The 132,383-nt window shown below is 50.7% G+C and overlaps 30 protein-coding genes across 34 annotated transcripts, besides 97 other annotated features; 12 read left to right on the top strand and 18 right to left on the bottom strand.

Annotated features, from left to right (window-relative positions):
- Nucleotides 1–17: 17 nt before the first annotated feature.
- EKO05_0007590 (uncharacterized protein) lies at nt 18–1,574 on the top strand (the record flags this gene model as incomplete). Of its 2 annotated transcripts, none has more annotated exons than XM_059637082.1 (2): nt 18–45; nt 274–1,574. In XM_059637082.1, the coding sequence occupies 2 exons, from the start codon at nt 18–20 to the stop codon at nt 1,572–1,574; spliced, it is 1,329 nt and encodes a 442-aa protein (XP_059493065.1). The 2 variants fall into 2 exon arrangements, with proteins under 2 accessions (XP_059493065.1, XP_059493066.1); XM_059637083.1 differs by having other exon boundaries at nt 187–1,574.
- Nucleotides 843–867: a tandem repeat.
- A 4,196-nt stretch (nt 1,575–5,770) lies between the features above and the next one.
- EKO05_0007589 (hexose transporter hxt5) lies at nt 5,771–7,640 on the top strand (the record flags this gene model as incomplete). Its single annotated transcript, XM_038943223.1, has 4 exons — nt 5,771–5,927; nt 5,978–6,786; nt 6,841–7,147; nt 7,204–7,640. The coding sequence occupies 4 exons, from the start codon at nt 5,771–5,773 to the stop codon at nt 7,638–7,640; spliced, it is 1,710 nt and encodes a 569-aa protein (XP_038793803.1).
- A 205-nt stretch (nt 7,641–7,845) lies between these two features.
- Nucleotides 7,846–7,906: a tandem repeat.
- Nucleotides 7,907–8,001: 95 nt separating this feature from the next.
- On the bottom strand, nt 8,002–11,109 carry EKO05_0007588 (uncharacterized protein; the record flags this gene model as incomplete). The annotated part of the gene is made up of 1 exon (XM_038947146.2): nt 8,002–11,109. One exon carries the CDS (start codon nt 11,107–11,109, stop codon nt 8,002–8,004), a length of 3,108 nt encoding a protein of 1,035 aa, XP_038793804.2.
- Nucleotides 11,110–11,221: 112 nt separating this feature from the next.
- EKO05_0007587 (uncharacterized protein) lies at nt 11,222–11,854 on the top strand (the record flags this gene model as incomplete). The annotated part of the gene is made up of 1 exon (XM_038947147.1): nt 11,222–11,854. One exon carries the CDS (start codon nt 11,222–11,224, stop codon nt 11,852–11,854), a length of 633 nt encoding a protein of 210 aa, XP_038793805.1.
- Nucleotides 11,322–11,392: a tandem repeat.
- Nucleotides 11,855–12,068: 214 nt separating the features above from the next.
- Nucleotides 12,069–12,102: a tandem repeat.
- Nucleotides 12,103–12,234: 132 nt separating this feature from the next.
- Nucleotides 12,235–12,322: a tandem repeat.
- A 2-nt stretch (nt 12,323–12,324) lies between these two features.
- On the bottom strand, nt 12,325–13,215 carry EKO05_0007586 (uncharacterized protein; the record flags this gene model as incomplete). The annotated part of the gene is made up of 1 exon (XM_038943415.2): nt 12,325–13,215. The coding sequence occupies one exon, from the start codon at nt 13,213–13,215 to the stop codon at nt 12,325–12,327; it is 891 nt and encodes a 296-aa protein (XP_038793806.2).
- Nucleotides 13,216–13,599: 384 nt separating this feature from the next.
- Nucleotides 13,600–13,645: a tandem repeat.
- A 575-nt stretch (nt 13,646–14,220) lies between these two features.
- EKO05_0007585 (uncharacterized protein) lies at nt 14,221–16,804 on the top strand (the record flags this gene model as incomplete). The annotated part of the gene is made up of 4 exons (XM_038943297.1): nt 14,221–14,280; nt 14,328–15,160; nt 15,213–15,353; nt 15,403–16,804. The coding sequence occupies 4 exons, from the start codon at nt 14,221–14,223 to the stop codon at nt 16,802–16,804; spliced, it is 2,436 nt and encodes an 811-aa protein (XP_038793807.1).
- Nucleotides 16,805–18,851: 2,047 nt separating this feature from the next.
- On the top strand, nt 18,852–19,025 carry EKO05_0007584 (uncharacterized protein; the record flags this gene model as incomplete). Its single annotated transcript, XM_038943369.2, has 1 exon — nt 18,852–19,025. The coding sequence occupies one exon, from the start codon at nt 18,852–18,854 to the stop codon at nt 19,023–19,025; it is 174 nt and encodes a 57-aa protein (XP_038793808.2).
- A 2,682-nt stretch (nt 19,026–21,707) lies between these two features.
- Nucleotides 21,708–22,812: a dispersed repeat.
- Nucleotides 21,783–21,847: a tandem repeat.
- Nucleotides 22,181–22,219: a tandem repeat.
- Nucleotides 22,439–22,515: a tandem repeat.
- Nucleotides 22,760–22,966: a dispersed repeat.
- Nucleotides 22,804–22,807: a direct repeat.
- Nucleotides 22,807–27,740: a mobile genetic element.
- Nucleotides 22,808–22,975: a long terminal repeat.
- Nucleotides 22,808–28,004: a mobile genetic element.
- Nucleotides 23,293–23,346: a tandem repeat.
- Nucleotides 24,256–24,277: a tandem repeat.
- Nucleotides 27,741–28,001: a dispersed repeat.
- Nucleotides 27,847–28,004: a long terminal repeat.
- Nucleotides 28,002–28,032: a mobile genetic element.
- Nucleotides 28,005–28,008: a direct repeat.
- Nucleotides 28,033–30,041: a dispersed repeat.
- Nucleotides 29,680–29,718: a tandem repeat.
- Nucleotides 29,771–29,843: a tandem repeat.
- Nucleotides 29,879–29,912: a tandem repeat.
- A 455-nt stretch (nt 30,042–30,496) lies between the features above and the next one.
- Nucleotides 30,497–30,912, bottom strand: EKO05_0007583 (uncharacterized protein; the record flags this gene model as incomplete). Its single annotated transcript, XM_038943269.1, has 3 exons — nt 30,497–30,531; nt 30,581–30,797; nt 30,847–30,912. 3 exons carry the CDS (start codon nt 30,910–30,912, stop codon nt 30,497–30,499), a joined length of 318 nt encoding a protein of 105 aa, XP_038793809.1.
- Nucleotides 30,913–34,899: 3,987 nt separating this feature from the next.
- Nucleotides 34,900–36,077, bottom strand: EKO05_0007582 (Non-specific serine/threonine protein kinase; the record flags this gene model as incomplete). Its single annotated transcript, XM_038943366.1, has 5 exons — nt 34,900–35,259; nt 35,307–35,422; nt 35,469–35,546; nt 35,601–35,887; nt 35,935–36,077. The coding sequence occupies 5 exons, from the start codon at nt 36,075–36,077 to the stop codon at nt 34,900–34,902; spliced, it is 984 nt and encodes a 327-aa protein (XP_038793810.1).
- A 140-nt stretch (nt 36,078–36,217) lies between these two features.
- Nucleotides 36,218–36,664: a dispersed repeat.
- Nucleotides 36,665–36,963: 299 nt separating this feature from the next.
- Nucleotides 36,964–38,477: a dispersed repeat.
- Nucleotides 37,971–38,040: a tandem repeat.
- Nucleotides 38,478–40,350: a mobile genetic element.
- Nucleotides 40,344–45,383: a mobile genetic element.
- Nucleotides 40,665–40,731: a tandem repeat.
- Nucleotides 44,467–44,500: a tandem repeat.
- Nucleotides 45,374–45,377: a direct repeat.
- Nucleotides 45,378–45,640: a long terminal repeat.
- Nucleotides 45,378–52,709: a mobile genetic element.
- Nucleotides 45,384–46,453: a mobile genetic element.
- Nucleotides 46,454–46,491: a tandem repeat.
- Nucleotides 46,492–52,702: a mobile genetic element.
- Nucleotides 52,448–52,709: a long terminal repeat.
- Nucleotides 52,705–52,759: a mobile genetic element.
- Nucleotides 52,710–52,713: a direct repeat.
- Nucleotides 52,744–52,747: a direct repeat.
- Nucleotides 52,748–52,903: a long terminal repeat.
- Nucleotides 52,748–59,965: a mobile genetic element.
- Nucleotides 56,745–56,805: a tandem repeat.
- Nucleotides 59,810–59,965: a long terminal repeat.
- Nucleotides 59,958–60,598: a mobile genetic element.
- Nucleotides 59,965–60,708: a dispersed repeat.
- Nucleotides 59,966–59,969: a direct repeat.
- Nucleotides 60,084–60,123: a tandem repeat.
- Nucleotides 60,174–60,228: a tandem repeat.
- A 69-nt stretch (nt 60,709–60,777) lies between the features above and the next one.
- Nucleotides 60,778–60,845: a mobile genetic element.
- A 75-nt stretch (nt 60,846–60,920) lies between these two features.
- Nucleotides 60,921–62,084: a mobile genetic element.
- Nucleotides 62,082–62,519: a dispersed repeat.
- Nucleotides 62,518–62,736: a mobile genetic element.
- A 16-nt stretch (nt 62,737–62,752) lies between these two features.
- Nucleotides 62,753–62,895: a dispersed repeat.
- Nucleotides 62,896–63,206: 311 nt separating this feature from the next.
- Nucleotides 63,207–63,349: a dispersed repeat.
- Nucleotides 63,350–63,353: 4 nt separating this feature from the next.
- Nucleotides 63,354–63,810: a mobile genetic element.
- Nucleotides 63,811–64,193: a dispersed repeat.
- A 239-nt stretch (nt 64,194–64,432) lies between these two features.
- Nucleotides 64,433–64,693: a dispersed repeat.
- Nucleotides 64,694–65,039: 346 nt separating this feature from the next.
- Nucleotides 65,040–65,065: a tandem repeat.
- A 6,079-nt stretch (nt 65,066–71,144) lies between these two features.
- EKO05_0007581 (uncharacterized protein) lies at nt 71,145–71,609 on the bottom strand (the record flags this gene model as incomplete). Its single annotated transcript, XM_059637081.1, has 2 exons — nt 71,145–71,528; nt 71,595–71,609. 2 exons carry the CDS (start codon nt 71,607–71,609, stop codon nt 71,145–71,147), a joined length of 399 nt encoding a protein of 132 aa, XP_059493064.1.
- Nucleotides 71,158–71,491: a tandem repeat.
- A 566-nt stretch (nt 71,610–72,175) lies between the features above and the next one.
- EKO05_0007580 (uncharacterized protein) lies at nt 72,176–74,380 on the bottom strand (the record flags this gene model as incomplete). Its single annotated transcript, XM_038943359.1, has 2 exons — nt 72,176–74,066; nt 74,115–74,380. The coding sequence occupies 2 exons, from the start codon at nt 74,378–74,380 to the stop codon at nt 72,176–72,178; spliced, it is 2,157 nt and encodes a 718-aa protein (XP_038793813.1).
- Nucleotides 74,255–74,285: a tandem repeat.
- Nucleotides 74,291–74,345: a tandem repeat.
- A 175-nt stretch (nt 74,381–74,555) lies between the features above and the next one.
- Nucleotides 74,556–74,607: a tandem repeat.
- Nucleotides 74,608–74,697: a tandem repeat.
- Nucleotides 74,698–75,122: 425 nt separating this feature from the next.
- Nucleotides 75,123–75,215: a tandem repeat.
- Nucleotides 75,216–75,412: 197 nt separating this feature from the next.
- Nucleotides 75,413–75,440: a tandem repeat.
- A 1,332-nt stretch (nt 75,441–76,772) lies between these two features.
- Nucleotides 76,773–76,807: a tandem repeat.
- A 160-nt stretch (nt 76,808–76,967) lies between these two features.
- On the top strand, nt 76,968–77,494 carry EKO05_0007579 (Type 1 phosphatases regulator ypi1; the record flags this gene model as incomplete). The annotated part of the gene is made up of 2 exons (XM_038943310.1): nt 76,968–77,154; nt 77,205–77,494. The coding sequence occupies 2 exons, from the start codon at nt 76,968–76,970 to the stop codon at nt 77,492–77,494; spliced, it is 477 nt and encodes a 158-aa protein (XP_038793814.1).
- A 3-nt stretch (nt 77,495–77,497) lies between these two features.
- Nucleotides 77,498–77,555: a tandem repeat.
- A 164-nt stretch (nt 77,556–77,719) lies between these two features.
- Nucleotides 77,720–79,194, bottom strand: EKO05_0007578 (Propanoyl-CoA C-acyltransferase; the record flags this gene model as incomplete). Its single annotated transcript, XM_038943403.1, has 3 exons — nt 77,720–78,602; nt 78,657–79,096; nt 79,144–79,194. The coding sequence occupies 3 exons, from the start codon at nt 79,192–79,194 to the stop codon at nt 77,720–77,722; spliced, it is 1,374 nt and encodes a 457-aa protein (XP_038793815.1).
- Nucleotides 79,195–79,895: 701 nt separating this feature from the next.
- Nucleotides 79,896–82,658, bottom strand: EKO05_0007577 (uncharacterized protein; the record flags this gene model as incomplete). Its single annotated transcript, XM_038947149.1, has 1 exon — nt 79,896–82,658. One exon carries the CDS (start codon nt 82,656–82,658, stop codon nt 79,896–79,898), a length of 2,763 nt encoding a protein of 920 aa, XP_038793816.1.
- A 2,361-nt stretch (nt 82,659–85,019) lies between these two features.
- EKO05_0007576 (uncharacterized protein) lies at nt 85,020–85,624 on the top strand (the record flags this gene model as incomplete). Its single annotated transcript, XM_038943211.1, has 2 exons — nt 85,020–85,294; nt 85,378–85,624. 2 exons carry the CDS (start codon nt 85,020–85,022, stop codon nt 85,622–85,624), a joined length of 522 nt encoding a protein of 173 aa, XP_038793817.1.
- Nucleotides 85,625–85,645: 21 nt separating this feature from the next.
- Nucleotides 85,646–85,674: a tandem repeat.
- Nucleotides 85,675–85,757: 83 nt separating this feature from the next.
- Nucleotides 85,758–85,786: a tandem repeat.
- A 168-nt stretch (nt 85,787–85,954) lies between these two features.
- Nucleotides 85,955–85,986: a tandem repeat.
- Nucleotides 85,987–86,251: 265 nt separating this feature from the next.
- EKO05_0007575 (HECT-type E3 ubiquitin transferase) lies at nt 86,252–89,080 on the bottom strand (the record flags this gene model as incomplete). The annotated part of the gene is made up of 7 exons (XM_059637080.1): nt 86,252–86,351; nt 86,399–86,794; nt 86,846–88,481; nt 88,532–88,665; nt 88,715–88,820; nt 88,922–88,960; nt 89,044–89,080. 7 exons carry the CDS (start codon nt 89,078–89,080, stop codon nt 86,252–86,254), a joined length of 2,448 nt encoding a protein of 815 aa, XP_059493063.1.
- Nucleotides 88,293–88,305: a tandem repeat.
- Nucleotides 88,306–88,376: a tandem repeat.
- Nucleotides 88,377–88,396: a tandem repeat.
- Nucleotides 88,863–88,911: a tandem repeat.
- A 47-nt stretch (nt 89,081–89,127) lies between the features above and the next one.
- Nucleotides 89,128–89,159: a tandem repeat.
- A 75-nt stretch (nt 89,160–89,234) lies between these two features.
- Nucleotides 89,235–89,272: a tandem repeat.
- Nucleotides 89,273–89,405: 133 nt separating this feature from the next.
- Nucleotides 89,406–89,446: a tandem repeat.
- A 416-nt stretch (nt 89,447–89,862) lies between these two features.
- Nucleotides 89,863–89,925: a tandem repeat.
- A 262-nt stretch (nt 89,926–90,187) lies between these two features.
- Nucleotides 90,188–96,967, bottom strand: EKO05_0007574 (phosphate system positive regulatory protein pho81; the record flags this gene model as incomplete). 3 transcript variants are annotated; one of them, XM_059637078.1, is made up of 8 exons in its annotated part: nt 90,188–93,826; nt 93,878–96,119; nt 96,175–96,192; nt 96,246–96,293; nt 96,340–96,531; nt 96,584–96,706; nt 96,759–96,843; nt 96,966–96,967. In XM_059637078.1, coding segments are annotated over 8 exons (3,078 nt in total). The 3 variants fall into 3 exon arrangements, with proteins under 3 accessions (XP_059493061.1, XP_038793820.1, XP_059493062.1); XM_038943455.2 differs by having other exon boundaries at nt 96,759–96,967; XM_059637079.1 differs by having other exon boundaries at nt 90,188–90,468; nt 90,955–92,138; nt 92,191–96,967.
- Nucleotides 90,884–90,947: a tandem repeat.
- Nucleotides 92,672–92,708: a tandem repeat.
- Nucleotides 92,783–92,808: a tandem repeat.
- Nucleotides 92,935–92,964: a tandem repeat.
- Nucleotides 96,968–97,867: 900 nt separating the features above from the next.
- Nucleotides 97,868–97,908: a tandem repeat.
- Nucleotides 97,909–97,972: 64 nt separating this feature from the next.
- Nucleotides 97,973–98,008: a tandem repeat.
- A 345-nt stretch (nt 98,009–98,353) lies between these two features.
- Nucleotides 98,354–98,404: a tandem repeat.
- A 264-nt stretch (nt 98,405–98,668) lies between these two features.
- On the bottom strand, nt 98,669–102,241 carry EKO05_0007573 (Karyopherin transporter; the record flags this gene model as incomplete). Its single annotated transcript, XM_059637077.1, has 7 exons — nt 98,669–99,460; nt 99,541–99,984; nt 100,032–101,773; nt 101,821–101,892; nt 101,948–102,020; nt 102,079–102,108; nt 102,176–102,241. 7 exons carry the CDS (start codon nt 102,239–102,241, stop codon nt 98,669–98,671), a joined length of 3,219 nt encoding a protein of 1,072 aa, XP_059493060.1.
- Nucleotides 102,242–102,331: 90 nt separating this feature from the next.
- Nucleotides 102,332–102,406: a tandem repeat.
- Nucleotides 102,407–102,451: a tandem repeat.
- Nucleotides 102,452–102,961: 510 nt separating this feature from the next.
- On the bottom strand, nt 102,962–105,499 carry EKO05_0007572 (uncharacterized protein; the record flags this gene model as incomplete). The annotated part of the gene is made up of 7 exons (XM_059637076.1): nt 102,962–103,913; nt 103,966–104,307; nt 104,359–104,486; nt 104,541–104,552; nt 104,613–105,166; nt 105,216–105,313; nt 105,420–105,499. The coding sequence occupies 7 exons, from the start codon at nt 105,497–105,499 to the stop codon at nt 102,962–102,964; spliced, it is 2,166 nt and encodes a 721-aa protein (XP_059493059.1).
- Nucleotides 105,500–107,011: 1,512 nt separating this feature from the next.
- Nucleotides 107,012–107,556, bottom strand: EKO05_0007571 (DASH complex subunit dad2; the record flags this gene model as incomplete). The annotated part of the gene is made up of 3 exons (XM_059637075.1): nt 107,012–107,160; nt 107,212–107,271; nt 107,349–107,556. 3 exons carry the CDS (start codon nt 107,554–107,556, stop codon nt 107,012–107,014), a joined length of 417 nt encoding a protein of 138 aa, XP_059493058.1.
- A 293-nt stretch (nt 107,557–107,849) lies between these two features.
- EKO05_0007570 (uncharacterized protein) lies at nt 107,850–110,044 on the top strand (the record flags this gene model as incomplete). Its single annotated transcript, XM_038943275.1, has 3 exons — nt 107,850–107,950; nt 108,004–108,824; nt 108,873–110,044. 3 exons carry the CDS (start codon nt 107,850–107,852, stop codon nt 110,042–110,044), a joined length of 2,094 nt encoding a protein of 697 aa, XP_038793824.1.
- Nucleotides 109,943–109,964: a tandem repeat.
- Nucleotides 110,045–110,292: 248 nt separating the features above from the next.
- EKO05_0007569 (uncharacterized protein) lies at nt 110,293–110,959 on the bottom strand (the record flags this gene model as incomplete). Its single annotated transcript, XM_038943397.1, has 2 exons — nt 110,293–110,813; nt 110,872–110,959. The coding sequence occupies 2 exons, from the start codon at nt 110,957–110,959 to the stop codon at nt 110,293–110,295; spliced, it is 609 nt and encodes a 202-aa protein (XP_038793825.1).
- Nucleotides 110,960–111,437: 478 nt separating this feature from the next.
- Nucleotides 111,438–112,430, top strand: EKO05_0007568 (uncharacterized protein; the record flags this gene model as incomplete). Its single annotated transcript, XM_038947150.1, has 1 exon — nt 111,438–112,430. The coding sequence occupies one exon, from the start codon at nt 111,438–111,440 to the stop codon at nt 112,428–112,430; it is 993 nt and encodes a 330-aa protein (XP_038793826.1).
- Nucleotides 112,431–112,512: 82 nt separating this feature from the next.
- Nucleotides 112,513–112,576: a tandem repeat.
- A 152-nt stretch (nt 112,577–112,728) lies between these two features.
- Nucleotides 112,729–112,756: a tandem repeat.
- A 478-nt stretch (nt 112,757–113,234) lies between these two features.
- On the top strand, nt 113,235–114,251 carry EKO05_0007567 (uncharacterized protein; the record flags this gene model as incomplete). Its single annotated transcript, XM_038943320.1, has 2 exons — nt 113,235–113,679; nt 113,728–114,251. The coding sequence occupies 2 exons, from the start codon at nt 113,235–113,237 to the stop codon at nt 114,249–114,251; spliced, it is 969 nt and encodes a 322-aa protein (XP_038793827.1).
- Nucleotides 114,252–115,145: 894 nt separating this feature from the next.
- EKO05_0007566 (uncharacterized protein) lies at nt 115,146–116,310 on the top strand (the record flags this gene model as incomplete). Its single annotated transcript, XM_038943417.2, has 3 exons — nt 115,146–115,378; nt 115,657–115,835; nt 115,889–116,310. The coding sequence occupies 3 exons, from the start codon at nt 115,146–115,148 to the stop codon at nt 116,308–116,310; spliced, it is 834 nt and encodes a 277-aa protein (XP_038793828.2).
- Nucleotides 116,311–117,672: 1,362 nt separating this feature from the next.
- Nucleotides 117,673–119,123, bottom strand: EKO05_0007565 (uncharacterized protein; the record flags this gene model as incomplete). Its single annotated transcript, XM_038943263.1, has 8 exons — nt 117,673–117,809; nt 117,862–117,973; nt 118,026–118,171; nt 118,218–118,403; nt 118,453–118,671; nt 118,740–118,813; nt 118,860–118,894; nt 118,950–119,123. The coding sequence occupies 8 exons, from the start codon at nt 119,121–119,123 to the stop codon at nt 117,673–117,675; spliced, it is 1,083 nt and encodes a 360-aa protein (XP_038793830.1).
- A 1,024-nt stretch (nt 119,124–120,147) lies between these two features.
- Nucleotides 120,148–120,636, bottom strand: EKO05_0007564 (uncharacterized protein; the record flags this gene model as incomplete). 2 transcript variants are annotated; one of them, XM_038943330.1, is made up of 2 exons in its annotated part: nt 120,148–120,468; nt 120,520–120,636. In XM_038943330.1, the coding sequence occupies 2 exons, from the start codon at nt 120,634–120,636 to the stop codon at nt 120,148–120,150; spliced, it is 438 nt and encodes a 145-aa protein (XP_038793831.1). The 2 variants fall into 2 exon arrangements, with proteins under 2 accessions (XP_038793831.1, XP_059493057.1); XM_059637074.1 differs by having other exon boundaries at nt 120,148–120,636.
- Nucleotides 120,637–121,208: 572 nt separating this feature from the next.
- Nucleotides 121,209–122,965, top strand: EKO05_0007563 (Glutathione-disulfide reductase; the record flags this gene model as incomplete). The annotated part of the gene is made up of 2 exons (XM_038943290.2): nt 121,209–122,741; nt 122,921–122,965. 2 exons carry the CDS (start codon nt 121,209–121,211, stop codon nt 122,963–122,965), a joined length of 1,578 nt encoding a protein of 525 aa, XP_038793832.2.
- Nucleotides 122,966–123,477: 512 nt separating this feature from the next.
- Nucleotides 123,478–123,544: a tandem repeat.
- Nucleotides 123,545–123,566: 22 nt separating this feature from the next.
- Nucleotides 123,567–123,595: a tandem repeat.
- A 1,488-nt stretch (nt 123,596–125,083) lies between these two features.
- On the bottom strand, nt 125,084–127,978 carry EKO05_0007562 (3-dehydroquinate dehydratase; the record flags this gene model as incomplete). The annotated part of the gene is made up of 7 exons (XM_038943227.1): nt 125,084–125,807; nt 125,856–126,906; nt 126,960–127,138; nt 127,189–127,353; nt 127,409–127,667; nt 127,726–127,792; nt 127,844–127,978. 7 exons carry the CDS (start codon nt 127,976–127,978, stop codon nt 125,084–125,086), a joined length of 2,580 nt encoding a protein of 859 aa, XP_038793833.1.
- A 266-nt stretch (nt 127,979–128,244) lies between these two features.
- Nucleotides 128,245–128,278: a tandem repeat.
- Nucleotides 128,279–128,292: a tandem repeat.
- A 760-nt stretch (nt 128,293–129,052) lies between these two features.
- EKO05_0007561 (3-dehydroquinate dehydratase) lies at nt 129,053–131,089 on the bottom strand (the record flags this gene model as incomplete). The annotated part of the gene is made up of 1 exon (XM_038947152.2): nt 129,053–131,089. One exon carries the CDS (start codon nt 131,087–131,089, stop codon nt 129,053–129,055), a length of 2,037 nt encoding a protein of 678 aa, XP_038793834.2.
- Nucleotides 131,090–132,383: the final 1,294 nt, after the last annotated feature.

Here is a 132,383-nt window from a genome sequence, read left to right as displayed (position 1 = left end):
GCCTTGCAACCGCCAACATGTCGTCGGCGAACAACACTGCTGCCAGTACGTTCATCTCCCTTGTCTCTCCTTCGTCGGCGCCAACTCAATCGTTGGCAGCGCCCTCCTCCCCTGCCTCTCCCTCTGCCGCCTCTCCCTCTGTCGCCGCCTCTTCTGCACCTGCACCGAGTGTAACACCGCCGGCAGCCTCGCCAGCGCCGTCGTCCGCCGCGCCCGAGCCGTCTACTCCCTCCGTTGCGCAGTCGTCACCGGCCCCTAACACGCCCTCGTCAGCTGCGCCGCCGGCCTCATCACCTGCGCCCGTGAGCTCTGCGGCTCCAGCTCCAGCGTCGTCGGCACCCGCGCCCTCGTCGGCTGCCCCGCCTGCCTCGTCGGCCGCGCCCCCAGCATCCTCTGCCGCGCCTCCAGCCTCGTCAGCAGAACCAGCTCCCTCGTCAGCCGAACCAGCGCCCTCGTCAGCCGCACCAGCTCCCTCGTCAGCAGCACCGGCTCCAGCGCCCTCATCCGCCGCACCCTCGTCGGCCGCCCCTGCCCCATCAAGCGCACCTGCCCCTGTAACCACCCAAGTCGTCACCGCCTCGTCTGCGCCGCCGTCGACCACCGAGGTCGCGACGTCTGTCGTCACCGTCACCCCCTCTGCAACCCGCGCTGGAGAGACGCCCACCCCCATCATCGTCACCTCCGTTGTCACCCGTGAAGGCCCTGTCGCCACGACGGGAACCGGCGGCCTTGCCTCGACTGCCACCACGCGCGGAGCCTCGAGCACCAGCACGGCCGAACCTAAATCCGCCAATGGCATCACCCAGAAAGGACTTAGCACCGGCGGCAAGACTGCAATTGCTGTCGTCGTCCCTGTCGTCGTCGTCGCCCTGCTGGTCCTGGCAGGCATCATCCTGTGGAGGAAACGCAAGGCGCGCCAGAACAACGAGGAAGAGCGAAGGAAGGAGGTCGAGGAGTATGGCTTCAACCCCAACCACGACCCTACGCTTCCTGCCGTCGGTGGCATAGGCGGCGCCGAGATGGCCGAAGACTCGAGCGGTTACCGAGGATGGGGCAACACTGCCACCAGCTCGAACCGCAAGGCTTCCACCACCCTCACCAGCGGCATGACCTACTCAGACAGCAACAGCAACCCTGGAGGCTACAACACTCCGCACTCCCCCACTGGCGGCGCCTACTCCGAAGGATCCAACGACCCCCTGGTGAACGGCCGCCGCGAGACGATGGACTCTGATGGTCTTGGTGCACTCGATGCTAGTGTCATTGGAGGCGCTGTGCCCAACTCGACGCAGAATCAGGCCGGCGTACAGCGTGGGCCTTCCAACGCATCCTCGTCCTACTCTGCTGCCAACCGCTCCGATGCCTCGGGCGAATACCCTGGCATGGCCGCCAATCCCAACGAGTACTACGACAACCAAGGCTACTACCAGACAAGCCCATATGGCAACACCGACCCGTACGGCACAGGCCAGCAGCCCGTCATTCGGGACGTGTCAGCGCGACGCAACACAAGGATCGAGAACCCCTCGGTCTTCCCGCAACAAGGAAACTCTGGCATCGCGCAGAACTTCTAAGCACACCATTACTATCGCTTGTACAGTTTCCTCGTTCCTGCCCTCTGATTTACACCATATATCCAAACGGTGGCGTTTTGGAGTCCTGGGTTTTCGTTCACCTACTGCATCGCGTCGCTTTGGCAGCTGCAGGGACGGGTCCGGTGAAAGTATGCAGGCCCCACCCCAGCTCGTGGGTCGTCCCGTGTACGACAATACATTGTTGCACAACATAACAGCCTGCATAGGCAGGTTTGAAGCTCGAACACTCACCAATCGCTAAGACGTTCCTTGTATGCTTCGCTCGGGACCTCAATCTATTTATTGCTTTTGACGTTGAATACATGTTGCTGTTGGGCTCGGGTACACTTCTAAAAGAGTCGGGACGTGGCTGTATCACGCGTTACAACTTATCACTTGTAATTATTCTCGACCTCCATACGCATCGCCTCGGCGTTTGCTTTGCTAACCAGCAATTATCTTCGCAACACCTGCACCTCGTCATCAACCACCTTCTCATTCCCTCATCACACATCGCTTCGCCTTGTCAAGGCATTTTTTCTCTAGATTTAGCTTTTCTGTTGCCAGATGAAGAACAGTACAGCAACGGCTGGCAGGATACGCCGAAGCAGACAGGCCAGCGCAATTACAGTTGAGGAAGTAGATAGACTGAAAAGCAACTTTTTCCACACTTCACGTCCGTTCTCAACCCTTGTCATCATCACGCTTTTCTCGCAGCTTCTTGTAGCATCGTCACTTTTACACGCATCCTCATCCCTACAGCATCGCCCACACGAACCATCAACGATCGACGAACCATAAAAGACTAAAGATCAATCATCGTCTACCCGGCCCCTGAAATTCCGATCCCCCCTACAACAACACTAGGAAAATTTGTACAAGCGTGCGTTGCGGAGCCAAAAACCAGTTTTTAGACTTTCTGGGATACGAGGTCGCGGTAGGACGGTGGCTTGGCACATGTCACACATTGCATGTCGCATGTCACGGGAGTTGGATTTTCGCGGTTGCGGTGGCGAGTGTGGCGAGCGTGCGTCGCGGGGTCATCTCAGTGGTCGGTAGATGTGCATCGGTATTGTATAAGCTGATCGCTTTCGCGATGCTTGGTGCTTTCTCCGGGGTAGAGGCTTGCCGAGCTCTTCACGATTATTTTTCGAGTCTGCAGCTACAGACAGTTGCTACATGGTAGAATCTTTTTTCTTTTGGCTGGTGCGCTGGTCGGTATGTACGTCTTGTGCGATTGAGGAAACATCTCGCTTGCAGCTGCAGTGGGTTTGTTGCTTTATGTGTTCTTATTGCGTACGAGAGAAGACTCGAGGGTTCTACTACAGAAGGTCAAGTGTAGAGCTAGTGGTTTCCATGGGAGCGGGCGGTAGATTCTACCTCGAGAGTAGCGTTGACAGCAACTACCAGGCAGGACATTGACTTTTGGAACTCTTGTACAGTATAGATTGAGCACGCCAAAATGGGGAAGTGAAATCGAAAAGTCATGCAAGGTAAGCATCTGGGTTTTGCTATTATCTTTGGCAGGAGCTTCGATGGTCCTAGGCGCGACATCATCCACGATGTCGTATTATAACTCTGCTCTGGTGTCCTTGGTATCTTCCCCCATATACACCTAGACGATATCGGCAGCTTTAGCTTTCTGTTCTCTGTCCAAGCCCTCTGATGCTTTAGCTTCAAGCCCCTAGTCAACAGAATTGTCAACAAACAAAATTGATCGCCTGTTTGATACCATCTTGGGCGCGCACGTTGCATACCGCTGTCCGTGGAGCTGTGCAAGCCCCAGCACTTAGTCTGTTCACGAATCAAAACGTCGATCAATTTGTTGTTGACAACTCTGCCAGTCAAGTTCTTTGAATAATTCCTGTGTCTCGTTTGAAGCCATAACAGCCTCTGCGTCCTTGCCTTTGAATCTCTAGCGGTGTACAGTTTGAACAGCGCCTATGCATTTATGCAACAATCGTTTGCTTTGTGCTTTGCCTACAACTAATCTAAGCAGCAGAAGCGTCATGACACGATAGTGCCTCAGTATAGCGTCCTTATTTGAAAGTATGATAGCTCCTGCTTAGCACCCTCGAGCCAATCCTCCTCAGGAAATCTATAGGCATCGTTAAGACCGTGGGTGGAAGACCCATCAACGACGCTATCGCTGGCCGCAGTGGGCGTGGAAGTGTGTGCGGCTGAAGAGCCGTTGACGAAGAGATGTAGACCCAGAACAGTGGTGGGAAATAGACCGAAACCAAAAGCCATAAAAATGTTGCAAGGGCGCCACGTTAGGGCTCTCACAGAGATGGAGCCAGCAAACGCGTATCACACACAGACGCGAAATGCTTTATCATCTCGCTCCTCTGTTATTCTCTCTATTCGCTCCAGACGTGCCTGCTCTGCATTTGTGCACCGTTCCTTGTCGACTCTTCTTTATATTGCAGTCTTTTCTCATATCAAGTTCCTTGTACCAGACAACAGTTCAAGACTTCGTTCTGCTGACTTCAAATTCTCTAAACACCATTGCATGGACAGTCCGAAAACTGTTCAGCATGCCAGGCGGTAAGAGGCGGGGCGTGAATCCGTGATGCGAAGGGCAAGCAGAAGGAATTCAAGACAGCGACGACAGCGAGCACGCAATCGAAGAGGTGAGGCACGATGAGCGCAAGGACAGTACGGCCTCGGACAACCAACAGAGCGGCTAGGAAGCACCAACAACACCAATGGAGTATCTTCACCTTTCATCGAGTTGCGGGCACTGCCAACAGTCAAAGCTAAAGAGATTCAGTCAGAGTAACCACGTGGGTTACATCCGCCTACAAGCAGATCCTGTTCGATTATTTAGCTTTCGAAGCTTCGAGACATGGTTGGGGAAAGGTCGCCATTAGTCTGTCGCCAGCATACGCCTTGATGAGTACTCGGGATTTCAACGCGTTGGAGAGCGACCGATGCTCAATACTCGTGGCGCATCGCACATGCAGGTCCGGAGTACCCGGGAACAGCACCTGTGAGTTGCAGGCCACGCAACGAGAACCTGTTTGTATGTCTGTATAAGCAGCTCTTCAAGCACGTCTTCATGACCAACTAGTCAGGTGAAAGTCATGGGGATATGGGACCGGTCTCGACGCTCACTAGTCGGACGCTGTATCCATGGACGGCGAACAGCGGTCGATTGTTTTGCACTCGCTTTCCTGAAGAAGCAAAATCAGAGGCCCTGCTGTCAGGCTCTGTCTCCGGCAGTTGTACTTGTGAATCGCCGAAGATTGTCCAACGGCGTACTGTATCCAAAGCGGCGTCCCGACTAGCAGCAACAGTGAGCCTGCGTCTGGTCGGCGTGGACTTACGACGTCATCCTGCATGTCGAAGAAGGCACGAAGAACAACCGAGCATGCCGTAGAAGTATCTTCATCACTGCCGATCCTTCTCTGTGCCATGGAGCCCCACGGCACTCACCCGCAAGCAGGCAAGCACCCGCAAAACCCGCGTTTTCGCGCGGGTTGTCCGCTCTCGTGACGGTGGGCAGACCCTCATCGCACGTTTTTTCGTACGAGCTCGTAACCGCATCGCCATACTGCAGCGTTTGCGGTGAGCCTCGTGACATGCAGAGTTTCGTGCTCGCAGTGAGAGGGAGCAACCGGTCGGCTGGTTCTTATGTGCAGATGAAACACAGCGCGGTGTGTTCGGCACAGACGCAGCGAGACTTTGCGTCGGGGATTGATGTCGCGGCTCAGTCTAGTACCGACCCTCATGCCCTTGATCAGAGCCTTCCAAACCACAGGACAACCTCGCGCACCCCACAAAGTAGCTTACGGTGACGAGTTAGCTCGGTGACCTCGGTCTTGGCATCCGGCAGAGCCTCAAGTGGGCCGCCGAATAAGACCCGCACCAACAGGATTTACACGCTTGGGTGGAGCTTGGCACGCGACAAGCCTTGTTTGGACGGCATAGCCCGTAGGGCTGACACCATCGTCAACGATGCCGGCGCGATGACGTCGTGACACAACGCATGCCGGCTTCTGTCCAACGGTGCTACGGTGTGATCGCGCAGTTGTTGCGCAAAGGGGAAGCCCAGCCGAGGAAAACGTGACGGCATTGGGGTACGGAGGATCGCTGCGGAGTCATGGAGTGGTAGATGGGGGGGTTTATATGGCCCATGGAGTCCCCAAGTTCATTCAGCTTCACTGCCTTCTCTTGGGTTTCTGCTACGCAACATGGCCACCGCTGCAACCATGAAGGATGAACGGCCCTCACATGAGTCTTCCATGAGGGATGTGGAGAAGAAGCCAATGATGCTTTCTGGTGGCGCGAAGCAGATCTTCCGCCCCAGGATCATTGCCATGGCTATGATTGTGTCTATGGGTGGTTTTAGTAGGTTTTTTGTCATATGCTGGGTGGAGGCCGCGCTAATGGTGTTCCAGTCTTCGGCTACGACACTGGCCAAATCTCTGGCTTTCTCGAGATGCCAAACTTCCTAGAAAAGTTTGCGGACGATCACAACACAGATGGCTCTCTGAAGTTTAGCAACGTGCGATCTGGACTGATCGTGGCCCTGCTCTCTATTGGTACACTGATCGGTGCTCTGATTGCTGCGCCTGTCTCCGACAAATTCGGCCGCAAGTACTCGATCGTCTTCTGGAACATCATCTTCTGCGTTGGTGTGGTAGTCCAGATCACAACAATCGACGCCTGGTATCAAATCGCCATCGGTCGCTGGGTTGCGGGTCTCGGAGTCGGCGGTCTTTCCGTCCTCACACCCATGTATCAGTCCGAGACCGCTCCTCGCTACGTCCGCGGTGCGCTCGTCTCGTGCTACCAGCTGTTTATCACGCTCGGTATCTTCGTCGCATACTGCATCAACTTCGGAACCGAGAGTGACAACAGCTCGCGCGCGTGGAAACTGCCCATGGGTATTGGCTTCATCTGGTCTGCTCTCATGGTGTTCGGCATCTTCTTCATGCAGGAATCGCCTCGATGGGAGTACCGCCAGGGCAAGATCGACAGCGCTCGCAAGACCATTGCACTCACATACGGCGTCAACGAGGACCATGCCGAAGTGCAGCGTGAAATCAGGGAGATCGAGTTGAAGATGGAGGCTGAGCGTGCTGGTGGCGGCAACCACCCTTGGTACGAGATCTTCACGGGTCCGAGGATGGCGTACCGCACACTTCTTGGCATCACCCTTCAGATGCTCCAGCAACTTACTGGCGCAAACTACTACTTCTACTACGTAAGTCGTCGCCTGTCAAAGAGTCACTGAAGGCGGATAGCTAACACTCGTCAGGGAACAACCGTCTTCCAGTCTATCGGCCTGTCAAACTCATACGTTACCAGCATCATCCTCGGCGCCGTAAACTTTGGCTGCACCTTCCCCGGTCTCTACATTGTGGAGAAGTACGGCCGTCGACCCGCGCTCATCTACGGTGCGCTGTGGATGTTCATGTGCTTCCTTGTTTTCGCCTCTTTGGGCCACTTTGCGCTTGACAACAGCGACGGCACGCAATCGCAGGGTGTTGGATATGCTATGATCATCTTCGCTTGTCTCTTCATTGCCGCGTTTGCGTCGACATGGGGGCCGATCGTGTGGGCTGGTGAGTTGACCTCTCTGAAAAGGTTCATCGAGACTGGAGACTAACACCCACCGCAGTTGTTGGTGAAATCTACCCTTCTCGCTACCGTGCCAAGTGCATGGCTCTTGCAACCGCAAGCAACTGGGTCTGGAACTTTTTGATTTCCTTCTTCACGCCGTACATCACCTCCGCCATCGACTACCGCTACGGCTACGTGTTCGCCGGGTGCTGTTTCGCCGGCGCGCTGGTCGTCTACTTCTTCGTCTGCGAGAGCCACGGCCGCTCGCTCGAGGAGATCGACACCATGTACATTCTCGGCGTCAAGCCGTGGGCAAGCAAGCACTGGGTGCCCACCGAGGGCGAGGAGCTGCCGAATCTCGACAACACGTATCTCACGCCTGGCGCACGGGGGATTAACAAGAAGGGCGAGGCGAGAGCTCCCGAGCAGGCGATGATGGAACACGTGCCCGAGAGCGAGATGCAGAGTAGTGGTGCTGCTACCGGGGCGAGGTAGAAGTGTGTTGGTTGTCAGTGTCAAGCACTGCATGTGATGCATTAGCAGCGTTTCGTTTCTAGTTTTCCACCTATCGTTTGCGGATCTTGTAGTATGCAGAAACGAATAGTTAACGTCCCATCTACTTTCCCCTTCTCAACACGTGCGAATGAATGCTGACCTGGCGCTCACACGAAGTACTAGATATAAGATTACGATATCGACATATGCGTTTCGATGCGATGCTGTGCTGCACTATGCTACGCTATGCGGTGGGATGCAATGCTGCACACAAAGTACAGAGATGTGCACATCCGCCATGCTTGACTACTATACAAAAGCGTACCTATTCCACGTCGCCTTGACAAACTCACATCCTGCTTCACTTCTCCTCTTCGCTGCTCTGCACGCCACCAAACCTCGCCTCCGTCGTTGGCGGGGCATTGAACTGCGGCAATGGCTTCGCAGCGACGCCTGACGTTCGGCTACCGAGGAGCGACTTGAATCTGGGGTCTGAGCTCGACAATGAATCGACATCAGTCCGACCTTCCAGCTTCTTCGACTCCACCACCACCTCCTCATCATCCGGCTCCATAAAGTCATCATTCGCGACGCCGTTATCCCAATGCGCAGCGGGCCGGAACCTCAACGCATTAGTAAGCAGCGAGGCAAACCGCGGCGTCTCAAAACGTTCCTGCTCTTCACGCGCTGCCTGCTCCTTGGCCTGCGCCTCCTTGGCCTCCCTCTCGACGCGGCTCTTCTCCAGCGCGACGGTAAGGTCCTGGCGCTTCTGGACCTGCGCCAGGGCGCGCAGCAGGTCCGGGTCGAGCTGCGCTTCCTCGGCAATGTGCTGCATTGTTTCGCCGATGCGGTCCACGAGCTGGGCTTTGGCGTACCCGCGCACCATGACGCCGTACGTGTACGCGTCGGGGTCGACGCCGCGGGCGCGCATGATGGCGAAGACGCGCTCGGCGGCGGTGACTTGGCCGGTTTTGAAGAAGGATTGCATGAACATGTTCCACGAGTAGATGTTGGGTGCGGGACCGTGGGCGGTCATGTCTTTGATGACCTGGGAGGCGGATGCGTATTGTTTCTGGGCGCAGAAGGCGTGCAGAAAGGCGTTCCAGATGGCTGGGGTCTGGGCAAGGGATGCGAGGGCGGGATGAGGTGCTTTGAGGAGAGCTTGCTTCAAGGTCTTGTAGAGGCGCTCGAGGTAGTGGATGCCGAGCGCTTGGGTTGTCTGAATCTCGGTCTGGAGCATGAGGTAGACTGCCATGGGTGTCGAGGCCAGCTTTTGGGTGTTTGGCTCGAGGTGCTGGTCGATGGCGTCTTTCATCGGGCGGCTGCCGTATCGAGAGAAAGGCTCTAGTGGGGTCAGATCGAACAAGTGGAAGTAGGTCCGCCAAAGCAAGCCCATGTCGCGTGCCGAGGTAGCCTTGCTCTGCTCGCAGATGTAGGCATAGTAGAGACAGTCTGTAGCCAACCAGGGATCGCCCAGCTCTTTTGCTTTCTCAACACACCAGTCGCCAAAATCCTTGAACATGGCAGGGTCGCTCTGTTTGGTGCACCCGTGGAGGAGGATGGAAAACGTGTATTTGTCCGGGGTCAATCCGTTCTGATCCAGAGCGTTGTAGACTTTGAACGCAGTGGCAAAGTCGCCGGCGTCCATGGCATTGCGCATGACCACGTCGTAGAGCAGGAGATCCATCTTGACGCCCAATCCAACAAAGGCCGCTACTATGCTCGGTGTCTCGTGGTAGTTGTTTCCTCGACGCATGCTGCCACGCAGGATGGCCGCACAGGTCCATCGAAAGCGCTCGGTATCGACTACGAGTGCGCGCTCCGTCTCCTTGAAGGCCGCGAGACGGCGTTCCAGACACTGCAGCGCATAGCGAAACTCGCCAGCCTCACCGAATGCGCTCGCGTAGTGCAAGGTAGTGCCCACAGACAGGCGTGTCTTGGACTCGATCAACATGTCGTAGGTCTTCTGCAGATCGGCCGTGTCGGCTAGCAGAACCAGACTGTGCAGTAGATCCTGCGAGTACACGGCCGTGTTGACGAAGCGGGTGCAGAGGAGGAAGGTGGAGATGAAGTTCCGAGCGTTCGCGTTGGAAGTGAGGCCCCAGCCCTGGTCCGAGGGGTACTCTCCTTTGACGTGCAGCTTTGCCAGGTGGGCGAGGGCATCTGCCAGGATGACCGACTTAGCCTCTGGCAGCGAGGCATCGGCGGCTAGTACAGGGAGGAAGGCCTGTGCACGGCCTGGTTGTTGATCAAGCATGTAGACGAGGATGCTCTCGTAGAACTTTTTGCTCTCGCCAAAGTCGTGCCAATTGGTCCACAGGCGCTCCGGGCCGTTCTCGTCCACGCCAGCGAACAGCCTCGAGGTGTAGCGGCGACATCGAGGGTCGTGCTGCAGCGTGACAGGTTTGGTGAGGACGTTGGTGCGCGCGTACGTGGAGCGGTCGAGGGCGGCAAAGGTGCGCAGGATCCAGTGCTCGTCGTCTGGGTCGATGCTGCTGTCCTTGCGCACATCCTCGGTGGTCTCGCCCCAGCGCTTGAGGCCGAGGATGGAGCGGCGCAGCGATCTGTACTGGCCGTCGTAGAGCAGCTTGTTCCTGAAGCGCCAGCGGTCCCGCTGCAGACGCTCGACCTGGCGCTTGAGGCGGGCCTCGGCCACAGCCATGTGCTTCAGCCGTGCTCGCCCGGCTTTTTCTGGCGTCAGGTCCGCGGCATGCCTGGACAGCTCGTCTTTCCAGGGCCGTCTGCGCGAGTAGCGGCTGCCGCTGGAGGCTTTGGAGGCAGCCGTGGTCGTGGGTGGTGCTGGGCGGGTTGTAGCCTGGGCGGAGCTCTCTGTGCCGGTGGTAGGAGTCGCGGAAGAAGCGGCCGTGCGGGTAGTAGAGGTCGTGGTGAACGTCTCTGTGCCGGTGGTGTACCTCCGTGCATGTCGGTGCGCGAACGAGGCTATGTCGGCGTATCGCAGGTCCAGCGCCGGCCTCGTGCGTGGTTGCCAGTGAGAGCGGGAGCTCCCATGGCCAGCAGCTGCTCTCGCCCCTGCATGGCCCATCTGTGCCCTCGCTGTCTGTGCTGGGCGGCTTCCTCCATGACGGCGCCGGCGCCTCACGACCGGAGACTCGGCGAGCGCTCTCGGCGCGAGCCAGGGCAGGATGAGGGCGTCAGCGCCGGCGACGAGGCTGGCATCGGGAATGCGGGCGCGGGGCATGGACGGGGAGGATGCGGCAGCCTTCACCGAGCCATGACGCGGGCGAGGGGCGTGATGGCGGTTGTGTTGTCGCTGGAAAAGCTGGGACGAGTTTGGAGTTTGCGCGTGTGGTCTGGCCCGCCGCCCGCCGCTCACCTCCGAACCTGACTTTTGGCGCCGAAGCGTCAGCTCGTTCGGTGTCTGTATGCCTCCACGCCGCGTCGAGGCCTGCCATTGAAGAAGCGTGTCTTGATCTACAAAGGCGCCAGGTCTACACGTCATCCTCACCATACGCCATCACCACACGCCCACCTGCCCCTCACCGCCAGCACCACACGCCATCACCATACGCCATCACCATACGCCCACCTGCCCCTCACCGCCAGCACCATCACACCGCACCATGTCCTCGCACGAAAAGCTCTCGGCCGCCTCCAACGACCGCAAAGCGCGCCTGGCCCAACTGAAGTCGCTCAAGCGCAAGCAAGCGCCAGACGACCGTTCCCCCGACGACGACGCCGCCACCACCACCGCCGCGCCCGCCAGCGCGCTGACCACGACCGCCTCCACCCCGTCCACCACGACCACGTACCTCTCCGGGCGCAACTTCGACCCGGAGACGCGCAACGTGCGCCTCGGCTTCGAAAAGACGCCCATCGCCGACGCAACCGCCACGCTCGAGTACAAGGCCGCGCAGCTCGCGCTGCAGACCAAGCAGGCGCAGGAGCAAGAGCAGAGCGATGCGCCGCTCGACTTGTTCAAGCTGGCGCCCAAGAAGGCCAACTGGGATCTCAAGCGCGACTTGGAGGCGAAGATGAAGGAGGGGGGACTGCAGCGGGCGACGGAGAATGCGCTGGCGAGGCTGGTGAGGGAGAGGGTGGAGGCGCAGAGGCTGGCGAGGGAGAAGGCTGGAGAGGAGGCGCTGGAGGGGGGGTTGGAGGGCGGCGAGTTGGTCGAGGCGATGCATGTTCGGGAGGTGGAGGAGGAGAGGGAGCGCAGGAGGGATGCCGAGGAGGAGGAGGTGGTGGAAGGGTGAGGGGGGGTAAAGAGGGGACTTTAGACACGCCATGGAGAGTGAGCTGCTTGCATGCGTGGTGCAGAGAGGCGTCAGATGGGTATGAGCTGGTGCAGAGAGTCGTCAGATGGGTACGAGCTGGTGCAGAGAGTCGTCAGATGGGTATGAGCTGGTGCAGAGAGTCGTCAGATGGGTATGAGCTGCTCTGCAGACTCGCTCCGCCACCAGCCACAGACAGGCCAGCCCAGACCGAGCCAGGCAAGCAAGGCGCGCACGGCGCGTGCAGACTCACGGACTCGGGGCGCGCAGACATGATACCACGGCATTTCGAATACAACGTAGGGTAGGTAAAGCTATTGATACAAAGAAGCAAGACTTCCTCCAAGGATATGAAATTGCAGAGAAGGAGAAGAAGAAGAAGAAGAAGAAGAAGAAGAAGAAGAAGAAGAAGAAGAAGAAGAAGAAGAAGAAGAAGAAGAAGAAGAAGAAAATCACCCTGCGTTCATCGCCCGCGTCAGAGCTACACGCTTGCTGAACGGACTCAGACTCCTCTCTCTCGGCGCAGGCGGCACAGGCGGCGCACCACCTCGTCCACGCCTCTCCCCAGGCCCATCGTCAAAGCGATTCCTCGTGCGCGGACTCGGCGAGCGACGGGCGTTGCGGCGGTCCGAGAACGGGCCGGGACTGCGCTGGTGTGTGTTTGGTGTCTGGCTCGGTGACGTTGGTCTTGGTGGGAGGGCGCGCGACTGGGCAGGGTCCGAGGTCGTCGACATGTCATCTGCGCTCCTGCTGCGTGAGCGCCGTGGTCGTTTGCCCGGGCCGCGCGTCCGGCTCAGTTCGCGCGTGCTCGTGTCGAGTGGTGCGTCGCGGCGGCCGCGCTGGGCTGGGCTGAAGGAGCTGCGGCGGCGCCGTGTGTTGCGGTCGCGGTCGCCGCTGGGTCGTGAGTCGATGGAGGAGCGCGAGTCGGTGGAGCGGGAGCGCCGGCTGCGCTTCCCCCGTGTGTCGCGCTCGTGCTTCTGGCGTCGTGGCGGCGGAGAGCGGGACGGCGAGCGGTTGGTCGAGATGGTGGACACCGAGTCTGCAGACGAGGATGGCGAGCGCGAGTGTTTGCGGCCCGAGGTGCGCCCTCGCTCTTCGTCCTTTTTCTTGAGCATGTCGTCGGCCACGCCCTTTTTGCGGAGCAGCTCGTTGGGCACTTGGGTGGTGAGCTTGGGCTTGAGCTGTGGGTTGAGCAGCTGTTGGGTGCGCGAGGGGCGCGACTTGTAGGGGCGTTCTTGGGCGCTGGCTTTGCACTCGTAGCTGTAGTGGCCTCGCTGGAGGCACTTTTGGCAGAGCGTCGTCGCCGAGGCCTTGGACGGGCCGGTGCCAGGGCGGCGGAGCATGGCGTTGACTGCGGTGATGGACTGCGGTGATGGATTGCGGTGATGGATTGCGGTGATGGACTGCGGTGATGGACTGCGGTGATGGACTGCGGTGCTGGACTGCGGTGCTGGACTGCGGTGCTGGACGTGGTGTTGCGCAGCTTCAGCTATGGGGTGGAGTGCTGCAAGAGACCACGCACCGAGACAGGCTTGGCAAGAGAGCTCGGTTCCATCTCGCTGTTTCGCGGATGAGGTCACACGTGAGGCGCGAGGAAATCACAAATTACACTGGACCCTGCACGTGACCCGTGCGCGGTTCTCTGTCGACGCACGGCGCACGGCAGCACGACCGCGCTCTTCACCTTGGACGTTCGACTTTGCACACGCTCGCACCCCGCACGACACCCGCCCGCGCCGCGCCGTGCCGCCTCTGCCCTCGCCGCTTCGCCCGTCCGCCTGCTGGCTGTTGCGCGCGCCCTGTCGTCTGGCGCTTGCCTGCCTCTTCTCTTCCCCACTACGCGCCCACGCCCGGCCTGCGCACGCACGCATCACGCCCCTCCGTCCTCGTCGAGGCTGTCTCCCGACTTTTGGCAGCCCCACCGCACGACACCGCACGACACCGCACGACTGCCTGACTGCACGACCGCACCACCACACGACACCGCACCACCAAACAACACCGCACCACCAAACAACACCGCACCACCAAACAACACCGCACCACCAAACAACACCGCACACCTCCCACCGCACCCAGACGTCGAATGTCGGCACACCACAATGTCCAGCTCTCTGGCCCTGGCTACCGCGACTTTCCTTGAGCATCCCATTTCCTGAAGACCCGTCTTTTGCACCCTTCCTTCGCTCCACCACCGCGCACGGCTCCACTTGTCGCCCACCTGTCTTTTCCCCCACCTGCAACTCAGCATCCACGCGTGTGCTGCTGCGCAGACGCTCGAGTCGCATACTTTCTTGACGCGACGCCCAGCGCCTACTCCCTCCCTCCCCCCATACCCCATTGCTGCCATGGCCTCCGCAACGCCTACGCAGCAGGAGCACGCACAGGCAAGGCTGTCCTTTGCAAAGGTGGGCACGCATGTCCCCTCACCTCAAGCCATGCTGACTATTTCCAGGTCGCCGCCTCGGCTCTGAAGCCACCCACTCCCACCCAGAACGCCAGCGCAAAGGCAGCCCCGCCTGTTGCGACGCCCCGAATCCTGAGCCAGCCACAGATTGCGCGCTCCGTACCCGCCACCACCGACGGACCGCAAGGAGCCGAGAAGAGAGACGCGCATCCAAACGGAACCGCTGGAACCAGCGTCGACCGAACCGGGCAATGGACCGACGCCGCGCAACAGTCGGCTGCACCGTCTTCAGACGTGAAGCAAGAGCTGCCTGAGCGCCCACGATCCATTGCCCTGGTCAAGATCTCGGCGGCTGAAGACAGCAGCACCCAGCTGTCCTCGTCGGACGGATCGGGCAAGCCGCCCAGCATCGACGGGAAGAGCGTCGCCTCGGCCACCACTTTTGCACTCGACGAGAAAGAGTCGCTGCGGCCTGACGACAGCGCCAGTCTGAGGGCTGTCGAGGAGGAAGACGTCACCTCTCCTCCAGACTCACTCGTCGCCGACTCGCGCCAGGGCTCTGACAACGGCGCCGCCCGTGCCTTTCGCGACCAGCTGCACGAAATTGCAGTCATGAACCCTCACTCCCACCGCGGCGTCCCACCAGGCCGCTTCCCAACCATTCCCACCGGCCCACACGTGCTCTTCGACCCCAATCACTCTCTAAACGGCGGCCGACCCATGTCACAGCCTGTGGGAACAGGCCTGCCTTCGATCGATGGCGTGCCCAACCTGCCGTCTGCTCCAGACGAGAAGCTTATTGAAGCCCTGCAGTCCCCGCGCGACCGACTGTTCGTTGTGAAGATGGAGCAGGATTTTATTGATTTCATCAAAGATTCTCGGTGCGTCTGATAGTACCCACGCCCCGCCAATACCCTGACTGACCTGTGGCAGCGACAGCGAGTACTCTCTGCCCAACTGCAACACCTTCTACAGAATGCTTGCTCACCGTCTTGCCGACTACTATCTGCTCGGCCATGTCGTCGACTCCACCATGACTGGTGTCAAGATCACGCGCACTCCCTACTGCAGAATGTTAGTGACCACTACCGCTGTTGCTCGATGCTCTCTGACTTGATCACAGACCACCCCCGCTGTCGCAAATGGTGGATGCCACCAAAGGCGCTGACACACCGCCTGTCGAGCTGCCCGCCCGCAAGATCATGCGTCGCGAAGACGCCAAGTCAGCCACCAACACTGGCTTCAACTCGCAGGACCCATCCAAGACGACATCCGAAATCGATGGGAGCGACGGTAGCAACGATGGCAAAGACAAGGCCGCATTGACACGTGAAGAGCGTGAAGCACGCTACCGAGAGGCCCGCCAGCGCATCTTTGGTGCGGAGAGTGAGGACTCCCCTGCAGCAGAGACCACTGAGGCGGAAGACAAGGACAAGGACATATCACGATCGAGTTCGGCATCTGGCAAGAAGAAGAGCAAGAAGCCGCGCAATTATGACGACGACGACTTCCAGGCCAGGTCTCGTTTCAACGTCTACTACCCTCAGCAGTACGCAGTGTCAGGGTTTACGGCTGAAAACGCAGTCTACTACGATGGCTACCCAGGCCCCACGCCAAATGCACAGTACGCAGGCTTGAGCTCCGGAGCTTCGCCCCCCACCACCCACAGCAACCCCTACCCAGCCATGGCGTCTCCAGATGCACAGTCCCAGTACGCTTGGAGCGGGCAGCAGTTCCCACCGCATAGTGGACCTGCCATGTACCAGCCGTATGCGCAGATACAGCCTGGCTATGACCTGTCCGCCGACTTCCAAAGAGGCATGTCATTCCAGAGTCCCGTGATGCCTTCGCAGGTGACGCCCAAGATGGCTAACACGCCCATGGCACATTATCAGGAGCCCTTCCAACAGCCGCAGCACATGCCCTCGAGTCAGGGTTGGCCACAGATGAATCAACAACCTGCCTATCCGATGGGTCAAGTGCCACCGTTCACACCATCCAACCGGCCCATGTCCGCGCCCCAGCCCCAACCTTATGCGTATGGACAATTCCCACCGAATCCTTACAGCGGCCAACCGAACCGCAATCAACACCCCATACCCGGCAGCTACAACCGCCCGCAGTTCAATCCACAGAGCCAGGCTTTCATCCCGGGCGGCCGCAACGTGCCTTTCCAGATGCAACCGAACATGGGCCAGGGCCCGCCTCAGATAAACGGCTATGGCGGCTTCCAGATGCAGGGCCAGCCGCCGATGGCAGGCCAGATGCAGCGCGTGAGTCCCCCAGCTGGCAGCACGCCGTCCTTCGGCTCTCCGCAAAGCCTGCACGCCAACGGCTCGGCCGGGATGCACAGAATCGCATCCCAAAGCGGCGAGCAGCCCTCATCCCGCGTTCCCTCTGGCGCCAGCAGCATCGCAAAGTACGGCACGCCCGCGCACCTGCCCGCCAAACCACCCGCGCCGCACCAGCCGCCTGCGCCCAAATTCGACCTCTCCGCTTTGAATGCAAGCCGTCAACACGCCTAGCTAACGCTGTCATGACTTCCTCCTTGAAACGAACGCGTCTCTTCTGCTTTGCATCGCGACGATGCTATTCCTCAACCACATTTCTCTAATTGGCAGCGGGCGACGATGTGGCGTTTAAAAGTATCACAGGTATCACAGGTATCTGTCTAGCGGATTGCCGTATTAAGTAGTAAGTGGACGGGAAGGTAGTTCACTTCAAAAAATCGATTCCTTGACTGTTCATCTCCACGCGTGAGAGGCTCTCCACCACTCCAGCAATGAAGAGGAGTTACTCGCTGATAGTAAAGACTCGAGAGTATAAAAGGCACCTCCTAAGTCTATCTACCAAATTACGTAGATATAACATAAAGACTCTAACAGTATGCACTTCAGCTTTCCCGAGGATGCCATCTGCTCTTCGAGCAACGAACTCTGCAGATGTTAGGAAGAAAACTCCCACTTTGATACACGGTCGACTTTGCTGGAGGCACAGTTCTAGCCTTCGTCCCTCGACTTGCCAGGCAAAAGACCTTCTGGCGCTGCAATCCCTAGTTTCTGTGTAGCGGTACTTCCGGCACAGCTTTTTCCAACTGTAGTAAGCTTATTTCCTCTGTCTGCAGTTTCTTGACATGTGTTTGGAGTAAATGATGGTACTTACTGCTGTTCTCACGTCCTAGTTTTGGGCTGTAGCTTGGTGGGGTTCTATCGGGCTGGCTTCTTGGAAATGGTAGATGTGTAGGGTGTGTCTGCACGGTGATTGTCTTCTCGAACATAAAAGCTTGATATGTATGTATTCCGAGGGTACCTTGAAATCAAGTAAAAACAGGCAGCACATGATCGCAATCCATGGCTAGGGGATATCGGTATTCTCCAGCACAGATTCCCTAAAGCTGAGGACCATCGTCTTCGGATATCTGCTCGGGAAGGGCTGTCCTTCGAGCTTGGAGTAGCTTTGGCGATTCTGTCGAGCTACGGTACCGGCTTTGGGATCTTCGAACTGACGCTCACAGTTCCACTACACCCATCCCCTTCCTTGGATGCGGCATCGGATCTTCGTTGCTCAAAAACCTATGTTCTACTCCCAACCTAGAAACCTGAAAAGAGCTAGCTTTGCGCCGGTTGCTCACAGAGATACGACCCCAAAGCGACTTTCGAGACACATACAACAAAACAGCCGCGGTGTTTTTTCTGGTTAGCACCACAATCCAAACGACGTCGACTTCTAGGAATTCTTCCACAGATGTATCCGAGTCGAGCTTACCGCTGTCAAATTGAAGAGGCCGTTGTTGTGGATGCTCTCGATCACGAGAGTGCTTTTTCCGAAGCCAAGTAAGTCCTGGAGACGTTCAATGCCCTGCCTCTGAACCCACCCATCCGTACGCTTTGCGAGATGAAGCCGGCCACCTGAATGTTGCAGCCCCTTGGGAAGAATAAAGAAGCAGTCGTAAGCTTGGAGATGAAATCGAAGCGCCAGTGAAGTAATTAGCTACGCAGTCATCTCTTGAGCACATGAGCAAAGGCCTCGCGAGTGATGACAGCCCGATCTCAAGTCCTACCAATCACGCAGAGGCTCTGAGGTTTCCTCATCGAACGAGCCACCATCTTCTGTATCCGCTCGATGGAATCGAACACATACTGGAGCCTAATCAAGCCACCGACCAACAGCCACCAAGCTCACGAGATGATCCGAGTGCGAACTCCACGTCTCACTATCGATACAGGGTAGCATGCAGTCACGGACTGTACGAGGACAGAACACAAACCCAAGCAAAGCAAAAACATGCAAGCGTAACTCTTACACAGACTTTACACTTAGCAGCGCCGGTCTAGAATTTCAGGATGATGATGGTACCGGCGGCGACGAGAGCCACTTACTGTATTGATTCTGTCAATCGCATGGGCGAAACACAATTCAATGTTGGAAGGTCGAACTAAAGTTCTAGAACCCTCGAAAATAATCTTGGACAAGAACCAAATGACCCAGCTGGTGAACAAGTGTCGTCGAGTACCTAGCGGATTGGATGGAATCAAAAAGACGCAGACCGCATTTGCATTCATATTCGCCAACATGGGCTCGTTCCACGAAGTCTGTTGGGTGCCAGCATTCGACCGAGCTAAGCCAATCGAGCGATATTCGAACCTCGCAGTCCAGCTACGCCTCATCTCAGACGTCAACGTCGAGCAAACAGAGGCAATTCCCAAGCTCCTGGAACTAGCTTTGAATGACAGGTCAGCACATTGATCCGTGTCCGTTGATCCGCACCGCCAAGACATTCGAGACATCTCACGGCCGACGCTCTTCGAAAACGCAGATGGAAGAGAAGAACAGGAAGACCTGTCGTCATACACGCCAGCGTAAAGATGACAGAGGTTCTCTACTCATTACCTAACGACAGCCGCCGCCTCCAAGCAGAGTCTGCTGGATTTAGTCTGCGCAAGCCCGAAGAAGAAAATGCCATCTCCCTGCTTTTACACTTGACGCATGGGCCGAGTCAGACATCATCCGGTGATTAGACACTGTGGAAGGCAGCTCTGAAGCTGGCAAAAACAGTGCCGTTTGGTATTTAGGTCATTGCAAAGTTAGTCTTGAAGAGCAAAACATCTCTTGCGAAGTACGCAAAAGCATATATACAGCTCAAGATGTTGTCAAAGACGGATTAGAGAGGAAACCGTTCAAAGATGCAAGAAACTCCCCACATATCTTATGAACCGTCTGGAAGATGAACTACAGCATGCACGACGACAGCCAAAAGAACTCCTTCTGGGTGTTCTGGCGTTGGTCGATCCCGACAGGATCCAAAGCGAGGTTCTGGAGCAAGCTCGGAATCTGTTTGCGAGCAAACGGGAGAGCTTCGGATTCATCGGCTGGTGCGGAAATTATGCCAGATTTACCATGGCTGAACTACATGAGGTGCATAGAGCGTTCCACACGGTGTTTGCACTGGTTTGAAACCATGTCTCCTGTATCCCTCGTCAACGAGAGACACAACAAGGCTTACTGGACCGCACAGCAAGCTTATATATTCCATATACAGAGTCTGGTCGCCTTTTATGAAGGGCTTAGATACGGAAGCCAACCACTGGAAATTGACCCGGGGAAGTTTTGCTCTCTACTACATAAGGCCGCTTGGTTAGTATATCCTCGTGTAACACAAAAGCACATCTCTGACCCAGTAGGCATATGTACGAGCACGAGATATTCGAGGCTTCGTTCCCGCTACTGGACGTGGCAGAATCGATCATCGTCGACTATCCTGGTCAAACAACTAACAGCTTGTCGGCTGTCGTAGCTTATGTGCGTGCTTGTATTGGGACCGAATGCAACAAGTTTGCAGAAGCATATGAGTACTTTAGTAAACATCTTGCTTGCCGGGAGGATGCTCTGCAGACTGGAGAGCTAAGGAGACCCTGCTTGCCTGAGACGATCGCACTTGGTGGATACGGTAATGCGCTCTAGGGACTTCATCGATACACAGAGGCCAAGGAGCTCTACCTTTGTAGTATGGAAGCAGTCGGGACTGACCTTTCTGCGGTCTCCGTGGTTCCAACGAATCTGGCAACGTGCCCGTGGTTACAGAAGCGCTACGATGGGGCAGAGCGACAACTACTTCAAACCGTCATCAAGGACTTCGTCGATGTGTCTAAATATCGGTTTGTCAATCCATGACTCAACCAGGTGACGCTAAACGAAGGCTTAGGACTGGACACGCGCTATTTGCGCTTGGCTGTGTACAGATATCTGTCGACGAGGAAACGTTGCAAGCAGGCTGGACTGGTGAAGAACAGCAGAAGCTGGAAGAAGCATACCAGACCCACTTAAAGACTCCGACAGTTCCGTACGACTCTGGGAAAGAACCACCCACAAAGTTGGCGATGCTGCTCACAGGATCGCTTGGCACTTGGAGAGAAAGCGAGAGTATCCAAACGCTATGTGAATTTTGCGGATTGGACGTTTGGCGGATTGTCCCTATATTGATGTCTTGTGATGGTAGACCAATGCTCAACGACGCAATCGAAATTTACAAGAAAAGTCACCTCCCGCCAAAGGAGCTGGCACAATCACTATACGAGCTTGGGTGTATTTATCAGAATTCTGGGGACGTAGCGAAAGGGCCTGAAGAGATCTAGAAGGCTGAAGCGATACAAAAGGAGATAATGGGTGCCGAGGACTGGCATTCAACAAACGGAGATGAAGACTTCAATCGCCTGGTAATGTTCTGGTCCCGTTGAGAAGGAATTGTGGATCGACCACACACGGGTAGTCGTGCAAGTAAGCCGGTTCGAATTTGAAAATTGAACACTAGTAGGAGAATTTGCCTCGGCAGCGGTAGAGAGTCTGTCTGTCATCAGGCTTTGCTGAGCTTCGTACCGTCACGCAGCTCTGCGAGCAGATGTGTCCCGTGATTCAATACACCTTGGCAGCCGGTCGTGTGGGTTTTTGTGGAGCTGCGCAGCTTTATATTCCCGGGGAGGCTTTGGCTGGGCTTCTTGCCTTGCTAGCCGGTAGCTTATAGACCGTTGGATGGTTTGCCGATAGAGTTCGCAAGACACCTTCCTTTCCCAGTGATACGACGCTTAGAGGATGTTTGCTGAATTTTGCAAAATTCGCGGTTATCTCTTGCTGATCAGGATGATTGCACTCGTAGGGATGTGGCGAGTTCAATGATGCGTCCGACAGAGTTGGCTCAGATGGAGTATTCGTAGTCATTGCTTGATGGTATCAGAGTGGTTGAGGTAGTGCCAGAGGTGAGCGGGTGGATATTTGTCGTTCAGTATTGAATGCTTGTTACAGCTAAGCATGCCAAAATTGATTTTGAACACGGAACATATCACGTGTGCTGATCGCAGCTGTAATGACACCTCGCAAACTAACCACCGATGTTCTCCAGCTTGTCACGTCTTGGTGTGCATACGTTGGTCCCCCAAGTTGTCAACAATCAAGTCAATCAACTTGGCGGCACCGGCTTGAATTGACTTAGTTAGCGCAATTAGAGCAGCAAATTAAATTAATTAGATTGCTGTAGAGGCTTGATTAACTTAGTTAATTAATTTAATTAAGTAATTTAGTGTAGTAAAAGAATACTCTAGTACAAAATTAGTAAGTATCTGTTCCCTAGTCTCCTATTGCGTACTTAGAGTCTATCTTATTGTTAGTTTACTCCTCTGTTTAGGCTCTATTTAGTGTTAAGAAACCTGCGCAGATTTAGCCGCGCAGTGCCTGTAGAGCTAATAATAAGTAACTATTTACTTTACACTGCTTAGGCTTAAGTAGATTACTAAGCTTGCTAAATATACGCTTATAATTACTGCTAGAGGCAGAGATAGTAAGCATATTAATAGCTAACTGCGCAAGGTTAGGATATACTAGCTTAAGCTAGAGCTAATATATAACTGTAGACTCTATAGTATTACTCTTATAATACTCTTACATCTACTATAGCTTATACCTACGCTAGTTATTATACTTATTAGCAACAGCTATAGCACTAGTTAGTTTAGAGTTAACAACAGCGTTAATAGCGTTGTTAATAGAGCTACCTACTACTAGCTTTAGGCACTATAGAGGTAGCTCCTTAGGCTTATACATAGCCTAAATCTGCAGAAAGCTAGTATAGCATCTAGCTAGCAGCTTAGTTTTATCTACCTACGCTTTCTTATAGTATAATTTATAGTATAGGTAGAGTAGTGTAGTAGTATAGTAGTATAGTAACTTAGTAAGCTTACTGTAGTATTTGTTTAGCTTATTCTAGCTAGCGCGTATATTAATTAGTAGGTAGTCTTTAGGTGTGTTATACGCTTTATAGTTAACTAATTTAAACGCTATAGCAATATTCTTATAGGTGTTAAGTAGATAATTAAACACTAGGATAACCTTATAGCTGGCGCCAAACTTACTGTAGATACCTCTACCTTTAAGCTACTTAGTAGCAAGCTTTAATAGCTAAAGGACTTACAAATAGTTAGTAAGTACCTCCTAATTAGCTGTAGTTAAGCTATTAGAGCGTATTTATAATAGCACGCTAATATTATTATCAGATAATATGCTTAATGTGTAAAGATAATGATAAAGGTGATTAATTTATAATTATCTGTCTTAATAGCTGATTTTATGTGTGTGTGCCGCTAGCCCCTCAGTTAACTAAGGTTAACCCCAAACCCCTAACTTGGCTTAGCAAGGTTGGTTATCTAACACACCCCCTTAGCTTTAAGGCCCTATTAAAGCTAGACATAATTAGCTCTTATTATACCTCTAGGTTAGCAAGCTTTTAGTTAAGTAATTCTATCTAGGTGTTAGCTAGCTTTCTTCGTTTAGTATATTTCTTTAGTCCTAGCTACCTTATAAAGGTTAACTACTTACTTGCAGGCAGAGCCTTTATAAGTCTGTTAGCTAATATCTTAGTAGATAGGACATAGGTTACTATTATAGTGCCTTTATTTGCCTCTTATTGTAGCTAGTAGTTGTAAATGTCTACATGTTATAGTTTAGTTTAGAATTTTAAGACTTCCTTATTATTTAATTAGATAGTCTAGGTATTATTACATTAAATAGTAATTATTAATTATAAGAGGTGTATACTAAGTTCTAATAATAGTTATAAAATAAAGATAGCTTCCTTAGCTACCTGTGCTAGGGCAAGTAGCTCTGCTTTAGTTGTTAATGTAGTAACTGTGTCTTATTTATTAGCTCTCTAGGTAATAAGTCCTCTGTATAGTTTAATAGTATATCTTTAGAAGCTCTTCCTATTAAGAGTATTATTAGCAAATAATGTATTACTAGTAACTACTAGGTGCTTGTTGCCTCTAAAGGTAAGGGACAGGTCTTGTGTCCCTTGTAGGTACAATAGTACTTAATCTACTGCATTATAGTGCTGCTGTCTAGGGTTAGTTAGAAATTATGCCAGCCTAGATGTAGTAAAGGTAATGTTAGGCCTAGTAGTAACTATAGTAAAGAGGAGAGATCTAATCTTTCTCTAGTATTTGTTAATATCTAATGCTGCAGCTTCTTCTTTATTTAGTATAAGCTTAATACTTAATATTAGTGTGTTGTGTTGTATGTCTATCTTATCTGCTAGGGAGACAATTTTGTTAATATATAACGCCTGTAAGAGGAGGATCCTTAGGTTGTCTTAATCTTAGGTTATCTCTACTCCTAGGAACTATTACAGATTATTTCCTCCTATAACAGAGTATTTGTTAGTAATATAGCTAAGGGCCTTGTCTGCCTTATATCTTCTAGTTAGGTAATAAGCTATAATAATATTGTCTATATAGAAGAAGATAGTAACTCTATTCTTAAGTAAGCAGTAGGGTTTATAGGGAACAACTGCAAATCTATAGCTTGTTAGAGTAGATGTAAATTCCTTCTACTAGAGGAGTAGAGAGATTCTTAGTCTATATAGTGCCTTGTGTAGCTATAGGACTATGCCTAGTTTCTAATACCTGCATAGCATCCTTATATAGACCTCTCTGTTAATTAATAAATAAATAAATAAAGGCGTTTATAATATTAAACTGCTTAAGTTCTAAGTTATATGCTGCTAAAATTGCTATAAGCATTTTAAAGGACCTGCTAGCTAGTGTTACTGCGTAGGTATCTTTAGAAGTAATATTTTATTGCTAGTTACCTTAGACTACTAGTTGCGCCTTATATTTAAGTAGGTAGTAGTTCTTATTAAGCTTATACGTGTATACCTATATACAGTTAAGTATCTAGTATCCTACTGCCTTAGTCTTTGTTAGGGGTACTTTAGACTATAACTTTATAGTCTAATAGCTGCTAAGGTGTTCTTACTTAGCTTCTTTAAACTATTAGTAAAGCAGGTGGTCCTCTAGGTTTAATTGTGCTGTTAGCTCTAGTAAAAGTTAGCTTTAATAAGGCTTAAGCCCTTTTATTAGCATTTATTTTAACCTAGCCTTATTAATATTATTGCCCTAGTATATGCCTATGCATCTGCCTTATGTGCTAGCTATAAATACAGCTTTCCACAGGATAGTTTATAAAGTTCCTTAAGATTGCGCTAGCGTTAATTCTAACTAATCAGCAGTTAACTAGTGCCACCTGCTAACTCCTAATTAGCTGTTACCTCTTACTAACTAGAATAACAACAACGTGTTTATTAACAGTGTAACTAGTAGCAGAGTTAGAGGAGGGGTTAGATATATATATCCAGCTTTCTGTCTATTATTATAACCTAGTTAATCTTCTATAGTATTGAAGTGTGTAATAATGTTATCCTTATAGAATAACTAGATTTTAGCCTTATTTTAGGGTAGAGGCAGAAGCTCTACGCTTCTTGTCTATATTACTATCTCTTTAAGAGTGCTATGTATAAGATTATCTATTAGGTCCTAAGTCTAGCTACTAAAGACAGTATCCTTATTAGAGATTACATCTCTTATGCTAATAACTTTTGCTAAGGTTAGAATCTATATCTAATATACATTTAAGGATTAGTATCCTACTAGATACCCTACCTATGCTCTTAGGTCTAATTACTAGAGTTATAACTTTCTTTCAAGGGTGTTACTTATAAGAGCAAAGGCTTTACATCTATATACTTTTAGATATACCTAGTTTAGTTTCCTGCTTTATATATTTAGGCTAGCTAGTTAAGCTATATAGGTAAAGAACACATTATAAGGTATTTTCTAGTTATTTAATAACCTTAGTGTTTAGTTATGTAGGTATACTGCTGCTCTTATAATCTCTAGCTACATTTCCTATAGTAGGTTTACGTCTAATCTTATAGTGCATACCTTATCTTTTATTACACCCCCTAAGCGTTTAGCACCTCTGTTCTGTGCTTAGGTGTCTAGTGCAGAAGGCTTAAGGCCAATTAATCATGCAGCGCACTATCTTAATACTTCTAGTTTTATTGTAGTAATTTTACTATTACACTTAATTACCTTAACCTAGATCTTATATTGTTTTAACAGGAATTATGTAAGAGTGTCTAGGAAGTAGATAATTATCTTTCCTAGTTAATTATCTTTAAAATAGAAGTCCTAGAGGAAGCTAGATTGCCTGTTAACAGCAAGTAATTAGCTCTTTTTCTTAGTAAAGCTTCTTTCTTTATATAAGTGGAAGTTAATTACTATACATTCTCCTAGTCCTTTATTACTTATTTGTGGTATTTAACTAATTTACCTCTTAGTCTTAGCTTGTCTGTAAGTATTACATTAGACTGTAGTAATACCCCTAACTCTTACCCCCTAAGATTGTTAGATAAGGTGTTTAATAGTAGCAGCTCTAGAGTGCCCTATTTGCTTGTGCTATAGCAGAGTAGTAGCAGTCTTAGGTATTTAGCTTTATATTAATTGTATTACAAATACTGTCTATAGCTGTTCCCTAAGTACCTATTATCTATGTTATTTATCTAAGGATGTAATAGCTGTATTGCCTACTTGTCTAAGCTAAGTTAGATCTCTTTTTGTGTCCTACTAGATGCCCTGTTAACGTAGTTGTTAGAAAGAGACAAGGTTGCAAAGTATGTCTAGGCACTATGCTATGTTATGTAGTTTAAGAGTAGTTAGTTAGTTTGTGTTTAATAGATAGAGATAGACAGTGCTATATCCCTATATCTATACCTAAGAGTTTCCTGCCCATAGGTAGTTATTTAATGTAGGTAGAGTAAGGTCTTATATCTAGTCCTTGTTGTTTATAATATAGATAGTTAATTCTAAGTTAAGGATAATGAAGTTCCTAAGAGGGTAGCTTAGTAGCTCTATATTATATAATTCTTTAACTAGACTTATATAAATTATTAATATCTTCTGTCCCTGTAGTTATCCTAAAGGTGCCTCTAGTGTTTAGGATATCTTAATAGCTAGTGTCTTAGTGCAAGCTTGTTTTGCAGATTTAACCTAATCTTAAAGGTTAGCATTTTGTTCTATCCTAAATTATACTATCTTAGCAATTCTATTATATAGGGTAAACTATTCTAGTGCTTTATCTTTATAGACATAGTAGGAATCTTCTAGTCTATAGCGTTGTCTACAAGCAGGGCATTTTGCTCTTCTAGCTACTGCTATATTCCCTCTTAGGGACTACTTAGATATAGTTATTTAACTAATGTTCTGTTTTTAATAAGGTCTTCCCTAACTCCCCTGTGTAGTATAAGTAGATAATACGTCTTTAACAATATAAGAGGCGTCCCTGTTAGTGTCTAGGGTAGATTTACTACTAGTAGTAAGAGTTAAGTTGTTCCCTGCAGCAAAGGCGCCTCTTTACTATCTCCCCTTAGGGTAGTACCTGCTTATATGCTCTTAGAAGCGTTTTATTATTTCTTTATAAGTTATATTTTATTCTTATCTACTATAGTCCTAGAATATTGTTACCTAGGTTAGCGCTATCTTTATTACTAAATCTAAGAAGTCTTAGACAGTGTCTTATATATTGTATATTTCAGTAACACCCTCTATTTTAGCGTTAGTTGCAGCATAATTATACTTAAGGAGCCAGGTATCCTAGCTCCTAGGTTGTCTTATTAGTTTAAGGACTGCTAGGTATTAGTGGCGTGCGCGTAATTGTTCTTCTTTAGCATTAATACTAACTATATATTTAAGGCTAATAAGCTATATTTAAATTAATTTACCTAGTTAGTAGTAGTTCTTTATAAAGTAAGGTAATACTAAGCTTTAGATAAACATTACTACCTTGTCTAGGTTAGCTTGTTCCTTGTAGTAGTCTCTATCCGCTATCTTATAGGATTTAAGGCAGCTCTTCTAATAGTTATTATCTTCCTTCTATGCCTTTAGGCTGTTAGCTAATAGTTTAGATAGGATTTCTAGAAGCTAAGGGTTTCCTTGTTTATTATTGCTAAGGGCTAGCCTCCTCTTATAGTTAGTAATGTCTAGAGCGTTAGGTACTTATAGCTTAGTCCCTAGAGGGATAGTCTAGTTTAGGTCTATCTTCTCCTATACGTCTAGAGAGGCGCAGCAGGTCTGTAGTTAATACAACTAAGGTGTGTAGGTTATGTAATCTATAAGAATTATTATTAAATTACGCATAGTTAATAGTAACATATTAAAAAGGTATTTTAGTAGTATTAGTAAGACTCCTAATTGTTAGATAATATGCTTAATGTGCAAAAATAATAATAAAGGTAATTAATTTATAATTATCTGTCTTAATGGCTGATTTTATGTGTGTGTGCCGCTAGCCCCTAAGTTAACCAAGGTTAACCCTAAACCCCCAACTTGGCTTGGTAAGGTCGGTTATCTAACAAGTATACACCTTACCTTAGCTTGTTTATAGGTTATCCTTAGCAGCTTAGTAGCAGATATAGTAACTAATATAGAGGTAGAGAGGCTCTTAGAGGTAGATAGCGCGCTTAATAGTAGCTTTGTAGCTATTCTAGTAAGTAATAACTAGCTTAATAGGCAGCATAACCTTGCGCTGCAGCTTAACTAGCAGGCTCTAATTAGCGCAGTGTTAGTAATTGTCTAGTAAATTATACTATTATAGTGTTTTAATATAGTTAATAACTATTAAAAGTACGCTAATAGGTCCCTTACGGTGCTAAGACTCTATAGACGCTGCCTTATTAGCTGCAGCAGCTAGTAAGCTATTATAACTCTCTTTATTACGCCTAAATATTACCTATTAGCTAATAAGATTTATAATATAGTAGCTGCAGCATAGTTGTATATTACTTTTGTTTTAGTTATAGATTTCTGCTAACCTAGCTACAATAAGGTTATTAGGGGCAGTATTATTAAGAATAAAACACCCTAGTTAGCTGCTGCGTACGCTAAATTGCTGTAGGATTAAGGTAATAACTTTACCTATCTTCTTGCTAGTATAGTAACCTGTAAGCTGCAGCAGAGCTAGTTACAGGTCTCTTACTTTACTAGTAGCATTAGCAAAGTAAGTAACAATACCTAGAAAGGCATAATAGCTACCTTTAGCTAACTAACTGTTAAAACTTATATAGATCTTGCTAACAGCGTTAGACAAGGCCTAAGTAACCTACAGCTACATAAACGCGTAGACCTTTATTACAAACCTTAATATACTGTTATAGGACGCCTACAGCGCCTATACTACCTCTAGGTTTATAAACTCTATTATTTATCTAAAAAACAGCGTCTTAAACTTACAGAGTAGGTAGTTATTACTTATAAGCTATAATACAGCAGCTATACAGAAGCCCTATATATTAAAGTTACCTATAGTGTTAGCTATTGCGCACAGTAGCTACTAGCTGTTAGTAAGTATTTAGCGCAACAATTGCTGCCTATTAGCTATAACTAGAGCTGCTAGCTTGCTATTAGCAGTTATCTAATAAGCTGTAAGTAAGTAGTTAGCAGTAGAAGTAGTTGCGTTAGTAATGTTATACTTGCCGCTGCCTTACACACACTATTAATAACAAATATAGCAGATAAAGAAGACTTAATAAGGTAGTAATTTAGTAACTGTATAATACCTATAGCAATAGACCTAGCTTTTCTTCTATAATAACTGCGCTAACAGCTTTATTAACCTAGGTAATTACTACTAATTAAGACCTGTAAAGTTATCTATAAGCCCTTTAAACAGCGCGTTAACACTATTACTAGGCTTACTAGAAGCCTCTGTAGCAGCTGCAGAATCCTCCTCTAGCGCTAACACGTTAGCTAGCTAATTATTACAGACTTAAGTCTCCTACAGCACCTTAGTTGCTGCTAGGGAAGCTATTAACAGCAGGTTAATAGGCAGAGAAGCTAGTAGCAATAGCAATAATAGGGACTTAATTAGTAATAATAGCTGCTATAATAGCTGTAATAGGCGCTAGGTAGGTAGCAGCGTAAGCTGCCTTTAGCTCTCTAACAGCTGCTAGGTAGGCTTATAGCAACGTTTAGCTAGCAATTTAGCTACCTTAGCTACCTTAATACTATATTTAGAAGGTATAGTAATAAGATAATATATATAAAGTAAGCCTATAGATAAGATAGGGTAGTAGTTAATGCATTAAAAGCAGTACGTACACGTACGTTAATAGCTAGAAGTAACTAACTATTATAGGTAAGTAAGCTAATTAGTAGCTTAATAATAGAAAAGTACGTAATAATTAATTAACAGCTGCCTTTACAACCCTACTTTTTCTATACCTTAGCTAAGTAAGTAAGTAATTAAGTTAACTTAAGTAATCTTATAGTCTATTGCAGCTTAAATTGCTTGCAAAAACAGACGTACGGGATTAATTTAGTTAACTTAGCTATTTCTAATTAAGTCAACCAAGTTTACCAAGCCAGCTTGCTTGTTAACAACTTTGTTGGTCCAGACTGGGCACTATTCCTAAAATCCTATATTTTAGCGGAGATTTTACGCTAGGGTTCTTCTATTTACGCAACTCTCTTGGTCATGCATAACTTAATTGAAACTGCAGCCTTCAGCCGTTAAGAACACCAACCTGCGCGTTGAGAACGCACTTAATCCCATGAACCTACACAAGCTAAGAAGATCACTGTCTGCCTATGAAAGATAGATGGCGCAACAGCACAACTAGTCGCCTAATATCGCCTAGACATATCGTGAGCGTTCTGCTGTTCATTTGTGTGGAGCGATAAGATCTAGTGCATATTTGTGATTGATGAAGACCTATAGATATTAATACAAGTGTCTTAAAGATATATCTCACGAAATTGTAGCTTTTCTTCCCTCCAGAGTACCTCCGCCAGTCAGGCCCACTTTCTGATTGCACGGTCATTCCCCTCCCGCGTCGTAGAGCATCAATTGTTGCAGCATTGTCCGCCGATGTTCTGACCTTGGTCCTGGTCAGTCATGCAGGTTCTAAACTCAGGAGCTCAACATACCACTTCCGTCGTACAGACAGTTGTCAGCACCGTAGAAGATATCGCCGTAGGAGGAAGGCCACTTGAAGGTGACTTTGCAGTGATTGGACGTGTCTAGCCTGGCTTCAACCGCGGATTTGCTAGATCCGGCTTCGCCTCCTTGGCCTGGTTGGACCCAACGGGAGTTTGGCGCGCAGACTCTGTTGTTATCAATGTAGATGCAACCTTTGTTAACGTGCTGATGTCCATGTTAGCCTTTATTTATATGTTACGAGGTAACAGCATACAAAGTTTGTTGCTGTAGAAGTGGAGGCGAGGATCGCTACAACAGCGGCAATTTTAGGAGATACCATTTTGATGTTTTTGGAATTGAGAATTTAATTGGAGGGATGGTAGGAAGCAACTGGAGAAGCTGCTGATATGGACATTAACCTGAGCAGATAAAGTCTTGCCTCTTATACTTTCGCTTTATAAGCATGCTCAATCTTTAGTATCCTAGACGTACGAGCTCTGACACTGCTTAGGCGGCACGACGGACCCTTTGAAAAACATACGAGTCAACGTGACCCTAGATGACTGCAGCTTTTAGGCTCAATCGAACGCGGTACTTAATTTCTTGCGGCTTACTTGTAGATCATGCTACGTTTGTATGATGTGCGCTTACCAAGGATGCTGGTACCAATAGTAAGATATGCCGTATCACACCAGGAGCGAGTTAGCGGGTTGGATTTTAGCATTCCTTTTTGCACTTTTTAGCACTACTGAATGGAACTCCCATTGTTATGCAACGCAATGCAAGGGATTTATGGGTCAACGAAGCTGACGAATGTTTCGAGATTCGGCTATTTGCACAGTGATGTAGAAATCTTACATCACGTGCCTTAGTGAAGGTTTTCCCTGCACATACGGCTTTGTCATTGACATATGATGAATCACCTCGAACCACTTTATTTGTCATTAATCTCCTTTCAAACCCGTTATATCAGACGCAAATAGGTCTGCATCTAGTTCAGTTGACTAATTGCGGGAATCTCCTACGCTTGTCAATAGCAAACAGGCGACTTCCGGACACTGTCTCCCGTCCTGTTTTCAGCCAGTCAGGGCTGACCTTTGTCTGCTTAAGGAAAGCACCAATGGTTTTTGATGGGCTACAGTAATATCTAGACGTGTTAAGAGCGTTCCCAAGGCTGCATTGCTCTCGCAGCATTTGTCAGACCGTATCATCGGCCTGTTGGCACTGCAGAATTCCGGGTCGTGATCTCTTTCTGGCTATTAGAATTCCGTCAATAACCACTCATCAGCTGTTTGAATGACCCGTGATAGGATGGCAGGCTTTCTGGCCTTGGTAAAATCGACTGCTACCTTATGTTGAGGTAGGCTTGGCTGTCTTGTGTGCTTATTGTGGAGCCCAGTGAGCCTTAGTGTGATATGGTGTGAGGACAGTTCCACGTCTTGTCGAGACTACTTCCTCTACGCGACAAATGATGGCTCAATCGATCGTCGCAGGCCAATGACCCGCTACTATGTGGCCTTTCTATCTCCAACCTAGCTTTGCTTATCGATTAAGGCAGAAAATACGGCAACTTCGTTCACGCAGGACAGAACGACAACGGTTTCTTTGACGTTCTCGATGAAGACTGGGAAACTGTACCTAAGATGGATGCTCTTGTAGACACATATGAAATGGAGAATTATTGCCAATAATGGATTTTATCTATTAAGGCGTGATGGTAAAGGGCAAGATCATGCAAATACTACAAGGCCATTGCTCGGTACAGGAACTGGACCACCTCAAGACGGCATGGAAAAGTTCACCTGGATTATGGTTGCAATCACTTCGGCGTTGGATGAATGCTTGCCATCAAATAAGATCCAGGAACTTCTTACTTCAGCCTTTGTTGGGAACGACCACGTTGTGCTTGCGTTGAGAGTACACATTAAGAGGAACATTAAGTCTCAGTGGCTCTAGTGTGTAATATAGAGATAGCACATTTAATCAAGAAACTGATTCGCATGAGCCTGTCTAATGGCGCACCCGATCAGTTTCTAATACGTACCGTCCCCACCTAAACGAATGAGAGACGGAAGACACAAGAAACGTTCTTGTCTGGCTTCTTAGAGGAGATTTGACAGTTCTTAGTGATATGTCACCGATCAGCTTCTATATCGCCAAGATTTAGAAAAGGGTCGAGCTTGACTTGTGTACCGACGGAAATCCTGTCCCCGTGAATCAAGCCAGTGTGGTAAATCATGCTGAGACTAGATTTTTCTGTGAGCGGGCCTAGATGGCGATATCGAATTCGTTTCCCGGTCCCTCTAGGTCTCCTGGCCTCGCGGCAAACCTGAGTCTATGATCGATGCCTTCGGAGTCAGTCGTGCCTTGGAGGACGCTGTGTCTCAGGCCTGGTAGCACGGGGGAGTCGCTGCTGCTCCTCTTAGATTGTTAGGGGAAGCCAATGGCTTATATGAAAAATTGAAGGAGGTTTACTGCAGCCTTTGAGTCTCTTATGATTCCTGCGTTAAGAAGAGGCATGTTCCACATATTGGGATACTGGCCCTTGAAAGCTTTCCTGCGAATACCGGAAAGACACAGAATGGGTTGAAGTAGGATTTGATGGGCGAATGCGATTTGCGTAAAAATGTGGCGGCCATTGTTGGTCGATGTGCGATGGTCGACTCCTTTGCAGGGGTCTAGAGATTATTGTAGCCAGGGAGCGGACACAGCGGCTGCGCCATTCATCGACCAAATGCCCAAGCTCGTGGCAGTTCAACAGAAGACATGCCCCCATCCTCTTTGATAAAGCTGGCTATACGGGCTTTTCTCCCACCTCCTGGCCTTCTTTCTTTCCGGATCTCACTTTTCAAAGTCGTAATGATGTTCAAACTAGGTCGCGAAAAGCAATCCGCAGACCAGCCGTTGTTCCTCTCCTTGCCACGATTTCCTATCACTCCGACGTCATTCGGCACACCGACATGCCTCTTCTTCAGCTACCCTACGATATCTGGAGTATAATCATTCTTATAGCTTTTGATGGACAAACCTTCCATGTAGACGTCGTACACCAACAGGGGACCTGGCAATGGAGAGGCATTGTCTGCATCCGTAACGATCCAAGGCTCGTGCCATCTATGCGGTATGGGTGGCTCGGCCCGTGGAACGACGTGTGCGGTGAGGAGATGGAGAGCTGCAAGCGTACAGGGAAAATTTTGAAAGCGCATGGTATTGGCATTATGGGTTTTTCGATGTCGTGCAGGCAGTCATATACTGAAGGTATTGATGTCTTATACTTTTCCAACTGCATCAGCATCGATACCGAGCCCCTGCTCCTTCACCTCACTGAACTCATTCCGCACAACCACCTCACATCGATTACCTCTCTTGAGATAATTGTCGAGGCGCACCGTGTCGAGCAGTAGGACGGCAGAGCATCCTTCAAACTGGATCACCTGGAGCCAGTGCTCAGCAACATCGTCAGGCACTGCTGCCACCTCCGCAGACTCTGCTTATCTTTCATCGTTTGGCAACGTCACAGTCACGATCTACTCACTGGCCCAGCTCTGCCCTGGGTCGACGCCTTCTGAAACGCTATGCAGTTGCAGGAGAATCAGGACCTGCATGCATTCCTGAACAATGCGCTTAGGCGAGATAATCAAGTACAAACTGTGCGGAAGCTGAAGCAGCTTAACATATGTTGGAAGGAATACGAAGAGCTCAAGGTGTGTCCCTTGAACAAAATGTTGACTAACCTGCTGACTTGTGTAATAGGTCCTGCTTTACATTCGCCTTCACGACGATCAAAGTTAGACCAGAATAGTTGTTGCTGTCAAATAATCCAAAGATTCTAGCCATCGAATAATGGCAGCAGGAAGACAGTCTTACGCCTCTTACGCGCCAATCAAGCTCTTGCTATGTCTAAGACAGCGAGCAAGACTACTGGTGAGACAAGCTGATTGTACATGAGATGGAAGCTGCTGGAAATCAGCACATACCTAGGAACATGAGAAATGCAGAAAGAGACCTTAGCGGTATTTAACATAAGAGAGCCAAATGTGTGAATTGGCAGCTCAAGTCTTCGCAGGGCTGAACAAATTCTCGTAGCTCTACAGCTGGCTGTCACAGTACTGATGCTCTTTCTCAATAGCGTTAAATAAATTGGATGATATTACATTGATCTCAAATGCCGCATCTTGGAGCTGTCGAACTTGTGACCATGCTATTTCCTCAAGTCGGCACTCTAAATAGGTGCTTGGATCTCGTTGAGGCCGGACACCTCTCAATCTGACTCGTATCGCTGTAAGGACAACGCTACTCCTGGATGATTACATAGTTGTAATCTCACCTAAGCAAGGCTCTGGAATTGCTGCGATCCTAGCGCTTCAATAGCCTTAGGTCTTTGCATAGGGTTTACAACGAGCAGGTAGCGAAAGAAAGCCGCAAGTGCTGGTGAAATATTGAGCTTGTTCAGCTCCTCCTCAAACGAGAGAGTTTCAAAACATTTTGGCCCTGTGTTCTCGTCCAACCCTGACTTCTCAAGCAACTGGGCAATCTTGAAGTATCCTTGGTAATTAGGGTCAGTAGGATGAATTGTTATAGAGCCAGGGAATAGTCGCATGAGCTTAGCCATTGCCCATGGCTGCGGCCAGTGACCCTGAGGCATATCGTTTGCGCCAAAAACACATGGCGAAATCCAGTCAAAAAGCTACTATTGTTAGCCCTTACACAAATAGTAGTAACAGAGCAGCTAACCGTAACAGCAAACGCCCACATATCAGAACAATGGTAGCAGCCCTTCCCTGACCAGACCTCAGGGGCGCGCATTGCCAATGGCTGTACAGGATAATTATCAAACCCCTCAGAGCGTACTGTTTAGCGTCAGCACAATTAGTAGACATTAGGAAGGACAATAACCTAGCCCTAGATCCCCTAATTTAACTGTTGGACATTGTCCATCAATGCCAGAGATAAGGATGTTATCGTTCTTTATGTCTGATCCACTTGTTAGGGTCTGCATTTAAGTGATCTATATTTAGTAATGCATACCTGTGTGAACAAGATGTTGTGACTTTAGAACAAGAAGGGCTTCTAAGACTGCCTTAGTAATGCTTTTGTGTAACACACGACTTTGCTGATGCGCTTTAGACGACAAGTCTTTCAAAGTGCAATCCATCCATTCAAATGCCAGGCAATATGACGGTCCATGAACATCAATAGCATCGTAAAGAGCTCGCAGATGCCATGACGACCTAACAGCAGAGTTCTGGTAGCACTCGTGCTCCTGCTTTAGCATGTCCAAACTGTTCTGCTCAGAAGCGGTTTTGACAATAGCCCTAAAGTGAAAGTTAGCTGGATAACCTGTAAGAATTATTAAACTAACCATTGCCCTGGAGGTGGAGTTGGGGCCTGCGGCAAGATCTTAGCTTTGAAGACACTGGAATTTGAGGATTTGTTGCCGAGATCCTCAACAAGAAGGTAATTCCACCTGGCTCCACGCAGAATTTGGCCCAGACGTAGCGCCATTTGGGATGGTGGTTGCAAAGTTGGAGTTGGCATCCAGAAAAGATAAGGGGTGCGCACGGGCCCTGCCGGGTCCGATTCGCCGCCCCACGTCAGTAGCCGGCCAGATACGGGCAAATGTCCCGTATTAGTTTTAATCTTTATAACGTACTCCACGGTCGAGCGGATCACACGGTCGAGCGGATCACTCAAAACCCCACCAAAATTGCCCAAAACCACAACCCTTTATCTCAACAACTACGCAATAAAATCTTCTACAATATTCAGGACAGGGCTGCACTAATATAAATAATAGTATTTAAAAGTTTTAGAGTGCTAGAATCTATAACACAGAAGTTATTAAGCGATTACTGTTTTACAGGGGTGTTTAGCACAATTTGTAGGCTATTTCTATAACTATCATAGCTATAAAGCTGAAACCTAGATATGTACTTACTAGTAGCTATGCAATACTATTCTGAGATTTTAAAAAGATTTCATTGCGTGGTTGTTGAAATAAAGCGTTGTGGTTTTGGACAATTTTGGTGGGGTTTTGAGTGATCCGCTCGACTGTGTGATCCGCTCGACCGTAGAGTACGTTATTATACTTAGGGTAGATTAGCAGAGAGTAGGTATAGATAATAGTGCCTCTTTTAAGCTTTTAAAACTAGATTAGCATTAAGCAGTCTATTTAAACAGGTTTACTAGGCTTTATAAGGCAATAAAGGGCTTAGCTATACGTAAGAATTTAGGTACAAATTATTGATAGAACCCTGTAAAGCCTAAGAACAACTTTACGCTAGTAACAGTAGTAGGAGAGGTCTAATTTCTTAGGGCTTGTACTTTCTTAGAGTCTACTTTAATTCTATTGTTTCTTAGGATATATCCTAGGTATTTGGTACAAGTAACGTGTTATGGGCTCAGACCTTGTCTGAGCCTTAAGCGAGATATGATAGTCACGTGCCCTACAGACATATTAGAAGGACACGCAACATATTACCTCCTTAAGAGATATAATACTATATTAACCCTTATTACATCCTACCCTAAGGCTAGTCTATAATATTTATATCTCTTCTTCTAGGAGAACAGCTAGCACTTGTACTATGTTAGCTAGCTCCTAGAATAACCCCTTAGACAAATCTGTCCCCTTAACCCTTTTGGAATTTATAGCTTAGATGTTGTAGTTTATAACAAACTTATAGTAAGCCTTAACTACTACTAATAAGTATATAGCATTGCTTAAATATAATAACTCTAATATATATATGTTTATAGAGTCCCTAGCATAAACAGCTAATACCTGTACTAGACCTACGTCTACAGTCCTATTATCCTCCTTAGAAGCAACGCTATACCTATTAACGTCTACCCTAGCCCCTAACCTACCTTATAAAGCACTGTTTTTAGCGCCTACCTTAGGCCTACATGCCCCTATATAGGCGTCTGTAGCCTATAGGAAACCTCTCCCTATAGGCAAGGCCTTTACTAGGGATAAATCCTTATTTAAGGCGTAGTAGGTTATAATAGAATATAAGCTGCAGGTAGACGTATCCTTTATTAGTAGGCTATAGGACATATTTACCTTTATATAGTCCTAGCTTAACACATCTATACAATAAGATATAGCTCTATTCTATAAGATTAGGGGTACCTAAGGTGTGTAGAGCCTAGAGGACTTCCTAGTATACCTAGAATTCTGCTACAGCAATAACTACAGCTAGGAATAGGCCTAGGCAAAACTAGAAAGCGTCTGTTAGGGTCCTAGCAAGTTATTCTTAGACTTTTTTATCTAGTTTAAGCAGCTACTAGTACAAAGTAGCAGCCTTTACTAGGATAGAGAACAGCACCTATTAAAGCTCTTCTAGACCCTAAACGCAAATATCTACAATATAGTAATAAACTAAGGAGTAACTTATATAAATTATAATATAGCTATTATAGAGTATAAGTCTATTACTATAGATATTAAAACTATAGCTATAGAAAACTAGCTATGCTACAGCCCTACCTAGGCGCTGCCTAAGCGTAATAGGGATAGTAATATTAAGATAACAGTTATTTCTATAGTGCGCACTAGCAGCAGTGCTAAGCGTAGGGTTTAGAAGTAGTCTGCTTCTAACTAGGCTACGTAGGTTCCTAATAAGGCATTTTAGTAATACTAGGAGGCTAACCTATATACCTGTTACGGCAAAGAAGGATATATTTACTAGAATTGCGCTAACGCAGTAGTAACTATAGTATAGGCAGTAATAATCTTAGGTAAGAAAGAGGCTAGTTTATATAGGGGAAACTAGCTGCTCCTAATATAAGTCTAAGTTAGGAGCGCTGTAGAAGCATATTAGCAGAGGAGACTACTAGTACAGGGGCGTTGTAGGCTGCTAGGGGAGCTATTATAGACTCTATAGACAAGCCCCTATTCTATAACGTATTTAACAGGTAAGTTAGCCACACAGGCGAGTCAGCCACTCTGCTAAGACCACACCAACATTCTACCTTATAACGCAATGACTTAACAACAATATAAACCTACGCCCTTAAAAGAGGCTGCAATACAGCTTGCGCTCTAGGCACTTAAATAAGACGCAAACCTTACTATATAACGCGCTGCAGCCATATATAACGCGCCTTACAGTATACTACGCAATTAATACACAGAACAACCTATACAAGCTAATTGTACGCTAAGTTAACAGAATATAGATTAGACTAAGGAGGATGTAATTACTAAGTATATTCTTAAGCTAGATATATAAGGATTTGCCCCTTAGCTAGCTGCTATAGCTAATATAGCTAATTCTTTGTGTGCTAAGCGCAATATAGGCCATGTTGGCATAAACTAGCCTAATATATTTGTTAAGCGCTGCCCTAACCTTAAAGTAAAGTTTAATTATAAGTACAACTACAAGAGAGCCCTCTGTAAGGATCTAGAGATTATACAAGGCTGGTTTAGGCTTATAGCAAATGTTAAAGCTAAGTATAGCATCTAGGATAATAATATATACAACTTTAATAAGACAGGCTTTATAATAGGCTAGATATCTGCAGGAGTAGTTATTACAGGTTTAGAGCGTTAAGGACAGCTAAAGGTAGTGTAGTAGGGTAATTAAGAGTAGATAATGGTTATACAGGGCATTAATGGCACAAGGTAGGCTATTCTACCCTTTATTATCTTTAAAGGCTGCAACCACCTCTCTGCCTGGTATAAAGAGGACAACCTGCCCTACAACTGGGTTATTAGAGTCTCTAAGAACAGATGGACTACCAACAAGCTTGGTCTAAACTAGTTAAAGCACTTTAATGCCCATACAAAGACGCGCACCTAAGAAGTACACTAGCTGCTCCTTATTAATAGCTACAAGAGCTACAACTTCCTTAACTTCTGATAATACTACAAGAAAGTAAAGATTATTACACTATGTATACCTCTACACTTATCTTACCTCTTATAACTACTAGATATAGGTTATTTTACCCCTCTAAAGAAGGTATATAGGCGCTAAGCTAAGAATCTTATATATAACTACATTACTTATATTACTAAAACTAAGTTCCTACTATGCTTTATAGACGCCTATAAGGAGACATTTACTTCTAGTAATATCTAAGGAGGCTTCTAAGGCGCTGGAATAGTCCCCTTTAACTTAGAACAGGTTATAATAGGTCTTAATGTCCGCCTACGTACCCTACCACTACCTACTGTAGAAGATAAGCCCTGGTAGTCCTAAACCCTAAGCACTACCCTGCAATTAGGGTTGTAATTAACGCTAGTTTAAGAGAGGATTTAAAGGCATGCAAGCAGCTTACTAACTTTAATAGTTAAGGCCTTTAAAAAGCTTACTAAAGGCGCAGCTATAGTAGCGCACAAGCTAGTGTTAGCTTAAAGGGAGATTACTAGGCTTTAAGTAGCAAATAAGGCTGCTACGCGACGTAAATTGCATAAAAGAAAGCAGTTACAGCAGGAGGGAGTCCTAACAGCTAAGGAAGGCCTTTAATTAACTACTCTAACTAAGTTTAGGGCATGTAGTAATAGTAAGAAGGTAAGGAAGCAAGTACGTGTTAAAGGAGGTAAGGTAACCTAAAGACGCTGTAAAAAGTGCTACAACGTAGGGCATAACTTGCGCACGTGTAAAAAGCCTAAAGAAGGTGTTACTAAATAATATTATATACTGTACTACTATAAATAATACTAATGTAGGCTAATATAAGCTATAATAGGGTAGAGTGTTAGTGTAGTCTTAGCAGAGTGGCCGACTTGCCTGTGTGGCCGACTTACCCGTTAAATACGTTATTCTGTTATTTATTAATAGGGTAATTTAGGCTAACATGCTAGTAGACTTAGGGTATAAGTGCTTTAGCGTAGTAAGTAATAACTTTACTACGCACTTAGGAGGAGACTTTATTAAGGTACTGCTACAACGCTTAGCGTAAGTAGTAGGCACTAGTAGGAAGTCTATAATCTCTTGTTTAGTCCTATTTAGGTATAACTTAGATAGGTAGCGCTTACAGGCTGTAGCCTACGTAGTGCTAGGTCTAAGCTAGGAAGTTATTTTAGGGAAGCCCTAGCTCTAATAAGAGGGTATAGTATTAGACGTAGAAAAGGGCACACTAAGGATATAATAGATAGAGAACCTTATAGTCTATAAGTCCTTATAGTATATAGTAAATATTTATATAGCTCTCCTATTAGTAACTAAGTTTAATAAGACCCTAGCTAATAGGCTCTAGAAGCGCCTACCTAGGGACTAGTTTGTTTCTATAAGCCTCTACAATATTACTAAAATCCTCTTAGTTTAATCCCTAGAAGCGCAAGGGACAGCAGAGGAGGTAGACCCTCTTCCCCCTAAGTTAGTCTAGTTTCAGGACCTATTTAATAAGAGTAAAGCCTTTAGCCTTTCCTTATATAGGGGCTAGATAGATTACTATATATAATTATAACATAACTAGTCTAGAAAGGAGAAGCCTCTACCCTAGGGCCCTCTATACAACATGCTAAGGGACTAGCTACTTAAGCTATAGAAATAAGTGTTAGCACTTATAGACAAGGGGTAGATCTATACCTCCTCTTCCTTAGTAGGGGCCCTAGTCCTACTAGTTAAGAAGTCCTCTAGCAGGTAGCGTATATACGTAGACTATTGCGCACTTAATAGCATTATAATTACTAACTAGTACCTACTTCCTCTTATTAAGGAGACGTTACGTACACTAGGGGGTGCCTGCTAGTTCTCTAAGGTTAATATCTGTTTAGTATTTTACTAGGTCTGTGTTGTAGAAGGAGATAAGCACCTTACTACGTTCTGTACCTATTTTAGGCTCTTTAAGTAGCTAGTCTATCTATTTAGCCTAGCTAGAGCACTAGCGTCCTTCTAGCGCTACATTAACAGCGCGCTTTAGGAGATATTAGGCAACTATGCTACTGTGTACCTAGATAATGTCCTTATTTATAGTAGCAGGTCTAGGACAGACTACTTAGGGAAGGTTAGTAGAGTCCTTACGCTCCTACGTAATACGGGGCTGTATTTAGATTCTAAGAAGTGTGTATTTATAATAAAGGAAGTACACTACCTAGGATATATTATAGAAGCTAGAAAGGATATTTATTCTAATCCTAAGAAGGTTAAGGCTATCTATAATTAGGAAGCCCTACAGTCTTTATATAGGGTCTGCAGTTTCCTAGGGTTTACTAACTTCTACTAGGACTTTATCCTAGCCTTCTCTAATATTACTATCCTACTTAATTAACTTATAGGGAAGGATATCCTGTTTAGGTAGGGGTAGGAGAAGGACGTAGTATTCTACTAGCTAAAGAACACATTTATAACAGAACTAGTCCTAGCCTAGTAGAACACTAAGTAAGAAACACTATTAGAGGCAGACTACTCTAGTAAGGCGCTAGGCAGCTGCCTTTCTTAATAATATAGGAAGGTGCTTTGCCTAGTAGCGTATTACTCTGCTATACTTATAATAGAACAACAGAACTATACTATCTATAATAAGGAGTTAACTGCTGTTATAAAGTGCCTAGAGGTCTAGGCAGCTAAATTAGGGTCTATTACTAGGCTGTTTACTATCCTAACTAACTTTAAGAACCTCTAGTACTTTACTACAGCGCGCAGGTTAAGTAAGAGGCAGCACTAATAGGCAGAGAAGCTGTTAAAGTTCTATTTCTACCTTTGCTTCTGCCTAGGACGCCTAGCAGCCTAACTAGATGTGCTAAGCTGCTAGGAACAGGACTATAATAGAAGGTTAGGGGGGGTCTATAGGATAATAACCCTAGTTTTAGTGTTAGTAATTAGTATACTAGGCCCTAGTATACTTCTACTTTTTATTAACACATATATATAATTACTATAGGATAAAGGTATTTAGTAGGATGTAGGGTATATAGTGCGCCTGTCTACTATCTATAATAGGGCCTGCTAGTTCCCTCCTAAGGCTAAGACTACTTAGTAAATTATAGATTGCACGCTTAGTGGTTATAGCACGCTGCTGTAGCGTAGGGTTACATAGGTTCTGTATTAGAAGCTACTTATAACTATAATAATCTAAAGAGCACATAAATCTAACCTAACAGGCTATCTAGGTGCTAACACTATTTTCTATATTATTAGACGTAACTTCTACTAGAAGGGGATATTATAGGACGTTTAGTGTTATATCTATAACTACTACTATTTTAGCACGCATATATTACAGCGCTAATAGCAGGGCTTACTCTAGCTATTGCCTATTACTAACTGTTTTTAGTCCTAGATTTTAATAGACTTTATAGTTAACCTTTCCTAGGCAAATAAGAACGTACTACACTATCTCCTAGTTATTATAGATTACCTCTCTAAGTATATGTAGCTTAAGGCGATAACTTCTATAACTGCAGAATATTATACTAAGGTCTTCTACAACACGTAGTAGTAGTTCTAAGGCTTTCCTAGCTCTATTATCTTAGACTGTAGCTTAGACTAGCTGGGACATTTTTAGATAACACTGTGTAGCCTTATAGGGGTAGACTAGCTGCTCTCTACAGCCTATTACCCCTAGACAGACAGAGGGACAGAGCAGGCTAACTAAGAGGTGCAGGCAGTCCTATAGGGTATAGTTAACTTTAAATAGAATAACTAGCCTAACTACCTTCTAGCCTGCTAACTAGCACTTAATAATTGTAATTCTTTAGTTACTAGGGTTAGTTCTAACCTACTCCTCTACAGCTATAATATAGACCTCCTGCAGACAATAGTGCTCCTAACTGTTAGCTAGAGCACACTACAGGGACAGGCAGTCTATTTCCTAGACTACCTCTAGCAGGGTATAGAGCTTACTTAGGTAGCTATAGTATAGGTATAACAACGCACCTAAGACGTAACAGACTATAGCTGTAGGCCTACAGAGTAGTACTATATAGGAAATAGGGTGTAGTTTTTCCTCTATAATATAAAAACTAATAAGCTAAGCTAGAAGCTTAACTAGTTATAAGCCTAGTACACAGTAGTTATAGTTCCTACCCCTCTAACTATTACCCTAGATTTGCTAGGTAACCTCTATAAGATAGTGTATATAGACCTACTAGAACGTATAGCTTCTAACCTATTACTAACACAGCGCCTATAGGAAAGTAGACTAGGCCTGCTAGTTATCCTAGAGGAGGATAACCTAACCCTGGCTAAATAGGAGGTAGAATCTATTCTAAAAGAAAAGAGGGCCTATAGGTAGAACAAGTTATAAGTTCTAGTTAAATAGAAAGAATTTATAAAGCTAACATAGGAACTGCTAGAGGCGTTATAGAATATAATAGTATAGAAGGTCTTTATAGCAACATATATAGCATATTAAGAATAGATATAAAGAAGAAGAAACTTTTATTATTTATAATAACTCTTATAGGGTTCTATTAGGAGATACTGTATAGGGTACACAGCCTAGCGTAGAAGAGCTTAGGGACCTTACAGTGTTAGCATAACGCCACCTCTAGCTCTATACTACTAGACAAACAACAGTAAGCCTTAATACTTAAAAAAGATAGAGTTATTAACAGATAGGGAGTAACAGGCAGCAGTAGTTATATTCTAGGCCTAGTTCTGCGTAATACAGCAGCGGTAGTTAACCTTATAGTTATTGTTATTATCTACCTTATCTACCTTAATAGTGCTACTATACGTTAGCTGTAATATCTCCTTAAAGTTATAGTAGGGCGTGTGCAGCTCTATAACAGATAGTAAGTAGTAATAGTAGGTAAATAAGCGTAGCTTTATAGGGGAGGAGGAACAGTAATAGTATAGGGGTATAGGTAACTCTATAAGAAAGGGAGCGTAGTAATAGCGCAGGGGTATAGGTAACTTTATAGGGGAAGAAGAGTAGTAACAGTAGGAAGGTAAGCAGAGCTAACAGACAGATAAGCAGCGCTTATTAGGGGAGTTAGAGCAGCAGCAGCAGGATAAGTAGGACAGCAGAGCGTACTCTAGGCAGTAGTAGAGTATAGTAAGTAGGCACTTAACTTAGTTAATAGCATCCTTTAGATTAAGTTAGCTGTACACCTAATATAGACAGAAAAACTTATAGTAGTATAGGTCTAGACTACCTCTATCTAGTTTATGCGCTTAGATTAGGACTAGAAGGCTAACCCTATAGTAGCTATAAACTACTAGAGGTATATATTAAGCTAGTTACTGCTATAACACCTAGATAACAGCGTAGTAGGTAGGGCAACCTAGGTACTAGGCTTAGTAAGGGTATAGGTAGTATAAGAGGTAGTTAGCTACTTTACTAGTATAGGGTTAGCTAGGGCTAAGTTAAGGACAGCCTTATACACCTGCTAATACTTATAGTAGGCACCTAATAAGACTGTTATATTAGAAAGGAAGACCTATAGGGGCGCTAAGGGGGTAACTTACAGTAGAAGATAGGCTAACGCCCTTAGTTAGCCTTGTTAGTGCCTATACTCTAGGTGCTAGACGTCTTAATATAGGCGTTACTAGCGCATACTAACACCTTAACTACTGTTAGTTAGGAATATAGGGCTAGGACAGAGATATATACTTAGATATACTGCTTAAAGTTATACTAGGTGTAGTAGAGCTTAGTATTTATAGTAAAGAGGTTATTATTATATATATAAGTATGCTTATACTTAGCGCAGGTACAGCACGTCTTACTAGTACTAGGAATATAGTTAGCTGTAGAAGGTTAGTAGGTAGGTAGGCCTATAATAGAAGTAGGACATATACAAGGCTAACTAGTAAGGATAGTAAGGAGGCAGCATAGGCAGCACAGGACAGCGCTAGCAGAGACAGGGACTAGGTCCTTATTATCTAAATTACCCTTAACCTTATAGTTACCTGTAACAGAGCTTAGAGGACTATACTTAGGTAATTGATTAATTTAATTAGTGTCTATATATTTGATGTGTAACGTGTTGCTTAAGTATAAAGGAAATTTGGTTATTACGTAATCTTGCTTACTCAAGCTTTGTGGGCAACCCTCAGGAGCTCAGTGGTTAATTGTGGAGAAAGGAGCCACTCAATAATAATCTGCAAGCTTGATTGGATAGGGGAGCACCCTATTAGTCATCTACAGGCTCGGCTGCGCGACACACCCCCCAGGTGATCCCAGCCAGGATTGCCTGTCTTCTAAGAGCTGCTGCGTAGGTAATCAGGCTCTTAAATTCTTAAACCAGATTTCTAAGCTTGTAGTTGGTAGTTTTAATGCTCTCTAGTGGTCTTAGTTTAATTGTAACCTGTTGCTGACTCTAATTGTTCTACCGAGCGGCTGAAGTAGGTGGCAGACGCTCGTTCAGCTGCAGATTCCTTGTTACTAAGCTGCTAAGTATCCTTTCCTATACTTATTTCTTATAAACCTTATTAGATAAGAGGGATAGTATAGACTAGTAATTGTCTATTTACTGTTAAGCTAGTAACATCGTGCTGCCTGGAGAAAGTCGCATTTACTCTTACTTTTACTAGGCGTTTTAGAGATCTATATAACTAGCTCACCTGCTTGTTTTTCTCTGTTTCTTTAACTATCTCTATTAACATAGCCGTAAGTATACTAATTGCTGGTTTTGCGCTCCTCAGACCTACCCTACATGCTTCTTTGTTGTTTTACTAGGTTTGCGTTTCCTCTGTAGTTGTAATGGCTTAGGGGAGCGTCTATTTAAGCTTCCTGTCTTTGTTTACCAGCTCTTTTAAGTAGTTTTGTTAGCTTTAGCGCTTTCTATAGCCTTAAAGGCTTTTTTAGACAGCATCTGTTTAAGCTTCCTGGCCTTGTTTTACTAGCTCTTTTTAGAGGTTTTGCTGACTTTAGCCTATAGAGAGAACCTAAATTCAAGCGCCTTGCGCGCACCGCCACCGCTACCGCCGCCCGAGCTGCTGCCCGTGCCGCCAGCGGCTCTGCCGCGCCCGTGCCCACACCCACAACCACGACCATGACCACGACCACGACCACGACCGCGCCCAAGCCTGCGCCTGCGGCTTCGGCTGCTCCTTCTGCTGCTGCTGCTGCTACTGCCGCTGCCGCCGCCCTCACCGCGCTGCCCGCGCCCCCCCCCACCAGCTCGCGACCCGTCGCAGGGCGCTCGCAGGATCATTCCCTGCGAGCGCTGCGTCGACGCGCTTATAGTGAACAGTTCGGTGCCTGTGTGTGTTAATCGTGTTAGTAGGCAGGGAAGGCGCTGCTGGCGTTGCGCCTAAGGGCATTTGTGCCGCCCCCTGTAGGTTTTGTTTAAATAGCGCTTGTGAATAGTAGTCTAACAGCTTATTTAGCAACATCCGCCTTAAGCCCTTTAGGATTAAGCTAGTTAATAAGCTTATTTGCTTAGGTAGAGTGACGACTTCTGTAAGCAATTATAACTTGTTGTTTTTTATTAGCTAATAAGCTTATAGCAGGCAACTAATCTGCGCTGCGCTCTCTGCGTGGTAAAGGGCCTGATTAAGGATAGGTACTTCTTCTGAGTACCCTCCTTAGTCGGGTCAGGTTTTGGAGCTGCTGGATACCTATAGGGAGGGGGCTGTCCTCCCTATATATAGTTTAAAGAATTTGCTAAGCCCTATAGCTGTTAGTTAAGCGCTTAAAAAAGCTGCCACCAGTAGTTACAGGTGCTCTTTTGCCTATTTAGGGAGGGGGTTGTCCTCCCCAGCAATACCACAATCTTCTGCCTCTCCCTTGACCTGCTCTTTTTCTATGTGATTAATGCTAAACAGGTTCAGGTGTGAGACAAAGCGCTCGTGAGCCTGTCTGGGGAGCGCTTTTGTGAGACTGTTGGCTGGCATCTCGCTCGTTTTGAGGTACGTTACCTGGAGATTTCCCCTAGCGTACTCTTGTTTCAACTATATATTCTAGATATCTATATAGCGCAGCCAAGTAGTAAGCTGCTCGCTCTCTTCTACTACTAATTAGATTGTTTGTTAGTTGTTGCAGAAAATCTCCTACAGCACCCCTAAGTCTAGCTGAAGTTCGTGTAGAAACCGTTTAAGAGCTGCTGCTTCCTTAGCCACATGCTCTAACGCTAACAACTCAGCTTTAGTGGTTGAAGTCGTTACTGTTAATTAACGTGCTGCTTTCTAGATAATTAGACTACTAAAGAGCTGCACAATATACCCCTAAGAGGAGCGTCTAGTCTCCTAATTGTTAGCAAATAACGCGTCCCTATAGATAAGCAATTAGCTGCCTTAGTAAGCTCTGTACTGTATCCCTAGGTGCTTCGTTCAATAGAGGTAAGCCATAACCTGAGCTGCTGCCTTGAAGTGAGCAGCTCCCAGATTTGTAAGGTAATAGGACAGCTGAGAGGCGGCATACGCTACATCTGGTTAGATCATAATTGCTGTGTAGAGGATAGATCCTACCTGCTCTTAAAACGCTTTAACTTCTTGCTTTAAAGCTTGCCTGTTATGCTTAAGTAGCTCTTCTATCAGGAAGGGGACTGTTAGGAAGGATCCCTTCTCTACTACTCTAAATTTGGTAGCAAGCTTGTTAATATAGGCGTCGTGCGCGAGTATAATAGTTCTAGCAGTTCTGTCGCAGATAATACGCACTCCCAGAAACTATTCAGCAGCTCTATAGTCTTCTATCTGGTATTTAGCCATTAATAAGCTTATAAGATGCTTTGCAGCAGCTTAATTGTCCTTATAATAGGCTAGCAGAATATCGTCTATATAGAACAGTAGCACTATCTAGCATTCAGCGTTATAGAACAAGCAAGGTTCCTCTTTTAACGCAATTAGGCCAAGCTTCTAGAGAGTGGCTGAGAGCTCTTTGTACTATAGAACTAGCAAATTACGTAACCTATATAGAGCCTGTAGAAGTAGGACTACCTTCTTAGGTTTTGTAAAGCCATCTGGCAGCTCGCAGAGCACTTAGGGTTGGTCCTGGCGGCTCGCGTTAAGAAACGCGCCTGCGACGTTATACTGATAGAGCTCCAGGTCAAACTAGGCAGCTATCGCCACTATAGTGCAAAAAGACCTAGAGGCGAGCGTTGTAGCGTAGGTTGAGACAATTAAATCTTTAGCCTGTAGATCTCTATGTACACAGATCCTTACCTTATATTTAAGAAAGTAACTATCTTAATCCAGCTTATATGTGAAGACCTATTTAAGCAGCAGAGGCCTAGCTAAGGCGCTTGCTTAGTCTATTTCTTTCTAGGTTCTCTTTTCTATAAGTGTGGCTATCTCTTTCTTACAAGCCTGGCAAAATAGAGCTCCTAGTAGGTGGTAGGCGAGATCCTTCCATTTCTTTGGCAAAGGTGGGAGCTCGTCACAGTGCGTGCGCTGCTCTGAAGGGATTTTTTCCTTCTTTAAGACAGACGCTGCGAGCACTGCGTAGATAGTAACAAGCTCTCTTCTACTTATGCCATATTTGTTTACATGTTTAAACAGTAGGTAGATAAGCTAGAAGTACCTGTGCTTTCTTATAGAGCTTATTACTAAGTACTATCCTGCTCTATCCTTATAATTATTAGCAGGTTTATTGCGCTCGCAGTCATCTATCTGGCGGCTCTGCCTTGTGGCTGGACCCTAGACTCTCCGTTAATACAAGCGTCTTGTTACTGCCTTATCTGCTCCTGTTGTCCTTTAAGAAGGTATTAGAACAATTAGTAATACAGGTCTTAGTAGATCTTCTTTCTTAAGATCCTTATTATCTACTAGCGTGCTCCCTTCCTGATTAGGTAAGTGCACTTCCTGTGAGCTGTTAGTTAGATTCTCCTCTTTAGGAGCTTCCCTGCCTAAGGCTAGTGGCTCTGGCTTAGGCGTTAGGTTGGGGGATAGGAGGCCTGTTTCTTAGTGTCGTTCTGCACGGATCTCTAGCGGCTTGCCAGCCAAGCTTGCTGCGCGTACAGTCTCTGTCTCAGGAGCTCCTTCGTTACTAGACTGGCCATCTAGCAATTAAGATTGCTCCTAAGTGTCACTCCCAAGCTAATGCTTAGAGGACTTGCTGAGCGTCAGGTCTCTGTTAGGGAGCTTGATTGCTTCTCCTGCGTTTGTAATCTTACCAGGTTTATAGAGGATTTCTACTACTACCTCTGCTTCTTTAGCGCTTATAGTAGTAGATTTATCTGCTCTATTATAAAAGAGCTTCTTGTTAAAGGTTATGTTACGTGTTATTATAACCTAGTTAATTATAAGGACCTATATCTGATAGATGTTAGATGCTTAGTACCCTACAAGGTAGCTAATATGCCCCCTTAGAGTGACTTTAAAGCCCCTCTAATTACGCCTAGCTGCTTGTTCCTTGTTTAAGGGGTAGGCTTGGCAGCTGTAGGCGTAAATCCCGCTCTAATCGGGTCTTAGATCTGCTGTTACTACCCTTACCTGCTCTAGCTTATACTATTAGAAATACTAAGTAAACTAGAGATTAAGCTCCTTATTTAGGCTCTGTAGCTTGTGTGCGTGTAATAGGCTTATGTTATAGAGCTATGCCGCCGCTATAACAATCTCTGGCCAGAGCTTCTAGGGTAGATTTACTCTGCTCCTCATCTTGATAGATTTTGTAATTATCTCTTAACCAGCTCTTTCTGCTCCTCTATTCGGCTTGTGTGTGTATGGAGGAGAGGGATCTATATCTATTTCCTAATTAAGCGCCCAGCGCTTATATGCTGAGCTCCCTTTCTACAGGAGTGTTGCTGTGTTATTGTCTTGGCTAATTTTGCAGATTTAGAGCTTGTACTAGGTACGTACCTAGCTTATAAAGTTTGTAAGGACCTATAAGATCTCTAGTTGCGTTTTACCTTATAAAGTAAACACAAAGAGCTTCCCACTATAGTACTTCTTAATTATAAGCATCTATAATTCGCCTCCCCTGCCTAACAGCATATTAAACAGGTCCCAGCTAACTCTCTAAAACGGTTGTGCTAGTCTCTCTCTCTTTCTCTGTAATATTACTTGCTTGGCGTGGGTTATTAAGCAAATCTTATAATCTTTTTGGAGCGTCCCGTTGATACGCACGCCGCGCGCCTTTGTTACCAGCGCTTAAAGAGCCTCTAGGCCTAGATAACCAGCTCAGGCGTGCCACAGCTGTTTAGGCGAGCTGCGTAGGTAAGATTTATAGGATTGCTTTGTTATTACTGCGTTAAGGATAGGAGGATAGAGAGAAAGTGGCTTATATTTAAGGAAAGTAAGGTTATAAGCGCGCTTAAGAGTAGCACATATAACGCTCCTATTAAGATCTTTAATATATCCTACACAAAGAGAGCTGTCCAGACCTAGGTACCAGACTCCTTTCTCTTAGAGGCAAGCTTCTAAGATTATATTAATATAGAATCCTTCTATAACTATAATGTCCTAAAGGAGCAGGTCCTTAGTGTATAGGCTGTGCTTTCTGTACAGAGCGTTCTTAAATAAGCAAGCTCCTTGTCTGGATATAGGGAGCGCCTGGGTACCTGCTTCCACCGTGTCGGTGGGCCCAGCAGGGCAGAAAGATCCAGGTACCAGCCGATTGGCGCTGTTAACTAGGTGCGTAGCAGCTCTATTGTCTAAAATAGTACTATCTGTTAATAGATAAGCGTTAAAATCCATAAGGTTGTATACCCTAGATCCCACGTTCTCTACTAGATTTGTTATTAATTTTGGATTAATTAGAGCTGCTTAGACGTTGCCAGGAAACTCCACTTTCTTGGTTTAGCTAGTGGCGGCTAAAGTAATAGCTAATGGAGCGTTTGCAGTCTATCTGAGCCGCTCTATTGCCTTTTAGGTTTCCTTGTGCTCTTAGTATCTAAGCCTCTAGCAAGTCTCTTGCTTGTTCTTTTTGCTTATCTGAACAGGTAGTAAGAAGCTCCCTCTAACAGCAGTTTTAAGGAAACAGTAATTAGTAGGCTTCTATTTATAGGTCTTGCCTTTTTGTTTACAAGGGCAGACGTATCCTAAGGAGCTGCTAGCATTGTTCCTAGAGCTCCTACCCGCGTTATTTTGGCCAGATAGAGTGTTTAAGCGGGTACTAAAGGTTGCAAAAACACCTAGGTTATCTTTACCTGATCTTATAGTATACTTATATATTAACCTACTAAAGACCCTTAAAACCTGGTCTAGATTAAGCGTTTCAAGCCCTAGGATACTGTCCTAGATAATCCTTTAGCTTATTGTGCGGGCCCACTCTAGGGCAATCTAGTGGCTTAAGGCATCTAAGAAGTCTTATACAGCAAGCTCCCTAGTAACCTTAGAGAGCTTATATAACTTGGCTCGCATATACAGGTATAACTATTTCTAATACTAATCCTGTAGAGCGGCTCAGCCTTGCCTAGCAGCTCCTAGGTGCTGCCTGTACTCTGCTCTAACCTGGTTTTTGGTGCTTATATCTGTTAGAGCGAGCTCCTCCTTTAGGGCTTATATAAGCAATTGTAGCATTATAGTATTTTAGGTAACAAGCTTTACTATTACTAGTAACAGGATTGCTAGGCTTACTGTGGTATTAACCCAGTTCTAGAGCTTCTAAAGGCGCTTGGCCTTAGCTGCCTACTTGCTTGCTCTTATTTTGTACCTAAGGAGCTCTTAGTTGTAGGTCTTAAGGATTGTTAGGCCTGCGGGAGGCTTGTTAGGTTGGACGCTCTAGGCTCAGGTTAATTGAGCCGGCGGTTAGGTGGGGGCGGAGCCTATAATAGGTAGCCTAGGGGCTCTATTATGCATCCCTAGGGCGTCTTTAGCGTCTAGATCCACTAAATCCTATATATTATTAAGCTTAGCGTGCCACATAAGTTAAATAAACCAATTAGGCCAATTAGACCTTGATTTGAGTTAATAGGGTCCTGTTAGGATACCTAAGAGAGCTTAAGCATTGTAGTTAACTAGCTCGCCTATAGTAGCAGTTGTGGAGTTAGGATAAAAAAGATAATTAGGCAAAATTAGAGCAGTTAAGCAATGTCTAACAAGCTTATTGCTGAGTGCGCAGGGAGATCTACTGTGCTTAGGAAGCCAGGCTTATAACTGTAATAGAGCTTAGAGGACTATACTTAGGTAATTAATTAATTTAATTAGTATCTATATATTTAATGTGTAACATGTTACTTAAGTATAAAGGAAATTTGGTTATTACGTAATCTTGCTTACTTAAGCTTTGTAGGCGACCCTCAGGAGCTTGGTGGTTAATTGTGGAGAAAGGAGCCACTCAACAATAATCCGCAAGCTCGATTAGATAGGGGAGCACCCCATTAGTTATCTACAGGCTTGGCTGCGCGACATTACCTATATAACAGCAGCAAGCTTTCTATATATACTATTAGGTGTTATAGACTAGCCTTAGGGTAGGATACAATAAGGGTTGATATGGTATTGTATCTCTTATAGAGGTGACACGTTGTGTGTCCTTCTAATATGTCTGTAGGGCATATAACCATCCTGTCTTGCTTAAGGCTTAGATAAGGTCTAAGCCTATAACATACCTTCTTTCCCTATCTCCCCTAGGCTGTATATACTTTTATTAGGTCCTTTTTATATTTAGTGTGGCGTAGGGGATGCTAGTAGTAGGTAAACCCTAGGGCTGGTTGTAGTTGCGTAAGGGTCTGGCTCTTAGTAGTTAGCCGCTTGTCTGGTCTGTAGTTTACCTAGGGTAGTCCCTGTACACACCTAGGTTATTTTTGTTTTACCTAGCATACCTGCCTAAGTTAGACACTGTACTACTCTATGCTCCTACCTAACCTACCTATAACGTGCCTACCTAATTTTTTGTACATGCCCTTACCCTACCTGCTATGTCTGTTGTTACCTCTAGTTATAGCTATTAGGCTACTAGTTAAGGAGCTAGTAGTCCCCCTAGAGGGGGCGGTTGTAGTCTACTACAGTCCTTCCTCTCTACCTATAACATACCTCTAGTATATCTTATCTATAGTTTCTAATTTAGTTATAGGGCCTAACTATATATATAGAAAGCTTACTGCTGTTATATAGGCAACTATAAAGTTAAGGGTAACTTAGACAATAAGGACCTAGTCCCTGTCTCTGCCAGCGCTGTTCTATACTGCCCTTACTGCCTTCTTACTATCCTTACTAGTTAGTCTTATAAGTGCCTATGTCTGTTATAGGTCTACTTACTTACTAATTTCTTCTACAGCTAACTACATTCTAGGCGCTAGTAAGACCTGTTGTACCTGTGCTAAGTGTAAGCATATCTACGTCTATAACAATAACCTCTTTACTGTAAACACTAAGCTCTGCTATACCTAGTGTAATATTAAGCAGTACATTAATGTACGTGTTCCTGTTCTAGCCCCTTATTCCTAACTAACAGTAGCTAAGGTGTTAGCCTGCGCTGGTAACGCCTATGTTAAGACGCCTAGCACATAGGGTGTAGGCGGTAACAAGGCTAACTAGGGGCGTTGGCCTGTGTTCTACAGTAAGTTACCCCCTTATTACTGCTGTAGGTGTTCCTTTCTAATATAATATTTTTACTAGGTACCTACTATAAGCACTAGCAGGTGTATAAGGCTGCGCTTAACCTAGCCCTAGCTAACCCTACGCTAGCAAAGCAGTTAACCTCTGCTTGCGCTGCCTGTTCCCCCGCTAAGCCTAGTACTTAGGTTGCTCTGCCTGCTACGCTGTTGTCTAGGCGTTATAGCAGCAACTAACTAGATACCTACCTCTAATAGTTTGTAGCTGCTGTAGAGTTAGCCTTCTAGTTCTAGACTAAGCGTATAAACTGTATAGAGGTAGTCTAGGCCTACACTACTATAAGAACTTCTATCTATATTAGGTGCGTAGCTAACTAGATCTAAAGGACACTATTAACTAAGTTAAGCGCCTACTTACTACGCCCTGCTGCTGCCTAGAGTATGCCCTATTATCCTGCTTATCCTGCTACTGCTGCTCTAACTCCCCTAACAAGCGCTGCTTGTCTGTCTACCAGCTCCGCTTACTACCTTGCTACTGCTGCTCTCCCTCTCCTGCAGAGTTACCTACGCCCCTGCGCTAGTGCTGCTCTCCCTCCCTTATAAGGTCCCCTGCGCCCCCTTACTATTACTACTTTCCCTCCCCTATAGAGCTGCGCGCGCCTACCTACTATTACTGCTTACCTTCCCCTATAGATCTGCGCACGCCTAACTATAACTTTAAGGAAAAATTATAGTAGATGCGTAGCAGCACTATTAAGGTAGATATAGAGGGTAGTAATAATAACTATAAGGTTAACTACTGCTGCTGTAATGCGTAAAACTAGGCCCTAGATATAGCTGCTGCTGCCTGTTATTCCCTATCTGTAAACAACAACATCTTTTTTAAGTCTTAAGGCTTGCTGCTAGTTGCTAGGTGGTAGGTGTGTAAGGTGGCGGTGTGCTGTTGCTGTAAGGTCCCTAAGCTCTTCTGTGCTAGGCCTTATGCCCTACACAGTATCTCCTAATAAGACCCTATAAGGGTTATTATAAATAATATAAGTTTCTCCTTTCCTATATCTACTTCTTATGTGCTATATATATTACTATAAAGGCCTTCTAGGCCTTTATGTCCTATAACACTTCTAGCAGTTCCTATATTAGTTTTATATATCCCTTCTATTTAACTAGGACCTATAACTTGTTCTGCCTATAAGCCCTCTTTTCTTTTAGGATAGACTCTACCTCCTATTTAGCTAGGGTTAGGTTGTCCTCCTCTAGGACAACCAGCAGGCCTGGTCTACTTTCCTGTAGGCGCTGTGTTAGTAACAGGTTAGAAGCTGTATGTTCTAGTAGGTTAACATGCACTATCTTATAGAGGTTACCTAGCAAATCTAAGGTAACTGTTAGAGGGGTAGGAACTACAACTACTATGTACTAGGCTTGTAACTAGTTAAGCTTCTAGCTTAGCCTGTTAGTTTTTATATTGTAGAGAGAAAACTACACCCTATCTTCTACATAGTACTGCTCTGCAGGCTAATAGCTGTAGTCTGTTGTGTCCTAGGTGCGTTGTTACACCTATACTATAGCTACCTAGGTAAGCTCTATGCCTTACTAGAGGTAGTCTAGGAAATAGACTGCCTGTCCCTGTAGTGTGTTCTAGCTAACAGTTAGTAGCACTATTGTCTATAGGAGGTCTACATTATAACTATAGAGGAGTAGGTTAGAACTAACTCTAGTAACTAAAGAGTTGTAATTATTAAGTGCTAGTTAGCAGGCTAAAAGATAGTTAGGCTAGTTATTCTGTTTAAAGTTAACTATAACCTGTAGGACTGCCTACACCTCTTAGTTAGCACGCTCTGTCCCTCTGTCTGTTTAGGGGTAGTAGGCTGTAGAGAGCAGCTAGTCCACCCCTATAAGGCTACACAGTGTTATCTAAAAATGTCCCAGCTAGTCTAAGCTACAGTCTAAGATTATAGAGCTAGGAAAGCCTTAGAACTACTACTACGTGTTGCAGAAGACCTTAGCGCAATATTCTATAGTTATAGAAGTTATTACCTTAAGCTATACATACTTAGAGAGATAATCTATAATAACTAAGAGATAGCATAGTGTGTTCTTATAAGCCTAAGAGAGGTTAACTATAATGTCTATAGAAATCTAGGACTAAAAACAGTTAGTAATAGGTAATAGCTAGAGTAAGCCCTGCTGTTAGTGCTGCAACATATATGCACTAAAATAGTAGTAGTTATAAACATAACACTAAACATCCTGTAATATCTCCTTCTATTGGAAGTTGCGTCTAACAATGTAGAATATGGCGTTAGCACCTAGATAGCCTGTTAGGTTAGATTTATGTGCCCTTTAGATTATTATAGTTATAAGTAGCTTCTAATATAGAACCTATATAACCCTATACTACAGCAGCGTGCTATAAGTACTAAGCGTGCAATCTGCAATCTGCTAAGTAGTCTTAGCCTTAGGAGGGAACTAGTAGGCCCTATTATAGACAGTAGACAGGCGCACTATATGCCCTACGTCCTACTAAATATCTTTATCCTATAGTAATTACATATACGTATTAATAAAAAGTAGAGGTGTACTAGGGCCTAGTGTACTAATTACTAATACTAAAACTAGGGTTATTATCCTATAGACCTCCCCTAACCTCCTATTATAGTCCTGTTCCTAGCAGCTTAGCACATTAGGTTAGGCTGCTAGGCGTCCTAGGCAGAAGCAAAGGTAGAAACAGAACTTTAACAGCTCCTCTGCCTATTAGTGCTGCCTCTTACTTAGCCTGCGCGCTGTTGTAAAGTACTAAAGGTTCTTATAGTTAGTTAGGATAGTAAACAGCCTAGTAACAGACCCTAATTTAGCTACCTAGACCTCTAGGCACTTTATAATAGTAGTTAACTCCTTATTATAGATAGTATAGTTCTATTATTCTATTATAAGTATAGTAGAGTAGTATACTACTAGGTAAAGCACCTTCCTATACTATTAAGAAAGGCAGCTGCCTAGCGCCTTACTAGAGCAGTCTACCTCTAATAGTGTTTCTTACTTAGGGTCCTACTAGGCTAGGACTAGTTCTGTTATAAATGTGTTCTTTAGCCAGTAGAACACTACATCCTCCTCCTGCCTCTACCTAAACAGGATATCCTTCCCTGTAAGTTAATTAAGTAGGGCAGCAATATTAGAGAAGGCTAGGATAAAGTCCTAGTAGAAGTTAGTAAACCCTAGGAAACTGCAGACCCTATATAAAGACTGTAGGGCTTCCTAATTATAGATAGCCTTAACCTTCTTAGGATTAGAATAAATATCCTTTCTAGCTTCTATAATATATCCTAGGTAGTGTACTTCCTTTATTTTAAATACGCACTTCTTAGGATCTAAATGTAGCCCTGCATTACGTAGGAGCGTAAGGACTCTGCTAACCTTCCCTAAGTAGTCCGTCCTAGACCTGCTACTATAAATAAGAACATTATCTAGGTATGTAGTAGCATAATTGCCTAATATCTTCTAAAGCGCACTGTTAATGTAACGCTAGAAGGACGCTAGTGCTCTAGCCAGGCTAAACAGACAGACTAGCCACTTAAAGAGTCTAAAACAGGTACAGAACGTAGTAAGGTGCTTATCTCCTTCTGTAACACAAATCTAGTAAAATGCTAAACAGATATTAACCTTAGAGAACTAGCAGGCACCCCCTAGTGTACGTAAGGTTTCCTTAATAAGAGGGAGTAGGTACTAGTTAGTAATTATAATACTATTAAGTGCGTAATAGTCTACGCACATACGCTACCTGCTAGAGGACTTCTTAAATAGCAGGACTAGGGCCCCTACTAGGGAAGAGGAGGCGCAGATCTACCTCTTGTCTATTAGTGCTAACACCTATTTCTGTAGCTTAAGTAGCTGGTCCCTTAGCATGTTATACAGAGGGCCCTAGGGTAGAGGCTTCTCCTTCTTAGACTAGTTATATTGTAACTGTATATAGTAATCTATCCAGCCCCTATATAGGGGAAGGCTAAAGGCCTTACTCTTATTAAATAGGTCCTAAAACTAGACTAACTTAGGGGGAAGAGGGTCTACCTCCTCTGCTGTCCCTTGCGCTCCTAGGGATTAAACTAAGAGGATCTTAGTAATGTTGTAGAGGCTTGTAGAGACAAACTAGTCCCTAGGCAGGCGCTTCTAGAGCCTATTAGCTAGGGTCTTGTTAAACTTAGTTGCTAATAGGAGAGCTACGTAAACGTTTGCTGTACACTATAAGGATTTATAGATAATAAAGTTCCCTACCTGTTGTATCCTTAGTATGCCCTTTTCTACATCTAATACTATACCCTCTTGTTAGAGCTAAGGTTTCCCTAAAATAACATCCTAGCTTAGACCTAGTACTACGTAGGCTATAGCCTGTAAGCGCTACCTGTCTAAGTTGTACCTAAATAGGACTAAATAGGAGATTATAGACTTCCTACTAGTATCTACTACTTATACTAAGCGTTATAGCAGCACTATAATAAAGTCTCCTCCTAAGTATATAGTAAAGTTATTGCTTACTATACTGAAGCATTTATACCCTAAGTCTACTAGCGCGTTAGCCTAAATTGCCCTATTAATAAATAATAGAATGTAGAATAGGGGCTTGTCTATAGAGTCTGTAATAGATCCTCTAGTAGCCTGTAATGCCCCTACACTAGTAGTCTCTTCTGCTAATATGCTCCTACAGCGCTCCTAACTTAGACTTATATTAGGAGTAGCTAGTTTCCCCTATACAAACTAGCCTCTTCCTTACCTAAAATTATTACTGCCTACACTGTAGTTACTACTACGTTAGCGCAATCCTAGTAAATATATCTCTCTTTGCCGCAACAGGTATATAGGTTAGCCTCCTAGCGTTACTAAAATACCTTATTAGGAACCTACATAGCCTAGTTAGGAGCAGACTACTTCTAACCTCTACGCTTAGCACTGCTGCTAGTACAAACTGCAGACATAACTGTTATCTTAATATTACTGTCCTTATTACACTTAGGCAGCGCCTAGGTAGGGATGTAGCGCAGCTAGTTTTCTATAGCTATAGTCTTAACGTTTATAGTAATAGACTTATACTCTATAACAGCTACATTATAATCTATATAAGTTACTTCTTAGTTTATTACTATATTGTAGATATTTGCGTTTAGGGCCTAGTAGAGCTTTAATAGGCATTATTCTCTATCCTAGTAGAGGCTGCCACTTTGTACTAGTAGCTGCTTAAACTAGATAAAAAAGTCTAAGAACAACTTGTTAGGCCCTTAACAGACGCTTTCTAGTTTTGCCTAGGCCTGTTCCTAGCTGTAGTTATTGCTGTAGCAGAATTCTAGGTATACTAGGAAGTCCTCTAGGCTCTACACACCTTAGGTACCCCTAATCTTATAGAACAGAGCTACATCTTATTACACAGATATACTAAGCTAGGACTATATAAAGGTAAATATGTCCTATAGCCTACTAATAAAGGATATTTCTACCTGTAGCTTATATTCTATTATAACCTAATATACCTTAAATAAGGATTTGTCCCTAGTAAAGGCCTTACCTATAGGAAGAAGTTTTCTATAAGCTGTAGACGTCTGTATAGGGGCATGTAGGCCTAGGGCAGACGCTAAAAACAGCGCTTTATAAGGTGGGTTAGGGGCTAGGGTAGATATTAATAGGTACAGCATTGCTCCTAAGGAGGATAATAGGACTGTAGACACAGGTCTAGTACAGGCGTTAGCTGTTTGTGCTAGGGACTCTACAAACACGCGTATATTAGAGTTATTACGCTTAAGTAATACTATATACTTATTAGCAGCTAATAAGGCTTACTATAAGTTTGTTATAAACTACAACATCTAGGCTATAAATTCCTAAAGGGTTAAGGGGACAGATTTGTCTAAGGAGTTATTCTAGGAGCTAGCTAACATAGTACAAGTGCTAGCTGTTCTTCTAGAGGAAGAGATACAAATGTTATAGACTAGCCTTAGGGTAGAATGTAATAAGGGTTAATATAGTATTATATCTCTTATAGAGGTAACACGTTGCATGTCCTTCTAATATGTCTGTAGGGCATATAACCGTCCTGTCTTGCTTAAGGCTTAGACAAGGTCTAAGCCTATAACATTAGGCGCTATAACTAAACTAGAAACTATAGAAAAAAAAATACTAGAGGAATGTTATAGGCAGAGGGGAGGGACTGTAGCAGACTACAACCGCCCCCTCTAGAGGGACTACTAGCTCCTTAGCTAGTAGCCTAGTAGCTATAACTAGAAGTAATAATAGATATAGCAGGTTAAGCGTAGGCATAACATAAAAAAAATAGAGTAGGCGTAAGATAGGTAGGTTAGGCAGGAGCGTAGAGTAGTACAGTAGCTAACTTAGGTAGGTGCGCTAGATAAAACAAAAACAACCTAGGTGCGCGCAGGGACCACCCTAGGTAAACTACAGACTAGACTAGCAGCTAACTTACTAAGAGGTAGGCCCTTACGCAACTACACTTAGCTCTAGGGTTTACCTGCTACTAGCGTCCCTCTAATCTACCTAAAATGTAGAAAGGACCCTACAAAATATATTTAGCTAAGAAGAGATAGGGAAAGGAGGTATGTTATAGGCTTAGACCTTATCTAAGCCTTAAGCAAGATAGGGTGGTTACGTGCCCTACAGACATATTAGAAGGACACGCAACATGTTACCTCCTTAAGAGATACAATACCATATTAACCCTTATTGCATCCTACCCTAAGGCCAGTCTATAACATAACGTAGAACTTGCTTTTCTTAATATCTACTTGTAGTCTAGCTAATTAGAGACGTTCTAATACTAGTTTAACGTGGCGCTTATATGCAACTAGGTCTTTAGAGTAGATAAGAATGTTATCTAGGTACGCAGTACAGAAGTTGTTAAGGTATTTAATAAGAACATTATTTATATATTATTAGTACGTAGCTAGTCTATTCTACAATCTAAATAGTAGAACCTTATACTTGTAACTACTATAATAGGTACAAAATATAGTGCAATTCTCTAACGTAGAGTCTATACAGATTCTGTTAAAGGCGTTCTAGATATTAAACTTAGTAAAGATCTTAGCTTTTAAGGGTTAGGTAAGTAGCTTATCTATGCGCGGTATTAGATAGGAATCTTTCCTAGTAAGAGTGTTAAGTTTACAATAGTTAACGCAAATGCGTAGGCTCCTATTTAGTTTGTAAATATAAAGTATTAGTAACGTAAAAGGGCTCTAACTATGTTTAATCTAACTATGTTTAAGTTAATCTTACATAAAATTCTTAGTAGCCTTAAGTTCTTTAAGGTTTTGCTTGTACAGGGGTAAATAGGAATTTAGTAATTATCCTTCTAAGATAATCTTATAGTTATAAGGGCAGTATTCTAGAGGAGTTTTAGACTCTATTTTGCTAAACACATTAGCATATTAGGCATATTTCTCTAGCAATTGCTCTCTTAGAAGGTAGGCGTTTTCTAGATTGTCTAGGTTAAGATAGTTATTAATAAGGCAGTTAATCTGATATAGACTAGTAGTAAAGAATTTATTCTATAGTTTTTTTATAGAAAAGTAAAAGGCGTTTATAGAAATTATAAAAATATTTACAGCTTAGGTTAGAAGCGAGTTAGCAGCCTTTTAGGTCTAGGCTAATACTTAGGTTTAAGATTTTAGTAATTATAAATTTCCTCTAATCTAATAGATAGAATAGTTTAGGCTTTAGCTCTAATAATAATCCTCTATATCTTATAAGTAATCTCTGTGTTATATATTCTATAAGACGTAGGCTTAAGGTGTAAGATAGTTAAGGGTTATTAATAATAGAGGGGTAGGGTTATATAACTAAGGATACTTTACTAGCTATATAAGCTAAGTCTGTTCTATATTAAGCTAGAGCTTAAAACGTTTTAACTATTTAATACTAATAATACAATCCTAAGATTATAGGTTAATAATTATAAAGGGGCAGTTATAGATCTTATGCCTATTAATTATTAGATATAACTATATATACTAGTTTACTAGGGTTATAAATTAGTCTTAGAATCCTTTAACAGTAATCTTAAAGGGTAGCTTTTAGATAAAAGTCCTAAGCGCTAAAGAGACTAAAGAAGCAATTTTAGAGTCTAGGAATAAAAATCCTTAGGCACTAGTATTAACTAAGGAGTTAAGTTATACGCCTAGCCCTTAGTTTAATAGAATATAAGAAATAAGAAAATAGGGTCTACAAAATAAATAAGATAACGTACTCTACGGTCGAGCGGATCACACGATCGAGCGGATCACTCAAAACCCCACCAAAATTGTCCAAAACTACAACCCTTTATTTCAACAACCACGCAATAAAATCTTCTTAAAATCTCAGAATAGTATTGCATAGTTATTGGTAAGTACATATCTAGATTTCAGCTTTATAGCTATAATAGTTATAGAAATAGCCTGCAAATAGTGCTAAACACCCCTGTAAAACAGTAATCGCTTAATAACGTCTGTGTTATAGATTCTAGCACTCTAAGACTTTTAAATACTCTTATTTATATTAGTGCAGCCCTGTCCTGAAAATTTTAGAAGATTTTATTGCGTGGTTGTTGAGATAAAGGGTTGTGGTTTTAGGCAATTTTGGTGGGGTTTTGAGTGATCCGCTCGATCGTGTGATCCGCTCGACCGTGGAGTACGTTAAGGAGAGGTTAGATAGGTTATATTAATTTAGGCCTAGGTAAGGTTACCTTATTAGGTAGAACTGTTTCCCTTAGGTATTAGGTCCTCTTTAAAGTCTTCTTTAGCATTAACATAATCTTTAGTATTTACTTAAATTTCTTAAATTTAAGGACTAGTGCAATCTTTTGTAAAATAACCTACCTTACTACAGTTGTAACAGTTGCCTAGAGTTAGCTTTTGTTAGGCTCTCAGCCTCAGACTCTTAAGCCTCAGGCATGTGGCGCGCACCTCTGACCTGTGTGATGGCAATAAGTACTGTTCTGGCCGCTGTCTTACTATCAAAGTGAGCATTGTTACCTTTTTGGCATGCTTGGCACGGTGGGCAGAGCTGTGGCCTTGACATTATGCTTACTTTGATGGCTGTAGCGTAGCGTGGGTTTGAATCATGCTGGCAGACCTAGCCCACCTGCAGATGGTTGACTCCGCACGGGTCCAGTCTCAGCCGAGCCGGCTCATCTGTGGGTGAGCTGAGGCACAGCCCTACGTGGGCTAGTGCCGTTGCTGCTGGAAGGTCCAGTACTTGGGATAAGAGAGAGATCTCTCTGAGCAGCCATAGGCGTGCGTCAGATCCTGGTACCACAGATGCCTGCCTGTCAGGCCCGGGTCAGGCCCTCATCGTGAAGGGGAGATATTGTTAGGCTCTCAGCCTTAGACTCGTAAGCCTCAGGCATGTGGCGCGCACCTCTGACCTGTGTGATGGCAATAAGTACTGTTCTGGCCGCTGTCTCACTATCAAAGTGAGCATTGTTACCTTTTTGGCATGCTTGGCACGGTGGGCAGAGCTGTGGCCTTGACAGCTTTATTACAGGTGTAGCTTAGGGGGTAGTCCTAGTTAGGGGTAGAGTAGATGTTAAAGGCTTCTAAATACTAGGGGTAGGTTAGGTTAGAAGTAGGTTATTAGAACAAGGCTAAAACTTAACTGTTTAGGGTTAGGTCTAAGTTAGGATAGTATTAGGTAGGGCATAGACAGGGTTCTGTTTTCTTTCTATATTATACGCTGTTAAGTGCTCTACTATAAGTTTAAATAAGTTATTCTATTGTCTCTTAAATCCTAGATTTAGACTTTAGAGGGCTAGAGTAATCTTTGTCTATATGTAGTAAAACTATTCCAACTTAGGTACTTATCCCTAGATAGCAGAACTTAGGAATTATGCTTTAAAAGTTAGAAATGTATTATCCTTTCCTATTTATAGGCAGTTAAACACAGCCTAACTCTTAGCTCTCTTGTTTCTAGTAATAAAATAAGAGTAGAGAAGCGTAATTATTTCCTTAGTGTTCTAAAAACAATCTAAGTTATAAGACAAGTATTAGGGCTTAAGGTATTTCTTAGTAAGCCTAGAAGTGTATCCCTATACTAGAGCTATATAGGCTCTCTCTATAGGATAGTAATCTAAATTAATATTAAGTTAGTTATAAATTAAGGCTTGCTACTGTTTAAAGCTAGGTTCTTTGCTATTACTTAATTTATTAATAGTTAGAGTTTGTTTACTAAGCCTAGGGGTATAAACAGGGCTTAGGGAACTAAATCTCTAAGTTAGTTAGGGGGACTTAGTAGTAGGTATAGGATTATCTTTGTGTAGAGAGGTTTATACTTAAAGCCTAGCTATTTTAGACTATAGTTAGTCTATCTTTATATACAGAATGTCCTAATCTAAGTCCTTATCTAATTTGCTTTTAGTAAGTAGTTTATTAGCTAATCCTTTAGGAGGCATAGTTGCCTAAATCCTAGTAAATCTTCTAATAGGTTCCTTTAAACTAGGGCTAGTAGTACCTAATATTAGTAGTAATCTAATTTAGGTAGGTCCTTAATAATTTCTAAGTGTTTATCTTAGCGCAATCTAACATAGCTTTTTCTAAAGGTAATCCTAGAGCAGTAAGTTGTAGGAAATTCTAAACCTAAAGGCTTTAGTTGCTAGAAGGTCTCTAGAATCCTAACTGTTGTATTAAATAATAATTAGGACCTAGTCTTAGTTTATAACTATAAGGGATCTAAATCTAAGAGTACTTAAAATAACTAAACAATTTTACAATATTATTTAGAAGCTATTACTAGCTAGGATAAGTTTTTAAGTATAATATAACAACGCAGGATAATAGAAGTCTCTAAAAGGGGTAGGTATCTGCTATAAGGTGTATAGGAGCACTAGAATAGTTTATATAGAGAATTGTTCTATTCCTATAGGTCTTATATAAAAGATACTTAAAAACTAGCTCTCTATACCTGTTAACCTTGTGCCTTTTATACCTTATAAGAGTTAGGAAGAATTAGAGTGCTGGCCTAGGGTGTGGGGTGGACACGGATGTAACGGCACCAAGTTGGTGATAAGTTGGAGAGGAATTGGATAAGGCTTTGGGTGACTGGTGCGTTACAGTAGTAAGGTACTACAAAGAGACACTTATAAAGGAGTTTAGAATAGAGGATTAGAAGAAGCTACCTTAGTATTTGCTATATAAAATGCCTTTTAGAGCCTTATAATTCTTAATAATTAATTAACTAAATAAATAAAACAGCTCTAATAGTTGTTTAAAATTGATTAATTTAAGTACAACAATAGGAAATTGTTAAACAAATTAATATTCAGCCTTAAATATTAATTGATTGGTTTGTTGACAACCTTGATTATCTGAGCCAAGCGTCTCCTATTTAACTCTCGCTCTGCATCTACTGTCACCAAAGATTGGACAAAACTCTGCGGGATCGAAGCAAGCTTTGACCGGGAACACCATCCGATGAGGCTGTCCGAGATTGCACACTTTCAGCACGCTTTCTACTGTGTCTGAGCCGTTGGAGTCATAGGAACAGCCCCACATCTACAGCACAAAGCCTCGACGTTTCTTAATGAGTGTAGTCCACGCGAGCTGTGCAGGTTGGGTGAAATGGCGTCATACGCTAGATACTACAACCAGAACGAATTTGGTTCTGTGGGTCTTGATCTCAAAGATGAAGTTCAGAAGACAGGCTGCGGTCTGGTCTCAACGCGTTGGACAGAGGTAGCTCAAGAAGGGAGGCATGCCAGAAATGCTGATGGTGGACCGAAAATGAATTTCTTCGTTTTCTTTGATGAAACTCAAAAGTATCTCAACGATCGATGATGAGATTGAACAACGAAACTCTTAGACGTTTTGTGCGCATAGGGATACAAACTTTCCTCTATAGGTTACAAAAAGGATGTAATGACCTTCGTACCTTAAACGTAAAGTCGGGCCTTGATTAATGGATTGGTTGGTCTCTGTTACACCCACCTTCCTAGCACCTAATTGAAGTGATGTAAAAGTTCAACATCTTCTTTACAATAACGACAGCCTTTTAGAACCATCGCCATGATGAAAGGCAGTTTGGGCAGGGGATCTGATTTTCAACGTCCTATGGACACATGTGATGGTAAACAGACGTTCTTGGTAACATATTATAACATTCACTTCAAGCATCCATTGACTCTTCGCACCTAAACTGCACACGTCTAAACTGCACAAGTCTTAGGCATTTTAATACGCTTGAAGTACAATACCTAATGTCTAAGTATCATCCCAGTCTTTGCGGTAGTTTTCGTTCATTCTAAGCCCTGGTAGTTGGTAGCCCTGACGACATTCATTACATGGTTCTCGCTCTGATATGGCGTACTATTACTGTCATGGAAGCGATCATATCGAATATTTATTTGTACAATAATATTTTTACTTGACTACGGCCGCCTGTGACCTGGAGAGGTAATTGCTGCAGAAGACAAGACCCTAACTGCGCCTTCGCACACAATTCCAGGAAGGTGATAAAAACAAGACCTGCGTCCCAAAAAGTCACACAAGTGTATAGTTGAAAGACCAAAGCCTTCCGGGGAACTGGAAGCACGTCTTTCGCTCGGTCAGCTTCTGCTCCTGTATCGTGCTCCAACCACGGAAAATATTGTGTTGCAATGATTAAAAGAAAACAGATAACAGTATCTATTTAGACTTGGAGGTGCGAGCCCTGGGCTTGCGGTAGAATCATCAAATGTTAATTGAGTTAATACAACTAAAAGAAACTATGTTTCATTACGAAAACACAGCCTACAAGCCAGCGCAACCAATGCGCGTTACCACCCACCTCACTGACTTTGACCTAGCAACGCTTGGTCAACCTTGATCGAGAAATCACACCATATCCCGGCTCCTACTACAACAGGTCAGCTCATTCCAAACCACCCAAAGCAACATAGCGAGAACCACAACTCCTGCTACGACCAGGCCGATTATGACACCGACAGGGATAGACTCCATTTCGAAAATGAATTGTTTTGTGAAGAAAAGAGTGGGTACGTTTTGGATAGCTGAAGTGTTTGTACTCAGTCCTGTATAAATAAGGTGCTTTAAGTAGAGAAAATGTGTGATTGGTTGTACAGATAACTGTAGATTATGATAGACCAATGTCTTATAGTTCTGTGAGAGCGACAAAGAACACCATGAACACACACATATTTCATCGTCTTAGACCAAAGATACACACCCACGTAGCAAGCTTTCTACAATGCTGATTGTCATCCAGCGAAGTTGTTGGCCTGGCTGATTGTATCATCACAATGTCTTTCATCCGCGAAAATGAAGGATCCTGGATGTTGCGACTACTAAAATTAGGCAATGTCTCGGGCTTCGATGTTTAATTCAGTTCGTAATTGCTTGTTAGAAGTACGTAGCCAGTTTTTTAGTCAATGTCTAGAACTATCAGCGTACGAGAAGTCTTTCTTTAAGAGGAATAAGGATCAGGAAACTTCTCAAAGCACATTCGCATGCCACGTACTGTGCTATCTCTCCCAAGATGTATATCAAATCGCAAACAGCTATTCTACGCGTCTCGCCCTTGGCATACTTTTGTCATCAGCATTCTGAATAACTTCCATCAGGAACCGTACATGAGTCGTACATGCATTAGTTAAGATACTGCAGAAGAGTCATTCCCAATTTAATACATCACTGCAGTCCAAGGCGGAGTTTTTTCTGCTTCAAAGCTCCTTTCAAATTGTTCCGGATCTCATCGCTGCACTCGATCGCTTGCAGCATACCTCTGCGGCCTTCTTTTGCTTCTTCCTCTGCCTCCTGTCTGAAAGAGTCTGATTAGGTCCCTGCGAGACGCAAAAACTCCCCGATTTCTGCACGCGCCTGCGCTACGGGTGTTGCAAGACCTTGCCTACGAGCCATACCGCCACAGCGGAGCACGTGATGTGTTACAATGAGGTCGTCCAAGACAGGAGCGACTGACCCCAAGTCACTCCAGTCGCAAACCCGCTACCTTCGACGTCTCGCCCGCTTCTAAAAGGGGGGCGGCACCCACAGCAAGACCTCGACAAGATACGAGGAAGAGCACCATACAGAGTTTCTTTCCTGTAAAGGTGGTCTCACCTGCTCAAACGATTTCGCCTCTGATTGCCTTGCGCCATTGTCCTTTTCAAGCATTGCTTTTATGAGCAAGTCGACCTCGCAAATGTAGCTTCTCAAAATGAAGACTTTCAAGCTTGAGGAATTCTACAGGGACGTGCCGGCCTACGCGATTTTGTCTCATCGCTGGAAGAAAGATGAGGAAGTGTCATTTGGTGGGTTGGAAGAGCCACATCCACACTCTGATCTACAAGAAGATCAAGGATTGCTGCGCAAGGGCACGTGAAAGACGCTTGTTGTACGTCTGGGTTGATACCTGCTGCATCGACAAGAGCAGCGCTGAGCTAAGCGAGTCTATTAACAGCATGTACATCTACTACAGCCAAGCGAAAAGATGATACCTACGTCTATCTTTAAGACGTCACTTCACTAGAGGATTTCGACCAGAGCTTATGGTTCACGCAAGGCAGGACACTGCAGGAACTACTTGCGCCTACTAAGTTGCAACTCTTTAAAGATGTATGGAAACCGCTTAGCTCCAGAAAAAGTCTTGCGTCAAGAATTAAGAAGATTACTGAAATATACACAGAAGCGTTGCAAGACCTTAACCTTGCTAAATACTGTGTTGCAGAAAGGGTTGCATATGCAGCGAAAAGGCAAACAACAAGGGAAGAGGACCGCGCTTATTGCCTTCTGGGGTTGCTCTAAGTTAGCATACTTATCCTTTACGGAGAAGGGACCAGAGCATTTTACAGGCTCTAGGAAGAGATGTTGAAAACAGGTATATATGCAGACATGTTTAACATGCTCGCGTCTGATCTATCAAGTTTTTCAGGTCTTCTAGCCAGCATTGAAAACATAGTCAGAGGCAACACAGCCCGTGTCTCTATGAATCAAGGCTGGAGCTTAACGAATGCCAGGATTGACATAGTAGCGACGATGTGCGTAAGCTTAAAGTCATTTACGTGCTTGGATTACACAATCCTTAGACATTCATCTTCAACACTAGTTTCATCTTCGTAAAGATGCATACCTCACGACCGAGAGTTTCCACTGTTACGCGCGTCTCCGTTGACGGTATTACTGAGATGTCCAACACAAGTGGATCAACGAATCACCCAAGCGTTGACTATCGGCACAAAAAAGCGAGGTTACTTCGACCACCCCTCCAAGAGATCCATACGCCGGCTGATGAATTTCGCAAGTTCGCCGTGAGCTTTGATGCAGAAGCTCACATTGCATGCGCGGCTTACCAACGCTCTCGCAACAAGCCATGGGCGAAGCTTCGATCGTGGCAGAGATGCGCAACGAAGACGGCAGATCGATCGAAGTCTCGGTTCCACTCGACACAAAAGCTGCTCCAGGCGTGCTTGGCTATCAACTTCTCACACTCGCCGATGACGTACAAATCCTGGTTTGCCTATGTGCAACTTATGACTTCCTACCTCTGTGTATCGCGCTTCCGTTCTGCAAACCGCTTCTGGACAAGGGATGGAGGGTTCGAGGACGCGCGAGGCATACGAGGGGATCTCTAAAGGTCAGCGATCTGAGGTTGGTTTCTTTGACACAAAGACACACATGCTCTGCTTCTGCTCCGTCTCCTCCACCGAAATCTCCACAGACACAGGTTTGTTCCCGTCATCCAAACCCACGGCTTTTGCTGCGGTTGTTTTCGTACCAGCGTTAAGTTTAGCATCGCCATGTTCATCCGGTACTGGGTACCTACTGCCGGCCGCTTGGCCTCTGACTCGATCCACTGCATATCGCGCGACGTGCGCGATGCACTACTGGATGCTGAGCTCGAAATCAATTCAAGACGGCGATTCGGCACTTGCGCATGAGTCGGGGAGGGGCTTTTCTAAAACGATGTATGCTTTGTGTCTAGATTCGAGACAGCTTTGACCCGCCTGTTTGATGAACTATCCATAGTCTTAAGCTCGAAGTCTTCAAGTGGTCAACACCTCACGACTATCATTAAAGAAAATCAATATGAATACTATTGATATCTATAGATTGACATGTTCCGTTTATCTTAAATGCTGTACAATGCTTAGCATTGTCTATAGAAGTTGTCAATAGACTAACTATAACACCATCTATCTTCCATCTTGAGAAACAAAGAATCCTAAATGGTACAAACGCTGTTGTCCGGCAACATCTCAAGGCTTAAGTTTCAACGCGTGTTACAAATCCGCTTGGTAGAGACACCTAGGCAAATTTTGCAGTCAGCACGAACGTCACTATAGCCACACACTTTGGCATTGTCATTTCCAACCCTGATACCAGTAACGACAGAACCGTGTCATGCCTAGCGGGGCTAGAGCCGTATAGAACCTGACAGAGCTTCCAATCCACCTCCATACCAGCTGCCTCCCTCCTCTAGGCACATTTCCCGTGAAGACAGAGACCAGGAAGAATGCTGGACGCAAGCTCGATAGGGCCGTCGGCGTCTTTACCGTATCCACAAGCCTTTCCCATCGACTTACAGTGCCGGTCAAAAGTAGGTCTAGTGGCCAGCAACGCGCTTCGTTGGTTTAAACAAGTACTTATAGGGTTCTATATTGCAAGCAATAGTGCGTACTGTACTTTAGGGGATTTAGAAGGATTAGCTTATATATGCATGTTTAACTACAGTATCTCTAGCTTAAATACCTCCTACTACATTAGGGCTTAGGGGTGCAGGAACTACAGATGGCGCTAGGAGAGTAAAGAGAGTAAGTACCTTAATTGTTTCAGTTATAATTAGAGGAATCTTTCAGGTGTGTTAGATAGGAAAACGCAAAGTGAATGCACATTTACAGTAGCAAAAAAGGCCCAGGGTATATCCTGCTCTCTCTAACAAAACACCTCTCGTCATCATCCCAAGGCTTCCGGCCCGTCGTTTTTCCTCGAAAGAGGCTGTGCATCTTTCTGACTTTGGGGTCGAATCGAAAGAGTTTCGGTCCGCTCCTACTTGATGTCTCTTTCGGTTTCCGTTGCTGGTATGGGCGAGTCGGCTTACGGAGCACGAAGAGCCTTGTTTGTACAAGTCAACGCTGCGTGTTTTGGCCTTGCATTTTCGCGACTCACGGGGTGTAAGCACCATTTCTGTACTACACCAAGCTGATACACTCTAGCTGATTCCTATGGAAGAAGTCTTTACAGCTGTATAAATGCAACAGATGGTATGTAGAGGTCTGGAGTAATACATGTAATGCAAATTAGGCTGTCTGAAATTTACCTAGAAGCTTGAAGTTGCAATTACAGCAGGTAATAGTAGTGGTAGTAGTAGTAGTAGTAGTAGTAGTAGTAGTAGTAGTAGTAGTAGTAGTAGTAGTAGTAGTAGTAGTAGTAGTAGTAGTAGTAGTAGTAGTAGTAGTAGTAGTAGTAGTAGTAGTAGTAGTAGTAGTAGTAGTAGTAGTAGTAGTAGTAGTAGTAGTAGCAGTAGTAGTAGTAGTAGTAGTAGTAGCAGTAGTAGTAGTAGTAGTAGTAGTAGTAGTAGTAGTAGTAGTAGTAGTAGTAGTAGTAGTAGTAGTAGTAGTAGTAGTAGTAGTAGTAGTAGTGGTAGTAGTAGTAGTAGTAGTAGTAGTAGTAGTAGTGGTAGTAGTGGTTGGTAGTTAGAGATACTGTCCCGAAACCGTAGCTCTGGGATGAAGTTGAGCTGCCCCTTTAGGCGGAGATGAGGGTACGTGTATTTCTGTGCTGATTGACTCGTGGCTTTGACATGTCACGTTGCAGATCAAGGCTCATCTAGTTATGCATCCTCTTGATTCTGCTCTCTATTTGCACTTGAATTTGTTACATCTACATCACATCAACACCAGCTCAGCCTTCACCTCCTTGGCCTCGTTTCCCTCCACCTCATCTACACTCCTTCCCCTCGAATCACCCCTTGAGCCACCAAACCACCAAACCATCAAACCACCACGCACCTATTTTCAACCAAGCAAAAAAAGAATAGAAATTAGAGATGGAAACGCCGTGGCCTTGCCGCTGAATCGCAATCGCTGAGTAAGCTTTCAAGTGAGGGAAATGACTAAACGAGAAGAGGCCCTATGTACACTACGCTGGGGCGCACTGGAAGAGAGAAGACGAACAAAGGGTAGACAAAGCCAGTGTTCGTCGGTCCGAGCAGAAGAGAAGAAGAAGGCTGTGTGGGCCATGGTGGTCGTCGATGGTACTTGATGGTAGTGAGCTGTGATCGGGGCCAGGGAAGCTCAGCCAGTGAGCTGGAGGTGGTTGGGGATTGTCGTCAAAGGCATATGTGCTGGGCACAATCATCGAAGTGGGGACTAGGCCTTGGTCACCAGGCTCATCTGCGGCCTCAGCTGATCCAGGAGGCCGTCTCTTGTGGTGACGACTCCCTTGGGGATTCTGCTGACACGGTTGGCACCGCTGCGGATGGCGTATTGTGCGTTGTTGGAGATGCCCGAGCGGTTGGAGCGAATCGAGCCGGCGTCGGAGGCGCGGGAGGAGCCGGGCTCACGGAACTTGGGCGGCGGGGCAAAGTCAAGCGCTGTGAAGGTGCCGGACTTGCGAAGAAGATGGGGGCTGGGCATGACGGCCAGGTCGTCGTAGGAGCTGGCAAGCGGCGTGTGCGGGCGGACAGCAGGGCTGAAGGGCCTGGGGGCACCGAGCGGGCTGTCTGGACGCATGCCGTTTTGCCTGTCGCGGTAGGAGATGGGCGGGGCGAAGTCGGCGGCATCGAAGACCATGGAGTTCTCCGTGAGCTTTCCGGGCGTGGGCAGGGAGGAGAGAGCAGACGGCGGTGGCAGGGGCTTCCTGGGCGCAGGAGCAGGCAGGCGTCCGCTCATCGACGACATGTTGCGAGGAGGGTGCTGCGGCGACGCCAGGGAGCCGTTGGACATGTGCGGGGCGCGGCTGCCGCCCGTGTTGCTGCGGAAGCGCGGGGGAGCGCGCGGCGGCGGTGTCATGGCGCGGCGGGTAATGGGCTCGGCAAAGGGGGCGTTGGGCTGGGCGACGACGAAGCCGCGGGCTTGCGGGTCGAAGACGGCGCCGTCGAGGTACTCGGAGCTGTAGTCCTCGTGGTAGTCGGTGTACTGGTGTCCGCCGACGGGCTCGGGCTTGGAGTCGTCAAAGTACTCCTTGTAGAAAGAGCGGATGCGGTTGGCGCGGTCCTCGGGGTTCTCCTCGGGGTCGTCGTGCATGGGGGGCATGGGACGCAGGCTCATGGACAGGCGGTTGGTGCTCTGGCCAACGTTGTCGACATTCAGGCCGGCAGGGGCGGGCTGGGGGCGGAGAGGGGTAGGCGCGACGGGGGTGGGGAGCTCGTGGATGGTGGGCTGTGTGTGGCGGGGCGAGGGCGGGGTGATCTGGAAGGCGTCGCCGTAGCTGGAGGTGCTGAGGATGCTGTTGGAGGGGCCGTGGGAGACGAGGGCCTGCTGGGACTGGATGCGAGGGGAGAAGGCAGCCGCCTTCTCGACGGGCGACTTGTTGACCGACTTGTTGACCGACTTGCTCTTGCCGTCGGCGTCCGGGATCATGATCCTGGGCACGTCGGTGGTGGGCTTGAAGGCGGCGTACTGCAGCTTGATCTCGGAGCCGGCGGGCGACGGTGCAGGCAGCTGGGGCTGGTCGGCGGTGCGCGGGTTCAGTGGGCTGAGGGGCGGGGCGGCTGGGTCGGGGAAGCGCATGGGCGAGCGGGTGCCGTCGGGGGAGAGGGACTCGGAGCGGATGGGGTGCGAGGTGGACATGCGCTGGGCGTTCTGCAGCAGGCCGAGGCCGTCGCCGTTTCTCCCCTTTGTGCCTGCGCTCGAGGAGGTGTACAGGGAGGCGTTGTCCTTTCCGTAGGCGTGGCTGGGGCTGCGGATGCTCGCGCTGTCCGTCATGAAGGTCACGGGACGGTAGGGGTCGTGCGGGTCGTGGGTGGAGCGCGAGAGCGAGTGGAACGACTCACGCGAGCCGTGCAGGCCGACGGGCAGGATGTACGGGCTGCCGTGCTCGAGCGAGATGCCGCGGTCGTGGGTGCCCTTCATCTCCTTGTCGACGTCGGTGACGCTCATCTCGGGCCCCTTGCGCACGCCCACGCGGCCGCCGGGCGCGCGCTCGTGCTCGAGGCCAAAGTCCATGGAGCGGTACTTGTCCTTGTCCTCCTCGGCCAGCTTCCTCTGGTTGCGGCGGTGCAGGAAGAACAGGACGATGAAGATGCCGACGACGGGGACGCTGTGGATGCGGTTAGCGCAGACGGGGCAGCCGGCTCAGACAACCTACACAGTCGCCAGGACGATGACGAGGATGGGCACCTGCGTGGGCTTGGTGCAGCCCGGGTCGCTGTCGTTGGTGCATGTCGAGGTGGCGCGGGCCATGAGGACGCGTGTGGCCTGGTCCATGAGGGTGCGGCTGGCATAGTCGGTGTCGGTGTTGGTGTTGGTGTTGGTGTTGACAATGTGGGCGTCGTGGGCGGCGTGGGCGGCGTGGGCGGCGTGGGCGGCATGGGCGGCGCTCCCCGCAAATTGGTGCATCTGGCGGTGCTGCATGGTTTCACAATGCTTCTCCTCGTCGGCCAGTCCGGGGCTGCTGGCAATATATGCGAGGCCGACGCGAGCCTAGGGGTGTTGCGGATAGTCGTCGAGTGCGCTAGTTGTACGAGATTGCAGGTGGTCGAGTGTGGACAGCGTGAGGTCGTGAAGTGGTCGTCCCAGGCCAGGTGAGTGTATGTATGGATTGATGTATGTATGGATCGATGGGTGTATAGATTAATGTATGTATGTTGTGTGTATGTGTGTGTATGTGTATGTGTATGTGTATGTGTATGTGTATGTGTGTATGTGTGTGTATGTATGTGTGTAGGTGTGTAGGTGGATGCGGATGTGCAGTGCAGTGAGTCGGTGTCTCGCGTCTCCAGGCCCAAAAAAGAATGACTGGGGTAAGATACGGACTGCGAGCTGGTGGTCGCTGGAGGAGGAGGAGAACGAGCGGCGCCCACAAAGTGAGGTGGAGGATGAGGAGAGGCCGGGCGGCAGCAGTAGATGAGGCGGCGCGCTGTGCACGAGGAGCTGCAGTCCGGTCGCTCTGGATGATAGGCGCCTCCTATTGGCGCAAGTGGGCCGTTGCACGGGTCAAGCGCGGGCGTAGTGTACACAGTCCCTAGCGATGTGGTAGTGAACCGCAGCGTAGCGTCAGCCACTGTGTTTGGTCCGCTCGCTGCATTCTTGGAATACATAGCTGTTGCATCATGTCCATGTGCGCACAATCGCCTTGTTCTGGTCCACCACTGCCTCACGGCTTTACGGCTTCACGGCGTCACGGCTTCACGGCTTCACGGCTTCACGGCTTCACGGCTTCACGGCTTCACGGCTTCACGACTTCACGACTCCGCGCCTCCACGCCTCCACGCCTCCACGACTTCCCAGCCGGACAATACCTCCTCATAGGCTCATGTCCTCTACACCGCCTGTGCGTCACTTCCTCCCGAGCCGAACCTCCTGAATCACCGCCTGGCTGCTATCGTTGTTTGGAATCAGCCCAGATGCCGTGCGCTTAGGGCGCGCTAACGCAGGAACCATCCTAGCGCAGCCCAGCGCAGACTAGCGCAGCCCGGTGGGGCCCCCTTCGAAACGGCACTCGGCTCTGATTGGCCGCGCCCTCGCCAGCACTGGATGAGCCGCAGGGGTGGCTGTCCAGCGGTGTCGACCACTCAACAGCGCCCTGAAGCGTCCTGCTTGGCCTTTCTCTGCCCCTGAGGCGCGTGTGGCCGCTGGCGACGGGCGACGGGCGACAACCACGGACACCCGCGCGCTCCAGCTGCCGTTGCCCTTCCCTCCGACTGAAGTTGCGCCGAGCAGATTCTCCGAGCAGATTCTTCACGTTGCCCGGCGACGCTGTCCTCCTGGGCGCCCCCCGTTGGGTTAAGTGCATTTCTCCCCTATTCCAGCAAAGTGGGCGGCCCTCAGTCCAGATCCCCCGACCTGCGTGGCTTCATTTCCCATGCCCACACGGCCACAGCCTCACGCCCAGTCATGCACTTCCACCGCGGGCCGGCCGTCTGCATCCAGTAGCCCCGAGCCTGCTGCGGTCTGCACATGCCACAGCGGGACCTTGGGTTCTTTTAGATTGGCTTCCCACACGCTTGTGCTTGTGCTGCAGTCGGTGCTGCGCTTCTCCTTCCTGAACATGACGCGATAACCGAGGGCAAGCAGACGGCGATACGACTTCTCCACGCCGCTCGGTGGCACGCCCCCGTCCTTGTCGATTCGTCATCGGCCGCTGTTGGGGGCACGGCAGGCTAGCCTTGCCCAAGGCCCTGCGCGCCGCCAGCACCAACGCTGGCAACACACCAAGGAAGAGCCAATCTCGTTGAGCGCCCGCCGATCGACAAGGGCTCCCCCTTCATCAAACCCGCAAATTGCCGCCTTTCTTATGCCATTGTGCACAAGACGCTTCTTCATCCATGCCATGCAGCTCCCGAGAGATCAAGCTTTGTGTTCGAGTATTCGGTTGTGACACCAGCAGCAACTCGTCGAAAACTCCCCCGTGCTCGTGCCTCTCTTCAGCCATGCATGTACCACACCGAACTCAGCTCGTGTGTCACCTGACAAGAAGCCAAACGCACCTCCCCTATCGAGAACCAGCTGTGTCTGGCAGTACAAGCAAAGCTCCGACACCCAGAGCTTCCCATGTCGCGCATGTGTATATTCGGTCTGATGTCTTGGCGCCCAAGTCTGTTGTGATGGAGTCATGGTGTTGTGCTCACCGAACGCGGAAGCCGCAGTGACGCACGTGGTTAGCCGCGCTCTCCAGACAAATCACTCCAACACAGACGTGCACCACACAATACCACACAACACGATACGACACGATACGACACGATATAACACAACACGATACAACACAACACAACATAACACAAAACAACACAACATAATACAACACTCCACTCCACTCCACTCCACTCCACTCTACTCTAATTCACGCCCACTAATCCACAAACCTCCACCACAACACACCGCACGTGTCTCGTTCACTTTGCCTCACCATCGACCCCCCGCAGTCAAGCAAAGCAGGGTCCACTCCACCTACACCTGCCGACGACTGGCTCCTCACCAGCGCGCAACCACCCCCAAAATGCCAGACGAACCCCCCCGCACCGCAGCGCCCTCGCGCCCCACCGGCAGCCACACGATCGAAGCCACGCGCACCCCCGCCTCGTCCGGCCTCCTGCGCCTGCGCGCCGCGCCCGACGAGCGCAGACACATCCAGTGGGCCGCCGACGTCGTGGACAACGAGGGCATGGGGAAGAAGAGCAGCAAAGGTACCTTCCCACCTCCGCTTCCCACCCTGCGACCCTGCTGACGACTCCAGTGTGCTGCATCTACCACGCCCCCCGCGAAGCCGGCGAGTCGAGCGATGAGTCGTCTGACAGCTCCGAGTCGTCTGACGATGGTGATTCAGATGGTGAGGTCGATAACAGCACCGCCCGTCCTAGTCGGAAGAAGCTACCGCCTGCCCACGACCACGGAGAGGGATGTGGGCATGAGCATCATCATGATCATGATCGTCCGGTGGGGGAGGGGAGCCATAAGAAGGGGAGGAAGCCGAAGCGTGCGCCGAGTCCGAATGCGTATGAGAAGATTCCCAAGACGAAGAAGTGAGGGGCTTGTTGGGGTGATTGTTTGCTTGCTTGCTTGCTAGCGGGCTGGCTGGCTGGCTGGCCATGACATGGCCTGGCATGGTCAAGGCAAATACAGAATACATGGACTTGGTGCTAGACCTTAGACTCATCAAGACATTGATTTGGAAATAACCTCAGCCTCTACCCTCTTCCCGGTGTGGACGTCGTAAGCACTCACTGCCTGAGACCTATTCCCTATCCCTTGCTAAAACCTCGCCTCCACCTTCTTCTCCGTATCCTGCAGCGCCCACGCACTCCTCGCCTTGCGACTGCGCACCGAATCCACCTGCGCGCTCGTAAATCCCTTGGCCTGCGTCGCAGGGTTGTACCCAAGCCCCGTCTGCTCTGCGACCTGCTCGTCCGTGTGGTCTTGGGCCGCCTTGCCATCACCGCGCTTGTACACGGTGCACACCACGGCGCCGCCAAGGCCGAGGTTGTGCTGCAGCGCCACGCGCGTGTCGGGGACGCTGCGGTTGTTGGCCCAGCCGCGCAGATGCCAGACCAGCTCTGCGCACTGCGCGAGTCCCGTTGCGCCGAGCGGGTGACCCTTTGAGATGAGCCCGCCCGAGGGGTTGATGACGACGCGCCCACCGTACGTGATGCCGCCCGCGCGAACCAGCTCGTGCGCTTTGCCGCGCCCGGCCAGCCCCAGCGCTTCGATGCTCACCATTTCGTTCGCGGAGAAGCAGTCGTGCAGCTCGCACACGCTGACCTCGGACGCGCTGGTGCCGGCTTCGGCGAGCGCTTCGCGGGCCGCGAGCTCGCTCATCCCGTACCCGATTAGCTCGATGGCCGAGCGGTTGAAGAGCTGCGGCGTGTCGGTTGCGAGGCGCTGGCCGGCGATCAGAATCGCCTGGTCTTTGAGCTCTGGGCGCGCGTCGAGGAACGCCTGTGAGCAGAGCACCGTCGCGGCGGCGCCGTCCGAGGTCGGGCAGCATTGCAGCTTGGTCAGCGGCGAGTGGATCATGGGTGAGTTTACGACTTGGTCCAGCGTGTATTCGTCTTGGAACTGCGAGTACGGGTTGTTCTTGGAGTGTGCGTGGTTGATGCGCGCGATTTCTGCAAAGTCGGCCAGCTCGGAGCCGTATCTGGGCGTTGTTGGTGTTCTGCCGTGCTTGCGGTGTTGATGGATGAGTACTCACTTCTCCATGTGCTCGCGTCCTGCGTTGCCAAACAGCTGGGCAGCACCAGGCGCCTTGGTCACACCCCTGGTCTCCTTCATGATCAAGTTGGTCGTCGCAGTAGGATTCGAGCGGTCCTGAAAGAAACTCTGCAGCGAGCCAGGAAACATCTTCTCAAACCCAACCACCAACACGCAGTCTGCAGCGCCGTGAGCAATCATGTTCCTGCCCATGTACAGGCCGGTGGATCCCGTGGAGCAGTTGTTGTTGACGTTGTACACGGGAATGCCAGTCATGCCGAACTGATAGAAGACGCGCTGCCCGCACGTCGAGTCGCCGTAGCAGTAGCACGCCACGCCCTGATCGACATCGTCGTAGTTGATGTGCGCGTCCAGCATCGCCTTGACACCGGCTTCGAAGCCGAGCTCGGGGTAGTCGACCTTGCCGCGGGGCTTGATGAACTGCACACTATCAGCCACTGTCCACCGCGCGCTCTGTTCGCTTCTACCTTGGTCATGCCCACGCCGAGCACGTAGACGGGTTGCTTCTGGCCGACCATGGTAGCGGTGAGAGAGAGCTGGAAAGAACGCAGTGAGTGTATTGCAAAGGAGCAACAAAGACGTGGTAAATACCAGCGAGAGCAGCGTCAGCACTCCAAAGCGACGACGTCTGGCGTCTTAAAGCCGAGACGCGACGTCTTCCCCAGCATCTGGAAATCGCGGGGGTGGAGATGCCGAGGTACGGCAACACGAAGCCGAAGCCTGAACAGGACACTAAGACTAGTCTTGAGGCTCGGAGAGAGTAATCAATCCACACCAGCTCGGCTGCAGATCAGTCAATCCATACCAGTTCGGCTGCAGATTGTCAATCCACGCCAGCTCAACTGCAGCCTTGCCGACCACCTCGCGCTGACAGCCGAAGCTCCAGTCAGGTGCCGCAAACCGGCGTGATTGGCTGCCACTCGGTTGCACGTGAACGGCCCGTCTACACAGGACTACTGGAGCACATAGCCTACCTGCTTAGCGTCTGCACACGATCTCCTCCCTTCACTCTGGAACAGTGGTGGTGGAGCTTATCTGCAGCAGGGTGGAGGGGATGTCGACAAGAATCATGGTAGATTGCTGTCATGGCAAGGCAGTCACACTAGCTGGTGCACAAGATCGCTCAGAGCTTGGGTATACAATGAAACTCAGATCCCAGCAAATAGCCGCCCATGGTATCTCCCGTAACGCCGTAACGCAATGCATACATGACCACAAATCAAACACGTTCAACTGATGAGTCGCTGTTGGAGCTGCTGCTCGAGCTCCCTCCTGACAAAGCCTGCGAGAGTCTTCGCTCTGGTGTGATGCCGAGACATCCTGGAATCGGCGCAAGCCCTTCTGGCCAGCTGCGTCGCTCTCTATGCTCAACAGAAGGCAGCTCATCCTTTTCGCGGTTGCCAAAGCTCAACCTGTTCTTCAACCTGCTCCAGGTCCTGGGTTTGATCTGGCCCATGGACTCTCTTCGCTTTTTCTCAGCCTCGGACTCACGCCTCGTTTGCTCGTCTCGGCGAGGATCTGACATTTGTCTTGTGATGGGCAGGGCGCTGAGCCAGATCGGGTAGAGTGCGCCGGCAGCGTACACAGCGGTGATGACGCAGAAGGCATACCGTGCGTTGTGAATCTTCAGGGCAGCAAACATCATCGGAGGAAAGACTGCGCCGCCGCCAATCGCTGCTGTCAAGACCACTGAAGCATCTTTGGTGTGCTTGCCCATCCCACGGATACCCTGGGCGAAAATCTGCGGAAACAAAGGGCCTTCAAAAAACATGACTATGACAAGCATGGCGGCGCCGGAGGAGCCTGTAGTGTTCATGGCTGCCGCACAGAACGCGATGGCGCCAAGGTAGAAGAACAGAAGGCTGAAACGTGGCTTCACCCAGATTTCGATGAAAGCCGCCAGGAATCGCGAGACGGCAAACGCTGCATGGCCGATGGCTTGGTGGGAAACAGGGTCGACCGAAGGCTTGACCAGTGCAAGATACTCGGCGTACGACGTTGACGTCGACTCCTGACCCCCAACATAGCAGAACTGAGAAAAAGCAGCGAATCCGAGGCTTATCCAAACGACTCTGACAGGCCACGGGCCAATCTTAATGGTGGTGTCTCTTGGGACAAGCAGTCGCCTGCTAGCGTTCTCAAGTTCCTCGTTGGTGGCTTCGGGAAGTGGCACGTAGAAGTAAATCACAGCCAGGGCGATGCTGAAAAACGAGATGCCCAAGTACGTCCACTGCACGTCAATCAAGCTAGAGGCACTGGCGGCGAAGAGGACCTTTTTGGCAAGAAGCGGCGAAACGATGGTGCCGACGGCTTGCACACCTTGCGAGAGGTTCAAACGTACCTCGGCGTACTCGGGTGGGCCGCAGAGAGCAATGAAAGGATTCGCAGCAAGCTCCAGAGTCGATAGACCGGCGCCGACGATGAAGTTCGACACCAAGAATGCCGGAAGACTGGTCAGGACAGCCGATGGCCAGAAGACGAGAGTTCCACAGGCGTACACAACAAGCCCAACCATGTAGCAGACCTTGAAGCCCCAGACTTGAAAGACGATCCGTCCAAATGTCAGTGGACCCAAAAGATAGCCAACATAGTAGGCGCTGTGTTGACCGACCGTTTGCCAATCGCTCATCTTGGCAACCTCCTGGAACCGGGAGTTAAGTACGTCCAACAAGCCGTAGGCGAAACCCCAGACGAAGAAGAGGATGGTGACCATCAACACGGGATATATCGATTCGCGATTGCTCCGCAGAGTGATGTTCTTCTTCTGTCCAGTGTTGACAAAGTCGAAGAATGTCATCGAACCACGCCTCGTGCTGCGCGTCGTCGGCGTCATGGTGACGGCAGTAGAGCTCCTGTTCATTTGTGGGAAGTTGTCTATACCGGGTGTCGTAAGGAAGTCCATCATGCCGAGCGGCTCATCGTTACCTCGCAAGGCTGGTTGCGCAATCGGGGGCTTGCTCAAGGGGGAGTCGGGCGGAGTTTCTTGGTCGGATCGGCGGCGCGAACTCGCAACAATGTCTGGATGGATTTTCGCTTCATCGCTTGCGTGTGTGCCATAGTTGCCACGCGATGTGGTGTGGTCGAGGATCCAGCTGGGAAGGAACCGCCGAACCAGCGGCTTCATCGCAGGAACGCAGCCACACATGATACCCAGGTTGATCTCTACCGTGCTCCACATGAAAGAGAGCGAGGCAAACCACGAGAAGTCGCTCGAGTTCCTCTGGTTCGTACCACTCTCGGCGCGGTCGGCTTGCGCGGCGACAAGAGCCGCTCTCTGAGCGTCCTGGAGGTAGGCAATGCGGATGACGTCAACGACAGCCACAAAAACACCAAATCCAAAGGTGATGACGAGGATCATCTTCTGCTTCGTCGGTAGCCGCATGCTTGTGAGGATGGGCATAGGAAGAAAGAGGATAGCTAGGTCGGTAATGATGTTGAGCGGCGCAGAGGAGAGATAGATGGTGACAATGTTGGTGCAGTGCGCCGTAGCAGGAATTGGGGACATCCAAGCTGCGCTGACGGGTCGGCACTGAACTATGTTGAGGATAGTCAGAGCCAATCCACCGACGTTGACGACGACAAGAGTCGAGATGGTGGCCCATCGAAATATCTTCTGCGTCTTCGAGAGAGAAAGATAGAAGATTAGGATTGAGGTCTTGGCTGCCATCAGGGCTGGATTGTAGAGCACGGAAAAAGCATAGGCAGACTGCTGCATCGGTTCTAGCCATGGATCAGGGATGTGGTCTTGGTGTCGTCCGAGTCCTTTGGTGGTGCCGAAGATGATGGAGAAGGAGGCGCCAAATGCCAACAGCCATGCCGCGATCATGGTGTAGTCGTCCCACCCCGGCTTCTTCACCACGAAGAAGCGTGACATGAGTCGGAGAATGACGAAGACTGAACAGAGCACGAGCGTGGCAGCCGAGGTCGCCCTTACGGCGGGTCCTCGTGACGGATAGTCATCTCTGGAGACGGGTGAATCCATCTGTGCGCCGGCAATGTCGTGCCATGCACTGGATACAAGTCCTCGGGCAAGTGACGGCGACGAGGTGGTTTGTGCTATCTCGGTCGCGGTCGTCGTGGAATCGCAACCTCAAGGCACAGCATGTTCAGTCACCAGCCTGGTTGATGGTGGAGGGCGTTTGCAGGAACAAGACCGAAGGGCGTGGTGCGGATGTGCGGGATTTTCAGAAGTGTGTGCAGCGGGCAGGGACGTTGCGGTGAAAGGGTCTGACAACAGACAACCCCGGAAATACCGCACTGTTCAGCTGCAGGCTGGCGAGGGAAAGGTGGAGAGAAGGGCATGCTGCGGCAGCGCAGTTGGTAGTCGTACGGGCTGGTTTTGGGCCGGCGTGGGAGTCCAAGGTGGCCATTGGCAGAGCGACGGGTCGTGAACGATGTGGAGGTCGGACGCCATTCCGTCATGCATTGGCAGGCGTCCTGTCACGCCGGCCGGTCGCGGAGGCGACATGTCAGTCCATCACCTGGGCTGACTCCCTCCGCGCCTGTGTCCGAGTCGTTGCGCCTGTGTCCGAGACTGGAATACGCTATTTGGAGGGAGGCTGCAAAGTGTTGCAGATGGCGTCTGCGCAGTCGTGACGGTTGCCCGACGCAGCACACCCTCTCGCCGTCGTCATCATGTCAGAGATCGCTAGACAGACGCCCTGCCGCTGTCCTGCCGTCGCCTGCTGCTATTCAACGCGGCTAGACGCTGATGTGTTCGAACTTCGAAAACGCGAGCGCCCAACCACCCGGGCTGGGATTGCGGGCGTGCGAGCGATAGCGGCTCGTTGCTCGACGAACCTCGCTCGGTGCTGATCCGGCGACCGCCAGTGACCCGCGAGAGGGTGCCAGACAGTCACGTGCATCGTGTCTTCGAGCCTCACGTGCGCGAGGACGGGGCTGACTGCGCAGGAAGACTCGAGATGGACCAGTTCCGAGGCGCAGTGTGATGGTACCCGTCTTGCCTCAGCTGCTTGCGGTGAGAAGCAAAACACTCGATGGATGGATGGATTGCAATCAACGTCGGGGGGGACCAATACACTCCAACTCCGCCGACATGGACTGAACCGTCGTTTCCCGTTACGAGCTGGGACGGTAATCGACTTGAGTGATGCACGGCCACGTTCGCCCTGTACTGCACACGGCGTGTCGTCTGGTTGGCGGCATCCACCTACGGTGAACCGGCCGCGCGACAGAAGGTCCCCTCGTGGAGACACAAGCTGGAGTGCAATATAGTCGACCACAATCGCCGCTGGTCTGATCAGCCAGGGCAGCAAAGGCGTGTCTGCACAGGCAACCATTGATTGATGTGAATACAGTACATCTCGACCGTCTTCTGAAACACTCCCTAGATCATACGCGAATATCTAAAGACAGGGTGCAGCTGTCGAATGCGATCCAATTCAACAATGCGGTCAACACGCTGGCATCGCTCACCGGAGACGCATGTCCACATCTCTCCCCAGCTTCATTGGCGGTGGGATATCCAACAATCACCTTCGTCGTGTGCATGCAGCCGAGTCCTCCGGCACAAGTCCACGGCTCCTGTCGAACATGCACCCTCCCAATTCCTTGAGAGTCGAGTTTGCACGTGCATTTCCCGCGCATCACAAAGGGACAGCCACTCCAACTCCATCTGCCCCTTGCGCACATCATTCATCTCTCCCACCAATCACGGGGCTCTAGCGGCCGACGAATCTTCGCCTGCCGCTGCCTTCCATTTCACAACCTCACCTCCGCCGCCGCGACATGGAGCACGAGTGCGTGGCAATTCGTGCGGCAGCACGGCACACGCCCTGCATCTGCCGCCGTCGCGCTGCTCAGTCTGCGCAGCCACACACCTCGCCAGAGGCACAGAGCCATCTAGAAAGCACCGCAGCTGGGCTTCCATCGACGCCAATGCACCACTCGCCTAAATTTAGGGGGCGTCTCGGGTGCACCAAGCTACTTTGGAGTCTCGCACCACCGCACTTGACCGCAGATAGGCAAGCGGGGCGCTGGATTCGCGCTGGTGCAGCAGCGCTGGGTCAACGCCGCGGCGCGTGCCACGCTGCTGAATTGTTTACTTTGGCCTCGGGCGTCTTGGTGGCACCAGCACTGGGGAAGGGAAGGGATGGGGGGTGGTAAGAGTTATATGATGCCGAGCACGACCAGAGTACCCTCCTTTCTTTTTGCATTCCGATTGTTCGATTTCATCATCTCTCTGTTCACCAGACTCTGCATCATCTTCTCCATCTTCTCCTTCTTCTTTAATCAAGCACTCACCATTCGCTCCGAGTCTTGACCTTGCACATATCCCATCTACACATCCCATCTCCACCCACCCTCCCCCCCGTGCACCACCATGCGTTCCACAGCGCTCGTCGCCTGCCTCGTGGCCCTGAGCAGCACCGCCCTCGCCGCGTCCAGCGACTCGTGCCAGGCACAAAACATCGTCGACGCCTGCGTGGCCGGCTACCAAGACCGCATCCAGAAGTGCACCGACAACAACGCAAACGACTGGATCTGCTTGTGCGACGTCTACACCGACGTGCTGACGTGCTACAACAACTGCCCGGACAGCAACGAAAAGCCGCCGGTGCAGAACCAGGTCACGCAGTACTGCACTGCCGCCGAGCCGTGAGTGGTGTCCCTATCCGCCAGTGCCGTCTTTTCAAGACGACAACGCCGCTGGCCAGCAGTGCTGATACAAGTCCTTACAGGCTTCGCGTCGCGTCCTCGGCCTCCCTCGCCAGCGTGGCCAAGACGGCTACCCCGGCGCCCTCCACCTCGGCATCTGCCGCCGCCGCCACGGGCTCGGCCACAGGCTCCGCTACAGGCTCGGCCACAGCAACGGGCTCCGGCGCAGCAGCAACCGCGTCGGCGTTTGCTACAGGCGCGGCCTCGTCGCTGACCACGCCCGCTGGCGCCGCCATCGTCGCGCTGTTTGCTGCTGCGGGGCTGTTTTAGATGCACGCTCGACTGGATGTGCATGGTCATGGTCATGGTCATGGTCATGGAGTGAAGCCTGGATCTCTATACGTAATATCTAATCAAATCACCAAACCAGATTGTTTTTTCTTTTTGGAGTGAGGAGGGAAAGTGACTGACTGACTGACTGACTAACTAACTAAAGTATTAATTCCTTCCACAGAGCGCTCTACTAAAAAGCGCCACTTTCCTTTCCTAATTAGTTAACACTTAGATTCCAACGCCAACAACCTCTTCTTCTTATCTTGTTTCTTCTTGCATCTGCTTCTGCTGCTGCCTTAAAATGCTCTTATGCTGATGCTTATTATGCTAACTAACTAACTAACTAACTAACAAACTAAAGTATTAATTCCTTCTACAGAGCGCTCTACTAAAAAGCGCCACTTTCCTATCCTAATTAGTTAACACTTGGATTCTAACGCCAACAACCCCTTCCTCTTATCTTGTTTCTTCTTGCATCTGCTTCTGCTGCTGCCTTGAAATGCTCTTGTGCTGATGCTCATTGTGCTCATGTTCATTGTGCTAATGTTTATTGTGTTGAATTTCATTGTGCTGAATATACGGCTCCCTCGTTTTGTACACAGCGCGGCTCCCTCGGCGCATCGCCTACTCCTGTCCGAAACCAACCGTCTCCTCGACGGCAATCGTGAGCTTCTGGTTGAGTGCCTCGTTTGTCTTGTACGGCGGCAGGTCGAGACGGTTGAAACTGGGTGGGTCAGTAGCTGTACGCGAATAGACAAGAGCCTCACGTACCATGTGTGGGACTTGGGCAGCTGATTCGGCTCGCCGGCCTTTTCAATCGTAAACCTCCTCGGCCCGTCGCTACCCTGCAGATCCTTGAAGCCGTTGACGGGGATACGCGAGGTACCGGTGGCGAACTGCAGCAGACGCGACTTCTGCTCGGCGTCCCAGCTGCGGATGCACTTCCAGAAGTTCTGGATGACCTCGTCGTTCTCCGTGTACCCGCGGTAGTCGGTGTGCTTCTTCCAGTCCTCGACGTCAATGTCGGCGATGCCACCGATGAGCAGCTCGAGCTCGCGCTCATCGAAGACGTTGACCAGTTCTGGGGGAACCAGCTCGTTGAAGCCACTGAGGAAGGCGTTGAACTGCTCCTCGACTCGTTTCTGGATGCGCCACTCGGTGATGAGTCTGTGCATGTTGGTTAGCATGACGACAGCAAGGCAGGGTACAGACACTCACTCGACGTATTCGTGCTTGTTCTCGTTTGTGACTTCAATGTCGTCGCCGCCCGGCTTCAGCTCGATGCTGACCGTCTCACCAAACCTCTCGTCGTCGGTAGCAAAGGTGAGCTCGAGCGCGTCGGTGATGTCGTTGTTCAGCATCCACTCCAGGTTGCGGTGGAAGTCGGCGTCGACGCCCTCCATGTCCTGCAGCGCGACCTTCTTCCGGAGGATCATCTTGTAGAAGGCGCCGATGAAAAAGGCATCCAGGAAGCGGCGGTGGAAGATGGACAGGCCGACGACACGTCCGATGAACTTGAAGTAGTTCAGGTGCTCCGGGTTGATGCCCGAGTGCGGGTTGATCTGCAGGGTGTAGTTGTCGTGTGCAGAGTACTCGAAGAGGCAGTAGAAGGGGTTGAACATCTCGTGGGAGAGCAGGAAGAAGAATTCACGGGAGAGACCGCCGTAGTCGAGACCGTCTTCGCCGTCGAACTTGATCATCAGTCGCTTCTTCAGATCGGCAGCGGATTGGCGCATGATCTCGTGGTACGAGTCCTCGAAGATGTGTGTTCGCCTGACCTTGACGTGGCACTGTCCGCTCACGATGCGCAGCGCCGGTTGCGAGCGGAAGTAGATGAGCTTGCGACGGAAATCACGCTTGTACTGCGGCACGTTCTGGTCGAGCGAGGAGGGCAGCCGCGGGTCGTCCCAGGTGGTGGTCTTTGTGTTGTGGTCGACAAAGTAGACTCTGGCGGTGTTTGTGAGCCGCATCTCCCAGCCCGAGGGCAGCGGGCCGAGCTGGGAGACGGGCTGCTGCTGGATGGTGCTTCCGTTGGCGGCCTGGCCACCGTACATGCGGATGTACTGCTGTCGGCGCGGGTCGACCCAGGTGGTGGTGCGGGTGTTGTGGTCGACAAAGTAGGGCCGGCCTTCTGGCGTGTGTCGCTGCTCCCAGCCCGAAGGCAGCTCTCCTGTGCCGGCGGTGGTGGCGCCGGTGGCCATCATGCTCGCAGCGTTGGCGGCGGCGTTGGGTGGCGAGGGCTGTCGCTCGGCCAGGGTGGGCGAGTTGGCTCCGGTGCGGTCCTCGGGCAGCATGCGGTTCTGGTGTCGCACGCGCTCCTGCTGCGTCGATGCGGCGACAGCATTGCGGTTGTCCGTCTCGTTGAAGCCGGCGCCAGGCCGGATCCAGGTGGTCTGTCGCGTGTTGTGGTCGACGTAGTAGGTGCGGCCCAGGTGGTCTTCGCGGCGCTCCCAGCCGTTGGGCAGCCGGCCCTGCGAGTCCTCGAAGGCGCTGTAGCCCGGGTTCTGGGTGGCTCCTGCTGGCGGTGCGCCGTTGGCTGACGGGGGCGGCGCCGTGGCGGGCGGGCCTGTGGGGCCGGCCTGGCTGAGCCTCTGGGACGCAGACTGGGCCACGGACGTCGGTCGCTGGGCCGGGTACGTGTTGGGGTTGAGGCTCTGGGCCGACTGGTGCGGGGTCGAGGCGGCGGCGGTCGCGGCGCCGTTGAGCGAGGGGTGGGTCGAGGGCGAGGGGCGGGGCGCGGCGGCGGCGGGGTGGGTGCTGATGGGGGCGTGCAGGTTGGTGGAGAGGTTCAGGATGAGCTTGCCGTGGACGACCATGTTGTCGTTGGACTTCTTCAGGTCGCGGGTCAGCATTTCTGGAGCGGTCAGCAGGGCGCGTGTGCGGGAGGGAGGCGGTCGCGGGTACCATCGCCGCCGGCATCGAGGTCGATGACGGAGCCGACGCGGACGTTGATGACGCCGAGGAAGCCCTGGTCCTTCTTCTTGAACTTCTTCTGGTCAAAGATCTGGACGGCGAGGACGCTCTCCTCGTTGACGCGCCTGCAAGGGGGGATCAGCAGGGGGGTGGCAGCAGGGCGGGGCGACGTACATGTCGAAGCTCTCGTTCCAGTAGGGGTTCAGCGTCTTCTTGATGACGCTCGTGGTGCGCGTCTGCTCGCCGTTGATGGTGGCCACGGCGAAGGGGTCCGGGAAGCCTGCGGTGCGTGTGAGCGCCTGGCGCCTTGCTCCGTGCGCGCGGGCGAGGGCGAGGGCGAGGGCGAGGGCGAGAGCGAGAGCGAGAGCGAGAGATACGTACGGAAGACATCGCGCTTGTAGAGGCCGTCGGCGGCGATGACTGCAGCCTGTTAGCTTGCTCGACGCCCTTGGCTGCTGGGTCGCGGCGACGCTGGGGGGCCGGGGGCTGCGAGGGGCACGCACTGGTGATGCGCAGGTTGGGCTGGCCAGCTCCGTCCATGGTGAGGGCGATGCTGCGGCGCGGGCCGGCGGCGGGTGCTGCTCGTCGGGCGTGGGCGTGGGCGTGGGCGGGGGCGTGGTGGAGGGGCGAGGGGGCGGCTCTCCGAGCTCGCCGGTGTACGAGACCGCTATCAGGGCAGGTGGTGAGGTCTGGGCGTGGACGTGGACGTGGACGTGGACGAGGGCGTGGACGAGGGCGTGGTCGAGGGCGTGGGCGGCACACAAGCTGGCTGGCACGGCAGACAGGCGGCTGCGTCGTCGACGGATGACGGGCGGGCGAGGTGCAGTGCAGTGGAGGAGGCTGTGCACGGGCGGGACCAACGAGGGCTACGCTGTTACGCTGCGACGCTGCGACGCTGCTACGCTGGTGCTAGACCACCAGAAACGCGAAAGCGCGCCTGCTTCTGCTCACACAACCGCCTGCAACGGCCGAGGAATCCTGCCTCGCGCCCACCGACGCTTGCGGAGCCTCGTCGTGCTGCTTCGTGCCTTGGCGGAGAGGAGACGAGGCGACCCCGCTAGATCAGACGTCGCGAACCTGAACCTGCAGTCCTGCACACTCCCTGCACCAGCCCATCTTCCTTGCACCCACTCAACCCACTCAACGCACTCCCACCAGCCCATCTTCCTTGCACTCACTCAACCCACTCAACCCAGCCCATCTTCCTTGCACTCACTCAACGCCCCCTCTCGTGCAGACCTCCAACACCTCGCAAACACCGAGAAGTAGGCTGGTCTGGGAATACACATGTATATAAATAACAAATACAAAACACCAAAACAACTGCACCACACTGCACAAAACAACTGCACCACACTGCACAAAACAACTGCACCACACTGCACAAAACAGAGAGCGTGACAGTCCAGAACGAAACAATACTGATTTGCAACACGGCAGTCTCCCTGCACGCTACGACGTCTACGAAGCGCAAGACAATGCGGTCTCAAGCGCCATGCACTGCAATGTACAGCACAACACAACATGCACCATGCCATGCATCCAGCTACCTGTATTACCACCACTCCTCCTGTCCCGTCCTCCCAGCTGCTCCCCAAACCACCCACCCACCACAAATGTACAAACCCACCCTGCCTACACGCCCCGCTACTCGCGAAAACCATCCACCCCACCACCGACCGGCCTCATCCCCACCAGCGCCCTTGCCCGCAGCAGCGCCTCATACGCCTCGAGCCTGACCTCGACCCCAAAGTGCCTGCCCCACGCCCTCAGCCACGCGAGCAGGTTGCTGGGCCAGAGGAAGCTGCCGCGCCTAGCGATCTCCTCCACGCACTCCTCGTACACCGCCCGGCTGGCGTAGCGCGCGAGGATGAGGAACGTGCGCAGGGGGCCGCGCCTCGTCTGCAGGTTCTCGTCCAGGCTGCGTGCTGTGCGAGGGGTTAGTCGTTGTGGAGAAGAGGAGAGAAGAGGAGAGACGAGGAGAGAGGAGAGACGAGGAGAGAGGAGAGACGAGGAGAGAGGAGAGACGAGGAGAGAGGAGAGACGAGGAGAGAGGAGAGACGAGGAGAGAGGAGAGACGAGGAGAGAGGAGAGACGAGGAGAGAGGAGAGACGAGGAGAGAGGAGAGACGAGGAGAGAGGAGAGACGAGGAGAGAGGAGAGACGAGGAGAGAGGAGAGACGAGGAGAGAGGAGAGACGAGGAGAGAGGAGAGACGAGGAGAGAGGAGAGACGAGGAGAGAGGAGAGACGAGGAGAGAGGAGAGACGAGGAGAGAGGAGAGACGAGGAGAGAGGAGAGACGAGGAGAGAGGAGAGACGAGGAGAGAAGAGGAGAGACGAAGAGAAACGAAAAACAGAAACAAAAACAAAAACAAAAACAAAGAGAAACAAAACAAGAGACAAAAACAGACGTACTCAAATCGTTGGTTTTGAGAATCAGCAGCATCACCCGCGGCACTTGGCCGAGGAGCTGGATGAGTTTCTCCAACAGCCCCTCGCCCAGCGCCTCGCCAATCACCTTCTTCTCCGCCCTGGTCCGGCTGCTGGCCACCCCGCCGCCCTCTTTCCGTGTCAGGACGGTGTAGTCGCGCCCTGTGATGGCCGAGGCGAACAGCGGAAAGTGCTCGTCGCCGATGCCCGCCGTCTCGTAGGCGTACTGCCGCATCCGCGCCTCGTCGCCGTCCAGCACCGCGAGCCACAGCTTGGCGTACGCCCGCCGCAGCGGCATCGCTATGTCGCGGTACAGCCCGTGGTCGTACAGGACCACGTCGAAGTTGGCCTTGCCCCACCGCGACGCGTTGTGCCGGATGGCTATGTTGCCGCCGTGCGGATCGCAGTGCAGCGGCGCGTCGCGGCCGAAGATCATCTCGTTGAAGATGCGCGCCAGCGCCGCGCTCACCTCGTCGCGGTCGATGCCGTGCCTCTCCAGGTACCCCAGGTCGTCGGGCCGCGCGCCCGAGATGAACTCCATGACGAGGATCCGCCGCTTCGCCCACAGCACCTGCGGGATGACGACGGGCAACGAGGGCACGTGGGAAAAGTAGGCGCGCGCCCGCATGGCGTTGCGGCCCTCGAGCGCAAAGTCGAGCTCCTGCGGCAGCGACGCCTCCATCTCCTCGGACAGCCACGTCAGGTCGTACTCGGGGAACCAGCGCTTGAGCGTCTGGAAGGTAAAGGACGTCAGGGCGAGGTCGAGCTTGGCCCACTCGTCGAGCCCCGGGTGCTGCACCTTGACGGCCACCTGCTGGCCCGTCTCGCGCACCCTCGCGCGGTGCACCTGCGCGAGCGAGGCTGCCCCGATGGGCCGCTCGTCGAACTCGGAGAAGAAGTCGCACAGCTCGCGGCCCGTGTCTCTGCGCACCATGTCCTGGATCGACGCGAGCGACGAGACGGGGCACTGGTCCTGCAGCGGGATGAAGGTGTCGCACCACTCGCTGGGCAGCAGGTAGTTCATGCTGCTGAGGTGCTGGCCCAGCTTGATGAAGATGGACCCGTTGCGCTCCAGCGTGCGCAGCGTGCGCTTGGCGCAGCGCAGGTGGCATGCCTTGAGCTGCTCCGCGTAGTCGGCGTCCGAGTCGCGCTTGAGCGTGTCGCGGTAGCTGTCCCATGGTCAGTCCGTGTCAACAGCAGAGACGCCAGGCCAGCTCGTACTCCTTGATGTTCAGTGCCAGCGTAGCCGCGACCCTGTACGTCCTCTGCGCCGCCGACCACGCATGCTTCGCGTCGTCGTTGAGCGTCACGACGGCACCACCGACGGCCACGCCTCCACCCAGCACCAGCAGTCTCCCCCGTCTTTTGCCACTCTTCCCCTCCGTCTGCCTGCTCTTCCCCTCCGTCTGCCTGCTCTTCCCCTCCGTCTGCCTGCTCCCCCCCTCCGTCTGCCTATTCTCCCCCTCCGTCCACCCATCCTTCCCCGCCGTCTCCCCATCCCTCCCCACCGTCAGCCCATCCCTCCGCACCGCCTGACTCGCAAACGCATCCCGCCGCAGCCCAAGCGACTGCCGCTGAAACCTCAGACAGCAAGCACGGCACGTCCACGGCAGCGATGCGCCGCGGCGAAACAAGGGAATCAAGTTGGCAGAAGCCATCAGCCAGCCATGCTATCTCGACCGATAAAAAGCGACGTGTTCAAAAGAACAAAAACGAAATGAAAATAAAAATAAGAATAAGAGGTTTACAAGGATTCGCTACGGCGCGCGGATTCACACGCGGAGAGAGAAAGCCAGAGAGGCCAAGATGTCGACGTGGGCGTGGGCGTGGGCGTGGGCGGCGATGGACGGCCGCGATGCAAGTCCCAAGTGCTCCGACGATTTTCTCGGTGGCAGAGCCGCTATCGCGGATTGGGGTTCCCTGCATCCAGACTCCCGGGCGCGTGTGGCGTGGCTAGTCAACGCCTCACATGACATCATCATCATCATCATCATCCAGACGAGCACTGCTATCGTTCGTTGACGCTCATCCGTCTCACCATCGCCAAGGTATGTGTATGCCGTCCAACGTAAGAAATTCGCACAAGTACCGCCCTCCTCTGCACATGGAATTATCGTCATGCTCCGAGTATATCGTGTCGTTTTCGTGATCCGCGCAACAGCCCTGGACACCGTGGTTTTGTTCTTTCCAACAACGAACAAAGCTTGACTCTACCATGCTCCGCCCTGTGTCAACACCTGAAGCCCCGTTTCTCACCTGAAGCCCCGTTTCTCACCTGAAGCCCCGTTTCTCACCTGAAGCCCCGTTTCTCACCTGAAGCCCCGTTTCTCACCTGAAGCCCCGTTTCTCACCTGAAGCCCCGTTTCTCACCTGAAGCCCCGTTTCTCACCTGAAGCTCCGTTCCTCACCTGAAGCTCCGTTCCTCACCTGAAGCCTCGTTCCTCACAGCCTGCAGCTCCTCTCGACGATCTCTCGACGATCCGACATACCTACATGTCCACCGTCTCGTTGAAGCAAAGCACCCCGTTCCCCCTCAAAAACCCATCAACCCCATCCGGCGTCTTGTGTCTCCTGGGCTGCGCGACGTGCAGGTTCCCTGCCGTCCCGTTGTCCACAACCGAGTCGGTAATGTCCGAAACGAGCACGAGGCCCGCCGTCTTGATCGACTCGATCAGCGCTGGAGCGAGGTCGAGCAGGCGCGAGCTGCAAATCAGACCCATGAAATTATTATCCCGCGCAATCTGTACCGCCTCCTTGACCGATATCGTCGTGCGGCCGCTGCTCTGTATCGTATGTGTTCGGCCGGAGGGGGACTGCGCGCTGTCTGCACCGAGCTCGTTGCACAGGAATACCGGATCTGTCACCGTCAGCATGTCGATCAGACGATTCTACCTCGAACCAAACTCACAGTTGGGCTGCTTCCAGTTGATGACCGTGCAGATGTCCTGGTTGAAGGAAGTAAACACCACACTTCGTAGCGTGCCGTCAATCTCGCCTGCACCCCGCTCCCGGAGTGCTCTGGCATGCTCAAACACATCGGACAGGATCTTGTCCGCAAACTCGTTCATATCATGTGTAGGGCCAAGCTTGAGTCGTTCCTCATCGAGTCTCGACGGGAACAGCACATGCAATTCCACGTGGATGTGGGCGGGTAGCAGAGCCAGCGCCTCCTTCAGGGTGATAAAGGACGATGCCAGTGCCTGGTATATGTGAGAGATGTCGTTGGGAGTGGCATTTTTCAAGCCCGAAAGCTGGGCCGCCGTCGTTGCGTTTTGTTGTGCGCCAATGGCCGCGAGCTGTGAGTAGGTGAGGATATTGACTGGTACCTCCAGACCCGCGTGATTGATCTTCCACCTCGGATACAGCACCGGAACCCCATCGGCTGTGAGCTGCACAAATAGGCGCACGTATTCACCAGACAGACTCGAGCCGGTGATCAGGGTGTGAGGTTGGTTGTCATCCTGGCTGGTAGCCTTCCAGTAAGTAGCAAAGTGCGTGATCTCCAATGGGATGCCGTGGAAAGGCTTGACAACCTGGAAGTCAAACGCGATCTGTCCAATGGCTCGTAACCGAGGATCGAAGAGCTCCAAATGCCATCTCCCAGTGCTCTTCGATCGTTCCGTGAAAACCTTGCGAGAGGCTACACTACGCGCAATGACCTTTGATCCAATCGTCGGATACACATCAAAGTCAATGGAGAACGCCTCCAGGTTTTCAATCTGGAACGAAATCACCTTGAACTCGTCCTGAACGGGTAGGAGTATGTTTCTGGGTATGAGGTCGGAGCTCTTCGACGATATTGTGAGCCGTGCTGCTGGGTACTTTTGATCGTTGTAGAACCGTATCGCGTCCTTCCCAGCCTTCTCAAAGCTGATCACTACGAACGTCTTCGTGTCCAGGAAGTTATGGCCGTACCTGCGGAAGGGTATTATCGGTGGTGGGAGGATGAACTCGGGGATACCGTCTGGATCGCCCAACTCGAGGTCCATTGGACCAGGTGCTGAACTGGACATCGGCTGTAGAGTGTCTATTCGCGGCGACACCTGGTTCTGTGTCTTCAAGCCCACTCCGCGACCCACAGATGCGAGGAGCCTCATGCATTCCAGATGCCCTTCCCAGGTTGCGTAGTACATGGCGGACAAGCTCTTCTCATCCACAATGTCCACGTCCACTCGGCATTCGAGCAGCGTCTTGAGACACTCCACATGCCCTTCGCTTGCTGCGTGGAACAGTGGCGTCCACTGATAGAGTTTATCCGGCTGGTTCAGATCGGCTCCATATTTCTGTAGCAAAAGTAGCATCTGGGGCGTCTTCCCGGAGCGAGCTACAAGATGTTGTGGATACAAACCCTCCGCATCTGGAAGCATCTCGCCTGACCGCTGGAGGAGCAGCTCCATAATGTCCAGCGAGGCGTACTGACAACAAAGATTCAGCGGGATGTGCTCGCCCGGACCGATGCGACTCATATCAGCGCCTCTCGCCAGGAGTATTTGCACACATGGTAGCTGTGAGCGCACAATTGCGTGAATCAGTGGTGTGAAGCTGTCCTGGTCGCGGAAGTTTACCGTGTCCGGAGCGGCGTCAATCAATGCTTGGACAAGCTCGACGTAACCGTGCATAGACGCGTAGTGCAGAGGTATCCGCCCGTACACGTCTGTTGCGTGTACGTCAATATTACTCGACAGACCGAGACGGACAATCTCGAGCCGTCCACTGATAGCCGCTTTGTGAAGGCAGTTGCGCTCATTGATCTCATCCTCTTGGTTCAGGTTGACAAGATTTGAGCTGAGCACGATTTGCAACGCTGCTTCCGGCGCCTCTGCTACTGTGCTCAGGAAGGCCCGCGAGACGTGCTCCCTTGCGTCGGGTAGGTTCGACAATCGAGTGAGGCATTCTTGAATCTTCGCTGTGTTGGACAGATTGATAGCTTGGATGAACTGGTTGTCGAGCTCGAGATTCGCCTCGATGAGAGGTTCGAATATTCTTGGCTCCGCGGTCGGTTGTGGTGCGTGTACTCCTTCGCCCTCTGCCCACCCAGAGAAGTCGAGAATTGCTTGTGTCGCTTGATCGGACAGGGTGCTGATGACTTCGCGGTTGAAGCATGGCTGCACCTCCACAGCCCTGGACAGATAGAGCTGCTTTTCTCGAGACTAGGACTTGATCAGCAACCATTCACTTCCGGAGTGTGTGCGAGCGACAGCAGACCTTTGATGTTTTGTCCCACTATGCATGTTAGCTGTTGGCCTGGTGTTGTTGTGGGAGGGGGGGACACAAACCTTCTTCAGGATCTTTGAGAAGGCAGTCTCGTTCACTTCGACAAATTGCTAGTACAGGTTAGCTCCACAACCCACGGATTCGGAGACCAATCACCTCCAGCTTGTTGAGATCTGTGCTAAACTGCTTTAGGCCTTCTTCGAGCGCAACGTAACGCGAAGATGTCTTGGAGACGGATTGTGGATGCTGCTGCATGACCCGCTTCTTGTCCAGCAGGGTGGTTAGCCGCAGACGCAACTCGGCCTCTTTCTGTAGGTAGAAGGTGTTGACCTTCTCCAACTCGCGCTCCTGAAGGGATCCATAAGCAACGTGTCAAGCGCAAGATACAACGGATGCATACCACTCGGAAGAAAAAGGTGGCCTTGTTCGCCTGCAATGACGTTTGTGGATCTAGTGTCTCGTGTCCATAGCTACTGTCGCCGAGGGCAGGTATCACGGGCGTACTACTGAGCTTCTTGATGAGCTACAGCCAGATTAGCAGGCATACACGGCGATTCTACCCGGCTCCCGTTCACCTTCTTGAGTGCCTTGTAGTCGACGAAGCTGGCGGCATACTCTGGAATCTCGAGTTGCCGCTTCTGGATGTGCTTGCCGAACTTCCTAGAGAAGCGCGCCGAGTCAGTAGTCTCGTCTCTGGAGGCCAAGCTGATGCTCGAGGCCGTCTTCCTGACGACAGCACGGGGGCGGAGTTGAAGGGTCTCCATGGGAGGGGCGCGACATACATGGTGGTAGCCGCAGGAGATAATTGAGCAGCGGTGTTTCCGAGGCTTCAAGGGCGATGCGCGTGTACAGCACAAGCGAGGAAATCCTGGTATGGGTCTGGCTGCAGATCTGCCCATACAGGGTGAGTAATGGGCAAACGTGTGAGGATACGGGTGTCGGCAGACGCCTATGCGGCAGGGGGGGGTGGGCAAAAGCAAAGACTTCGCGGTGAGCACGATGAGGCTCTTGGACGCCGGCAGACAGGCGGACGTGCGTAGTTGGTAGAAGATTCAAGAAGTGAAGTCGTCCCGAGCTTGCAGCAGGGTGCCGCCTTGGGTCGGCCGGCGCTGTCCAGAGGCTCGCGTGGTGCTGGTGGCACCAACGGGATTAGCTGAGATCTGGCAGACGGCGAATGAGGGGCCAGGCTCTGCTGTGGTGCCGGCGGTACATTATAAGAGGGCCACGAGGTTGTGCAGGCTGCCCGCTGAGATGGTGTTCACGCAGTCGTTGGAGTGCATGCCGCAAACGGCCAATGGGAGGCCGAGGTACCAGCACGGGGCTCGGGCGCGCTCGCAGAGGACCGCACAGAGACTCCAGAGAGATCCTTCGAACCCACCGCGCAGGGACAGGGCCTACGCATGCACGGTTCCGCTGCGCTCGAAGCGAGATGCGGTAGAGGAAGCGCCTGGCCGTCCACGCCAATTGCAGCTGCCGAGCGCGTTGTGCGCTTCTCGACCATCCTCTTCGCGGCGCCGCGTGCTGTGTTACGTAAGGACCGCCTGTGGCGCAGAGGCTGCAAAGGGCAACCGCTAGCCTCCATCCGCAGCGCGCGCCGTCGAGAGAAGCCTTTGCCATTCTGCACGCACGACGTCAGGCCCACCACGACTGTAACCGTGTCTGTAGTCCGATGGGTCCCAAGCCCCGACGCTGGACTCTCGACTCTCGACTCTCGAATCTTGACTCCTGAGCAGGCTGGCGCGGTAGAAAGACGGACTGGACAGCACGATGCCATCGGCGGAAGCCCGATCCCATGCCCCATGCCCCATGCCCCATGCCCCATGCCGTGCACCGTGGGCCGCCTAACACGCACGAGGGCTCCAGAGCTCCACAATCGAGGTTACAGATTCTCAAGTCACTATGCAAGTACCATTGGCTGCGCAACCTGACGGCTTCAAGTACCGACATGCTGCCCACGCTTACCGGCATGACCATCACGACATCACGTAGCGGGCCGTCCCACTATGCATGGACATCAACCGCAGGAAGGGCGAGCCAACGTCAATGGACTTGTTTCGGTTGCATTGGACCCATCGTCCGCAGGCAGCCATCTAGAATGCCCTACCTGCAACGTCCATCCCCTCTCCCTTTCCTGTGCTCTTATCATTTATGCAAACCAATGCCAGTCCTCCCATCCCGCTATCCGCCATCCGCCATCCGCCATTCGCCATCCGCCATCCGCTGCATGCCAAACGAGAACAAAAGGGTCTAATGGGTATAAGACCGCTACATCTGAGAGCACGATTGCTGGGAAATCAAGAACGCTACGCAACCACATGGTCGCCTCTCCAAATGTACAGAAACCGTCACCTGTTTCCTCCCTTCTGCGCTACAAACAGTCGGCCCACCAGTCGTCGGCGCTGTTCGAGTGGGCTGCTTGGGTCGAGGCAGAGTCGCGATCGAAAGGCGTGCGTGTCGCTATGTTCGCGTCCAATTCAACGTCGTGTCACAACTCATCATCGTCCATCTCCGAAGGCTTGAGAAGACCGCCGACCTTCAACGCACGCTCGCGCTCCTCGTTCTTCGCTTGTGTGGCAGCCTGCTCGCGCTCCTCTGCAAACAGCTCTGCATTGTCACCCGAGAATTCCTTCAGCGAGATGAGGAAGTCACGCAGGATGACCTTGAACCGGTTCAGATCCGAGTTGGTGGCGAAGAGTCCGTCAATGAACGATGCGATTTGCGCCGTCTGAAGGTTGGGGAAGGCGGTTGCCAACAGATTGCCAACAAAGTTTCGCAGGAACTCACGGTTCGGTGTGCCCGCTGGGGCCATGTCTGGGGAAGTGTAGATGGGACCTTGGAGCTTGTCTGAATCGACGAGCCAGAACATCTTCGCCAACAGCATAGCTTGCGACTTGAAGCCAGCCTTGTGATCGCTGTCCGTAACGACGAAGAAGACATCCTGCAGGATGGTTGTGAAGAAGGTTTGGAAGAATGCGTTGCACGTCTGCTGGTCCGTCTCAGACATGTTGGAGACGAGCTCGAAGCACATGGAAAGACCGGCGCTCTCGACTTCGCGGTTGTCGTGCTTGCTGGCCCACATGCAAGAGTCAATCACAAACTTGAACGAGCGGGCATCTAGACGAAGCAGAGCCGGGAAGCAGCGCAGGTTGATGGTCCGGAGGAGCTTGAAGAACTCGACGCGGTGCTCTGGGTATTCGGAGAAGTCCTTGTTGATCATGTCAAGCGTGCATTCGAAGACGCTGTCCATGATGTTGATGATCTGATCCTCCATCATGCTCTGTCCAATGTTAGCATGCGACTCGTTCCTGGTGGAGCGAGACCGACAAAGTGTTTGCTCGTTTTGGGTGTCCAACGTACATGTAGCTTGTTGATGATCGTCGTCATGACGTTCAGTACCTCGGCCTCGCGAGCATCGGGCACGTTGTTTTTGTAGTCAATCAAAACAGCCTCGAGCAGCTTGGGCACAATGTTGTTGTGGATCATCTCGAGGTCGTCGGCCTTTTCAACATACGTGTTGATGAGCTTGAGAATCTCCTTCTTGATCGTGCGCAGACCGCGAACCTTGGGCATCTTGGTCGCAATGTTGCCTTCACGCTGAACAGCCTCGTCAATCAGCTGCGAGCTGGCGCGGTACATTGTCAGCATGTCGAAGTATATCCGCCCGATCTGAGGGTAGAAGTAGGATCCGATCGAACCGCAGGCTGCGACGTTGGTCTTCATAATGTTGCCGACGATCTTGATGACCTCGGAATCTTGCAAGCAGGCAGGGTTCTGGTTGGCTTGGGCGATAATGTTGTCCCACTGTGTTGGGTCAGTAGTCTTCAGCGGCGCGCGACCAGGAAACTTACAGCTGAATTGGGGAGCGCCATCAGGTCGTGGATCAAACGCTCCTGCATCCCTTTTTGTCCCTGTGCGCTGATCATGTACCCGCAAGCCTCGTAGAATGTGTGCACTTGTTGAGGAGAGAGATCTGCAGTAATCTTTCGCAGGTTTCGTACAATCTCATCGATGAACGGTTCGTTCTCGCCGGGTTGGAGTGCAACAAAGTGTCGCCGACACTTGTTCGCAATCTTGATGAATGTGTCGCAAGCCATGTCCTGAACGCCCTCGTGTGTCTCGTGCATGAACTCGAAAAGCTTGTTGACCACAGTCTTGAGGAACTTCCAGTGGGCCTTGAGGAAGCGTGGGTACTGGCCAACGATGTACATGATGTTGCTCGCGACGACGGCCTTGTTGTCTTTTCCTCGTTTCATCTCCGTGAGACCGAGGAGATCCTTGATGACCGTGACCAGGAACCTCTTTTCTGTCTCCTCGTTCATAGCACCGGAAATGGAACCAATGGCCCAGCAAAGAGTGTTGCAGTTTGCCCATGACCACTCTGAGCCATCGACTTGGCGTGCCAGCTTCTCGGACATGATCTGTTCGGTGTCGTTAACATCCAAATGCGTCAGGAAGACCAAGCACTCGCGAGTGGACTTGTAGAGCTGGATTGTGTCGCTCTCCTTGACAAACTCGCGCACGATTTCACCCTCATCGTTCTCAACAATGAGCACTTCCTCCGGCCTGACCATCTTCTCAATCATCACCGTTCGTAGGTTGGACAAGATCTCGGTATACTTGTTCTTCCGCAGAGGGTAGTTCGCCATCATCGAGGGGTCACGATTGCCGCTGGTGGTGATGCCCATGTTCAGGAGAGGGTTCATGTCGGTGATCGGAAGTGCCTGCATCTCATCATAGAGCTCGGAGACAAGTTTCGTCCAGTACTCTAGGCAGATCTTGAAGATCTCACGATCGTCGATCTGGCTGATGCGAATGAGATAGAAGTGGCCGTGGGTGAGAAAGTCCTTGTTCATGAGGTTCTCGATAACAGCCAAGTGCGACGTGAAGAAGTTGGTCAGGAAGAGTGCAAGGTTGAGCACGAATTCCTGGTCTCTGCTGTTGCTCGATGCGTACGTTTGCTTGAGATCCAGTGACAAGGGGATGATCTTTGAGATGGCAGTCAGAGTTTCTGTGAACATCTGGACAAGCTTGTCGTCGTAGGCAGGCTCGGTGTGGAGGCCTGCGATCTCAGTCAAGCACTTCAATGTTATGTTGCGGAACTCGGGCACTTCGAGGAATCGGCTGCGCAGAGTCTCGATAAGGCTCTGGCCGCTAGGGGGCGTCTCGAAGATGTAGCCCAGAGGAATCCAGTTGAGGAAGCGCAGCAATGTCTCGAGGGTGGCCTTGATGAGGGAGGCTTCGGTTGCTGTGCGCAGGACCTCGGAACAAAGCTGGTAGATGGAGGTGAACTCATCGCACATGCTCTGCTTGAGCTCCCTGCGCTTCGTCGATGTCATCTGCTCTTCCGAATAGTCGAAGACTTCTTCTGAGAGAAGTCTCAGAATGACCATGTTGTTTTCGCAGATACCCAGCCCGCTGTGGCACGATGAGATGATCTCGTTTATGAATGTCGGCCAGTTGTGGGGCCACTCTTGCTTCAGTACGGAGACGAGGACGAGGTTCAGCTTGTTGAGCAAGGTGCGTTCGGAGCGGCGGCGGTCGTCGTCGTTTGACAGCTGGATGATGAAGTTGACGATGAAGTTGCGAATGCCTGCAGGTGTCAGCGGAGCCCATCGTTTCCTTGTGTGCGCGACAGACCTTGACACTGGTCGCGGGGAAGGACCTTCCATCTTGTCATGATTACATTGTCAAGCACCTGCAGGCCGAGGTCTACCATGCGTTAGTGACAATACCAAGCGTCTCGCTCCAGACAACGGATACATACACTTGGTCTGTGGATACTGCGCGTCCGAGAGGATCTTATCGACGAGGAGCCAAGCATCTGGGTTCTCTTTGAACTGTTGCTTTGTTAGCGGATCAAGCGGCCGGCGTACTTGGGGGGAAGTGCAGCCCTACCTGGTTCAGCGTCGCCTGCGCTTGTTTTTGCTGCAAAGAGTCGGCGGTCAGCTTCCAAACTATCGTGTGGGCAGCGCGAGGCAGCGTGGCAACATACTGTATCGCCGCGACCCTCGTAGAAGGCGCGCACTGTGGCGTCAAGCTCTTCAATAGACAAGGACATGACGGGCTGCTTCGCGCAGGGAACAGCTCCCTATTCGGTTAGATGATGTGTTGGCGGCACCAAGAAGCTCTGCAGCAGCCGTGGGCTGTTTCGTGGTTGTAGTCGTGGTCGTGGTCGTGGCCGTGGTCGTGGTCGTGGTCGTGGCCGTGGTCGTGGTCGTGGTCGGTGTGGTGCGGTGCGGTGCGAAGCTGACGCGCGTGGGTTGGGTGCCTGCACAGAGAGGTGCAAGAAGACAATGGTGGGGCACGTCGGCGGCGGAGCGAAGGTGCGGGCACCGACGATGACGATGAGGGCAGTTGGTGCGTTGGATCACGATGAGAGGAGGGGCAAGCTTGGCAGAGCGAGTTTGATGCGAAGCGGTGCAGCTGGCTGCTTGTCGTCTCAAAGCTTTGCGTGGACTGGCGTGGGTTGGCGTGTTGAAGAGAGTCGCGCTCGAGCTGGCTCGTCCGAGAACAGCTAGACGCTAACATCACACCAGACCCACGCTCGAGGCTGTAAACTCACCGCACCTCTTCAAGATTTCACAGAGTCCCACAATATTAATAATGCTTTTCACCGCACGTTGCATCGACATTTGTGACTGAGCGTTGGGTACCATTCAACGTGGCACAATCCAGACTCTGCATAAAACTCCGTATAAGACTCCGTATAAGACTCCGTATAAGACACCGTACAAAACACCGTACAAAACACCGTCTATGCACTCGTAGAATCGTCCATCTATGTATGATCCACCTCGACAAATCGCCCGTATTTTGGCCGTCTTTGAGGCTCCAGACTGTCTCCGTACATCCCCTCGTTGGGCAGTGCCTGTACGTATCCTGGCTTGGCTTGACCATCTACCGGAACAGGTTGGGCATAGAACTGTGTGGGTGTGGGCATCGTGCTGATCGGTTGCGGCGACGGAGATGCCTTGTCGTCGTGTTGCACAAGTGTACGATTGCCATCACCGGCTGGATGGCTAGTCGTTGCGTGATAGGTTGGCTCTCGCGGAGGTGGATAATAGAGCTGCGCTTCTTGTGGTGGAGCATACGGGAGATGAGAAGCTAACGCTGGCGAAAACTGGCCTTGTTGTGAATGCCACGAGTCTACAGTGGAAGAGTACTGTGCTTGCTCCCAATTTGGCGATCGGGAATGCGTGTTTGGAGGATATGCTGGCTGTGCATAGCTAGCATTATGCGGAGAGCCATAGGGAGTGGAATGGGGTGGCGACGCCGACGTGGTTGACTGCTGTGCATAGAGCGAGTGAGGCGAGTGTGGTAACGTCGCCCCAGAGTAGAGAGACGTGTGTTCCTGCTGCTGATCCAGTGGTATGTACTTGCCCATGTTATACGCTGGCATCTCTTGTGCTGGTGTAGTGACTCCCAGCTCGACTGGAGCTGGCAGTTCGAATACCTGTCCGTCCTTCCTCTTTTCGGTCTTCTTCCGGCGATGCAGACAGAACAGTATGAGGCTCAGTATAGCAATGAGTGCAGCAAGGCCTCCCACAATGCCGCCCGCAATTGCACCCACTTTAACTTTGTTTGAACCTTGAGGCGATGAAGTGCCGCTCCTTGAAGGCAGAATGCGCGTTGCTGTTCGAGACACAGAAGGAGCCTTTAGTGAGTAGTACACGGCTAAATCAGGGTTGTCCCACGACACTGGGGCTGTTACTGTAGCTCCACCAGTAGGCCTGCGGCATGGTTAGCGGTTCGTCGTTCAGACATAGGAGCTGCAGGACCTACCCTCCGCCAATTGCAGAAATGACCGGTGTTGGCACAGAGTAGGTGGAAAGCGATGGATCATATTTGTCCCACAAGGCTTGCTTTTCTCCATTGAACCCTAAATTCATTAAATGCTGGCCTTGTATCTGGGGTGAGTCGCATTGGTCAGATTCAGGAAACCAGCCCCCAATGATCAGCATCTGGTCTCTGGTCACCACATTTGCGCTACAACCCCCGTGAGGGTACTCTGCAGTATTGTTCGCGGTGGGAAACACCTTTATCCACGTGAAAGATGGGATCGTAAGGATGTAGGCATCATCGAAACCGGGCGAGTCTCCGAAGCCATGTCCGCCATACAAGTAACTGCTTCGTGATCAGTGGTGACCGAGTCTGCAACAGCCTGGACGTACTCACACGTTGTATGAGGACTGGTCGTCAGCCCAGGTGACGCCTGCGCAAAACTGCCGGCGCGCCTCAGGTATGCTACCAGAGGCAGTCTGGGTGTACCACTTTGACGAGGCAACATCGTAGATATGGATGTTCTGTCCTGGGTTAGCTACGAACACAACGATTGTAGTGCCGGGTCCTACGCATACACTCATATTTGCCTGAGAGAAGCGCGTCAGTGAAAGCTCATGCATCAGCCGTATTCGTTTGGTGCAACTTACCGGTGCGGCGGTTCCATTCTGATGCTGATCTTCAATGCCACCAAAGTAAACAAGCACACCACTATCCGACACTGGCAGGTAGACCATCTGTCCCTCTGCTCTTCCCACGTTGTCTTCGGGCCCGCTAGTGTTGTAGAGAAGCCCCGTGCTGTACTCGAAGCGAATCAGGTCAGCGGTCGCGACCGCAGGGCCAGTCCAGTCCGGACTTGTCTGGTTGCTCATCCACCCTCCCAAGTAGAATCCTAAGCCCAAGCCCTCGATATGTGTGCCGCCGCCATAAGCTGCTCGCTGCGTGGTGAAGACACCAGCCGCCTTGTTCCCAGTCAGATTCCACTGGTCGAGGACCACGTCGTAGGTGTGCATGCTGAATTCGCTGGGCAGTCCAGCTGTAAACTCTCCCCCAAATTGGTAGAAGCACTTGTTGGCTTCGTCGGGCCAAAGTATGCCCCCAGAGACACTCGGAATGTCAGAAGGCTTGGAAAGATTTGCGTATTGCGGAGGCTGGCCGAGCCCTAGCGTTGAGGCGTTGAGATCGCTAAAAAGTAGCCATGTGTCTAGACGAAGATTAGTATCAGCAGATCCCGAAGATGTGCGCTGCCTCACTTGTGTAGTTCATGCTCTCCGGATTCCAGTCTACCATTCCGCCGTCAATGTACAACCTCCCGTCGACCTGTGCAGTTTGGTGGGCCCATCGTCGACAGCTGTGGGGACGTCAGCGCCAAAAGCGAGGGCGTTGGAGATGCCGGGAGCGTCGGTGTATTGACTGATCGGTCTCAAACCACACAACACTAGAAAATGACTACTTACAAGTCGACAATGGGGTCTTTCTGATAAGACGGCCCAATGAGACTCAGTGCTACAAATAGGCATCGTCGGAGACGTGCCATGATACGCATTCATGATGCTTTGGGATGTGTAGGCATGCGGTGCACGTTGTGGGGAGTCGAGAGTAACGGAAAGGAGATGGTCCGCGACTGGGAGGTTAATCTACGAGTGTCAGAGCGAGCTATCTATGGCAGGGCTGAAGGATGCCTTAGCGGCAGACGCGAAGCTCTTGTGCCATTCGCAGCGCTCTCGGGCAGATCTATCGATTGCTGACCGTTGCGCGACACGCCTTGGTGGCCGCTGGACTTACTCCACTCAAGCCATGCCGTTGGCTGTGAGACATCTACGCCAAGAGCGCTGTATCAAAAAGGATACGAGGCCGCGAGGTTCCTTCCTCGAACCCTTCATGCATCATGGCATAGGGGATACGAGGTCGGTCCACCTGGTGACGATGGCTTGAACCTCAAGCTGGCAGATCAGGATAGCGCCTGCGTGGCCGCATCTGATGAATTGGTGGGCAAATCAATCACTAGGAGGCGTGCCGAAGTAGCAAATCGCAGCGCGATAGCCGTGGTTAGTTGGGGCCGCCGCTCATCAGCCGCAGCTTGCGCATTGCGCCGCCAGTCTTCTTCCGGGGTCTTGCACAGACCGGAAACGTGGGGAGCCCAGGAAACTGCCGGGCCTGCCGATTGCGTGAAGTTCTGTGTGCTCGTCAAGCCTCCTGGATTTGCACAACGCTTCTTCTGTCGTGTCCGTTGACTGACACTCTCGTGAAAATGCTTCAGGGCAAGTCGCTCGTAAAATTGCGCCAATGCAATCATGTCGCTTCTCGAGTCAACAACAGGGATGCAACGCCTTCCCCGAGCAAAAATAGGCCCTTCTGTCATGCTCATATCGGACTGAACGACTAGAGTGTGCAACAGACATGGGCAAAAATCACGATAGCGGAGAAAGGCGAAAGAGTATGTTGGCCTAAAGCGAACCCGGAGCTCCAATACCGACTCGAAAGTCGACGCGAACGAACTTCAGGATTAGAACGGCTGTGCAATTCCTCTGGGTTCTCCTGGAATTAAGGCATTTTCCATGTAGTTGGGAATAACCTTAGGGTTATAGGAGACCGTTGACAATATGTTGAGGAGAGAAGCACGCGCCGAATTTGAGCTTTTGAAGAAACTCGCGAGAAGCTTGGCAGCGCTAGGCTCTAAGCGTCATCACTCAGGGTTCGAGGTTCACGGTTACGCAAAGATTCAAAAAGTGATTGGACGTTCGCTCACGTGTGGTACAATTCCCCTCGATGGGAGACCTTGCTTGTAAACATCTACTCGTTAACGTTACTCGGCCAGTCTCTCGATATCCTCATCTATGCGTCCCAGCGATGATCTTGGCTAGGTTGTCGATGCGTCAACCTGACCAGCGGTACGTCGTGCTGCTACCCACACACATGTCGTGGCAGGCTTATCCGCGAATTGACATGGAGCTGTGTCGTCTCATGTAAGATTGCGTGCACCCTTTCTGTGCGCATTGGGGTAAGTGTCCTTGGCTTCAGGAAAGCCGTGGTGGCACGTGTTGGAACTTCACTCTGCTGCTGCTGCTCCAGCGTTGGCCTGCTCGATCACAGCGGGCGCGTGCTGAGTAGGGATGCGCACAAGAGTTTGCGGTAGCGGTGGCTCCGGCTCTTGCTTGGTCTCTGCATCGTCCTCCTCCTTGGGCTTGGGCATGATTGCTGTTTCAGTCAGACGTTGAGTGCCCTTGGTCTGCACGAAGGAGAACTCACTGGACGCCATGTTGATGGCACGAAGCACATTGTGCCAGTTTGAGAGCACCGCTGCAACAGCTGGAACAATGCGTCAGCTTGGCCACGTGACTTGCTTCTGTGGGCTTGTTGTATTGCCCATCGCCGGCAGTGCTTACCTTCTGTGCCGTCCGAGAGGGTTTGCAGCTTGTCGGCCAGCATTTGCATCTGGTCTGCCAGGCCACCGCTCAGTGCCTGCAGGTCCCTGAGGTTGGCAAGCTCGGTCTTCTTGTCGGCGATCTTCTGCTGCAGGAACGATGACTGCTGCGACGCGCCCATCGACTGACCACGCAGATGCGACGGCAGCGGGCGAGAATAGCTGGACATGCTGGTCAGGGTGGAGCCTGGTTCTGCGTGTGTCCCGTTGGTATCGCTGTTGTCTCGAAACGGCGCAGGCGGTCGCGGTGGCCGGTGGCCCCTCACGTGTTGGCGTGTAAAAGCGGAGCCGGGCAACACAAGCGGCTAGGCCCGCCGTTGCTAGGTAAACAACGCCGCAGCTTTTCGACTATGACGGAGACCAGACGGAAACAACGAACGACACACGTCCTAGATCGCCGCAGCGCCGCCCTCGCACGCGCATCGCACTCCATCCTCAGCCCCGACATACCTATCCAGCGCTCATGGCGCGCTTGAACGAGCCGCCGGTTGCTCCTCAGCCGTCGGCCGACAACATGGAAGTTGTCAAGCGTCGCTTTCTGCGGCAGAACCGCGAGCTTGCCAAGTAGGCTGCCCCGCGACACTGTCCCAGCGGATCACGTGCTGACTGCGCTGTAGGACCAACTCACAGCAGTCGATGCGCATCCGCACCCTCGAAAGCGACTGCTCACGCCTCCTCGCCGAGAACCTGGCCCTCCGCGAACGCGCCATGCACCTCCAGCACACAGTCGACAAGCACGCCAGCAGCCTGTCGTTCGAAAGCATCGACGCAGTCAAGTCGCAGTTGGAGGCCAAGATGCAGGAGCTCGGGAGCCTGGTGGCTTCGCTGGGACAGCCGCGGCAGGGCGAGCAACGGCGCAAGAGCCAGCCGTTGGCACGGCACCGACCGCAGGAGAGGCTGTTCAGGAGCGGGCTGTGCATCCAGGAAGTCGAGGACCGCATGATGCCCACCATTGACGAAGGCAAAGGCTACCCGCGACGCACCATGAATGCAGATGAGATCCGGAACATGCTGGAAGACCCCGAGAGCCAGTCGCCGGACATTGGCCCTCCACCCACGTCGAGCTTTGAAGCCGAGGAGCCTATCGCATTCGATCCTAATCCTTCCCCAGACGAACCCATGCAAGATGTCGCGGCAGAAGACGAGCCTGCGTTGCCAATGCATCTAGAAACGCGGAAGAAGCGCAGAGAAAGCGGGCCTAAGCTGAACATCCGTCGTATATCTGTCTTCGAATCGCCTGAAGAGACCATGGAGAAGACGGCCAAGCCTGTGCGCACTGGAGCTAAGAGGAAGTTCAGTGTACAGGAGGACGAAGACCGACCACAAGCACAGGACGAGCAGTTCAGCTCCAATCGCAGAAATTCGCACCAACCAGAGACAGATGCAGCGGGCGAGGAGTCTAGAGCTGTAATGCCAGTGCGGCCAATCCTCAGCAGCAGTGAGTCTTCCTTTCTCTTCGAACACAAACGGAAGCTAACATGCTCAGAACCTGTCAACACCGACCCATTGCTTTCTCCCAAGAAACAACGGTCGTCTATGAAAGAGCAGGACAAACCACAGAAGAAGAAGCTGCCCAGCGTAAACCCTCGTGGACGCCAACGTCTTGCAGTCACTCGAACCATCACCCCGCCTGAGCTCCCATTGCTATCAGCCCCCGAGCCTGTTCCTGTTGCTGAGATCAATCTCGACTCTCTTCCTCCAAAGACGCCTGCAGCAGACGCCGTCTTCTCTCCACCCTCCACAGAGCCTTCAGCATCGCGGCCAGACAACAAGGACACTCCTCCGCCGGGCGACGTCAGCTCAGGAAACCAGACAGGACAGGCCGGACGACCTTCACGAAGAGCACGCCCACAAGTCAGCTACAAAGAGCCAAGTCTGGCCGTTAAAATGCGCCGTGATGGCAAAATGGCAGACGCTATTGTACCTCAATCAGAGAGGCGGACGAGCGTGGAGGTGCAGTTGGCGCCTCTTACAACAGGGCGAGTGCCGATCAAACGTGAGATGGGAGAGGAAGAGGCCGAGGTTGGCAGTCCACTGCGACAGAAGCTCGATAGACGTGACAACGCTTCGCCACCCAAGCTGTCTCAGTCGAACACATCCACAACATCCAGGGCCATCTCGGCCCTGATCGACGAGACGAGTACAGCAAGACGAAGAGTGTCTTCAAATTTTGTCAAGAAAACTGCAGACGAGCCAACGTCCGAGTCAGTTGAATTCAGCGCGCCACAAGAACCCATCGTAAAGGAAGAGGTAGCCGAGAAGGACAACCTCGCCATCTTTGACTTCACGGAGTCCTCGCCCGTGGACGCTGCACGCCCACGCACCACCGATCTTGCCAGTGTAGCGCGCAGCGCTCGACGACACTCATCCGTGCCCGCCTTGGCTACCAGCGAGTCTGAAAAGCCAGAAGGCACACTTCCCTCCCTGCACAAGCGCACGGGAAGTGGGACAATCAAGAGTGGAGGCGCCACCAGCGTGGCAAAGAGCACGTCAGCCGCACGACTGAATGCCAAGAAAGTGTCTGCACCAGTGTCCACAAGTGCAAGGGGCGATGGTGCGGCAGCAGCAGCAGCAGCAGTCGATGCCGAGAAGGCGAGTGTGACAAGCACACTCAGGGCGGAGAGGATAGCTAGTCGAAGGAAGAGCATGATGCTCTAGGAGGGCGATGCTTGCCCGTGGCTGGAGAGGGATGAGGAGAAGACGGTACGGACGACGACTGCACACTTTGGTCCTAAGCAGACCTGAGGATGATGGGAGTTCTGGTGTTGAGGAGTTCAAAAGGGCTAGTTGTTTTCACGCGCGATACCTAGGCCAACATGGTCGTCTTTCGTATGCAATATACCAATCACTTCAACGACTGCACGCATGGGGTCCAGCAAGAGATGCATAGATTGAGGTAGTCTCCATCATGACCTACTAGCCAGCTGTTGCAGCGCGCTCATATCTACAACCCTAAGCTCCCTCCTCGCCCACAGCACAACCGTCAGCACCAGGCCCGGCAGATATCCTCCCCCAACCATCATGCCTTCGCTCCACGCCCGCCCCTGCACCACCTCGGCAACAGCCAACAGCCCACACACCGCCCCGTTGGCAGGCACAATGTACTGCGCCAACACCTCCTGAGCCTCATCGGATAACCAGGGCACCTGCTTCCTCTCCACCCCCGCTTTCCCCCTCCCGCTTGCCACCTCCCGCCCGTCAACGATGATCACCGGGCTCGTCGGCGCAAGGGGCAGGACGTACAGCGTATACGCGCTCGCAGCCAGGCTCGCAAGCGCGAGGAAACTGGGTATCAAGGTCGATGCGCCGAGGAGTCCGGGCAGCGTGAATAGCGCAATGGTGGCGGGGAACGCGAGCAGCAGGAGCGTGTACATGCGCGTCGAGGTCGTGTCGTGGGATCGCAGTGAGCTGAGGAGGTGCGCTTGGTCTGGTGCGAGTTGTTGGTGTTGAGCTGTAGGAAGAGGGTGGGAGGGAGAGAGAGGTACCTTGTGCGTCCATGCCGGCTTCTACGGTGTCTTCGTCGTCTGAGGAGTCCGGGTAGTGGAAGGTTTTGCGGAGGCGGGTTGCTGCCATTTTGAGGTTTGGATCGCTGAGGGGAGTACCGTGCGGGTTGCAGTTTTGGCTGCAGGTCAGACGAGAGCGGAGATGGTATACGTGGTGTTGTGCGCAGGCTGCGATGTTTTGTCGTTCCCGGAATGTTCACATGCGATGACGATGTTTTGCGACAGGCGCGTGGACCCTGGATTTAGCGTGTTTGTGCCTCGTGGCTACACAGCGGTGCTCATTGCGGCGTTTTCGTGTCTTCGTCCTATGGAAGTGTTATAGAATTGTGTATTTTTCCGTCGAGACGGTAGGGTTAGTGAACGTTGCAGCTCTGTCGTCGAGTCCTCTAATAGATTTGACGGACCAGTTGATAGATCGACATGCAGGTTACTGCAGGCTAATTCCTTCACACAGTCTGTTTGAAGTCGACGTCTCCACTGTGATTTTTGATAGAGAAGACACCTACCATAGCAACACACTGTTCTTCGGGAGCTGCCATCCCATAACCATGTCATATCCTGCCATCTACGATACACCTTACGATGAGCTGCCGGACAAGAAGCGCGTCTGGGTAGGCACGGCGGGCAGCCGCGAGGAGGGTCTAGCGAAGCTCGCGCTCCTCACACCCTCCGTTGTCGCCAAAGCAGCATCCAGTGAAATACGAACCGGCCACCGCACATGCCTCAATTGGGAACTGCCGAAGCTAGAAACAGCAGGCTTTGGCCGCCAACCCTTCGAGCACAAGATCATCCCCTGCTACGATGGCCTCTTCTACGACGACACGTACGCCTTCAATCCTCAGCAGGGCAGCCAATGGGATGGGCTCCGCCACTTCTCTCAAGCCGTACCTGGGACCGAGGGCAAAGGGCCGGAACAGAGAGTCTTCTATGGCGGTACGACGGGTGCGGAGATCGAGGACCGTAGCAACACTCGAATTGGCATGCAGCACTGGGCCCAAGAAGGCATTGCTGGACGCGGTGTGCTCATCGACTATGCCTCGTGGGCTGACAAGAACGGCGTGAGATATTCGACGCTGTCCAACCACGAGATCAAGCTGGAGGCCATACTGCACATCGCCAAAGAGTGTGGGATCGTCTTCCAGAAAGGCGATGTTCTGTTCGTTCGCACTGGGTTTACAAAGGAATGGGATACCACCTTAACAACAGACGACAAGAAAGCCTATGCAGAGAACCCTGCGAAGATGCAGCATGCGGGCGTGGAAGCAACGCAAGATGTTTTGCGGTGGTTATGGGACGAGGGTTTTGCTGCTGTGGCCGGCGACTCGGTGGCGTGGGAGGTGTTCCCTCCTTCGAAGCCGGAGCCTGTGCTGCACGAGTATCTATTGGCAGGCTGGGGCATGCCGATTGGAGAGATGTTTGATTTAGAAGGGTTGGCGGATGTTTGCAAGCAGGAGAAACGGTGGACTTTCTTCGTGACGAGTTCGCCGTTCAACATGCCCGGTGGTGTGTCGAGTCCGCCGAACTGCATGGCGTTATTTTGAGCTAGTACACGGTGAAGCAATTGCCTCCAAGGCCTTCATAAACTACTGTTCGTCCCGCTCGATCTCGGCTCGACCCGACGTCTGTGGCTTGTGGCGTGTGGCTTGTGGCTTGTGGCTTGTGGCTTGTGGCTTGTGGCTTGTGGCTTTTCACGATGCACCCTTGGAGGATCTGGCGAGCCTCATCAGCCTTGTGCACTCGCTTGCCATTTTTGCGCACTGCAGTCCCAAAGAACATCGTCAGCGTCGATCATCCGCGTCCCCTTTGGCCTCCCCTGTGAAAATCCCCAATGACATTGCACGTCGTTGTCGTCGTCGTGGTGTCGGCGGACGACCATGCGAGTTGCTGACATGCAACATTGCTTCTGGCTACACGCTTAGGCGGCAGCTTGGTGTCTAAACAAAGACATGCGACGTCAGCAACCAGCCTCAAGTTTTACGCGTCCGTCTGGAACCTCTCTCAACGCCCAGCAAGCGTCTTCGCAGAACACGCCGGTGCGTCTGTCAACCAATTGTGGACGCAGCTTCGCTTCCTAGCAAATCGCTTCGACCACTCGGCGGCTTGCGTGTCGTCGCGCAGCACCTTCCCTAGGGGCTCCCACGTCATAGCTTGTTGGCCTAAGTTGCATCTCCATAAAAACTGCGACCGCCTCAACGACCGCGCGTATGAGGTTAGGGGCCCCCAGATTCTGGATTCAGGACCCCGATTTCGTTTCTCAACAACCGTCTCTGCTCGTCTCCTCACTGCCCGCCATTGCTGGTCTTGCTACCATCGTCGTCAGTTGCTGAATATCACGCGGAGCCACCATGCCGCTCTTCGATCGCCGCCGGTCGGAGAACTCTGCTGCAACAGCGGTCGAGCAGGACCACCCGGAACTCACTAAACCGCAGCTGAAGCGCGCAACGCGGACACGCAAGACCTGGGCCCTCCTCACATCCTTCTTCCTGTTTGTCGCTGGCATCTTCCTCATTCTTCTGGACATCAGCGGCACATACAACAAGCACTCCCTCCGCGACTGGTACTTCATCCGGATCGACCTCAGCGACATTGTCCCGTCATCAGTGCCCAACTATGCCCTGATCAACACCGTCGCCCAAACGCTGGGTCTGCACGATTTCTACCAGGTCGGCCTATGGAACTTCTGCGAGGGCTACAAGGGCGAGGGCGTGACCTTCTGTTCCAAGCCTGAGACGCTGTATTGGTTCAATCCGGTTGAGATTCTGCGTAACGAGCTGCTCGCCGGAGCGTCGAGTAAGTGCCCTGAACCCTGTTCTCCACACCGCAACTAACATGTGCTAGTCAACCTGCCCGCCGACATCAACAACATCCTCGACTTGATTAGGCTCGTCTCGAACTGGATGTTCGGCCTCTTCGTGACCGGCACCGTTCTCTCCTTCGTCCTCATCTTCGTGATGCCCATCTCCGTCTTCACGCGCTGGCTGGCCCTTCCCGTCGCCATGCTCGCCTTCCTCAACGCCCTCTTCGTCACCGTCGCCTCCGTCCTCGGCACCGCCATGTTCATCATCTTCCGCAACACTATTGGTGGCGTGGCAGAACTCAACATCACCGCCAAGGTTGGCACGACCATGTTCGCCTTCATGTGGGTTGCGAGTGCTATGACCATCTTGGCCTGGTTGGTGCAGATGGGGCTGTGCTGCTGCTGCGCCAGTCGACGAGACGTCCAGACCGGACGCAAGAGGGGCAATGAGAAGGCCTACTCCATGGACGGTGGCGCAAGAGGCGTGACCGACCCTGTCGTTGCGGAGACCGAGCCCAAAGCCGCCCGTCCAGCAAGCGGCGTCAAGTTCTGGACGCGTCGCTAGTTGCCTCACCAAGCACGGTCTGAGTCTTTGCTCTTGCTGAATGCCCCAACATAGTCATTCGAGTCCTAAGCGCTGAATTTCATTGTTTCTGAGTTTGTTTGAGCAAGCGCGGCGTTGGCTTTGACGGAAACGGGCCCTTTGCGGCTCTTTGGTTTGTGTAGATATCTCTCGAAACGTAGATCTGAATGCATCGTTACATAATGCAGTCATTCACAACTACACTCAAACCCTCTCCCTCTTGGTCCCGCACATCCTGAAGCTGTGTCTGTGTCTTCTGCCAGTGCGGTCAGATATGGATGCAACCCTTCCCTTCACCTCGTCAACAGGTGCACCCAAACACGTCATGGAGATCCCCACCTTCACTATCACTTCGCTCCTGAAGAGCTTTTAGATTCCAACGTTTTCTCCTGCACCTTCCCTCGCCTTCAGTCTTGACCAGGTCACGGTGCTCTCTCAGATCTGACAACGACAACGGTCAAGAACGCAAAGACAAAATTTAAGTCAGGCGAAACCTATCTTCTTACCTTCACCTTCCTTGTGCTATCTACAGGCCTTATCTTCTTCAACATTAAGATCTAGCTATCTCCAAACCACACTACACACTGATGCATATCTACATAGCCACTTCTCATGAGCTCTCAAGTGTTATGTCCAAGGTATTCACTATACAGCCTGGCTAAAACACGCTCCACTAACCGAATCTGCAGCTCTGTGGTCCGAGATGGCGAGCTTGTAACCATCAATATTGAAGCTGGCTGCACCGAGTACAGGGTACACAGGAAGCTACTTCTGGAGCACTCGAAATACTTTAAAGGAGAACTTGGGATAAGCATCCGACTCTCCTCAGGAAGTCGAAGAAGCAAGCAGCTCCCGCGCGAGTTCTTGGTCCGCGTCATGTTAAGATACAGCGATCTTGTACCAAAGCATGATCAGGAGCCGCTCGATGCTGGGAACTACCAGCTGGCCGGTGAGCAAGGTGACGATGAACAACCAGACTTGATGATAGAGGTGAGAGACTACGGTGGCTCGGACATAAACGAAGACATGGACACGGACGGTGACTTGAACAGTGACTTGGATGAAGAGATAGACCTACCATGGGAGACTACTATGGCGTCTCTGAACGGGTACGCTTGTTTACTGCAGGACCTTCTGCCTACGTAGATAAAAACCGAAGCTTCAAGATTACCCCACCGAAATATGTGCTACACGTTTGCTTTCACCTCTACCGTGCACTGACCTCCTCAACACGCTCACAATACCAGCCGCAGTGTGCCAGACATCCACTCGGCACCACACTCGCTCCCTACAGCAATCTCAGCACATAATGGATGCACATACACCTCGCCCAAGGTTCGCACTATACTCCACTTCAGCGCGCAGACATGACTGACAAGACCACCAGCACCGCAGCGCGGGAAGGCACAATGGTGACAGTTATCCTCGAACCCCAGTACAAGGTGTACAAAGTGTACAAAGCGCTCTTGGTCAAACACTCTGAATACTTTAAGAAGGCGCTCATGGGCCCTTGGAAGGAGGCCGAGGATCGTGTTGTCAGGATTGAGGACGTTGAGAGCTACACCTGTAGGTTGATGGTACCTTTGTGGTGACTGGAGAAAGAAAGCTGATGAGTTTAGTTGATGTCTTTGTGGATTGGTTGCATACAAAGCGACTGCCTGAGTTAGATCAGCACTGGCGTCCGGAAGACGATGGACCTGATGGCAGACAGACCACAATGGCTTACGTTCAAGCTTACGTCTTCGGAGACCGCTTCCAGGCCCAAGGGTTCAAGCACGATATGAGCCAGAAACTGTTTGATGGGTTCATTCAGCACGTCCCGTTCTACGATACCATCATCTACGCCTACGCTCATCTGCCTGAAGAAGATGACCTCCTGCAGCTGTTGGTGAAAGTCCAGTGTGCGCATTGGGAATCAGAAATTGGCGAGGGTCAAGAGATCGATGAACGTAAGAGACTCCCAACCGACTTTTTGGTCCGTGTCATGGTACGCTTCGGCGAGTTTGGAACCAATGTACCATTCTTTTGGGACAAACGCTAAAAGAGAGAGAGAGCCGCAAAAGGCGAGGATGCATAAGATCAGGAGCTCTTACATTACGAACGGATCTGGAATAACCGAGAAGAGCTCTGCAGATTGTATAGCAAACGAAAATGGGAACGTGCAAGATACGCGTTCACCTCACCTTCATCGAGCACAAACCTCACATCTCCACCAAATCCACCCCTCCATTCATTCTCACTCACACACCCCGTCCAAACACCAGAATGGCAGCTCCAGCCTCGACCGCCGCTACAGCGACAATTGAGGACTTAACACTACGCTACGGGTCAGTACCACACCACCGCAAGCAACAGAACCAACCCAACCCTCCGCACAGCATGCTGATGCGCGACGACGTAGTCAAGATCGACATCGGACCAGACCGAATGGAGTGCTTCGTCCACCCACGTCTACTCCTGGAGCACTCTGAATACTTCAAGAGGGCACTGACTGGCTCATGGAAAGAGGCAGCAGCGCGCAATCGAGCTGGATGAAGTGGACTGCGACACCTATCAGCTCGACCCACATTCGCAAATAAGCGTGTTTACTCACTTTTGTTCTAGTAGAGATATTCCTCGAGTGGCTTCACACGCAAGGGTACCCCAAGGACGGCCGTCTCGAAATCAGGTTTGATTCGACCAGAGTCAAGGCGTGCGAGTTCGGCGACCGCTTCATGGCCACTGGGTTCCTCCGGGCAGCGGAGAACGCTCTGATTGACAGTTTCGTTCTCGATCTACAAATTCGCTGGTGTGCCACGATCATCTATCTATGCGTTTGATCATCTGCCGTTCAACAGCCTCGTCCTTCAAGCTTTGATCGACAGCCACTGCTACCTTTGGAAGGAGAGCTCGAGGAGAACGGAGAACTGAAGCTTCGGTCGCAGCTCCCACATAACTTTCTGCTCGGAGTTGCGCTGAGGTGTATGCGGTTGCAGCATGGCTGGAAGAAACGCCTAAATCGCTGCGATTACCACGGACATGGCCCAAACGACAACAGAGGGGAGAAGTGCCAGGTAGCACGTTTCGATGAATGCAACAAGCGAAAACGACGTAGCGGGTGCTGAGGCAAAGGACGGTTCACGATGTGTACATGTCTCAGACGACCTAATCCTAGAGTCAGGACAATACGAACGGGCGGGAATAACATGGATGAAAGGAACGAACGGCGAGACAAAAGAAGTGTCGATCGAATATCATTGTGCACCGTATTCTACCTCATGCCGTAAATAAATACTCAGTCAATACTACCTTACATACCATGTGTGGTGCCCATATAACCCTCGAGTGCTCCTATGTTCATACGCCTACTCCAAACCCTATGCATGTACAGCTGAAATCACAAATCAAGGTAGATGATGCTAGATCAGTCAACGCCTTCGTCGTGCCTGCGGAGAAGCTCCTCGTCGACGTCCATTTGGTTGATACGTTTCTTGGTGAACTCAAATGCAGTGAAGAAAATGGCGTTGACTACGCATGAGCGAGACATTGAGACACCGAGGCCTGCAAAGAGTCAGTCAAATCCAAAGAGGTGGTGCTCAAGCTTGGGACGTACCTCGATACATTCGCGGGTTAAGGAATTGAATCTTGGGCCTCGTTTGCTTGTCTTTGCCTCCTACTAGACAGTTGCGCTGGTAGATACTCTTCGCAGTGTCGATTGGAAATATCTATTCCATGGTCAGCGATTCTAACCCTATCCGAGGCCGAAATAAAACCTACACAAGCCCAACTGACGAGACCACACAGCCCTCCAGCTATCACCACGGCCAGAGGATGTGTGGGTGAAGTGCCTCGTGCATTTGCCAGGATCTGTTTCACGCTTTCATACGTGACGAAGTAAATACCCGTACCGATCGAGTCTCGTACTGCTTCGTGTCAGCTTTTGTCAAGCTTGGTCACTGTTGCACTTACGCAGGTGTAGATGGAACCCAGAATACAAGCCTGACCACCCACGGTGTCTGACCAAGTTCTGAGCTGTCTTCCATGTCCCAAGGTTCTGATAGCTCTTCCTTATCGCATCGTTTTGTTTGCAGCCATCATTGCGGTCAGCCATCAGCACCGAGATCTGGGCGCTCAGCTTCGTCAACTCGAAAGGACCTGTTTGCCCGTCAGTGCTACAGCAGCCTGTCAGTGTTGTATAGCTTACAAGCGATCGCTGTGATTGTAGCGCCAGCGGTCGCTCCTGCCATGCCAAAACAGGCGATGGTCGAAAAGGTTGGCCATGCACCGCTGGTATTCGCTGTGACGAGTGGCGAGCTTCCGGTAGCTTGATAAATCCAGTCATCGATTGTGTATTTGGAGCGCTGGTAGATGGAGAAAGACACCGTTCGAACGAGGGTGATGCTGGCCAGGGGAGACCAAACGCCTGCCAGGAACAACGTTGGTTAGCTGGGCGCCCAAACAAAGTCGCTGTAGTGCTCTGGAACGCCATACCTCGCCAGAATCCATGCAGGCCCTCGGTTTGGTATGTGTGGCGTACGCAGTCGCTGAATGAGTTGAACTTGTAGCTGTTGAGGTCAGCGGTGCTCGTGTGGTTCTACGACGCGCACGTACGCTTGGAGGCGTGTCTTCACAGAATCGAGGGGATACTGGTGCTTGTTAGTTGCAGACTCTCAAGGGTGTGTCCTAGGCAAGCGCGCATACTGCAACGACCGTGGACAGCAGGCTGCTGGAGCTCGCTGCGACCTCAGTCCTATATCTCTTGGTCCATCGTTTCGCCTGCTCGCTGCGCAGGACAGCTCGCGACACGTCGGTGAGGTCTCTCGGCGGGCCAGAGATGGTGCTGAGCTGCTGTCCTGTCTCCTCCCGCTCGGGCATACTGGCTATCGCTAGCTGTGGAAGACGCGGTGTCTTCCTACGGCAATCGCGACTGGGCCAGTACCCCCCCAAGCTCCATCAAGACCGCGGTGAGGTCCGGCTGATGGGCGACAGGGTGCGCGCGACGGCGGCAGAAGGTGCAAATGTCTGGGTGCGAGGGTGGTTGGGCGACAATGGCTGAGGTTTGGCTGCGCTGCGTACTGAGCTGAGGGAGCACGATGATGCTGTGGTGGGGTCGAGCTCTCTACTTTGTGCATCCTGCATCCACGAAACGCTCTAAATTATTGCTATTGGCCACAGCGCCGTGATCTACCCAACTAAGCTCTCTTGACCGGACGCTTCAAGGTGCTCATGCAACAAAACGCGCATTTCACCCGCTGCTGCTGAATCGCGAACCAGGGCCTGCAGTCACAGTTGCAGCCGTACATGCATGGCGACGTCGGGCTTGGTGGTCGAGCATCGACTGCCACAACTTGGGTTGGGGAATGCGGGGTTTCAGCGATGTGCATGTGAAGCTCGAACCCACACCACGTCTACAGAGCTTCAGCAAATCACAACGCAGCGGAATCATTGCAACGATACATGACACTTCGAATGCTGCACGCTCTCTTCGGCTTGCTACGCTCTTGCGCATCAACGTCGTGGCGACAGTTCTTCGCTGATGTCTTGCAGCTTCAACGAATGCCATGCATGATGTGAGGTCGGCTACAAAGCCGTCGTGTATGACATGAGCTACCGGCCGCGGATGTGGCACCCAACCATGGTTCTCGCAGCTCTTTGGACCTGTACCTATCATGTCATCTCCGCCTGATTGCGGTGCCAAGTCTGGTACCGAAGTGAGGACAGCATATCGAATGCACAGCACGTGGTAGTGCTGCTCGACTTCATTGTCCTGCTTGGCTACCACATGGTTGGTGTTCGTCTGCATGAGAGCACGGCTCATGTATGAGAAATCCAACCAGAAACGCCAAGTGGAGCAGCCTCTCAGCGTGGCTCCAACACTCCAAGCCACATACTCAGCTTGTTAATCTTTCTTGCCCATGAGCTTACGCAGCTCCTCCTCGTCTTTGGACCTGTCTGTCCGCAGCTTCTCTTCCGTCTCGGAATCTTTGCGCTTCTTGCCACCAGAGAAGCTCCCGACGAACGCCTCTTTCAAGGTGCTGTTGTCGTTGTCCAGACGTTCGAGCTGCCCGTGCCGCCTCAAGCTTTCCTTGTGCCAGCTAATCTGTCCTCCATCTGCTTCCCTATGCTTTTGGGCGTTCAACTTGGCGGCGCGTATCGATGTTCTTGTGTACACGAAGAGGAGTCCAGCCATGGTAAGAGCAGCCAAGGGCGCCATAATGGTCTGTTTGGACTCAGCGTTGTGCATGTCTATGTCATCCTCGACTGTGCTTACCCTGCCATTAACGATACCGCGGCCCCGCGAGAGGCGGGCAGGCGCATTGTTCGAGTGCGGCTTCGAACTCTCGTTCATGCCATCCGCTCCCTTTGGCGTTGATAGTCTTCCACCCATGTTGACGGAGTGGTCAAATGGGTTGCTAGGAGTGTAGCGTGGTTGTTCTGCGCAGTCAATGGAAGATGTGTGGTGATACAACAGTCAACGGTGAGCATGCTTCCGCTATCCACAATGCTCCAGTCGTCGTGTGTGTAAAAGTTCTGCAGCTTGATGCGTGATCATACGAGCTGTCGTGAAGCTCTCCAAGGCTAGAGTCGATGATGAGGTCAGTGCGTGGAGGAACAGCTACCCAAAGCGGCCTAGTGGCATGCACGCCTCCCGCAACGAACATTTGCTGCTCCGTCTTCGCCATGTCGAAAAGTTCGGTTCGCTCGCAGTCCGCGTCTCCGACGTGTTGACCTCAAGCCAAGTTGCGCAGCGCGTTGTGTAGCGAAGAGTCTGATCTCTCCATCACTTGTCCATTCGTTTCTGGTTCTAGACCTACCGTTCGCTGATTACTCACCAAGCAGTAGAGCCATCAGCATTCGGAACGCCGGGCGAATAGGCTTACTAAAAATCAATTGCAAATCCGACTTAGCTGTCTTTGCGTCATCTTATAAGTTGGGGGCGGTCCCCCACTTGCTGCATTAATGCGTAGAACAATCGTCTGTACGCTGCGAGCTCATACACCGAGTCTCTCTCACAGTACCCCTCCTTCCACGAGCTTCCTCCCACGGACCCACTTCCAAGCTACCGCCAAAGTCACACTGGCTTCTGCGCGTCTGTCAAAACTCTCGTCCCACTTCTCCACCTCAACACCCACCATGGCTCCTGTCAACAACACCGAAGAAGCCGACTACCTTGTCCTCGGCATCGGTAGCGGGGGTATTGCTTCTGCACGACGAGCTGCCAAGCACGGCGCAAAGGTTGTCGCCGTCGAATCGAGCCGCTACGGCGGTACCTGCGTTAATGTCGGCTGTGTTCCCAAGAAGGTTACATGGAACGCTGCTGCGATTGCAGAGACATTCAAAGACGCGAAGGCATACGGTTTCCAGGTCAAGGAGCAGCCAGAGTTCGACTGGCCCTACTTTAAGAACAAGCGCGACAACTACGTCAAGCGACTGAACGGCATCTACGAGAAGAACCTCGACAAGGACGAGATCAAGCACATCCGGGGGCGAGCGAAGTTCGTCGCCAAGAACGAGGTTGAGATTGCGCTAGCGAACGGAGGCACCCAGCGTGTCAAGGCGAAGCACATCCTCATCGCGACCGGCGGCCGACCAAAGAAGCCTGACATTCCCGGCAAGGAGCTCACAATCGACAGCGATGGCTTCTTCGACCTTGAGCAGCAGCCGAAGAGCATCGCAACAAGCGGCGCTGGATACATTGGAGTCGAGATGACGGGTATGCTGCACGCATTGGGCACCAAGACACACTTCTTCATCCGCGGCGACAAGCTTCTGCGAACATTCGACCCAATGATCCAGGACGCTGTCACAAAGGAGTATGAGCGCCAGGGCATCAACCTGTACAAGGGCACGTCGATCACCAAGGTGGAGGATATCGGCAACGGCATGAAGCGCGTAACCTACCAGGAGTCCGAGTCTAAGAAGGAGTCCACCGTCGAGGTCGAGACTGTTCTATTCGCAACCGGCCGCGAACCTGAGATCGAGGACCTGCATATCAAGGACTTCAACATCAAGCTCAATGACAAGAACCACATCGTAACCGACGATTTCCAGAACACTTCTCTCGACAACATTTACGCCATCGGCGACGTCTGCGATCGCGGCTACGAGCTGACTCCCGTCGCCATTGCGGCCGGTCGCCGTCTCTCAGACCGCCTCTTCGGCGGCAAGAAGGACGCGCATCTCGTCTACGAGAATGTCCCAAGTGTTGTCTTCGCACACCCTGAGATTGGCTCCGTTGGTTTGACAGAGCCCGAGGCGCGCGAGAAGTACGGTGATGAGGTCAAAGTATACAAGACCGAGTTCACAGCCATGTACTTTGCGATGATGGAGCCCGAGGAGAAGCAGCCCACAGCCTACAAGATCGTCTGCGTTGGCGAGGAGGAGAAGGTTGTTGGCCTGCACATTCTTGGCCAGGGCAGCAGCGAGATTCTACAGGGCTTTGGTGTGGCGATCAAGATGGGCGCTACAAAGCAGGACTTTGACAACTGTGTGGTAAGTTAATAACTCCCTTTCCCTCCCGTGGCCACGTGCTATCTACTTCTTTGGCGGGTAAGGCGCGTGGTAATGTCATGACAATTACTGGCACCATGGCGACAAGGCCTTGGCTGCGGGGAAGCGAACTCGGCGAATGTACCGCACTGTAAAGAAGTTGCTAACTTTTCCCTCTCTAGGCCATCCATCCCGTCTCGGCTGAGGAGCTGGTCACTATGACTTAGGCTCTCTAGCATGTAAGCCATGCTTGTTTAGCAAGCAAGAGGTAGATCAGGCGTGCAACCCAAGACGAATTTGCATAGATCAATGAATGCAAATACCACCTTCCACGATACCCGAGCCTAGCGATGAAACAAAGTGCCCAGCCCACAACTCGATACACGCAGCCACTGAGGTATCTGGGTGTACCACACTGCCAAACCCTTCCGCGTTTTCATGCAAACCGGTACCCATCCCCTGAAGCAAGTGCGTGCTACAATGCCACTTAGTCCCTGTCATCTCCCCCTCTCCCATGCCCAGCTACAACCCTTTGGTCTACCGACATGAACGCTACGAAAAGCAATTACCGGCACTGCATGGAACGAGCTTTCCCCGCGCTTCGCTTGCAACCGTTGTTTCGCCGTGCATGCACGTAATATTGCCCTTCCTGCACGTCCGACATGTGGATTCGACGCTCGTGGCCTCGTGCACTGCGGTAGGCCGTCGTTGCCGTTACTGGCGCGATAGCGCATGTGAGAGAAAGAAAGAAAGAAAGAAAGAAAGAAAGAAAGAAAGAAAGAAAGAAAGAAAGAAAGAAAGAAAGAGGTAGGGAACGTTATCCATGACCAAACACCACACAACGCACACACACACACTGTGCCTTCACGGTCACGGTATACGGTTGTACTATACTACTGTCTACACACACTACACTCCATCCACCACTCTCCCGAGACGATCACTCGCCACCCCACCACTCTCCCGAGACGATCACTCGCCACCCCACAACTCTCCGGACTCGCAACCTCCGTGTCCCATCCGCACTAGCACTTCCCCAGGACCCTGATGATCACTGCCCGAACACCCCAAACCCGGCCACGGCACCACGAGGTTGCTTGCGCGCAGGGACAAAACCCATGCCTAGCTTGTTCCGGAGAGGTGCAGCATCGTTCCTGCGACATGTGCGTGCAATGGACTCTACGGGTGAGAAAGCGCTTCAGGCGAAAGGTAGCAGGGGGGGGGATGTTTTGCCAGCGAAAGAAGGCAATGGCCTTCCTCTGCGAGAGTGACTTTTCTCTGGGGTCGCTCTGGATTCTGGACGCACGAAGGGGGGGGGGGGATGTACCGTAGCTGCAGGTCCGTGCAGAGCTCGCTCTCGTACACTGACTGCTACTTCACGGTGGTCGAGAGTGATGGTGGAACACACGCTGTCCATCCTTTCCAGTTCCTGCGCTCTACAGCGATAAGCTCACATCCCTTGATCTCGCAACCTGGCATGAACGGTATCACCCTTGCCATCGCGCTCGTCTTCGCTCCCAGTTGTCCCGCGGTCGCTTCGTGTAACCTGCATGTCAGCACGCACTCGACCTCCGGGATTGTTGTTCTAGCGGGGGTGCATGGTCGAGCAGATCTAGGGCCCGTGCGCTCTTCGCTGCAAGTCGTCGACCGACCATGGTCAGAACAGGGATTCTGCTCGTTTCCTTTCGACCATCACTCTCTTCGACGTCGGCGCTAGCCGTGTGGAGCCTTTCCGCGGCCGGCCCGGTTGCGATGCCACGGTGGGCAACAGTCCCGTTTTTGGTCTGTCGTACCGGTAGCCACACTACGGACCGGTTGTGGTGGGAGTGTGAGTGGGGACAAAATGGTACAGTACAAGGTGGGACTCACCAATCGTCAGCGAAATCTCGCACGTGCGTGGCGTGAGGACAGGTGGGTCAGCGCTGCGACCGAGGTCCCTGTCTCTGGGTACCCATGGATCTGCTCTGTATGGGCTCATTTGCTAGCTCGAGGTAATGATAATCTCTCATTATATAAATACAATGTGGTATGTGGTTTGACCGTGGTGATCACCCCGACTATTTTCCCTGTCCGTGATCCCATGATGCGGTGTTGATGATTCATGCACCAGCTTCCAGAACCCCTAAGCGCCTCGCTGCTGTCTGAAAATTGAAGACGATACCTGCTCTTTTGTCCTGGCCTGTAGATGTCCCTGGAAATGGCATATCGTTGCTCTCAAAGCTGTTATAATATTTACCGAAACGAAGTGAGGGTGATGAAATGTGATACTGATTTGATGCGGCGGGGAGTCGGTAGGAAGTACCGCTTTCACGGCGGTCATTTCCTCTTCAGGCAGTTGGGAGAGGTCACCCACTCTGCCCACTCAGAAAGAAGTCCAGCTCGCTGGGCCCACCACGACTAACCTCATTCTCTGCAAGCTGCTCCAGGAGACTAAGGAACGGATCCTTGCTATCTGGATCTGTATGCACCGATGCACCTGACGTGCTACCAGCGCCAGGTGTCGGCTGCTGATCGTACGGTGTCGGCATGCTGAGCATCGGATCGAAATGTGATACTGAGGTATCATTGTTCGAAGGGTTGGGGTGCGCTGCGCGTGGCACTGGCGAAGGAGCAAGGCTTGCGAATTGTGGTAGTGGCGAGAACGAGAAGTTCGGGCTGAATGGAAGGGCGAGACCACCACCCTGGCCATTGCCGGTACCACTAGCGCCTGGCATGCTCATTGCGCTGCTGTTCGGTGGTGGTGTAAAAGGTGGGTGGGAAGGGTTCGTCGGTTCATTGACCCTTGTGTTGCCGGGGCTTGAATTCGAGGTTGTGTCGGACAGACCGGCATCCGAAGGTTGTGAAGTTTTGATCTTTGAAGGATATGTGGTGGACGTAGGCGTCGGCAGCGGTGCCGATTGTATCTGTGGTGTTGCTTTGGAGATGGTAGCTCGACGTCTCTTATTGGGCTGACTGTTGGAATAGTGTGGTCGAGCAGGTTGCTGCTGCTGCTGGTAACCGTGAGAATTACCGACTATGCCGCTACTCATGTACATGTTGTTGCGCTGCTCGATGCTGTACGTCGCAAGGCTATTGATCGGTTAGCTCGGGTTCGCATTAGATGTTTCTGATGGTTACCTTTCGTGGATGGATTCGATCTGGATGTCCGTAAATGTGACATGTGATCCATCAAAAATCTGACCTGGATACCTATCGAAAAAGTCCTCGAGTTGAAACACCGGCGAGAAGCGCATTGGATTGCTGGCCAACGATGTGACGAGCTCGGTGTGACATCCGTATATTGTCTGCAAGGTCTCCCGCTGATGTTGTGTGCCAGCCCAGATGAAACGTAGCTCAGAGAGCTGCTGCATCTCACGAGAGAGGAACTCTGCGCTCACAGAGAACACCTCGCCTTCTCGAACAGGATAATGCGCACCGTGTACGTGAATGGTACCAGCTGTGCACACACAGTAGCCCACGAAAGCTGGCCAATCGATGATAGAGGAGGCTCTCCCAATCTCGACTAGTTCAGCGATCGCATTAGCATGTAGGAAGCATAAATTCGTTGCCTCAATCTGCCAAGGCTGATGCTGTGAGGTTCCCGAGAGTTCGGCCAGGTCAACCGGTAGGAATGGTCGGTAAATCAGGCAATGTATCAGATGATACACTAGCTTCGAGAGAACTAGAATGGTGCTGTCGGGCTGACCAAACAGTGCCTCGATCGAGGTAAACGTATCTTGTGTTTCTGAGGCCCAAATGTCAAGCTCCTGTCGGATCTTGGAGAGGTTCGAGAGCGAGTGCCACGGAAAGTGCGAGTCACCCTTGACACCTCCGGCCGCAAGGTAGCGGTTGGTTATTCCCAGGATTCTTGCTATTCCAATGAGCATGCCCATGCTGCCTTGTCCTCCCTTTCCAGAGCCACCCATATATTGCAGGTTTTGTCCGTTGGGGAAGTAGTCGCCTTCTAACAGCATTGCGCCGGGGTGCAGCTGCCAACTCGGTAGGCGTAGTACAATCGATTCGTCGGATACCAGAGAGGGTCGCTTGGAGCCGGTAGCTGCGAATCGATCCATGAGGTAGCAGGACCAGAATAGCCGTCGTCGGCCTTCTCGTTCAGCGGGTGTGACCTTCATGCCCTGTGGCAGTTCGCGGTGGAGATCAAGGGCAAATGCCATGCTTGTCGCAGCATCTAAACCTGGCGTTAGCTGTCTGATCGTCCTCGGGAGTAGATGTGGATCGTACTGAGCAGCATGTAGGTCTTTTTGCCTTTTCCTAGTTGGAAACTTGCCTGTGCAAGTAGCATCAACGTCTGCAGAGCTTCGATTGAGGGCTCATCAATTTCAAGCTCCATCCGTGCTCTTCTAGAGTACTCTGAGCCAATGCGGACTGCGGCATTGTAGCCGCCAAAATGAGGTGCATATCTGAGTGGGTTAGATGCAGAATGCGTTGTGTTCGGTGTGAGTTTGCATACCTTGCGCTCACGGCGTAGATGGCGTAGGCTAGATAGGGAGGCAATTGGTTGGCTTGTAACCTCTGCCGTGTTGTCGCCTCGTCCAGGACGTGGTAGGGCTTTCCGTGTATTCTGGCGAAGTAGGTGTCGAGAAGGAGATCTGGTGAGAGGGTTGGTGTTTGTACGCTACTAGCCGTTAGCATGTGGGAGCATGACAGAACAGGGCAGATGCAGGCCGCACCTTGGCTCACTCGGCGACATGGACTGGTTTGCGAGATTTGCGTTGCCATGGCTTGCAGCTACTTGGACAGCCGGTCGTGTGTTCGGCGAGGCTTTGGTAGCCTTGGAGTCCTCGGCGGCGTCGTGAATGGCTGACGAGAGCTCCTCGACGAGCTCATCGCTCTTTCCCTCCGAGTGAAGGCGCTTTTCCAGGCCGTCGACACGCTTCAAGAGAGCCTCGAGAACATCGGTTTTGGGCCCTCTCTTCTTGGGCACTGCGTCTGGCGGGGTGTTAGGCCATGAGTACAAGCACGCCTCGGCAAGTGGAGCAGAGCATACCGTAGACGCACGGAACAGCAAACACTTGACAGGCTTCACAGGTTGGCCGTGTACGGTTGCACTTGATCTGTAGTCAGCCTGTCAGCAGCGTCGCCGGCATGCGAAAGCGCGACACTACCTTTCGCTTGCGACAGCTCTTGCAGTTCATGGCCTCTCGCGGCTCATTCGAGACGCGGCGGGCGGGCAGGCGGTCGATACCGATCTGAGGTCTCGACATTGCGGCGGCCAGTGACTGCGAGACCTCGGTAGACATGATGACGCTGGCGAAGGAGAACCAAAAAGCATGATCTGGCGGCCAGCAACCGTGTGAAGGCGGACAGGTCGTTGGGAAGAAGAAAGCTCACGGCAACGAGCATGCACAGCACCCGCTGCAAGAGCTCTACCTAATTAAGGCCTCTGGCAGTGGGGACGCGCAGGGGGGCTCACGGACGGCAAGGCTTGGTGAGCATCTGCGGGAGCGAGCGCCCTGACTGGAACGAGTTCGCGTGCTTGAGTCGCAAAACAGGCCGCGTAGTGCCAGCCAGCTGCCAGCCAGCTGCCGGCCAGTTGCCAGGCCGTGCCAGGCAGAACGGCTGGAGGGACTCGGGACTGACACAGGGACTGAGACACCGCGTGATGGTGCGTGATGGCTGATCTCGGGCTATCTCCGACGACCGTTGGGCCAACACGCCAAGTACGGCATGCTGGACGCTGCCGGCATGCCCGCGGCGATGAGGCATCCAAGCAGTCAAGGCCGCAGGAGCCAAGTGCGGAGAGGGCAGCAAAACTGCGTGCATCATGAGGGCATGGCCGGGGGAGGAGGCCGGCTAGTGGCCAGTCGCGCACTGATTCATTCATCCTTCCACTGCAGCCTACCATGCCCCGGTTGCAGCCCTGGCACACGGCAGCAATCTGGGTGTTAGATTGCATGCGTCTCACGCAGTGTCCTGCGCACGGCATAGCGTCATCCTTTGGCGCCGGAGCACGAACAGCGCGAACACTTTTGAATCCGGGGTAGAATGGCAAGCGAGCGAATCCAGAACCTGCGCAGCTACCAGCAGCTGGTTGATGCAGCGTGCGATGCCCCGGTGCACGGCGCCCACGTGGAGCTCTCCCTGATCTTGACTCCTGGCATGGCCCGCAAGTGGCGGTCATGGTTGGCGGTGAACGGGCTGGCGTGCATGGTGCAGCATGGTGGGCGATGCCGCCCTACTATGTAAACCTTGCTCCGCCCTGCCTACTACATACTATGTGCATTGCGCACCTTGCTCCGCCCTGCTAGGCTCACGTTGCTCACGTAGTCGCTGCACAGCCTACTTTGTATAAAACGTGTCTTCATTGCGCGACTCTAAAAGAGACCCCTCCCAGATGCTAAACGTACGAAATCGTAGCACACGTTCTGCCCAACAAGCTGCCTGAGCGTTTCGACCGTGGTCCACGCCGAGACGTCACTAATCCCGTATGCAGTCCATCCTGCCGACGTTGCAATCGCCAGTGGGTCAGCTCTACGGGGCCCACTGGCCAAGTCGACGAACACCTTGCCTGCAGGCTTCCCTCCTGCGCTGCCATGCCCGCCCGTGCTGCCATTACGCCCATCCACCCTGTAGTGCTTCAACAAAGGAACCACGAGCAGCGACTTTTCGGCCGGAAGAGCCGAGATGATGACAAACGGCTGCTCTAGCCGTTTCACGTCCTCTACGGACCGTACCGGCTGCACATCGGTCGACAACGGCCCGCTTGATCGGAATCCTATCGTATAGATAGGCCCTATTCCAAGACTCTTCAATGCGAAGATGGATGCCGATGCGTCAGCCTCGTTGCTAGCGAGGAGCAGTGCGGCTGCACCGCTATATGCTGACGGCACAAAGTCGCGGGTCAGTGTCGCGCGAATGCCCTTCCACCTCGCATTGTCGCCGATGAAGGATGGGCTGCTAGTACCGGGGCGGACCAGCACCGTGTCAACCTGTCCAATGGCCCGCGCAGCATTGGACAGCGAGGGTAGATACGCAGCCGAAGATGCAGCCAAGGGAGGATTGATGTAGGCTCCTCCAAAATTAGGACGTCGAACTATGTGCTCGATCGAGGCCTTTGGCGCTCTTGGCGCAAACATGAAGGAATGCGGCAGGCTAAGCTCGTTGAAGCACTTCTCGAAGAACATGGCTTGCGAGGTGGATCGGACGCTGCCGATGCCATAGATGTCTTGTTTCGGTACCTGGCCCATGGTGTGCAGTGCTGCATTGATTTCCGCGGCGCTTAGTTGGCCAGGCGCTGCAATCATTGGCAGCAACGGGTGTGTTATCGGAGTGAAGATCTTGTTCATGGTACGCGACAGCTGCCCAGTAGGGCCCATGTTCAGTCCAGAGAAGGGTGGGTGGGGGTACTTTGTCTGGATGGTCGACCGGAAGTACTCAAGCTCGTAATTTTCCTGCATGGAATTTACTAGCGCGTACATCTTGACGATGTCTCCGTACACCGCTCCTCGTTCAAAGAGCCTTTGTGTCTCCGGCGCTGTCCACTGAAACGTGCCCGAGAAGTCGTGAAACGCAGAGATGATTTTGCTGCAGCCCTTGTTCTCTGCCAACCTCCGCCTAATCTCCTCTGGCAACCACAGTTCCACATCAATATACTCGCAACCCCATTGTATCGCGCGCGCCAAATATCTGTAGAAGAGGTTGGGATCGTCCATGGGGAATCGGCCGTTCTCGTTAGTGCATCTTGTTGTGTAGATGATGGGCAGTTCTGTGCGCTGGCGCAGAATCATGACCTGCTCTCCAACGTATTTCAGGCTGGGTACCTTGCTGACGCCCCCACCTGCCAGTGGTTCCTCCAGCAGATCCACGCGGATCTCTATGGCATCTGCGCCAACGGACAGAATATCGAGGTTTGGCAGCGCGGCGTGTACGTCGGGGAAGGTCGTAGAGATCAGTGTCGTGCGCGCCTTCTTCGCCAGGTCTCGATGGGGTGCAATCTGCCCCAAGATCAAAGACAGATAGCGCGAGACGTCGCGGCGAAAGAACGGTGTGCGCGTGTATAGGTATTCGTAGTCGCAGCGATCGGTGAGAGCCTCGTCCAGGACATGTCCTCCGTCCACACGGTGTGTGTTGATCAACAGTCTTGAACGGTCCCAGCCCTCCAGTTGCGCTCCAGCGAGTCCGTCCTTCAGTCCATACACCGTTTCCTTCGGCCCTGCCTTTACAGCGTCGATGGAGGCGGTGGACTCCCACTTCTGGCCCAGTACGTCTGCGAAGATGCCAACAATATCCTCCTCTCCTTCGTTGTGGAGGATCAGCAGCGACGGCTTGGTGGCGCTGGGGACCTCCTGAACGTCGATGGTGACCTCTGAAGTCTTGAGGTGCGTCGTGACTACGCTCTCAGCCTGCACCATGGTCGCCATCTAGGCCTGGGGTGAGCGCTGAGTGTCGCGCGCTACTCGAAGTGTGTCGTGTTAGCCGTAGGTGTTGAAGCCGTTGACGCGGTGTTGGATTTCGGCGAGAATGCGACGGGCGGTATACAACTGACAAGTCCCAACGGCCGCCTCTACCATGTCTCCGTGTCGTCGACGAAGAACCCGGCTGGTGGGGCAGTGTATGGAAGAAGCAGGCCTCTCAAACAGAGGGTGGCTGCAGGTCTACGCGTATGCTGCGATATAAACAAGGTGAAGATTGATCGCCGTGCGTCTGAAGATTGATGGAGAGATAGCACACATCCAGCCCGAGTGGAAGCACCAAGCTTCCGTACAACCCGCGCGTATGTCTCCCTCTAAACCCGTCCTATGGCTGGACGGTGAATATGCCGTTAGTTGGCCGCTAGAATCACATCTTCTGGGGGAGTTGAGCGCATGCGGACCAGGGCGGGAACCGTGTCACGTCCGCCGACTGCTGCGCCTTGGATTTATCCGTCGGTTTGTAATCGGCCGCCAAGGTGAGAATTGTTGCACCAATCATAGGTCGGCGATTCGCCATTACCATCTGCTCCATCCAGACGCATCGATAGATTGCTGACGGCTAGCCGTAGCGGCATGCGACGAAAGTGCGGGGATTGGTGGAGAATGGGGCTTGGTATGTGTCGTAGAGTGACATCTTCAGCTGTCCCGGGCCTCAGGCATCCTCTGAACAACGTCCTTGAGTTCGAGACTCTGATAAAGACGCGGGACGCAGCAGCTACGAGCTCGGCGAACGCCATACATTGATGAGGGCTGCATCTCCAAGAGTGCCGCTCGCCTGAGACTGCTCACAATGCCTCGAGTAGGGTGACTTCACAATCTTCAACGTCTTGGAAGAGCTTGAAGGCTTGCTTGGGTTGCTTCACTCCGGTCGGCCCTGAAACATCATCCCGGCTTCAGAAGTGACGACATTACCGGTCAGATGCGCTCAGCTCCTCTTTTTCTCCTTACAAACAGTAAATTCACATAGCAAAACCAGCTATATCGGGCCGTCTTAAGCAAAATTCGGGCTATGGATAATGCAATGAGCCGCGGCAATTGAACTTGATCGCCATACATCGGCAATGAGCCAGATCACGATCACGATCACGGCTTCATCTGCCAGTCGCAACTCCAGTCTCATGACCAGACTCTGCAATCGAGGCTGCGCAGATGTTGCATTCAGTCATGCAAGACAAGAATTTCCGTCATAGTCTTGGAATGCTTGGGAGCTTCAACAGGTCTGCTCAGATTTATC

This window comes from Ascochyta rabiei, chromosome 12, assembly GCF_004011695.2.
Source record: "Ascochyta rabiei chromosome 12, complete sequence".
Classification (NCBI taxonomy): Eukaryota; Fungi; Ascomycota; class Dothideomycetes; order Pleosporales; family Didymellaceae; genus Ascochyta; species Ascochyta rabiei.
This window is presented reverse-complemented; position numbering and strand designations above follow the sequence as displayed.